This window comes from Podarcis cretensis (assembly GCF_951804945.1).
Source record: "Podarcis cretensis genome assembly, chromosome: 4".
NCBI classification, from domain to species: domain Eukaryota; kingdom Metazoa; phylum Chordata; class Lepidosauria; order Squamata; family Lacertidae; genus Podarcis; species Podarcis cretensis.
Window position 1 is genome coordinate 74,085,795 of NC_137173.1, and position 121,896 is coordinate 74,207,690.

Sequence of the window (121,896 nt, forward strand, 5' to 3'; positions counted from 1 at the left end):
AATGATGTATGCAGTTTGCAATTTAAGCATAGCATGCAACTCTTGAAAGGAAGTGATGCATTTAAAATATTCAGAGAGCTTTTCAAGCTAGAAACAGAGTAGTTCATATGCATTAAAAAAATAAATAAAGCAGAAATGATTCATTTGATTCCCTAAGTACATTGGATCTGCAGGAGAGGAGCAAATAAAAGGAGTAACATTGGATACTGGTTACCAGCAATTTTGGTTGTAAAAAATAATGATGATTTTTTTCCTTCTAGGGAGCAGCACTTATATACTAGTGATCCCTTGTACATGCCAGAAGAAAAAATTGTTGTTACTGAAACACAAGTCATTCGTGAAACAATTTGGTAAGTAGCAGGACTAAAGAAGTTACCACTTGAAATCTGTTTAATGTTCTTTGTGGAATACTCTCAACAGTCAGACTCATATGGTTATGCTATTCCTTTACTTCAACACCATCACTCATGATGACAATTCTGATATTGCAAATGCTTTAGAAGGAGCAGCTTTAGAAGGAATTTAATGCTTTGCATTGCTCTTGAAATAAAATAATTCTAAATGTTATCTCAAAAGACCTTGCTACCTTGTGTAAATTTAATTCATTTTAGCATGCCTCTTGTCAGTGAGAGATATAATGAAAATTGTGTTACTCAAAATCAAGCTGTTTCCCCTCTCAAGCATTAACAATATGAATAACACAACTTTGAAAAATAAGCATCTTCTTAATGCAGTCTTGCAAATCATTTTCTTGTGGTGTACTCTGTAAAGTTGAGCCCACTTCATGAAAAGTTGATGGAGAAAATGACCACAATTTCCCCAAAATTAATTGTGGGCTATTACAAAACTACTTATCCATGCCACCATTTCACCAACACATAGATCTAATCCAAAGGTATGTGCAAATCAGCCAAACTTGTAAGACCTAATATTTGTCTGGGGTCCTTTTGAATATATCCTATATTTTGTATATATAATGATGTTGCTGCAGTCTTAAAAAGTTGTACTGTGTCTTGTACTGTGTTTTGTACATGCTAAGTTAGTTCTTACTTTTACAGGCTGCTTTCAGGCGTAAAAAATCTCTTTATATTTCAACTGAATGATGGAAAGATTACTGTGAGAAATGACATCATGGTGACTCATTTGACCCATGTAAGTTCAGTGATCAACCTAGATCAGTAATCAAGGTGCAAAGAAAGCCTGATGTTGGTGCATGGAAGAAGGATTGCTTGCAAAAGATGATATCTTACCCTCTTGAGTTTTCTATATTGGAGTGCTAATACTAAAGACTAAATGAAACCACATTTGTTTTGCAGAACTCGTTAAGATCAATGTTGGAGCGGATAGCAGCATATGGGCAAGTTGTATTTAGATTGCAGAAGTTTATTGATGAAATAATGGGTCACAGCTCAGAAAGTGGAATACATGGAATCATTTCTACTCCCAAGAAATCAGCAGAAGCCCCATTTAGAACCTATCAAGCTTTCATGAGAGCCCTCTATAAATATTTCATAAGTTTCAAAGAGGAACTTACCGAAATTGAGAGGAGCATAATCAACAAAGGTAGTATACTTTGGATTATAGTAGAAGAGTTTCCATAAGTCTTAATCTGTTGTGAAAGTATAAGATGTGAACTAATAACCACGCATTATGAAACATGACTGTATTTCTGTTCTACAGATGCAACAATCACTCTTTCCATAGTCATGGATAAGTTATCACATCGATTAGCTCAGCTCAATATACTTCATAAGGTTTTTAGCACTGGAGTAGCAGAAGTACCTCCTGACACTCGCAATGTTGTAAGAGCATCTCATTTGCTCAATACCCTGTACAAAGCGATTCTTGACTATGATAACGTTGGGGAAGCCTCTGAACAAACGGTATGTAGAAGGTGTTCATTATGATTTCTGTAGGAAAAAAATAAGTTATTACTTCAGTCAACTGATGATTAGACATAAATTATAAATGCTTTAATATACAAGTGGCAGTTGTAGTGTCTTCCTATGCTCAAACAATATGTTCTGCAAAACTATAAATGTTTGTACAGCTGATTGTGATAGTTAGGATTCAAAATTCATTGTATGCCGTTTACAAAAAAGATAAAGTGCTTCCTATGTGTGCATATCGTTTTCCTTGACCGTATACTGTAAGCACATTGGAGAGGCTATATGTGCTTTACTAGTGAATTCGTGAAATATTTATGAATCACCCAATAATCCTCTTTAAAATTTCATTGCAGGTATCCCTCTTGTTTTCTCTCTGGGTTGAAACAGTGAGGCCATATTTACAGACAGTGGACGAGTGGATTGTCCACGGTAACTTATTTGATCCTGCAAAAGAATTTATTATTCAGAGGTAGGGATAATGAACTTGTCTTTTGGATATACTGGTGTTTCTTAGGGCAGAGAACACTTCCTATATGGCAGTATCTGAACCCAAAAGCAGTACTGCACATGTAAGAGACTTTTCCCCATTGCTAACTACCAGCTTCCTGTGCAATCATAGGGTTTCGTCTCCCTTGACCATAATAGACCCCATGTATAAATGTAGCTGACTTGTAATCTTCATCTTCTGCAAGGCTGAGACAGACCAGGACAATTGAGTTAACCTGGGTGACTGTAATTAATAAAATGACAAGCAAGCTATATCTAGGATAAATGTTTTAATGAAAAATATTATAGCGGTGCAGCTGGGCTGTGATATGCACCTTGTATTGGAACTTAGTTTAATTTTGTGAGAATATTATTCACTGAATGTTAATTGTAGAAAGAGCTTGGGATTTTAAAATCATGAATTTGTGGCTTGAAGGAAACTCAAAGGCGTGTTTGCTACAAGTGCTTGTGCTTGCAGTTCCGTTTGTTCAGTGTTCCTGCTTAAGACATTTGTAATGCCATGGCCAGTTTGTGCTTTATAACATCATTTAACTACTGTTACGTGTTCAGTAAAGCCTTGGCACAGATATGTGTTGCGATATCTAAGAGCCTTATCCATTGTGACTGTTGATCTGTAAATCCTAGTTCTAAAAACTTCGTATTTTCTCAATCAGAATGTTTGTATTACCGTTCTGAGAGTTCAAAGCTGTTTCTGTGGATTCTGAACCTTAACAAGACCCCCCCCCCAAATATTTAATCTTGTGGTTGAATGTTTTTCTTTATCTTGATCACCTGCTTCAGGCTATTTTCAATAATTGTCATGATATAAAGAATTAGGAAGTGTTATAGTTTCCTAAGGAAGAACTAATGATTGCATGTTTGTCTTTGCAGAAACAAAAATGTTCCAGTTAATCATAGGGATTTCTGGTATGCTACCTACACTTTGTATAGTGTGTCGGAAAAGACAGAGAATGAAGAAAAAATGAGTGATAATGCTAGTGCCAGTTCTGGCAGTGATCAGGCACCCTCAAGTAGACAGCATACCATGGTCTCTTTTCTGAAACCTGTACTAAAACAGATCATTATGGCTGGAAAGTCAATGCAGTTGTTGAAGAACCTGCAATGCACAGATGGTTCTCCACAGCAGGCTGCATCAAGAGGTGATAAAATCCTATTTTACTGTGTAAATGTTATTATTATTCCTGGTTTTAGTGGTATGTAGCACTTCATATTGCATGTGAAAATGCAGCTCACATAGTAATGAAATAGCAATGAAAAAATAGTTTTGGCATATTGGTAGGTATTTAGCATTTCAGATATAGGTCCCTCTATTTCCCACTGAATTTTACTCCTTTAATTGTTAAAAATCTTAAAAATCAATTATTAGACTACTGATAGATTATATTAGAATTTAAATGATTTTTCATTATTGTTAATTTTTAGCCAGCCCAGAAAATAGTATCATAACAGTGTGAAATACCAAGATAAATGCTATTTTCTGGTATCCATTTTCTTTTTTCCTTAAAGGATGTTTTACAAACCTAACTTTTCCATTTTGTGGAGGCAAATGTTTGTTTAAATTGCCATCACCACATGATTGTTTTCATGTGAAACTTTTATCTTGTGAAAATATCCCAGTATGCATTGCGCAGTCAAACTTTTGTGGTTTGTAATCATAAGACTCAAGTGCGCTATCAAACATGCACCAAGGGGTCTACTCTGACAGATGGACTATTGTTTCTTTCTTGAACATTACTGGAGCATTAGAAGCAATAAGGAGCGCAAGTGTTATGTGTTAAATAGGCTTACAGTGTTTGAGAATCCTACCTTAAAGCACCTCCTAATTTTTTTCCTGAACTCATTTGAGAGATAAAAATAGTTCATTTTTTCTTTTTTATTGTGGCTTACAACAAACAGCTATTTCTGAAAAGTAAATAATAACCTACATATCGGTCCTATTCAGATGCAGAGAGGAAGAGCTTGTACACGTTATTTCTGGAGTCTGTGCAGTCACGCCTACGGCATGGGGAGGAACCTATTCAAGATATCATTACAGAACAGCAGGCCACCAAGCAAAGTCTAATAAAGATGCAGTCTATTGCAGCAAGACACTTAGAGCTGGATGATGTTCATGATCCCTTACTGGCTATTAATTTTGCAAGGTAATAGAAGAGATTCAAAATAATTGATTCTCCCTACTATGTCTCTGTCGAAAGTCAGATTCTACCAAGCGCAATTTGGGGAATTCCTGCTGTTCAGGCAGCTGGCATGTGACTTGAAATCCAACTTGCTGAGAGGCGGCTTCTCACAGTACAGTATAGCCATCAGAAGCCATACATCATTAATCTTTATTGCCTTAGGCACTTGCCACAGCAGTTGTCAGGATCTATAGTGTAAAAACACAGCAGCAAAACCTGTTGCTCATTTTAGGTAGGTATTTTCCCTCTTAGAGATACAGTGTGTCTGAGGAAGTACAGGATGAGTTGCTTAGATTGTCTGTTTTCTGGTTTGTGAGAGAATCGTGAGAGTCTGGGGGTGAGGAAGAGGGGAAATAGTCACAAATTCCTGAAAAATATGAATCTGTCAAAGCCTGATTATAATCTTGCGCCTTGTAGCTTGGTTTTAATGATATGTTTTGCTTATCACGAACCCAAAGATTACTGTTCATAGAAATAAACTACAGTGGTACCTTGGTTCTCAAACGGCTTGGGTCCTGAACAAATTGGATCCTGAACACCACAAACCCAGCAGTGAGTATTCCGGTTTGCAAACTTTTTTCGGAAGCCAAACGTCCGATGCAGCTTCCGATTGAGTGCAGATAGCTGCTGCAGTCAGTTGGAAGCCACACCTTGGTTATCAAACTGATTTGGGAATCAAACGGACTCCTGGAATGGATTAAGCTTGAGAACCAAGGTACCACTGTATTAGAATTGGGCTGGTTTTTTTAATTGGGGGAGGGTGAAATTCTGATAAGTTCCAGAAGGTCATCTAGCACCTACAGATTGTTAAGGTATGTCCAGAAGGCTGTGAGATTGGTAATCTGCAAATGCTGGTTTCATCCTACACTGAAATTTTGTACTAGTAGGTGCTGGTGACAAGTTTCTAGAAGCCAGCATGTGTTACTGTAAAAGTTGCAAGGCCTACAGAAGCTAGAAAATATGCCAAATACATTTTGTTTCCTCCCCACAGTATTCCAGACAGAATCCTGCTATAGAGCTAGAAACCCTGTGGCAAACTGTCTCCCAGCTTTGGGCTGAAACTACAGCAGATTTTGTTCATCACAAACAGCTCTAGTATTAAAAGAAGATTCTTAAGACATTTCATGTCAAATATTATTATTATTGCTTTATTTTGTAGGCTGTATTTGGAACAAGGCAGTTTTCATGAGACGCTTACTGGTGATGATGTTTGTGTGGATAGATCATCCGAATCAGTTACGTGCCAGACATTTGAACTGACATTGAGGTCATGTCTTTATCCTCACATAGACAAACAGTATCTGGAGTGCTGTGGAAACTTAATGCAAACGTTGAAGAAAGATTACAGGTAAGAATTAAATACTTATGCACTGATGACTTTATTAGTTCTTGTAATATGCTTAAGGCAATACAGTGGTACCTTGGGTTACATATGCTTCGGGTTACATACGCGTCAGGTTACAGACTCCGCTAACCCAGAAATTTTACCTCGGGTTAAGAACTTTGCTTCAGGATGAGAACAGAAATTGTGCTCCGACGGCTTTAGGTTAAGAACAGTTTCAGGTGAAGTACAGACCTCCAGAACGAATTAAGTACTGTAGTAGAGATCTGGATCAGATCTGGATCAGATTTCCAGTCATTAGTGATTGATACTACTTCACTCACTCAGCTTAGGGACCCAGTCTTTGTTGATTATTCCTTATGGAGGAAACATCTGGGTCGTTCTTGTTGCAAAAGGGGCGACAGCAGAGTGGGGCAAAAGTATCACAGAATTCAACAGTAGAAAGGGTGGGTACATGGTTGACAGAAAAAGTTAATGCTCTGACAGAAGAATGTTGGCAAGCACAGTGATACAGTGAAAATAGAGTTTAAGGCAAGATGCAGCTTTCTTACTGCAGGAGTTGGGTCTTCTGAGCCATGAAGTTTACTAGTATTTGTATATATATATATCTTTTTAAAGTAAATTTTGTTGAGTTCAGTGTCCTTAATGGTTCACATTTGGAAGGTTTCCTAGCATAGCTTAAGTTTTAAAGGTATGATGAAGTGAAATTTGAATATATGTGTGTTATTGTTTCTTAGGCTGGTAGAGTACTTGCAGGCTATGAGAAACTTTTTCTTGCTTGAGGCTGGTGATACTATGTATGACTTCTATACATCCATTTTTGATAAAATAAGAGAGAAAGACACATGGCAGAGCGAACCATTCCTTAATGTCCAGCTCCAAGAGGCAGTTGGACAGCGTTATCCAGAGGATAGTTTAAGGTAATAAGCATGCAAAATATATGTACAATATACATTTGGGCAGGAGGGGAGAGCCTGGTATAACTAGGAAAAGATTAAGAAAAAGTGTTTATTTGGCTGTATTTGGAGAGTAAATGATATCTTGCACATCTTGCTAACCATGGCACTTCAAATATAGCATTTCCCCCCATAATTTGGAAAAGCCAAGGCTGTTTAAAAGACATACATTTTATTGCTGCATTTGCATTCTACCCAGTTTGAGAGTATTAAGGTTTGTCTGTCTTATTTAGACTGTAGCTATGTCTGTGAGCATAGATACCTAATATCCTTTTACAAAGTTTGCAGCGGAAGTAATTGTAGCTGTGTTGATTTTATCTGATTTTGCATTTGTTTCGTTTGCCTAGCTCCCAGAGCAAAACAATGGTAACAAGTATGTGTTTCTGTATGCAGGTTGTCTATATTGTGTGAAAATATAGATATAGCAAAGAAGAAGCTTCCTGTTCATACCTTGGATGGCTTAATATTGAGCTACAAGGTAATACTAGTTTAAATTAAAGAACTGAAATACAATAATGGTTTAATTATAAGGTAATATATAGATTGGGGGGGGAATGAAATAATGTTTTCAATAATGTTTTTCCTCCTTAGGTCCCTTGGCCCGTGGATATAGTTATAAGTGTGGAGTGTCAAAAAATCTATAACCAAGTGTTTCTTCTACTGTTACAAATAAAGTGGGCCAAATATAGTCTGGATGTATTACGATTTCATGGTAAGGTAATTCATGGACACTTTTATTCTGTATAACTGAAACTATAACACTAATAATTGGTGAACTGTAGTTACACTGCTTCCAGCTTCTGGAAGAGCACAATAATTTCTGGGAAGATAGGGCAAAGGACAAAAAAGAATGTAAAAGGTAAAGAAACCCCTGACCGTTAGGTCCAGTCGCGGACAACTTTGGGGTTGCAGCACTCATCTCGCTTTACTGGCTGAGGGAGCCGGCGTACAGCTTCCAGGTCATGTGGCCAGCATGACTAAGCCACTTCTGGTGAACCAGAGCATGTAAAGGGAAGGAATTATGGAAAAGAAGGTATTGTGGCAAAGTATAAGTAGATAGTGGCTGGTTATCAGAAGGAGGTAAACACGAGGAAGGCTATGGGCCCGGATGGGGTGGTTGGCAGGGTGCTAAGAGATTGTTCGGACCAACTGGCAGGAATCTTTACGAAGATTTTTAACCAGTCTCTGGCCCAAGCCACTGTTCCACCCTGTCTGAAATCCGCTACCATTATACCCCTGCCAAAAACATCAAAGATAGACAGTCTGAATGATTTTCGCCCTGTGGCGTTGACACCCATTATAATGAAATGTTTCGAAAAACTGGTGAGGAAGCGCATCTTATCTTGTCTGCCAGTGGGACTTGACCCTTACCAGTTTGCGTACAAGGCAAAGAGATCCACAGAGGATGCTGTGGCAATGGCTTTACATGCTGTCCTGACTCATTTGGAGAAGCAAGGGAACTACGCGAGATTGTTATTTGTAGACTTTAGTTCTGCATTTAATACTATTCTTCCGCATAGATTGGTGCCCAAATTATTAGACCTGGGACTTCCACCATGTTTGTGCAGGTGGATATTAGACTTTCTATAAAACCGTTCCCAAAGGGTCAGGTTGGGTTCCCACGTCTCTCTAGATCTCATCACGAATACGGGGACGCCGCAGTGGTGCGTGTTGAGCCCGCTTTTATATATGCTCTATACAGCTGACTGTGCCCCCAAATACCCCAGTAATAAGATCATTAAGTTCGCAGATGATACAACGGTGGTTGGTTTAATTACTGCTGGAGAGGCGGAGGCGGCCTATAGGAAGGAAGTTGAGCAGTTGGGGGAGTGGTGCAGGAAAAACAACTTACTCCTTAACTTAAATAAAACAAAAGAGATCATTGTGGACTTTAGGAAATGTAAATTGAATATTCAGCCACTTATTATTGAGGGGAAGTACATGGAACAGGTCTTGGTGTTTCGATTTCTGGGAATGGAGTTGAGAGACGACCTAACCTGGGGAGAGAACAGCAAAGACCTGGTGAAGAGAGCACAACAGAGGTTATATTTTCTGAGAATCCTCCAGAAAAACAATCTCTCAAAGGACCTGTTGATGGCATTTTACCATTGCACTGTGGAGAGCGTACTAACTTATGGTCTGTGTGTGTGGTTTGGGAGCTGCAGGGCCAGGGAAAAAACAATGCTATCCAGGGTTGTAAAGACTGCAGAGAGAATTATTGGGTGCACTCTTCCCACCTTAGATCAAATCTATGCTGCCAGGTGCCATAAGAAAGCGGCAGAGATAGCACATGACAGTACGCACCCCGGAAATGATCTCTTTCAGCTTCTGCCTTCTGGAAGAAGGTATAGGGTTATAAAGGCCAGGACTAGCCGCCTGAGAAATAGTTTCTACGCTAATGCAATTCTGGTTCTAAACACAGCATAAGGGGGTCTCTGTAGTACAGTGTATTTTAAAATGGGGTTTTAGAGTTTTTAGGGGTTTTTGAATGTTTTATTTTATGTAGTTTTGTGGTAGTTTTATGTAGCTTTTCAATTTCATTGTTCCGCAAGGGACAATGACAATAAAGATATCGTAATCGATAAGTGAGACCTGCCACAATATGTTTCAGTGTACCATGTACCTGTTTAGGATTCTAGTCAGCCATGACCTTTTTGAGAAGACTCCATTTCATTCTCACTCCCCAACAGTCAGTAAGCACTCCATGCCCACTGAACATGATCACTTTTCATTCGACTTATTGTGGGGAGTAGGTGGGGAAATTGCCACTTTTACATTTTTCCTCTAAAGTTTTTTGTACTCCTTCAAATCTTGGTGTACTGTGGAGTTGCTGATATCTCCTTGATCCTCCTTTCTCCCTTCTCTTCTGTGTGAATGTTGTCATTTTGGTTACATAATTCTTCACTATTTGTTTATAAAAAGAGCAAGTAGATTGCTTTGAACTATATCTGATCTGGAGTAGATGTGGTTAGCTGTTTATCTGCAATACAGAGCTGTGTGTGCTCTGCCAAAAATAGTCTGTTCTGAGAAAAACTGAATTTTGTCACTTGACTCAGTACCCAAATTGTTCTTTGTGCAAAAAGAATATTGTGGCACTTTTTTACAAAAACGTACCACAAGACCCTTCATTCATTTTTACTGCAACAGACTGTTAGTGTCAGGGCTAGTTCTGTTAGGTTATGCAAGTTTGCCTTTTTGTGTACCTTCTGTAGTTTATTCTGTATAGTCATAGGAACTAGCAGGCAGGGCACTAAAGTTCTTTAGTTTTTTTTCAACTCAAGCAAAAATTCAAGGCATAAGAGCTGGAAACTCCCTACCTTTTTTCTTCATGAAATCATATAAGGAGCTTAATGCCATGATGTGGTGGTTCTTGATTTTATAAAATGTTGTATAGCTTACTTATAATAAAAATGTATCTTAATACTTGGTTTTAACTCTTCCCTGTTTAAAGTGATTTTACTAAAATGTGGATCCTGTGCATTTGATTGATGTCCTGATTTATGTTTGTTGTCTTTACATCAAAGAAACCCTGCCCTCTGCTGTTTGAACAGTTTATTGGCATCAGTAGATTTTTTTTCTACTGAAGAATTTAAGGGGACCTGAACTGTTAAGATGCTGATGATGGCAGAATTGTAATTGCGGTCGTGCCATTTCCTGTAATATCTTATTCTGTTGTCTTTAACTCTTTTAAGAACTAGTCAGGGCTGCAGAAAAGCCCCAGAACAAAGGAGGAGCTGTACTTGAACAAGAGACATTTCTTCACTTTGGATCACAGTTGGAGCCCATTAAGCAACAAACTCATCGGATGTTCCTTTTGAGGATGAAACTAATGCATTTTGTTAACAGCCTGCATAACTACATCATGACTCGAGTATGTGATGCATTATAATTTCATTAATAATATACTACTTTCATTAACAGTCCAGGATGAATTCTGACATATCTGCAGGTAGTTTGACCTTCAGTTTGTATGGCAGAAGTACATCTCATTCATTTAGGTTTTAGCTAATATCTGGAATATGCTTAAAATAGCAGTGGCTGTTCAGATGCTGAATAACCCAATTCTACTAAGTCACAATGCTTTTGGAACACGTGATAGATCCTTCCGTATTACTGTATTCTTGCCAGAATCCTTAATTCCGTGTACCTCAAACAGAAGCCCTTTGTAGAAGATAAAATGTTTAATAGCCAGCTGAGCTTGTGATCTTGGAGAAAAATTAGAGGTGTAAAACATTTTTTATAGAAGTGTGCTAAAGACAACATTTAAGCATAAAGTTTAATCACTATTTATGCACTCTGTTTTTCTAAAGATTCTTCATAGTACAGGTTTAGAATTTCAACATCAAGTAGAAGAAGCCAAAGATTTAGACCAGCTGATTAAAATTCATTACAGATACCTTTCTACAATCCATGATCGCTGCCTGCTGAGAGAAAAGGTACATCAAGTTAGACTACTATGGTGTATTTAGTTTACACAGCAAATACCTATAACACTTGCACTCTATTCAGGGGTTTTATATCATATATAACTGCTATAGAAAAAAATTATCTGTTGGGTCATTGTGAGGGTGAGCAGAGCTCCTTAACCTTCTTAAAATAGCATTTTCATTGTTTGTCCAGGATACTTTAGAATATTTTATTTGCCCAATATTTTGATTTAATTGTTTGCATAAATTGTTTAAACGCTTACCTGAATGAGCCTTTATTATATTTACAAAAGCTCTTGAAACAACTGTTTCGAAACATTGAGAAGGCTTCGTTCATTCAAAATTGATAGAGGGTGTATGTTCTCTATCAGTAGGTAGAAGAGGAAGGACCATAATGATTCTGCAGTGCAATACTGCTGTGGGTGTCAGGGTCAAAGCCTGGGGGTAGGGCTTAAACTTGTGGAGGTGTGTGCTAAGTTGAATGGAAACAGTTCCTCCTTCTCAACCACTCAAACTCCTAGCCTTGCCTGACTAGAAGTTAGCACTTACCGTATTTTTCGCCCCATAGGGCGCACCTAGTTTTTTGGGGGGGAAATAAAGAAAAAAAAATTATTTCCCCCCTCCAAGCGCAGGGCTGGGGCGGGGGAAGCCTGAGCTTCCCCCGACCCCAGCCCCCAGAACAGGCTGCTATCCGCAAGCCTAGGGAGCCCGGCGGGAAGTCGCGCCAGTCTCCCCAGGCTTGCGGATATCTGCCCGGGACGCACTCCGCTGCGCACCCCGGGTTTCGGGATGCAGGCTGTTATCCATAAGCCTAGGGAGCCCGGCAGGAACTCCCACGGGCTCCCAAGGCTTGCGGACAGCTTCCTGAAGCCTGGAGAGCGAGAGGGGTCAGTGTGCACCAACCCCTCTCGCTCTCCAGGCTTCAGCGAAAGCCTGCATTCGCCCCATAGGATGCACACACATTTCCCCTTCATTTTTGGAGGGGAAAAAGTGCGTCCTATAGGGCGAAAAATACGGTACATCCTGCTATTTTGCTGCCAGAGAGCCATGGGGACAGGACACATGCACAACCCTCAGCCTACGCTAGTTTTGGGTGGATAGCTTTTACATTGGGTAGAGCAGTGGAACCGCTTGGGAGAGCTGGAAAAAAATGGAAAATGCACTAGGGAAGTAGAACTGCCTTGAACTTCAGTATGGAACTATGATCACAGCTGCTACTTTTAAAATGTCATTTACAGGTTAGTTTTGTGAAAGAAGCTATAATGAAAGTGCTGAACCTAGTACTGATGTTTGCAGACCGTTGGCAAGCTGGTTTGGGAGCTTGGAAGTAAGCGCACGCAAAATAATTTGGATTGTAATAATTTCACTGCATTAGGCTTTTAAATGGCATTAATCCCTTACATGAAACATTGGCTAGGATGCAGTGGAACAGGCAAGAGACTAATCACGTGACCAAGAATGAAATGGATTTAAGATAGATCTCATTAGCTCTGGGCATGTGTTGCCTTGAAATCAGCATGCTTTTTAAAGATAAGGTTGTAAATCATACATTCATAAAATAAATTGCACCTTTTAGATGCTTAACAGCAGAAAGAATTAAGTTAACGTGGCCCTTTATCTTTTGGTGTAAGTACCAAACAGGATCAGTATGGTCTGAATAATTTTTCTTTGATTGCTGCTACTGGGAAATATTGAATGCATTGAAGTTTTGTTTGAAGTGCTTTTATGGTGTGAGAATCATGAGTTTCTCAGCCAGTGACTTAATTTGATCTTTTGAAGATGCAGAGCTGTTTCTAAAAGGGGTTACAACAGTTGTGTTGTGTAGACCCCTATATCTTTTTTTTTATTTCAAACAGCTTGATATCTGGATATATTTTCTGCATATCCATGCATCTCCTTTAGAGTAAAGAACAATAATGAGGAAAAACTAGTCATAGAGGCCACATCCAAGAACAAACCCTTCCATTTGCTAGGTACCTGTGCATTTACAATAAAAATGTTTGCTAAGACTTTCTAATGTCAAAATGATTTGGGTTTAATCCAGTTTGATTTTTGCTGATTTCCACCAAAAGCCCCTGAAAATAGCTCCAGTGGGTGGGGACCCCCTAGAATAGCATGGAAGGCGGTGTGATGGGTGCAGGTAGAAGTGAAAATAGCCTACCAAAAAGAGGAACCCTTTTTGTTCTCAAAAGTAATTTTATTATATTTTTTACTACCACTTTATTTTTGTCTACTTAAAATGTTCTGTCCTGTTCTCAGGATGGAATCAATAACGAAGATGGAATCTGACTTTAAAAACTGCCACATGTTTCTTGTGACAGTACTGAACAAAGCAGTCTGCAGAGGTTCCTTCCCACATTGTAAGTATTTAGAAAATAAAGGTAAAATTTGATTTTTCATACTGTTAGGCATTTACTGCAAAGTGCATTGCGCTGCTTTCTTAGCGCTTTCAGTCTCTAATAATTTTAAAGCATAGTTATCTGCTGATAAGGGGAGGTTTTGGTGTGTATTAACAAGGATTCTTTAGAAATCTATGTAATTCATAACCAGTTTGTTCAACATGCTATTTTTCTTCTCTTCTGAAACTATGCAAAATACAAATGCCAGACATTAAAATATTTCACTTTGTGTTTTTGTTCACAGTGGAGTCTTTAGCCTTGTCACTCATGGCTGGAATGGAACAAAGTTAGTAAAATGCATATGTGATACAACTACTCAAACGCCTGCAACATCTTCTGTGTAACATTGTAATCATCCAATGCTGATTGCTTGCATGAAGTATATTTTGAACGGTTTGGCAGGGTTTTCATTTTGAGCGATCCCAGGATTGCAGTATTATTTTTAGGATGTACATATTTGTGCTTGAAACTGTAAAAACAACAACACATTCATCTGTAAATAAAACACTGAATGCAATTATTTATACAGTATACCATTTATTTTATATATTAGGAAATATTTAATCAGATCACGTCATTCTTTTGTTTTCCTCTGTGAGGAACAGTTACTAAAATGCATACTGTATAGCAAAATTTTAAAAGAATTTCTGTGAACTTTGCTCCTGTGCATAGCTTGCAGGCTATCCCTGAATGCAGTGGCAGAAATATTTTATTCAGAAACATTTAGTTATTTAATTTGCATACCACCCTTCATCTGAAGATCACTGAGTGGTTCACAACATAACAATGCAAAATGAGAACGCAAAATACATAATAAAACAAAAACAAACCAATAACCCCCTCCCACAAACACATATAAAAGGCCATAGAATGTTTCATCAACCAAAGGCCTGGTTATAGAGCAACTTTTTCACCTGGTGCCTAAAGATATGTAATGAAGGCATGAAGCGAGCCTTTCTGGAGAGAGCATTCCACAAACAGGGAGCCATTGGATGCCTTCCTTTTTCCTTTTCCCAAGATAAAATGTCACCTGCAACTGAAATCCCAGCAGCTGTAGTGCCTATGGCAAATGGTACTATTTTGTTAAATTGTTTTTTTCATGGAAATGAATAGCACAGGTAAGGCACTTTATGCCACCATTAACTTACTGCACATCACAACATTCTAACATTTGTTTTGGCATTCCTAGCAGCTTCAAAATGTTCATTTTTAAGCTTTGTAATCTTAACTGCTAGCAACATTACTGGTGCATTAGGATGGACTATGTTTGCATTATCTGCTTACATAATGTGTAAAGATAATACTTCCTTCTCTATACTGCTAATGCATTTCTAGTGTAACTGCCTTTTATGAAACCTGATAGCAAGTGATTTGATTCTGGAAGGAATTTCATGGGAAATATATCATGAAGATTGTAGAAGATTGTGTAACTCGACCTTCACATGACCATAAATATATTACTGTCTGAAAACTGGCTGTTGTAACTTGCTGCTTTTATAAGGTACCGGTAGTTTCCCTTTTATATTGTGGGGTGTGTGTGTGTGTGAAGCTTTTGGTTAATTCCTTATTAAGGCAATACCAAGATTGCTAAAAAAATAAATTTAAAAAATCGACACTGTGCCTCTTACTATAGTTGAGAACACAACTTTTTACCAACTTTAGTAAGTGCTATTTATTTTATTTATGTGCTACAGGGATTGCCCGCAGTGGCTCTTGTATATTTTCTTTAAAAAAAATTTTTTTAATGGCAGCCATGCCCTTCACCTGTGGAAAGGCTTTTTTTAAAAAAACTTTGAGGAGGGTGGTGCTCAAGTATGTGTGTGTGTGTGTGTGTGTGTGAGAGAGAGAGAGAGAGAGAGAGAGAGAGAGAGAGAGAGATATGCATGTTGAAACACAAACGGAGAGAAAGACTTCTGGTCTGTTTGTATTTGTGGTCTGTGACAGAGATACACCTGGGCAGAGAGAGTGAAATAGGTATGTGTGGCTTGAATGTGAGAAGTGCATGAGTGTGTGTGAGAGAGATGTGTGGTTTGACCCACTTGAATATTTTTTGTGGTAGTGGGGATTTCTCTCTTACTATTAGACAGTAACAGTATTGTCTGGGTAAGAATTAATACAGTGGTACCTCGGGTTAAGTATTTAATTCGTTCCGGAGGTCCGTTCTTAACCTGAAACTGTTCTTAACCTGAAGCACCACTTTAGCTAATGGGGCCTCCTGCTGCCGCCGCGCCGCCGGAGCCCGATTTCTGTTCTAATCCTGAAGCAAGGTTCTTAACCTGAAGCACTATTTCTGGGTTAGCGGAGTGTGTAACCTGAAGCGTATGTAACCTGAAGCGTATGTAACCCGAGGTACCACTGTATTATGTGATCTGCATAATTAGGAGCAGCAAGGCATAGGTGATTCCCATGGCAAGCATGAGGTTGTCTGGAGGTGGGAAGAGTACTGCACTATTACTAATTTTGTGTGAAGCCATCCTCACGGAGTCATGTTGTGTTATGCCATTTCCTTCTTTCTCACAACAACCATTTTGTATTATGTTATACCTTCATACCAACTACTTTGTGAGTGGCATCCACAGCACTTTCTCAAAATGTGCCCACTGGCCCAGTAAGATTGACGGTTTGTAAAACAGAATATTTAACCTGGTTTTTAATAAGATTTCAAAATAATGAAAGCATCTAATAATCCCAGTAAACAACCAAATCAGTACAATGAACAGAGCAAGAATGGACAACAAGAAAACAGGTGTTCTCTTGAAGAAAACAGTCTTCAGCTAGTAGAATGGGGCTAAAAAATATGCTTTATTTAGATTGGATTGCCTGCTCCTTTCAGAGGTTCTATAGAAGATAAGAACAGGATCAGGATGTCTTTAGAATATTTTAACTTGTGTGTGTCTGTCTCCTTCAGAAGCTCCTTTTAGGGATTTGATATCCAAAGCCTTGAATTGGAGCTGGAAAGAAATGAGTCTGTATATTCTGTTCTAGAATAGGTGAAATATGAGAGAACTAGTTTCCACCTCTCAAGAAGCATGTTGTTGCTTACTGCAATAGCTGATGCTTCTGAACCATTTCCAAAGGCACCCAGAAAAGGAATGATTGGCCAGGTTTCTTCCAGCAACCTGGGGACTGTGTATCACAGTTTTAGGGATATAAATGCTTGCGTGGAAAGAAAATTATACGGAACAGTGCTAACAATGTGGCTTCATTTGGGGGGTGGGGTGACTGCACAACTTTTAACTCATATAAAATCATGTGGCTGGCCTTTTTTAAAAAAAATGTTCCTTCTGAATGGGCTACAGCTGATGTTGCTGTATTGTAGCTGATTATTTAAAAGCTGTTTCACATTTCAGACCTTACAGAGCAAGTCCAATCTGTGGTGCTGGAGAATTTGGATGTGACCCTTTGGCCACCAAAATTGTGGGTGGGCGGAAGCTACTGCCAATAGGACCCACAGGACACTCCTCTCCCAAACCCAAGTGTGAGGACGAGGTAGGGAAAGGCAGAACAGGGCATGGAAGGGATTTGCTGTGTTGAAAACCAGTCCAGCTACTACCAGTGAGCCTCACCAGGCCCTTTTGCTGTGGCAACCTAGAGCAAAAGAGAGAACCACCCACCAACTTTTGTCCAGACTAGCATGAATGACAGGATCTAGGATGCAGCCTTGGCTCAATTCTCCATGCAGCTCTCATTCCCAGATAGGATTTAGGATTCTTCCCTTCAAGATTGAAAGCTGTATTATTTGGCCACTGGTCACATCACCTCCTGGCAAATAGAAGGGGAAGAAATGGAGGCAGTGAAAGATTTTACTTTCTTGGGCTCCATGATCACTGCAGATGGTGACAGCAGACATGTAATTAAAAGACGCCTGCTTCTTGGGAGAAAAGCAATGACAAACCTAGACAGTAGCTTAAAAAGTAGAGACATCACCTTGCCAACCAAGGTCCGTATAGTTAAAGCTATGGTTTTCCCAGTAGTGATTTATGGAAGTGAGAGCTGGACCATAAAGAAGGCTGATTGCCGAAGAATTGATGCTTTTGAATTATGGTGCTGGAGGAGACTCTTGAGAGTCCCATGGACTGCAAGAAGATCAAACGCATCCATTCTTAAGGAAATTAGCCCTGAGTGCTCACTGGAAGGACAGATCATGAAGCTGAGGCTCCAATACTTTGGCCACCTCATGAGAAGAGAAGACTCCCTGGAAAAGACCCTGATGTTGGGAAAGATGGAAGGCACAAGGAGAAGGGGACGACAGAGGACGAGATGGTTGGATGGTGTTCTCGAAGCTACCAGCATGAGTTTGACCAAACTGCGGGAGGCAGTGGAGGACAGAAGTGCCTGGCGTGCTCTGGTCCATGGGGTCACGAAGAGTCGGACACGACTAAACAACAACAACAAATTTGATCCAACGTATGCATTAGTTCCAGATTGCTTTATGAGGGTAGATTTTTTTTTTAAAAAAAAGACTATTAAAAGCACAAGCCGAGGTATAAAAAAGACGTTGATCTTTACAAAAAGGATGTACTCGGTTTGTCCTCATGTGTCTATAAATTCCAGGCGGAACGTTTGTGACCTTAAGAATCCTTCTGAAGTTGCCTCAGCTGGACGCTAGGATGAGAGGACGCTGGGATATTTAGAAAGGGTATGTTCCATGAAATCTCTAAACTTGCAGTGAAAGAAGGCACGATGCGTGCAGCCAAAATCGTTCAGCAGTTTTTGTGCGGGGTGCCTAACTTCGCAGCGATCCGGGGTATGAGCTGAGCGCCCGCCGCCTCCAGCCTCCCTCATTCCCTTTGCAAACCGGACCCGTTTCGACGGCTGTGTGAGCAAGATGTGGGAGGAGAATCGCTGGCTGGGAGGGAGGAGGAGCCGGAGGCTGGCTGGCTGGCTGGGCCAGGCGAGCGAGCAGGGTAGCTTTGCCTTGGAGAGGAATGGCTGCGGGTTTGGGACGGGACGGGGGAGGAGCTGCAGGAAAGGGTGTTTCCTGGCACGGTTTCCTTGTTTGAGTGACTCAGACAGGAAACTCCCTGCTTCGTGCGGCCCTGGGAAAAGGAAAGCGGCCCGGGCGAGGACCCCTCTCGCCGTCGCGCTCGAGGGGGGAAGCGGCGCCTCAGCGAGAGCAGTGCCGGGGGCTCCGCGGGCTCCAAGCCGAGGTAAGCCGCGGGCCTTTTTCGCCCTTGCAGGCTGCGCGAGAGAAACTTTCCTTGAGGCGCGCCCTTATCCGCCCGGGGAGGAACTTGCCCTCTGCTAAGCTGCTCCTCTTAGCCTCCCTTGCAACAAAATGCCGGGCATTTAGAGCTTGGGCTGCGTGCCAGAGACCCGAGCCCTCCTTTCCCCGCTATATGGCCTAACCAGAGGGGCGGACGTTAGTTTTTGCCCGTGGATTTTGAGGCGGGCCTCGGCGCTTCGTTCCAAACTTCCTGGGAAGTTTCGCTGCCTGTGAAGCGTCCCGGTTTCTGCCTCGCCTCATTTTGGAAGGAGACCGAGGGCCGGAGCAGCCAAGGGGGTGAGGGGAGGAAGCCCAGGGTGGGTTTGGGCTTGGGGAGGGCAAGGCTCGGTTCAGTGGCGGGCTTTTGCGGGTGTCGTTTTGCTGCCCGTGGTGAGCAGCGGCCTCGGGCAGCTTGATAAGGTCGTGGGGAAGGTGTAAAAACAGGTATTTGGAAAGCACTTCCGCGCACCAGCTCTCCTGACATGCGTGCAAGATCTCCCTGCATCGCTTGGTAAACGCTCAAGGTGGTATGTTCGCCCTGCACAACTTGACCTAAGATAAATTTCATTGTGGAGTCGTATAGCCTGCACAGTATGCAGAGTTTTAAGTCTCTTCTGCATAGTCAAGAAGCCCAGACAAATTGCTAGCACATAGGTTTTGTTAGTCGTTTGTGGGTCTTAGGTGACCAGAGAGAGAGACCAGTCCTCTATTTTGAGAATATTAACAGAAAGCGTGCGGAAACTTGAAGGTATCATAACTTGCTAAGGGACTAATTTGCAGGAGACTTTGGATATGTACTAATACACATTGAAAGAGTGAGAAAGTGAATCTTTGGTAAACACCTCTTAATCTGCAAGGTAGTGGAGTTTGACTAATCCATTGCAGACCTACTCAAAGTTAATGGGACTTGTTTCAGAATAAACATGCATAGAGGATAGCAGCTGAAGTCATTAAATAGCAACTAATCATTAAAAACAATGAACTTGTTTTATAGTGGCCAGGCCTAAGACTGGCAGGTTTTTCCAGAAATGTGTGCCTTTCTCTTGTAGTTTTCTGAATTTCTGCAGTAAGCAGTTTATATAGTGTAGGTTTCAGGTGTTCCAAAATCAGTGTCTTTCATTGAGAGGCACTCACATTTCACTACCCTAATACAAAAGTTGAACTTGCAAAACACTGAAATATGACACGGGGAGTTGGAATAGTTGCATTTTAGGCTGATTTTAGTAGCCTCAATTCTAGGGATGGGTTAGAGCATTCAGGCACAACTAACTTCATTATGAACCCTTTTGTTGGGTTTTGGGGTAGTAAACATAATTTATATTAATGTTCTGGCCACAGCATTATGCAAAATTATTTTATAATGTCTACTAGCTATGTTTAGCTCTATTCTTAATTTTACTCTTCCCAGTGTTTTCTATATTTAGGATACTGTGTTTCACATATTTTTCACATGGTCATTCAGGAATGGAGATCAAGAACAGGTCAATAATTCCTGTGTTCAAACTATTTAATTAACATCCTACACAAATTGACTTAACTCTCACCTGCTCATGTTTTGCTGTTTTAAGCAATCTGTTTGGATGCCAGTTAACTTTCTTGCTTTTATTTCTTTTTCTTTTAGACATTTTACAAATATTTTAAAACAAATCTACAGATCCAGTTTACATTCCCTTCGACTTCCCTCCCCTCCTTTCTGCAGCTATTTATTTTATATATTTTTATTACTGCATATCCAATTCAAATCTTTTTACCAATTTTCCCTAGTTTATCTCTTACTGCACATGTTTATATCAGTCCTGCTAATGTTTTGATTTGTTTACAATGCATCTTCAGATAATAAGTTTTCCCCACTCTATTTTTAAAAGTCTTTCTTCTTGGTTTCTTACTCTTCTGGTAAGTTTTGCCATTTTTGCATACTCCCATTAGTTTTAATTGCTAAACTTGCCAGAACTGTTTTGAACTTTCTTGCTTTTAAATGGGATGCGCCGCTGTGGAAAACAAGATGCTAGAATAGCATCTGGCTTTCACTCTGATTCAGTAGGGCTGCTCTTACAATATGGTATTTTTTATTCATTAATGAAGTCCACCTTTGTACTGCAAGGGATTCTCAAGAGAATATTGAGCAATCAAAGTATTGCAGTTAAATGCCGATAATGCAGTTGGACAAAAAAGGAGCTGAAGAAAATACTCTAATGGAATATAAAAATTGAACCCGAGCTTAGTCTCATGTTGCTTGGAAGGGACATTGTTGTAAAAGGGAATTCAGGAGGATTTGTCATGTTCTCGTCTTCCATCCCTCAAGGTCCAACATATAGCCATGAATACGTGATAGCTTCCTGAAAGTGACTACCAGGAACACCTTGTGTTTTCCTGCCATTCACATAAGGAGTTCCATGGAGTGGTCACACTAAGAGGACAGGGCTATAGATGACTCAGTGACTGTTTTTCCATTGGCGAAGGCAGTAGGCCTCTGAATTTGGGAACTTGCAGCTGGGGACAGCACATGCCCTGGTTGCAGGCTTTCCATAGGCATCTGGTTGACCACTGTAAGAACAGGACTAAATGGAACGTGGGCCTCATCCAGCTGCACTTTACTTGTGTTTCTAAGATCTAGTTCTCAGTGGGATCTAAACTTGTAGGTCTGCACAACTCTAGGCTGTAGTCTAGCTCTTAAATAACACAATGCCCTCACTTGTTTGTGGGGCATCCATTCATGTCAATCTACCTGCACTTTTTAACATGGTTGGATATTGCTGCAAGATGAATTAAGGAAGAATAAGGTATTTGGCGTAATACAGATACCATAGTACTTAGCATTTATTTGTTTATTAGAAGTGAAAACCAATGTGATAGATAGTAGGAAGCTGATAAGCATGCACATACATATACACACATAATGTGACTAGTGAATGTGTTGCAGGTTACATGGACTCTTTTAACTAATATAGAAACAAGAAGTTTTTAGGTGTGCACGTGCTGTACTCCATTGGAATTATTGGTGGTTCGGTGGCTTTTCTTCCACACCTGTGTTCTCTTCAGATCAGGGATAGCTGATGTGGTGCCCTCTCATCAACCTTATCCAGCATGGCCAGTGGTTTAAGATGATGGGAGTTGTATTCCAGCAACATCTGGAAAGCACTACGTTGGCTAAAATAGTGATAGGGAAATTTCCCATCAGGAAAAAAATAGTGGAATATTACATGCAGTTTTTGCAGTGTACACTGTAGTTTTCACTTTCCTTAGGGTTCCCCTCCGCCTTCTGCCACTCAGGTTTTTTTGTCTCCAAGCATCCATAGACTTCTCTTGATTTCTTCCAGTACATTCCAACTCTGTAATTCTAAGGTTCTCTGAATGGATTCACTGCATCTGTCCTTGGATAGGAATTTTCTGAGCAGAAGTGAAAGAGAGGAAGTTGTGCAGATGGTGTTTCATGCACGGAGTAGCTATTTTTTGTATTTCTCTTAAGCTGCATATGAAATTTGCATGTGAAAAAAGAATCTTCATCTAAAGATCTTAGATGTGCAAGTTATGTGCCCAGTTTTAGCCAGCTGTAAATATACCGTACTTTGTGCTGCATGACTGCTATTTTATAGAATCAGAGTTGCAAGGAATCTCAAAGTCCAACCCTCTGATGGTTCAGATGATCTGCTACTTGTCACATATTAGGGCTTTTTGCTCTTAGGTTTTCTTTGCTGGTTTCTGTTGAGAAATTTCAGCTTTGTTGGGACCATAATTGCCTTCATTATGGTGGAAATAATTTTTTCAGGGTCTTTGAGAACTTGTTTATAGTAAAAAAAAAAAGTGCTTTCAGAAGAGAACTCAACATGTTTGTATGTACATGGCAAATCTTATTGCAGAATTCTTCTGTGATGCCCTTTTATTTGTTTGAAACGTTTAGGTCCCTTCTTTCCCAGCTAAAAGTTTTTCACGTTTGTTTACAACAATAAAAAAACTATAAAACAATTTATGATGATTAAAACATCACAGCCAAAAGGCCACAGTAACAAATATTAAATAAAATAAATAAAAAGCCCTCCAGAATAATCACGTTTTCAGTGGAAGGTGGGCAGTGATGGAGCCATCTTCAGGAAGAACATTCTACAGCCTTGAGTTGAACTATTTGTGAATTATATTTGCAGTTTTGTTGCATGCTAGAGTAGGGGCAAAGTACCCTGTCCCTCCTTTCTGCAGTTTCTTGTGTTTCTGTGCTGGGCCTGGAGGGGTACACTTTGCCTCATCCATCCACAGCTTAGAATCCTGAATAAGCTAAAAAATACTGAATAGGTTTGCAGTGTAGACAAGGCGTAGCTATGTGACAATCTGCTGATTTCTTTCTTTTTTTGAATCACAGTATTTTGTGCTGATGAGCGCTCTTCCTGTTGTTTCTCGATCAGTCAAATGCTGATTTTTCTTGCTTGCTTAGAGTTAAAATAAGGAAGTGTAAGATGTATGCACGTCTCTTGAAGAGAAACTACAAAAGGTTTGTTCCATTCACCCCACTTCCAGTCTATGTGCCCAGACAAACTAAAGAGAAAATCCATAGTGGTCTTAGTAATACAAGACATGCTTCTGACTATGTTTAAATGAGGCATGCAAGAATAAATTGACTTTAAAACCAATTGATAATCCAGTGAAAGCTGCAATCCTAACCCCATTTACCAGAGTAAGATCCATTGAATCCCATAGGACAACTTTATAAGTAGATATGGTTAGGGTTGAGCTGTAAATTACTTTGAAGCAGATTTGGTCCCTTGAAGTCAAGGACAGCGCAATATTTGAGAGGCTTTGCTTCAGATATTTATAACAACATGTATCTTGGGCCATTTCCACTTTGCCATTAGAAAAGGGAGCGGGGATCAAACTGGTCATTGAACTTCAAGCAGAGAACTATGATGGAAACATGCGTACCAAGTTTAGTTGGTTATATCAGTCTTTAGTTGGTGATCTCAAACTATATTGATAACCCCAGTGTAGTTTCCTCACAACTTTCCTTAACCATCATTGAAAAATAATGGAGAGAGTTTGATCTGGAGTTTGAAAATGAAGCACAGAATGGAATGCTGAGTATGCACACATGTTTTCATTCTGATATCTCTCTCCCAAGCAGTTACTGGATTACAGTGTGTTTTGTTTTTTCATCCCCGTTTTAAAAATGGGGCCAGGGCGGTCACGGACAATTGTGCCCTAAAAATGCTTACAAGATTAAAATTTGAATTTCTCAGTATTTACCTGAAAGCAACACCCAAGCTTAGAAAAGTTGCTTGGTGAGTTAAAATTTTGCCTGTTGAATTAAAATTGAATTTGTTCTAATATAGGAAATAGCCAGGGTACTGGTTAGCCTCTTGCCAATGAAACAACAATAGTTCTTACTGGCTGAATTTGCACATATATTGAGAGTTTATGACGTTGATGATGAATAGGTGCTGTTTTTCTATGAGTGGGGTCGTCCTTTGTTTTTCTTCCAGTATGTAGGCACAAGTACAAGCAAACCATTTGAAAGTGAGTCACTATTTCTAAATTAGTGAGTTTATGCAGTTTGTAGGTTGGCAGTAACCAGGCTGACTAAATTTAGCCCTGCTTACTCAGTGACAGAGCTGAAGAGTCATGTCAAGGTATAATGTAGAGGCTATACAGTGGCACCTCAGGTTAAGAACTTAATTCATTCTGGAGGTCCATTCTTAACCTGAAACTGTTCTTAACCAGAGGTACCACTTTAGCTAATGGGGCCTCCCGCTGCCGCCGCACGATTTCTGTTCTCATCCTGAGGTAAAGTTCTTAACCTGAGGTACTATTTCCGGGTTAGCGGAGTCTGTAACCCGAAGTGTTTGTAACCTGAGGTGTTTGTAACCCGAGCTACCACTGTAGTAAAGTAGAAATCAAGTTGCTAGGTTTGTCATTGCAAGAGGCATAAGAAATCATTCACCAGGCACAGTTTGGCAACATAACAAGTAAGAAGCCATGATGTGGGAATTGTAGAAGGTTTTAAGTTGAGCCAAGACACTCTAGAACTTAACTTGAGAATCCCTTTGCAGTTCCAGGATTCAGCAGTGAGATAGGAATTATGTAGCAATGGGTCTCCTTGCATCAGAAGGGGATTGGATTAGATGACCTTTGAGGTCAGTACCAATTCTAAGAATAACAATAAATGAGGAACTGCAGCAGATCCCACTACATCTGCATTTCCAGGTCAAAGGAGGTGACTTGGAAGCAGACTTCTAGTCACCTGGAAATTAAATATTGGGTTCTTTTAGCTGGACCAGGGATGGGGAACATTTTTCGGCCCAGGGACCACATTCGCTCACAAATAATCTTCTGGGGGCCACATTTCAGTGGTGGGGCAGGGTCAGAGGGGCTACTGGGTTTTATCCACCTATAAAACCCTCTCCAACTTCCTTTCAATCAAGCAAGAGGCTGTGTAATGATATATTTATAGTGAGGAGCATCACTTCTAAGGGTGTGGCTTTCAGAAGAGTTTTCCCCTTCCCTGAGATAGACAGTGTGTGGTGTGCGAAGCAAGAACCTTTCAATTATTTTTGTTGTTGTGATAGCTACTAATGTTATGACTTTTGCCTGTCATCTTTGGTGAATGTTTCTTCCGAACGTTTCCTACATGTGGTAAACTTATGAGTGAAAGCTCCCCAGGATGTGGTACTCCTCACATCTCGGTCGTTCTTTACGAGTGTGATAGGCTGAAGTTATGTCACGTTGACTGTTCTCTGTGAAATACGAACGCAAGGGCAGCCTTGTAAATATGCCCACAGGAACCACTATACTGCATATTATTTATTTGGTTATTTGTTTTACAAGACTCCTGAAGGCTGGCAGAGGAAGGGAGGAGGCCTGTATTTCTGTGCTGGTTGTGGAAGATGGGGCTACATTCCTATAGCATCTCACATGGTTTTATGTTCAATACAGAGGAGAGATGGAGTTCTTCATCCTTCTCCACCAACCTACTCACTTGCGGGCAAAGAATTCCTCTTTGCCTGTGGCTTCCAGGCTAATGCTTAAACCCAAAAGGAATTGGATCCCATTATTTCCTTTTTTTGCACACACCAGACACCTTTATGTCCAGAATATTGGGGTGTGTGTGTGCCTATCCTGCAGGATCTGAACTCTCTGAGAGGGTTTTTCTGCCCCTGAACAGTGCAGCTGTTGTGATGCCAAAATGTTTTTTGTGCCCCTCCCCCATTTTTTCCATGTCTTAATTTAAAAAAACAAAATTCATTTCAATTTTCTTTTATTGACTACTCTGCTGTGATACTGTGATGGCAGAAACCATTTGTACCACCACAAAGATCCTCCTCAGATTTGTTGGGTTTAAAGGAAATGAAGTGGTTTCATCCATCTGGCCACAACTGCTTTTGCTGTGCCCTCTTTTACATGCTATACCTTGACGACTGGGCCCATGGGTCAAAATGGCCCTTAGCCTGAAAAAGATTAACCATTCCTGGTCTACAGCATGCTGCAGGTCATCTCTACCTGTTATGGATTTTGCCAGTTTAAAGTTGTGTTTTCTCTTTATAGAACCAAAATGACTGCCCAGGTTACCTTGGAGGACGCTTTGTCCAATGTCGATCTCTTGGAAGAATTGCCACTACCAGACCAACAACCATGTATTGAGCCCCCTCCATCATCCTTGCTTTATCAGGTATGGCATCTGCAAAATGAAATATTTGTTGACCAGTTTAAGACCACCACTTGAATAAACTTCTTCAAGACCTTTGATCATTTTGGTGTCTATTTCTTTTCATGCAGCCAAATTTCAACACCAATTTTGAAGACAGGAATGCATTTGTCACAGGCATTGCAAGATACATCGAACAGGCAACTGTTCATTCTAATATGGTAAATATTTTTATTGTGTTTTTCCTTCCTTCCTTTTTTACAGCAACAACATAAAAAATACGGGCAAGTGAGGGAAGGGTAGCATGGTAAAAACTGAACATTAGAAGGAAATGGGAAATTATGTTAGTATGTTTCTTTCAACCTGGAAAATTCATATGTGTTTTTTTTTAAATAGTGTTAAACTATATGTGTATATTCTGCATGTGTTCTGGATAATTTTTAGTACTTTCACCTGTTCTGTGGTAGAAACTTTGGCTTAATTTCATTCTTTTATTTTGTGTGTGTGTGTGTGTGTGTTTTCTCAGTTTGTAGCATTGTAATTATTTAGGTCCAACAAATTTTTAAAAAGTTCATTAGAAGTTCTGTAAATGTAAGTTATAGAAGGAGGCACCAGAATATAGAGGAAGCTTAAAGGGGATGGAGTTAACTCAAAAAAAATCTGAGAAATGCTGACGTAGACTGTCTCAAGTGATCCTTGATTCTACTAAAATAAGCCACCTGGTGTTACATTATTCCTTAGTTATATACTGGATTGGCAAGTTTTGCTGCTTAGCCTTCCTTTTTACAATTTAAAGGAGAAGGCTTTGATGGCTAGAGCGGATGGATGTTGTCGTCCAAAAACACATGGAAGACACCAGGCTAGGGAAGGTTGGCCGAGGATGCACGGTTCTCATTTAGGATGCTAGAGGTCCCAGGTTCTTTGTCTTTAAGGGAGGGGCCATGTTTTGTGACAGAGCAAATGATTTGCATGTGGAAGTTCTGAGGCTCAGTCCCTGGCATCTCCAGTTTTGAAAGGATTGGGTAGCAAGCAATGTGAAAGACCCTTTGTGTAGGACCCTAAAGAGCCACTGCGAGTCAGAGGAGGCAGTTGGCTCGATGGACTAACAGTCTGACCTAGTATAAATAACACAGCACCCTATGTTTCTGCAGTTAGACTGCTCTATGATTCTGCTCAAATGTGAGAGTTTAGTATTGGGCACATACCAATTAAGCATCCCAAGAACCTTTTTCTTCCACCGTTTGTTAGGGGATATGATTCATTCAGTGATTTGTTGAAGCCGTAACCGTTATTGTTGAAAGCGAAAGATTTGGCTATGTTCCTAAGCACAATTACTTGGAAAAACCAGGGCTTAGAATTCCCAGTTGGCGATGTTCAGAGCTGGAGAAATAGTCAAAGCAAAATTTTGGTCAGTGTTCTGATGAAAGCTTTTAGCTTATCACTTCTGAGATACCAGGCAGATGTTTTATTTCTTTCTTTACATCACTGCTAGCTCCAGTAAACTTCCCTTTGTGTTCACCTCTGCACCTTCTTCATCGAAATAACAGCTTTTATTTTTACGATAGAACGAAATGTTGGAAGAAGGGCAAGAATATGCTGTCATGCTGTATACATGGAGAAGCTGCTCAAGAGCCATTCCTCAGGTAATGGAGCAACATGGACTCTTTAGTTCTATCATTTTGGCTTATTACAAATGTGTTGTGTCTCCCATTCCATACAGCCGGTTCCTGGGACAGCTGCCTCCTCAGCACCTGTCTACCTGCCTGTAGGGTGTGTGCGCATGTCTCAGTGTACAGGAACCACTTCCCATCTTTATCTTGGACGCTTTCTCATTCTTGCAGCACACACATTTTTTACTGCAATAGAGGACAACGTTAGAAAATTAATGAGGAAGTGCTGTACAGTGGAAAGAGGGCAGGTGCTGACATTGGAGATGATCTTCCTCTATTTTAGTAGTACTAGAGGCAGAATCAATGTGAACCTCTACTCACCCCCTCTCGATCTTTGTAAGAGATACCACCAACCTGTTATTGAACTACTAGACAAGCCCTTTCCAGTGCTCGACTCAAGTGTGTTGCATTTGGTAGAATAGTTATTGAATCAAGTGCTCAATAAGAAGGTGTGTTATGTGACATAGTGTAGCTTGCATGTTTTGACATAGATATTTTTGTGTGCGGAAGTTTTCTTCTGTGAACTGCCCTGGGTCCTCTGGGTGTAGGGCGGTATATAAATTAAATAAATAATTTTTTTATAACTAGGTGAGAAAGATGTGTATGAAGAGTATATAATCTGACAAGTTCTGCCCTCCCCTTTTCAGGTGAAATGTAATGAGCAGCCAAACAGAGTGGAAATTTATGAAAAAACAGTGGAAGTGCTGGAACCAGAGGTCACAAAACTGATGAATTTTATGTACTTTCAGGTAAACGAATATCGGTTGCTAACTTGATGGTTGTTCTTCTTCCCCAGTGCTTTCCATGATTGCTGCTTTCCCCAGCATTCTTCCTTCCTTGCCTACCTTGTCTGTTCCATGGTAGTTATGTGTGGTATTTGTTACTTAATGAATGGTTCACGTGGAGAGTCATTTTGTGTACCGGCAGTGTATGGACAAATCTGATCACTACAACCTGTGGGTAGCACTCTTACTTTAAACAACAGCAACACAGAGATTTGTTTTTATCAACAGAGAAATGCAATCGAAAGATTCTGTGGAGAGGTGAAGCGCTTGTGTCATGCCGAGAGGAGGAAGGACTTTGTGTCTGAAGCATACCTGATCACTCTTGGAAAGTTTATCAACATGTTTGCTGTTTTGGATGAGCTGAAAAATATGAAGTGCAGTGTGAAGAATGACCATTCGGCCTACAAACGGTGAGATGCTCTGTGGGGATGTAGGGCGGGGGGGGGGCAGCGTTTTCTATATTTGGTTTATGTTGTTCCTGTGAATCATGCCAACTAGTACAGAGTTTTAGTATCGTGTTTTTTAGTATCGAGGGGGAAACCTCAGCGCCTAGGACTTGCCGACCGCATGGTCGGCGGTTCGAATCCCCGCGGCGGAGTGGCTCCCGTCGTTCGGTCCCAGCGCCTGCCAACCTAGCAGTTCGAACGCACCCCCGGGTGCAAGTAGATAAATAGGGACCGCTTACCAGCGGGAAGGTAAACGGCGTTGCGTGTGCTGCGCTGGCTCGCCAGATGCAGCTTGTCACGCTGGCCACATGACCCGGAAGTGTCTGCGGACAGCGCTGGCTCCCGGCCTATAGAGTGAGATGAGTGCACAACCCTAGAGTCTGTCAAGACTGGCCCGTACGGGCAGGGGTACCTTTACCTTTACCTTACCTTGCTGTTTTATCAGTGCAACGTCTCTTCTAATCTTCTGCGTCTGAGCTGCTTGGAACTAGTGGATCACTGTAACCCTATGCCAGGTGTGACAAGCCTTTGACTCTTCAGATGTTGCTGAAGTACAACTCCCATCATTCCTAGTTATTGGCTATGCTTCCTGGGGCTGATGTTGGAGTTCATCAACATCTGGAGGGCCAAAGGTTCTTCACACCTGCCCTGCGCAGTTGCTGAGTGTCATACCCAGGCATAGGCAAACTCGGCCCTCCAGATGTTTTGGGACTACAATTCCCATCATCCCTGACCACTGGTCCTGTCAGCTAGGGATGATGGGAGTTGTAGTCCCAAAACATCTGAAGGGCCGAGATTGCCTATGCCTTGTCATACCTGTTGAATTAAGGCTACTTCACCGATTGCATGGTGGCAAGCATGTTTTCATCTCCGAATACCTCTGTGGCAGGTTGCTGTGAGACATACTAGCTTCCTAGCATACATGCCTATAGGAATGTGTGTCTAGAAAAATGCAGTCCTTGTGTGCACATATTTTGTGTATCATCAAAGAAAGTATAATATGTTGGACAACCCTCAGGGTGTTTATATACTGGAAACAGTGTTTGATAGGGGCACATTCTCTGCAAGGAGTTTCAGATTAAGTCTTCTGTCAGCATTTACCCCTATGGAAAAGGAAACATTCTTTTTCTCTTGGCATATGAAGTTGCCTATAGCGCCACAAGACAATGTGGCCACAAGATGGCACTAGTTGTTTGCTATATGCTATATTCACATTTTGTGTATACTTGTAAAATATATATCTTCCCTCCACCCACCCCCAAAAAGGTATAAAATGTGCCCTGGAAAATATTCTCACAGTGAGTTGAAACAAGAAGAGGTGGACTCAGGTTAGAAATTGCACAGGATTGGGGACTGGTGTCAATGTGACATTCTTCTTACCTGTTTCTCCAGGAAATGTGCATGAGGCAGATAAGAGATGACTTTTGTGTGTGGATATCTTTTTCCTGGAGGGGTGGAATACAAATGGGCTGCCCGTTTTGAAATTGCGTTTCTGTTACAATATGCCTCCATGAGCATCTTTGCAAAAGCACTCTCAACGGTGATAACTGTTGAAGAAAGGTTGAAGAAAAATGTTGCACTGGAAAATGCATTAATTCTGGTGGAACTTATTTAGAGCTGGGGCTCAGCCTCGGAACAATTTCAGTGCCCATATCCGGTTCTGAACCACGTCAATAGAGAGCCTCTGAAGCATGCTTGTTGGGTACAGTCCTTCATTTCTGATGCACCACAGTTTGAAGCTTTGGGGCAGAACCCAGTATCTCATGGCCAGATCTTGAGAGTGTGCTGGGGGGGGGGGAGGGAGAGGGCATGGAATGCAGGAGACATTCCACTGCATGTAAGTGGCATTCTGCTCATGGTGGGACCTTGCAAGTCTTGCCAGGTCTGATTTTATTTATTTATCACAATTTTTTATAAAATGCTGAACATCACAATAATACTATAGCAGTATACAAAAAACCCCTCTGTAAATAAAATAGATGACTGCTCTTAACTGCTCTTGAGTAAACTTATAATTCTGCTGTAGCTTATAAAAAAAACCCGAGAAATTAAAGTTAGCAACCTGTTAAATCAGAGCCTTTCTAACTTCAGTGGGAAGTGTGTTCTGCCACTGCAATGAGGAACCTAGTCCGAGCTACAATGGGATGGATCTCTGGCACATTGCAGCATCACAAGGATGCAATCTTATTTGTAAGGAGGTCTAAGCACCAGCACAGCTTAAAAAATAAATAACAAAATCAAGCTCTGGGTTCATCTCATGCAATCACATGTTTGAACTGCTGTCTTCTAAGTGTGTTATCTCTATGTTCTGTGCCTTAATGCTGCAGTCACCTGCAGTTCATACCTTAAGACTTGCTTCTGTAAAAAAGTGCATAGGCTTGGGTTCCTAGAGAATCTTGTAGGCAACAAGCGGCTGTTCCTCTGAGATAACACCTGCAAAACAATGCCCCACGGAAATGTGCCGGGTGGTTGATTATGATGTTAATTATGATGAATAGCTTCATTAAGCCCACACTGCTCCTTTCAGAAAAATCCCATTCTGTGCAGCGGGGAAGACAACCACCTAGTGTCTGAGTGTAAAACCGCTTGCAATTCAGGCTGTGCTGTTGCTTTAGGACTTCTGAAGGGTAGTGTGTGAGTGAGAGGGGGTGGGGAAGCAAAGAGAGAAGGCAGTTTTCTAAGAGCTCTGTCTTCAGATGGCAGCTGAAAACAACACACCCAGCTAACTCCCACTTTAATGATTTGTTAAAAATCGGTAGTTTGGATCTGCACCCCTTATGGGTGTATACTAAGTTCTAGGAGGTTTCTTTATGCTCTTGCCTGCATGGTTTGACTTGTTGTCTAAAGTGAGGTGCCATTCAGTCATTGAGTGTTATTTCGCAACCTTTTCTCTTTGTTACCTGTATGACGTCAATCTAATAACTTCCAACCATAAACGAGGTCCTTGCCTCTCGGTGTATTTTTATATTGTTGCATGTCTTAAAATTTGTTGTCCACTCAAGAGGGGTAAATTAGAAATATAAAATAAGCAAAGATTTTTGCCTAAAAAGGAAGGTGGAAAAAAGGGAAAGGTTCAGGAAGGAAAAAATTAAGTTGATTTTGGGTGGTATTCTTGACATACACCTGTTTTGCATTCTGCATGGTTCCTCAAGAATGATTTAAAAATTACCGTATCTTTCGCCCTATAGGACGCACTTTTTCCCCTCCAAAAATGAAGGGGAAATGTGTGTGCGTCCTATGGGGCGAATGCAGGCTTTCGCTGAAGCCTGGAGAGCGAGAGGGGTCGGTGCGCACCGACCCCTCTCGCGCTCCAGGCTTCAGGAGAGCCGCAGCGCCAGCCCCACAAGGTCGGGGGACAGCGGGGAGGCGGAACGCCGCCATCCCGCTGTCTCCCAATGTGGTTTGGAGGCTGACGGCGGGGAGACGCATGCTTCTCCCCACCGCCAGCCCCGCAAGCTCCGGGGACAGCTGGGAGGCGCAGCGCGTCTTCCCGCTGTCCCCGGACCTGGTCTGCAGGCGGGCAGCGGGGAGAAGAGCGCTTCTCCCCGCTGCCGGCCCCACAAGCACCTGGGGGGGAAATACATTTTTTTTCCTTTATTTCCCCCCAAAAAACCTTGGTGCGTCCTATGGGCCGAAAAATACGGTAGGTAGTTACTGCTGAAAGTTGATTCCAAAGTAGAAGTGGCTCCGCCTAATTACCCTGTCAGAACTGATCCTTATGGAAAGCCACTGTTGCAGGCTCAGTCTCCATGAATGCGCCAGTTGCCCTTATGCCGGCAACCGTGAGTCAGTTGCATCACAAATTATTGCTGCTGGAAAATAATGACAGAACAGTGTGTGTCGGGACAACAACCTGAGTCTCCTGCCCACTGCACTCACATTTATTGGTTTCTACATTGCTCATCAAGGTGTGACATTGGATGCCACACCATAGTGTGCATGCATGTGCACACGTGTGTGCTGGCTTCTTCTCTAGCAGCAGAAAAGCTAGTGGAGGCCAGCAGAGCTGTCTTTATCCAGTGACAATGAATCATTAAGATACAGCAATTGTCCTTCATTCATACACTTGGCTTTGCAGTAATGTGTTTTCTTGCAGGGGCCAGTGACATAGCTATAGGGGCTCTCTGTCTATCGTTCTTGCGAGATTTAACTTCTTTTTCTCCTGTTTCCTTTGAAGGGCTGCCCAATTTTTGCGTAAAATGGCCGACCCTCAGTCTATCCAAGAATCCCAGAACCTCTCCATGTTTCTTGCTAATCACAATAAGATCACGCAGGTATGTTTTTAAGTAAACAAAACTATGATGTCATTGTTCCCTTCTTATTTTTGTACAGAGCACGGTATCTTACATGCTGAATAATATAATAAAATCCAGCTATTTCCATACATATGATTTCCACAAATATTCTCTCTTGATTCCCCACCCCCTGTTGCCATATACAACGTTTAACTGGTTTCTGTTCTAGTCTTTACAGCAGCAACTTGAGGTGATTCCTGGCTATGAAGAGCTGCTTGCTGATATTGTGAATTTATGCGTGGATTACTATGAAAACAAAATGTATCTAACGCCCAGTGAGAAGCACATGCTCCTAAAAGTAAGATATGCTGCGTGAAGCATTTCAGCATTGGGGGGGGGGTGGTTGGAGGGGAGGAATGCTGGGTGAGCATTGAAAATACTCTTGAAATGTTAGAGGTTCGTTGTCAAGTAACTTGGAATAATTGGTATGCTCTTTGAACTATTTTCAGCCTCTCTTTTATGTATGTGAATTCCCTCCCTCCACACTTCTATATGCACAGGGACTAAATGATGATTTTAATGAAGGGGGTAGAGAAAAGGCAAAAATGGAATTAGAACGTTTATGTGTCATTTTGTCATATTGGGTAAAAGATATGCAGAGGCAAATCTACCATTTGAAATGCTTAGAGGAACTAAATTGCTCGGCATTCATTATATTGGCTTTTAGCTAAAGGAATATAGTAATGTTGAAAAAAAGCAATGTATTTGTGCCCAGGAATTTTTCGGCACTGTGCCTCCAAATGGCTCCGTATGCATTCATTCCATTGGTTTTTAGCCAAATGAATATAGTAATTTTAAAAATGTTGAAAAGGGTAGTTTATTTGTGCCTATGAATCTTTTTGCAGCATATCTAGGACTGCACAGGAAAGCTAGTTTAACAGCTTTCAAATCTGATTACCATACTTGAATAATTAGAAGCATTTATCCTTCAGAAGCTTATAGCTCTGAAATGTAGCAGGTAAATTTGGCTGGGATATTCTAAGGGTTCCAGAGCTTATTGTGCTTATTCTTAACATATTTGACTGTGTTTTATTTAAAAAATCCAGGTGCCTGCTTCTGTGGCCTCTGGTGAAGCACCGTCTTACTCTGTGTTTAGAGTTAATGATTGATTTTAATATTTTAGGAAGGATAGTTTTGTAATTCACTTGCTTCTGATATCTCCCAAATATATTACAATTATGAAAACTTTAAATTAGAAACTGGCCTCTTTTCATAAGAGAAGCTTCAAGATTTATACATGAACAACTTCAAGATGACTAGGTATGAGAAAAATGTATATGTACAGAGCATCATGCATATATACTCATCTGAATTTTCATGGTTGTAAAAATGATCAACATTTTATCTTGGGAAGATTTGGTGATCTCAGTGTTTTGTTCTGGACATCAATGGTTGCTATATTTGAGACTTGGATGAAATCTCCCCCAAGTCTGAATGGTGAGTCACCTGGGATATATTTTGGTCCTCCAGCACCGAGAAGCAATTTATGTCAGCACTGGCTGATTCTTGGGGGAAGAAAATATCCCCATTGAGTTGCCATCATGAAGAAGGCTGTGTCATATCTCCATGGGCTTCTGCTGATGGTGGGACCACAAGAAAGCCCTATTACAGATCTTAACACACAGCCAGGCTGATGATGGAAAGAGGTGCTCCTTCAGATTCCAAGCCGATTAGGGCTTTTATATGTTAATGCTAACTGATTAAATTGAGTTTGGTAGCCTATATGCCACTGATGCAAAGTCTTCAAAATAGATGTGCTATGGTCTCATCTCAATGAGCCATCACATTTTGCACTAGCTGCAGCTTCTAAACCATCATCAAATAAAGCCCTGTATAAAATACATTTTGGTAACCTGATTTGGGAGGCTTCCAGATTATAGATAGCTTTGGACAGGTTATATTGGACCAGGAACAGGCATAGCTGGTACCCTAACTCTAGCTGCAATTAGCCACTCTGAGTCACAGAAAGTGGGCTTTTGGTGTCCATGTTTTATCAAGGAGCATCCCTGAGGCACAACACCTCTGTCTTGTCGGGATACATCCTTGGTTTATCAGCCATCATGTCAGCTCATCATGGCCTCAAGGCAAAGATCCAGCATGACTTTGGGGGTACTTAAATAATAGAAATTTACGTGCATATGCATGATTAGAAAAGAGAGTTTGGTCAGTGGTAGAAAAATAAAATGGTGAATCATATTTATGATGCTTGTGCCATTATGCTCTAATAAACTTTATTTTGAGGAAGGTTTACAAGGTTTTGTTGCTTTCAGCATTGATCAAGTTAAGAATCAGGCGACAGGTCTTAATGTTATTTTATTCTCTTTTCAGGTAATGGGTTTTGGTTTGTATCTGATGGATGGCAGCGTCAGTAACATCTATAAGCTGGATGCCAAGAAAAGGATAAATCTGAACAAGATTGACAAGTTTTTTAAGGTTGGTTAAGAAGGTTGTCTGTCTTTTGAAAAGGGAGTGGTTATATATTACTTAGGTATGTGGGTGGTTGGTCACCTTTCCTGGCTCTGATTACATCATGAAGGTGGCTTCCTACCTATGATTCTTAAAATACATAGGTTTGTATCCATTGAAGTAATCCTTTTTGCACAATGATTTCTGCTTGTGCAGTGCAACTTCCCCTCCCTTTTCTTACCTTCTGCCCCTCCAAATCTGTTCTCAAGTGTTTGGGGGACCTCCAGAACCAGATGTGGGGGTTTAAGGGGAGAGGATGTTTTATTGTGTAAGTATATGTTGTTGGATGCAACCCACTATATTTCAAGTCGACAGCATGTCCAGATGACAAATTCCCCGATGCTTAGTATTGTCCTGATGTTTCAAGCCAGATGTGTGTGTGTGTGTGTGTGTGTTGAAGGCCCTATTGCCAGCAGAAGGTGTTGGTTCTGTTCTGGGAATGTTGTAATTTGCCAGCACAAACCACAGGGGGTTTCTTTTTTGGTACCTTTACAAAATAATATTCTTTCCACGGAGAGTCATGACTGCATATCATAGAATTGTAGAGTTCGCTTATGTATTTGCTGATTGTGTGGCTAAGTCCTGAATGAAACCATAAGGTGCACATAATTAATTTTGTTTAATTTGTTTTCTCTTGAGTCCAGCAGCTGCAAGTAGTTCCACTGTTTGGCGACATGCAGATTGAACTGGCGAGATACATTAAGACTAGTGCTCACTATGAAGAAAATAAATCTCGGTAAGAACTGAAAAGACATGCTGGCTTGCTTTTTCCAAGAACTACGAAATTGCTCTAAGTCATTCTTGCAGTTCACTTAAAGAAAATTCATCTGTGGGGCGTGGATCTTTTTGCCATGGGACTGTATAAATTTTATTTTCATGCTTTCTTTTCTCTTTTTCCCCTACCCTAGGTGGACATGCACTTCTTCCAGCAGCAGTCCCCAGTACAATATCTGTGAGCAAATGATCCAGATAAGAGATGACCACATGCGTTTTATTTCGGAACTGGCTCGTTACAGCAATAGTGAGGTGTGTAGATTAATGCAGGACATGAGTCTTCGGATGGAATCAGTTTTTATATGCACCCAACCTGTTACATTAGCAGTTCTAAACATAAAAATGTGCCCCTGTTTCTCGTACAGACTAAGTAGTGTTAGTCTTACACTTGTGTGGTGTCAGTAAAACATTTGCACCCTTTTGAGTGCCAAAGTGCTATTAGTGAATTCCACATTTGTGTGTGTCAGTTTTCTAACGAGTTCCATACCAGGTTATTTTTATACTTATTTAAAAACAACAACTAGGCACAAGTTTATTTATGAAAATATGTAGCCTGAAAAGGCCACAAGGCATATGATGTGCATTACCCAGGACTTAATTTGATCACAGGGTTCGTTTCTTAACTACCGTATTTTTCGCTCTATAGGACGCACCAGATGATAGGACGCACCTAGTTTGCGGGGGAGGAAAACAAGAAAAAAAAATATTTTGAATCCCAGAAGCCAGAACAGCAAGAGGGATCTGGCTTCTGGGATACCGTGTGGCTGTTCTGGCTTCTGCGATAACTGCGCCAAAAAACCTCTTCAGGGCAGCGGGATGAAGGCTCCCCCTGCCCGAAGAGGCTGTGCGCGGCTAAGGCAGAAGCCAGGGCAGAAGCGTCGCTGAAGGGGCGCTGCTCAGTTCTCCCTCTCTGCACAGCGCCTCTCCTGCGAAGGAGAGGCACTGCGCAGAGAGGGAGAACTGTGCAGCGCCCCTTCAAGCGAAGCTGGAGAAAGAACAGAAGGAGACCTTCTGTTCCTCCTCAGGCTTCGCAGGACAGCCGCCTCGCTGCGAAGGTGGAGGAGGAACAGAAGGAGTCCCTTCTGTTCCTCCTCCGGCTTCCAGGCAGGCGCATGGCTGAAGGGGTGCGGCGCAGTTCTCCCTCTCTGCGCAGCGCCTCTCCTGCCTCTTACAGGCAGGCGCGTGGCTGAAGCCTTTGGAGTGCAGCGGGACCTCGCCCTGCACTCCAAAGGTTTCGGGTTCCTTTGGCTGAAGCCAGGAGAGTCTTGCTCTCCCGGCTTCAGCAAAAGGAACCCGAAGCCTTTGGAGTGCAGCGCGAGTTCCCACTGCACTCCAAAGGCTTCAGGCAGCTATCCCTGAAGCCTGGAGAGTGAGAGAGGTCAGTGTGCACCTCTCCAGGCTTCAGCGAAAGCAATCCGAAGCCTCCGGAGCATGGAGGGAGCACTCCCTCTGCACTTCGGAGGCTTCATGTTGCTATCACTGAAGCCAAGGAGCCTGCATTCACTCCATAGGACGCACACACATTTCCCCTTAATTTTGAAGGGGAAAAAGTGCGTCCTATAGAGCGAAAAATACGGTATATTTCAGCCTCAGTTCTAAATTATGTGAAGTAAGATGGAGAAAGAGCACATTAGTATATTTAACTATGGGTCTTTCTGTTCCCTACCCTCTTATTATGGGGAAAGAGTTCCAGACCAGAGTCAGCTTGACCAGTGGGGAAAATAGTGGTGTAAATGCTTTTTCATCATAAATTAAAACACTACTCATTTAAAGCTGATGTCTCCCCCACAAAGAATCCTGCGAATTGTAGCTTGTTATGGGTGCTGAGTAAAAAGTAAAGGACCCCAGACGGTTAAGTCCAGTCAAAGGTGACTATGGGGTTGCGGCGCTCATCTCACTTTCAGGCCGAGGGAGCCAGCATTTGTCCACCGACAGCTTTCTGGGTCATGTGGCCAGCATAACTAAACCACTTCTAGCGCAACGGGACACCGTGGGTGCTGGGTGGACCAGCATGGGGCTACACTATGGGGAAGTGGCTCCAATATTGTAATATGGAAAATGAGCCTCAGCATGTTTTTTATGAAACCTGAAAAGCACACACAGATGGTTATGTTCCGCACTCTAAAACAATTCATGTTTAGTCATATATGCACTGCATGTTTTAACAAGCATGCTTTTCATTACAGGTAGTGACTGGATCAGGCCGCCAAGAAGCTCAGAAGACTGATGCTGAGTATCGGAAGCTCTTTGACCTTTCTCTCCAAGGTCTTCAACTTCTGTCTCAGTGGAGTGCACATGTTATGGAAGTGGTATGTGCAGGGCAGGCTGTGGAAAGTTCTAAAGAGAAGCAACCATGAGGGGGAGTGGAAATGTTTTGTTTTCACTGTAATCTTTAGATGGCATATTATAGAGCAGCATGTGATACTCTGTTTGCACCCTTACTTGGATGAGTTAAAGATCTCAAATAGACTCAAAACTATTATGTGGAGCATGTATCTGAATGTCACATTTGTAGGCTGTAAAGGAATTTTTCCGCTAGTTGAGTTGGCATGAGATCTTTGTGGGGTTTTTGTCCACCTTCCTCTTAGTAATAATCATATTAGAATATAAGATTAAAAACCACTGTTTTACTGTTATGGCCATTTTGCAGAAGCCACTGGAAACACTTCCTTGTGGAAGAGTTCCCCATAATGCAAGGTTCAGTGCCAAAGCTACATGTGGCGAACTTGGTAAAAATATCAATACATTACCTGCACACTCAGAAGCTTGCTTCTGTATTCACATCACCACTTTATTTGTTATCTTGGGGTGTTGATCTTCCTATTTTAGGGCTTAGCAACTATTGATCTAATGAAATGTAGTTGCCTGTTCAAAAGCACAATAGTATATAAGCTTTCATTCAGCCTTAGTGGTGTATTGCAGTTGTTACTGTGGTTTCTCAGTTCAATTTTTGTCGGTTCTGGCCATTCTTAACCCCCTTCATCAATTGCAGTATTCTTGGAAGCTGGTGCACCCAACAGACAAATATTCCAACAAAGATTGTCCAGACAATGCAGAAGAGTACGAAAGAGCAACACGATACAATTATACCAGTGAAGAGAAGTTTGCTCTTGTTGAGGTAAGAAAGAGAAAATGCCTTCTGACCACGATCACCCACCTCTTTTCTCTTCATGACTTGTGCTTTGTCTAATTATGTGAAAACCAATTTTCCCCCCCATGCAGGTTATAGCGATGATTAAAGGGCTGCAGGTTTTAATGGGGAGGATGGAAAGCGTCTTCAATCATGCCATTCGCCATACCATCTATGCTGCGCTCCAGGATTTCGCCCAGATTACACTTAGAGAACCGTTGAGACAGGCCATCAAGAAGAAGAAGAACGTCATCCAAAGGTGGTGGCTAATGCCCTCTCGTGCCATTTAGCTTTTCATTCAGATGTGCAGTATTTGTTAAAGGAAAACATAGCACCTGAGAGCATCTGTTATAATGCAGTGGGACTGTCTTGAATTCTCCCAGTGGAAACTTGAGAATGTTTTTTTGGATGGGATCCACAAAACTTGCTGTGTGCAATGGCTCTCCATCTCCTGGCCACCTGTATTACCCAGTGTCCTACAGACCTCATGGCCCAGCAGCTGTGCAGTATTGCCAGAGCTTCTGCAACTGGTCCAAGCAGTTGTGACAGCTCCATGGCGGCCGTTGCAAGCTCTCTCATGCCATACTTCCCACAGTTGCTGATGAGCTACTCTGCAACTGTTCTGGCCATTGATCAGATATTGGGTGGCAATGTACTGGCATTATATGCCTGGCATTAGTTAGGAAAGTAGGAAGAGGATGTTGTATTCATATCTCTTTGGCAGGGCATCCTTAGTGAGGCTATTGGGAATTTGTTTCCTCCCAGAACTGCAGTTCCCTTGAGAGAAAGTAATGACAAAGTCACTTTGCATGATGCCTGTTAAACAAAGCTAAACCATACATATCCAGTAACATTTTCCTTCACAAGGGTCCACATCACAGTTGCAATTTTAATAAAAACAACAATCATAACTTTATTATTTATATGTCACCCATCTGGCTGGGTTGCTCCAGCCACTCTGGGCAGCTCCCAACAAAATATTTAAAACACAATAAAACATCAAACATTTAGAACTTCCCTATACAGGGCTGCTTTCAGATGTCTTCTAAAAGTTGTGTAGTTATTTATCATCTTGACATCTGCTGGGAGGGCATTCCACAGGGCAGGCCCCACTACCCAGAAGCCCCTCTGCCTGGTTCCCTGTAACTTCACTTCTCACAGTGAGAGAACTGCCGGAAGGCCCCTGGAGCTATAACAGCACTTCATATGTGTGAAGGGGCCTCTACACATTGAAGAAACAGCAGGCCTGTGCAACTTGTCCAAGCACTGGCATTATACAGTTACCCTCCTCACTACAACAGCCATGTGTTGAGTGCGGGCATCTTAAGGGGTGAGCACAAGGTTCCACCTTCCATAAAAGTTTATGCACATGGATGTCTGTGTGTTGGAGTAAGGGCTACAGATATTCATGCTCAGTGTGTGGATGTTGGAAGCAGGTCTGGGAAGTCACTTGACCCTTTGACACAGGAAGGAAGGAAGGCGTTACTTGCACTTGAATGGTAAATCTGAAAGAAACCTGCTGTGTTCTCAATTATTTAAAAGCAGAGGTTTCCAGGCTTAAGAATTCACAAGGATATGGAATGTTTGCTTTAGCCAGTCCGTTGGTGGAAAATGAGGCGTGTTCTCGATATGACAGTTTTAGCCGTCTGTGGAATGTGTGGTGACTTTAGAATGCATGTGTCAGGATGCTTGTGGTTGTTATGGAAGAGTTCACACTTTTATCAGGAACTCACATGCCCTCTTGGATTGTGACTAGCGTTCTCCAGGCGATCAGAAAGACTGTGTGCGACTGGGAAGGTGGCCGTGAGCCGTTTAATGACCCTGCGCTGAGGGGAGAGAAGGATCCCAAAAGTGGCTTTGATGTCAAAGTCCCGAGACGAGCAGTGGGCCCCTCCAGTACCCAGGTAATTTCTCTCTCTCTCTCTCTCTTAATTCTGGTATGTGTGTCACTGACTTGATACAGGAATTACTGTGGAATGAACCCATTTAAAAAGATTAGTTATATAAATCCTGTGTAAATCTGGATTAGTAAAAAAAATAAATAAATCTCATGCAGGGGTACTGTCATTTTAATTTTCTACGCTGATTATTCCCTTTCCATGCCCCTCCCACAAGCCTTTCATTTACAGCATGTACCTCCTGTGGGATTAATGCTTCTATATTTAAATTCTGTTTTTACAAAGTTTTAGTTGTTTGTATGTCTGATGCCCTCGTGTTTATCTTCCTGCACTTAAATGGTATATACCTGTTTTCAGTATAGTGTGTGTGCACACATATACACATGTAATGACTTTTCTCTGCCTATGCCTACTGTGGTTTATTGCTGGGGTATTCTCTTCTGATAAAATCTTTTCTTGGCTGTTTCTACTTGTGTGTAGAGATGGGAGAGGCATTTGCTCTGCTTGCATTTTAAAATGTGAACCTCCCTCATTGGCATTTCCCAAACCAGTATGTGAGCTGAAATGCAGCTACCTGTCGAACTCCACACTCTTGCAGTGCTGTTCTAAAATCTAAAACATATGCATACACCTGTACAGATATACCTTGGAAGTTGAATGGAATCCGTTCCAGAAGTCGGTTGGACTTCCAAAACGTTCGACTTCCAAAAATAATTCGAAAACCGGAACAATCACTTCCAAAACGTTTTAGTTCACTGGCATTTGGCTTCCGATGTTCCACTATATTAGGGAAGACGGCACAAAAATGTGTGTATTAGTAGAAACAACATACAAATAATGTGCAAAACTGCATCAGGGAAAATTGCTTGCAGAATGTGTGTATTAGGACAAATGCACAATAAAACGCATTAGGATTTTAATGCTGTGTTTAAAACAAAAATCACAAAATGACATAGCAGTTAGGAGTGTACTGAAGATTGAAAAGATGAGAATCAGAATCCAAAATTGGCAGATCGGGCCATCAGTACTTGTGAGTACAATTAAGCTGTTTGTTTTTATTTTTTTTTTGTGATTATAAAATACATTTTAGTCATTTAATTTTATTTAACAGGACTTACATATTGCTTAATCATCAAAACTTCTTAATGTGGTTTATATAAAATATAGCACACACGTCAAAATTACCAATAAAACCAGAAGTTAAAAACAAATGAATCTAATAAAAATAAAAATAAAATCAGTTTTTAAAACTAACATAAAATCACACATCTACCAGGTTTTCCTGTCTGGGTAGGGTTGGTAGTTTTTAGCAGACGCTGGAAACATTGCAGAATTCCAAAATGTAAACGTTGCCACTAAGAAGGATTGATTGCTTCCAAGTGTGGAATGAACATTATTTGTCATATCCCAGTTCCGCAGATTGAAGTGGTTGAGTGGCACATATGGGACAAACCTGTCCCAACTTGTTCAGGGCTTTATTTTGCCAATAGTAACACCTACTAACTGATCAGCCTGCCAGTGCAGATCTTTGAGCAGAGTTGCAATGTACCGACAAGGTCTCACTCCTGCCACCAATGGTGCTGCAGCATTCTGCATTAACTGCTGTTTCTGGACCCAAGTGCAAAGGAAGCCCCACTCAGGATTCATTGCAGTAATCCCAGTTTTGAAGTCACTGGTGCCTGGACTACTGTGGCAAATCTCTTCCATTCCAGAAATGGCCACGCCTGTCACATCAGCCTCAGCTGGTAAAAGGTGTTCCTAGCTATCAAGGCTACTTGGGCCTCGGGGGGGCGGGGGGGGGCTAGATACAGTAGCATATCTGCACCTTTAAGGATAGTGCAACTGGCGATTGGCCAATTTCTTAGATGCAGGAACCATTCATTCACAGTGCCTCTTGTCTTCCCAGGATTCAGGCTCACCTTATTTTCCACCCTCCATCCCTTTGTTAGGGCACCATAGCCTTTCCTTGATTCAGATGTTGTGCAGAATTAAGACCCAAATCTCTTAATAACTGCTCCAAATAAATATTAAATATTATTTGGGATGAAATAGTGAACTGTGGCACCCCATTGCATAACTGCCAGGGAGCTGAAAAACACTCCTAATGCTCCTCTCTGGACTCGGTCCCAGACATAGGACAGGATCCACTGCAACACAGGGTTCCCAATCCCCATCCCATGAAGGGGATCCAGGAGAATTCCATGGACAATCTGTAAGGTGTCTGAAATTTTTCCTGCACCATCTCCCCACCTTTTGCATTAAGCACCCCAAATTTGGTAGCCATATTGCTCTCCCTACTATTTTGAAGGGAGATCTCAAACATCTGACTTTATTGAGCTACCCTTAATGTGAGGAGGAATGTAACATCATCATCATCATTATTATTATTATTATTATTATTATTATTATTATGCCACTTTTCATCAAATGATCTTAGGGCAGTTCACAGAATAAAATACAAGATAAACACAAGTAAATAACTAAACCAAGACAACAAAGCAATACCACCTCCAACTGTCTTGAATGGTTAGCTGAACAGGATGAGTTTATTGATACACACACACACACACACTTCCCCAAAAATCTAATATTAGGAAAACTCTGTAATAATTGTAATATGCAATATAGTAGCTTCTTCAATATTTTAAAACTCAGTGTAAAGTTTGAACACATAACATGGTAAACATGTGACTTAGCCACAATGCAGAGGTGGTGACCAGTCCCACAATAAGCAATAGCCTTTTGGATTTGTTCATCATGAACCCATGCTGTGCTTTGAAAGAGTTTTGAAACCTTAAAACTTTTCAAAATCAGATTGTGATAGGGAATGGAGACAGGTGGACAGGGAAACTCTGAAGTTCAGTGGTGGTGGTGGTGAACTATTTCTTGTTGGTGCAATACTTTGGGTGCAGCTGTAGTAGCTTTATAGATTGTAGTATAAACTTGTCATCACTGTACCCCCCCCCACCTCCCTGTGATTCTCCTTTTTACAGTCTGTTCCACCCTTATCTTTTCCTTCCTTCAGCTCTTCTTTCTCATAGTACAACAGCCTGTTCATTTTTGAGAGATAAGAACATTCCAAACACAGCAGCCTTGGAGCCATCTTGCTGTGTAGTTTTGTGCATTGCTGCTATTTATTTAATTTATGAATCGCTTTCCCATAATACATTCCAAAGAGATTTTAGTGCTACAGCAGGTAGCATCTTGCTGTATTGCAACTAGAAATCTTTGTAATTGGGGAAACAAATTCCCAGTGAATTTTGCCCAAGGCATTGTGTATCTTTTATGACTTGTAGGGATACAAGAGTCCAAATGGCATCGTCTTATGGGCAGCATTCTCAGCCTTTACAAAATGAACAGGCAAAACAACAAACCTTTCCACCTTTGATGTAGACCAGGGTGGCTTCCGCATACTTCACTGTCTTGCTATTCCTGTCTTAACAAACTAATATACCGTACATTTCTTCTGGTTTTGTATTTTCTCCTTTTCTTATTTACCCATGTGGTTTGTTTTTTTAATTAACGGACTCTCTCTTCTTCCCTCTTTTTTGCCTCTTCCTTTTCTGTTGGTTTTTAGCTCTACATGGTCCGCACTATGGCAGAGTCCTTGAACTCTGCTGAGCTGTTGAAGCAGCTCAGATCTCTGGGAATGGAAAAGTTATTGCATGTGATAAACAAGTTTCTGAGGCAGTCCTACATCTATCCCACTCTTTTAAACTATGGTGGTAAGGCATTACTTATTATTTTTTAATAGTGTGGTGACACAAACTGTTCCATTGCAAATTGTGGGGCTTTTTTCTTCTTTCTCTTTCTCCCCTCACTGCCTTAGGTTTAATGACTTTTGAACTTCCTTATCAGGTTTCAGTTTGAAGTGGAGCAGTCTTTGCATTGGGCAGTGTGCATCCGTAATGCTGAACTAATGTTCCATATTGTGTTTTTCCCCCCTGTCACGAATGTTCTGTTCAATAACACAGCTTTACATGGTGAGAACCATGTTAGAGTCCCTCATTGCTGACAAAAGTGGCTCCAAGAAAACTTTGAGAAGTAGCCTTGAGGGGCCCACCATATTGGACATAGAAAAATTCCACCGAGAGTCTTTCTTCTACACTCACTTGATAAATTTCAGTGGTAAGATACACAGATGATCAGTGTCCAGCTTTAGCATGTCCTAATACCTCTAACATAACCTGGGAATATGTTTCCGATTTTGTGTGGCTTACTTTTGTTTTAAAACGATCGCCTGGCTGCTCTTAGAAGCCGGGATTCTGGGCGACATGGACCCCTTGTCTAATCCAGCAAGGCACTTCCTATGTTCTTAATGTGTTGGAACATTGCAAATAACACTGGAATTAAGAGGTTAGATGCTTCATATGCTTTTCCAGTTGGCACCACTTTCCTTTCTTTCTTCGCAAAAATTTCAGCGTAATAAGAGGTCCCAGTATTGAAATCTGCTTAAAATGGCAAAAATGTGTCTGCTAAGTCCTTTCTCTTCTTCTTCTAAAGAGAGAAACCTAATGCCATGCCTTGGGTAAAACAATTTTCTTTGTTTTGGCTGCCATTCTCTCTACTGTTGGCTGTAATCGGAAGCATGTTGTTTTAGTGGATTCACCTACTGACATGTCTCTAGTCTAGTCGTACCACATTGTGTTGTCTTTCCAACTCATGCTGTTATTGGAACTCTGCTTTGGATGGGAGGAAGACTTTATTCATGTTTATAGTGTTGCCGAAGCGTAATGCTCTTCTCTTTCATTAGCCCTAGTGCCCTTGTTGTGCTTCCCGAGTTCAGTGATTCCCAAACAGTGAATTCGGGACCCTCTAGTACCTTTTGAAATAGGTCCACCACCAGCAATATTGGGCTAGCACAAATCAGAATGACAACAGAGCAGACAATCTTTGCTCATTTCTGCCAGCTGCAATAAATGTCCATAAAAGCAAGGCTTCCTATATGCGCACATCAGAGAGGTTGCTGGAAATTTCTCTGTACCCAGCCCTAGTAAATGAATTGCCAAGGCTGAAAAGGAGACTCCCTAGAGGTCTGAGGTATGCACTTTTGAAGTTTGGGAATCACTGCTCTAGTCGACTGAAAACACTGCTGCTATGACGAGCTGGAAGGAACCTTTGACATATCTGATAGTGTCTTACGAGCAATTCCACTTGCTGTAATTACTTTCTGCCCCTCCATATAAAAAAAAAAATTGTACTAATTTTGATCAGCACATACCATACGGAGTGAGAGAATTCCACCATTTAATTGAGTGAATAGAAGGATGACAGATGTTGCAAGACAGTCCCCTCTCTTCTGCACTTCCTTATTAACCAAGGCCAGGAAACGTGGCATTCATGGCACTAGCACAAGCTGGGAGACCAGTTTAGAATGTGTGGGCATGCATGTGTGTGCCCCTAAATTGTCTAGTTGGCCATTCTTCCAGTAGTGTTTTCAGTGATGAAACCATTTATGCTTCTGCTGGGTGGTTGTTGATAGCAGCTGTATTTAACTTCATAGGTTCTCCATTTGAAAACCGGTTTTGGTATCCTTTCCATGCATAACTCTAGTCACCATCTTTCACTTTTGTTTGTTCATTCATACAACACCCGCACCGCTAGAATAGTGCTGTTTCTGTGTGTACGTGTGCTTATTTTCTCCCTCACAAGAGTATTGATTCGATATCATTTCTTCTTTCATAAGAAACCCTGCAGCAGTGCTGTGACTTATCCCAGCTGTGGTTCAGGGAGTTCTTTTTGGAGTTGACAATGGGCAGAAGGATCCAGTTTCCCATCGAGATGTCTATGCCTTGGATTCTGACCGACCACATTTTGGAGACCAAGGAAGCATCGATGATGGAGTAAGCCTGATCTGATTCTATCACTTCTTGTTGAGTAGTAGATGCAGAAAATTCTGATGACGATGAGATTAGAGGCTTAGTGGGGTAGTCTAGGTAAGCAGAATAGGAACCTCCTTTTCAAGTAAGAAGTTGAAGGAGGACAGGTGGCTCCCAGAATTACCTCCTCTCTACTCACCCAACTTCAGATTGTCGGAGCAGACAAACATCCCCCCACCTCCTGGATGCTGGGCTCTGTTGCCTTCTCAGGTCATCTTCAGTACTTTGCCCTAAGATTTTTCAAGAACTCCATTGCCCACTTTACTCATGGGCTAAGGATGGGTTCAGTTTTACCAGTCATTTCCCTCTTTTTCTGCTTGTAGCATTCTTCCTCCGCTTCTAACAACCACTTTAGAGCTCCTTGGTTTGGTTCAGAAGAGCTGCTAGGGTACTGGATTGCTAGAGCTCAAAAAAGAACACTCTTGACACATTCTTAGCTACCTCTAGTCAGTCTTTGTGCCACAGAAGTTCCCACGGCCTTTTCGTTTTGGGTAATGTATGTAATATCGGAGCATCCCTTCTTCCCACTTGTAGTAATGATGGTTGGAACTGGAGTATTTCTACATTGTCACTCATCACCAGCTTTGCACAACTATATGCTTGCTAGTTACCAGAATTTTGGAATGGATAACTTTTGCGTTTTGTTAATGCCCATTTATACACTTATTATATTCATCCGTGGCAAGTCTATTATGTCAGGGGACAGGAATATTTTACATGTGTGCCTGAAAAAAATAACATATTGTCTTCTTTTAGATACGTGCTGTATTCTTTAGATCTTTATAATGACAGTGCCCACTACGCCCTTACCAAATTCAAGAAGCAGTTCCTCTATGATGAAATTGAGGCAGAGGTAAGATAATTGAATCTGTTCTGATGGTTGAAAATCTGTTCAGCATCAGCACATGCGATTGAGTTTATTAGTAGGTAAAGATGAAGAGATGGTGTGAAGAGAACCTGAGTGAATGACAGGCACACAAATGCATGTTCATAATTTGCATGCAGGGAACAAGCAGTAGTGAATCTAGCACAAAGACATTCCTCATGTCTAGGTCGTTGGAACAAGATTTCCAGCAACCCAGTGCCACCCATGTGTGATATTATTTTATTATTAAATGCATTTTCATTGCATTTCTACTCACAAAAACCCCCAAGACAGTGTACCGTTTAGGCAGAACAACGCAGGTTAAAATACCTAGTAGAACAAAGCTGTTATTAAAACCAGAGAGTGGAATTTACAGCCCATCAAAAGCCAGGTGGAATGAAACAGTTTTTATAGCCCACTTAAAGCTGCTCCAGCCCTAACTTCCCAAGGGAGAGAGTTCCACTGTTGGGCATTGCAGCAGAAAAGACCCAGTTGCAAGTACCGACCAAGCTTCTCTGGGTGGTGAGTTTGAGCTGACTCCATTAAGAAGAATTGTGCTTGAAGCTGCATGGATGTGCAGAGGCCTATACAAGCATAAGAACTGTGCCTCTCTAGATCAATGCTGCACATGCGTGCTGCTTGTTGGTGTTGATGTGGTGTCCCCTTCGTGTATGGGGCTCAGGGCAGTCCTGTTTCTCCCCCGCTTCATGAACACATACTCATTGCCTACACCCTAAAAGGGGGGGGCCTGATGCAAATGGAAAATGTAGTCTACAAAGGCTTCAGAAGTAGATTTCCAAAGGGAAATGTGCGTAAGTAAATACTGTGTTTTAACTGAACAATTCATATGTTGCATCTTCAGGTCAATTTGTGCTTTGATCAGTTTGTCTACAAGCTGGCAGACCAGATATTTGGATACTACAAGGTGATGGCAGGAAGGTAAGTAGTCGTGTTAAGCAACTTTTTTAAGCTTCATGTTATGAGTTTTGAAATGTAGCTTTTCATCAACTGTTCATCAAATGTTCTCCCTTTCCAAATAGCCTGCTTTTAGATAAACGGTTAAGATCAGAATGCAAGAATCAGGGAGCAACGATTCCCTTGCTAACATCTAACCGGTATAATACACTCCTAAAGCAGAGACATGTTCAGGTTAGTAAGTATATGGCATTATTGGACTCTTCCCCACCCCACCCCCCGTCTTAATTATCTCCCCTTCAACCCCACTGTGTTGATGCTTGAGGCCCATCTTACAATTGCTTAAATGTACGAGACACAAGCTTGTTTTTCGATCAACTTGGCTTTGGAAATCTTTTGGCAAAGTCTCTCACGAAAGGGTCTGAAAGTAAACCTAGCAGCTAGGTGGATTGTTTTAAGTCCTGGTTTAAGTCACTGATTTGATTAAAGTTTCCATCTTTGCTTTCTGAGCAAGCAAACACTCTAACTGGGTGCAATTAAAATATATAGTTGCAATTCAGGAGACTCTTTGGATGGAAGATCAAACAGGATGATCTACTCTAGGTTGGCAAATGTTTCTGACTCCTTGTTTAATGATAGCAACAAATAACAAAAAGGCTCTGTGCTTCCACCCAAATAGGCTGCTGAAATGCAGAGAGCTTGAAGGGAAAGGAATAGGGATTGGATTTGGATGTGAAAGGACTTCAAGCCCAGTTCTGGTACTGAAAACCAGTTCCTAGACTGAGCATGCCCTTGGAGGCACCTTAATTCTAAATAATTACTCCCACCAAATCAGGAAGGAGGAACTTTGGCTCTCCAATGTTACTGAACTGTAATGCCCAACATCCCTGGCCATTCCTGATAGGGCTGATGCTGTCCCACTGAGCTACTGTTTTGCACTAGAGTCCATGTGTTGGACCAGTTGGGTTTTGTTCTAGATCCTTCAAGCCTGTAGTCTACCCATCTTCTGATTTATATTAATCAGGACCAGAATACACAGCCTCTGCTCATGCAACCCATCTGCCTTTTTGCACTACAGAATTTAGATCTCCTTAAGATAGCAATTGTGAAAGTCCTACTTTCTACCTCTATACATGTATGTAACAGTGCTAAGCAACAAGGAACTCTTAAAAGGCAAGAGCTGGAAGTAAGTAGGCAGAACATTACACAGAGAAACTAGGTTTCTGTGCAGTTTGATTTGTTAAATATTCATAATTTGCTCATTAATTTACTGTAATGTATAGAGCAATCCTAATTCTGCCTTAGCTGAGCCACTGCTGCAGTCAAAGATGATCAGGGCAGGGTGGGATTTTTTTCTTTTCTTTTAACAATGATGTAAACAAGATTGTATCCTATATAGGATTGCATTCTCTGTATAGATTTGGGAAACTTGTGTGTCTCTCTCTCTCTGTGGGTGTGTGTCTGTGTACCTCTTAATTTGATACAACAATTTGGAATTTCTTTTGCTTCAGCTTCTTGGTCGGTCAATAGATCTGAACCGCCTGATCACTCAGCGAATTTCAGCAGCCATGTACAAATCCATGGAACTAGCCATCGGTCGGTTTGAGAGTGAGGACTTGACTTCCATCGTCGTAAGTATTGAGGCACATGAGTGCTGCTCAGTTTCATGTGAGGTCAGGAATTGGCTGAAGATTTCAAGTTCAGCGTGTCTTAAACCGTTGCTTTCCTAATATTGCACCAGGTTAATGAAGGGAAGGGGGGAACTCTTTGTAACATGGCACATCCCGCCCCCCCGTCAAATGTTACCTTGTCCTTGACTGCTCAGATGTACTTGGGATGAGAAGAGGTGAAACAACTCCAATATTTGTGAGCCTGGTTTTATGGCACGGCTAATGGGAAGCAAAAGTTGAAGAGCTCTTAATGTCAGGAAGTGTAGTTTTTAGTTCAAGAAGCTCCTCTTCCTTAAACCTGTGTTAATAAAATATAGACATTTCACCTGTGGGCATTAATTGGGTCTCTGCGGAGACACATAAGCAAACCCTTCACATGCAAAACTAAAGTTGTCTGCTATTAGGAAGTGATTTTAAATACGAAAGAGTGGTAACTCCTCTGTGGATTTTATTCTGTCTTTAAAAAGCATATAATACTTGACTGTTGGCTTATAAACATGTCCGGATTTTTGTGGTCACATTCTTAAAGCTTCTGTTTTGTTGTAGACTTTGGCAAGTTTTTCAATGCACCCTTCCCTCCCTCTCACTGTCTCTTTCCTTCCTTCTTTATTTATTTTTGCTTCTTCTCAGGAATTGGATGGACTGGTTGAAATAAACAAGCTGACACACAAGCTTCTGAGCAGATACATGACTCTAGACAGTTTTGATGCCATGTTTAGAGAAGCCAACCATAATGTATCTGCTCCGTATGGAAGAATCACCCTTCACGTCTTTTGGGAGCTCAATTACGATTTTCTTCCAAATTACTGCTACAACGGGTCCACTAACAGGTTAGTGTGACATATTGTAGTGTGTGTGTGTTTAATTGCATTTAGCTTCACTGACTCTGAATCTACCTTGGTTTGCCAAATAGCTACATCTTAGCAGTTGCTCCACAAGCTCAGAAGCTTTGTTAAGAGCAAAAATTAATTTTACTCTGAATACATTGGGATTAAAAAAAATAATAATGTGCATTTTTAAACAAAAAAACAAAAACCTAGCCTGGGTCCTGCGTGTTCAGGGACTTCTTATTGTCTTCTGTGAGAAAGATTACACTAAGCATGCACAACCGCTTCCTTTTCAAAAAAGAAAATTAACTCCCTGCAGCTGCAGTGCTCAGTGTGCAAAGAGGAACTGTTGGCTTGTGGCCTAAATATTTAAGAATATACAGTATAATAAATTACGAACAGTTTAGTTGCCTCCTCCAGCTTCTTTTCATCCAGCAAACGTCAGGTGATTTTACATGTTTTTCTCCCACATGCATGATTACATCTACTCTGGTAGTTTTTTTTTAATTGTTCTCATCATGTACATTTAGTGGAATGTCATCCTCTATTGTAGCCTACAGTTTTATATGATGAAACTGTTATGCATGAAGAGGAAGCTTGAATGAACAAAGACTTGGTTGGAGGTTATTTATGCAGAACAGACTATGTTAAAGAAGTAGAACCTGAGTCGCATTTTCTATGCCTACTTAAAACTCACCTGCTCACCCAGCTGTTTCCTGGCTATTAACTTGCTTATAATCAGTATATATTTTTCTGGGGGTACTCAAAGGTACACAGCATCGGCATCTTCCCCCGTCCCCCAAATGTTAAAAATGTGGCACTTACTGTAACAACTTCATGGTGTGGACTGACACCTTCCCCCCCTCCAAATAACACCTGCATAGGTGTTCCCTGCCAACCCTGTCTCAAAGCAAGTCCTCCTTGGCCACACACAGCCTTGTTCTGTGTGATCGAAGCAGGAACAACCTACATTGGCATGCTACGGGTGGGACACCTGGATGCCTTGCAGAGAAGTGTACCATACCGCAGTGTAGGACCAGATTAAAGAGTGTTTGGCATGCTGTGTGTGTAGGTGCACTTATGTAAAGCCAATCCTGGGATCTGTGTGTTTATGTGCACACTGGGTCCATTGGTACCATTGTGGTGGTAAGGTAAACAGCATTTCCATGCGTTCTGGCTTATGTCACGGTAGCCCGTTGTGCCAGAAGCGGTTTAGTCACTGCTGTCACATGACCTGGAAAGCTGACTGTGGACGAACACCGGCACCCTCGGCCTGAAAGCAAGATGAGCACCACACCCCATAGTTGCCTTTGAGTGGACTTAACTATCCAAGGGTCCTTTACAGTATAGATGCTCAACAGCAGTAGTCTTTTCAGACCTGGAACCTCCTTTTAGTCTAAGCATGTTTTTCTTATTCTCCCGCAGCTCCCCAATTTATTTGTATGGTAAATATTTTTTTATGGTAAATAAATGTCTTTATTTGTACCAGCCCTTTATAGCAGTTCTCTGGCTTTTACTTGTGCAACCTCTTGAAACAATCCTTTACACTAGTGGAGTGTTGCACTAGTGGGTTTAGCTTTACTTGCCTCAGCAACCCTACGGTGTGAGGTACATTTTCTGTCACACATTGGACACTGCCCTCATTTGCACCTTATCATTCCTAAGGAAAATTGGTTGTTCTAACATATTTAAAAAGTTCTTCTCTCCACACACACACAATATATATATATTTGGCACTCAGCCACTAACTCACTGGGAATTCTTAATTCTGTGTAGTACTACTTGATGCTAGAGAACTCAAGTTCGCAGGATAATCAGTTAGATACAGTGGTACCTCGAGTTACAAACGCCTCAGGTTACAAACGCTTCAGGTTACAAACTCCGCTAACCTGGAAGAGTTACCTCAAGTTGAGAACTTTGCCCCAGGATGAGAATGGAAATTGTGTGCTGGCAGTGCAGCAGCAGCAAGAAGCCCCATTAGCAAAAGCACGCCTCTGGTGAAGAATAGTTTCAGGTTAAGAACGGACCTCCAGAATGAATTAAGTTCGTAACTAGAGGTACCACTGTATATAACAATAGGCAGGTTATACACAATCACTATATTTATGGCCTTAGCTGCTGCATCAGCTAGAATACGTACATTTAATCTTTTGCTACAAACATATTTTATTGAGCCAATTGTTTGTTTTCGCTTAAAAAAAACCCAACAGCTGCAAACTACACCCATTTTGTTCTGTGAATTTTATATTGATTTTAAATTGTTAACAGGCTTTTCTGCATTTGCAAAAAAGCTTTTTATGACTAGGGTCAAGGATTGAGGTCATTCCTGAAAAAGCATTATGTTAAAACTGCACTTTAAGCTGCACTAACTGTTTGTAATGGTTTGCTTTTGATAATGAAATGAGATTAAATAGTTGGGTGGTGTGCTATTAAAGCAAGCGGACATTTACTAATTGCATTGATTTGTATTTGGTCTTCTGTGCATCTATAAGACCAAATGTGAAGGGTGTTGATTTGGGAACATTAGCAAGGAAAAAAGGAAGAGAGGCATTGGAATCAACAGCAAATGCCCATGGTGCTCCTTACAGGATGTGCAGTAGCATGATGGCCAGGGCTTTACCTGAAAGTAAGCCCCACTGAATACAGTGGGACCTCAGGTAAACATGCCTACAGTTACGCTGTAAGAGTGTGAGTTTGAAGTGCCTTTAAGCAAGCTACTGTTCCTAAGTCACAGCCCCTAGGCTGAGGTGCTATATAAATAGGTAAAGGTAAAGGGACCCCTGACCATTAGGCCCAGTCGTGACCGACTCTGGGGTTGTGGCGCTCATCTCGCTTTATTGGCCGAGGGAGCCGGCGTACAGCTTTCGGGTCATGTGGCCAGCATGACTAAGCCGCTTCTGGCGAACCAGAGCAGCACACGGAAACGCCGTTTACCTTCCCGCTGGAGCGGTACCTATTTATTTACTTGCACTTTGACATGCTTTCAAACTGCTAGGTTGGCAGGAGCAGGGACCGAGCAATGGGAGCTCACCCCGTTGCGGGGATTCGAACTGCCGACCTTCTGATTGGCAAGTCCTAGGCTCTGTTGTTTAACCCACAGCGCCACCCGCGTCCCTGCATAATAAGCAAGTTATGTTTCTGTTTCGTCTTGGATATGTTTATCATCATAAGATTTGCATTTTCCTCACAGAGGAAATAGGGGATTGGGGAGAGAGAGTGCTGCTGTACTCAGGTCCTGTTTGTGGGCTTCTCGCAGGCAACTTTGGCCATTGTGAAAACACTATATGTAGATGGGCCACTGGCCTCATCCTTCAGACTTTTCTATTGTTCTTATGATATCAAGAAGGAGCACTTTAGAGCTCCTTACTCATAATGTGATGGTAATCTCTACAAAAACAAGCCTATAAGGTAGGCCAGTACAGTGGTACCTCGGGTTCCAGAGGTCTGTTCTTAACCTGAAACTGTTCTTAACCTGAAGCACCACTTTAGCTAATGGGGCCTCCTGCTGCCGCCGCACCGCCGGAGCACAATTTCTGTTCTCATCCTGAAGCAAAGTACTTAACCCGAGACACTATTTCTGGGTTAGCGGAGTCTGTAACCTGAAGCGTATGTAACCTGAAGCATATGTAACCTGAAGCGTATGTAACCCGAGGTACCACTGTATTACTTTCCAAGGATACTAGTCCACTTCTGTTTGATCCTTTTACTGTTTTGATACATCAGTGTTTGGAGTAATAGTTTGCGCACTGTGTTCTTGTACCACCTTGTCCAGCTAATGCAGTTTAGAAATATTATTGCCAGTGCTTTGTACAACCTGTCGCTAACATTCAGTAAATATTTTGTAGTTGTATTCAGTTTTATTTAGATGGTGCCTCTCTTGTCTGAAACTCATGCTTGGAATTGTACAGCCTGAAAGGGAAATGAAAACACTTTAAAAACCTGGGTGGTGTTTTTGTCAATTGCTCCCACCCTCCCCCCAAAAAGCGTTGGTAACATTTTGATTTGTGTAATCTACTTTACGTCGACTGCTTAGTGCTCTGCTGATGAAAATGAGTAAATTGCTAGGAAAGTCATCATCCAGAGATTAAAAAGTGGCATGACCTGATTATATCGATGCATGCCAAAAAAACCCCTACAATTTAGCAACATAGCGTAGCGAAGTAGATTTTGGTGAAATAATTTTATCGGAGAAGCTAGAAGGAAAACACATCAGACTGAAGGCGAATCTGCATTATTAATTTGGGTATTTTAACTCCGTAGCTAGTCTCTCTTAGCTGTTTGAACATGTGAGAGAAATTATAAAAGTTATCTGAAGTTAAAACAGGGAATGTTGGTGGGTCGAAGCCAGGGTGTGTGTTCTAAAAGTAGCCTTCAGGAGTGCCTAAACATTATTGAAGATGTCTGGAACAGATCCTTGCCAATGGCCAGTACAATAAAGTTATTTGGATTGGACAAGATGCCAGAAAAAAAGAGTTCAAGAGGACTGTAGAAAAATCTAACACCACTTCTGTTTAGTGCGGGCCATTCAACCACAGTGTGCTATTGATCAGTATATTAATGAGCATCATTGTAAGAGGCTTTTAAGGGTTGCATCTAATGGTGTACTCGTCTGATAGTAAGCTTTCCATCAATGGGAGGGAAGCAGTTGTTGGCAATTCCTGCTCTTCCTTTACCTCCCCCTTTGCTGGTAAATCTCCCCCATTTTGTTGACAGAAACCTTACTGATTAGATATAAACGTGTGTATCACTTACGCAAGAGACAATAGCAAAAAAATGTGCATCAATACATAGTGAAACATAAACCAAACATTAGTTTGTATGGGATCATAACATCATGTCAGTAACTTCAAATGATACTCCCTTCTGGGAGGAATCCAAAGCTTGAACAAATAATGGACTTGTAGTTAGCATGGAAAGATCCAATCCCTCATTCCCACCCCCGTTTAATGTAATCAAATCTTCTATTCTGAAGTTTTCATACTATCTACAGTATATATAAATCCTGTGATGCACGAGAAAAGATTTCCCCATCATATCCCTCAGAATTTCAGCTCCACGTTAGAAATAAGCTGGCTGTTTTTCCAAATGTGGTGTAGAAATGTAAATTGTTGTCTATCTTGTTTGATTTATATAGGTTTGTTCGAACAGTACTACCGTTTTCCCAGGAATTCCAGAGAGATAAGCAGCCTAATGCACAGCCACAATATCTGCATGGATCAAAGGTTAGAATTTTCCCATACTTGATTTTTTCTGTGGTAGATGTTGGAAAATTACACCCCACAGCTTATGAGCTATTAATACTTGCACCATGTTTCTTTATTATCTTCTATCTTAAGCATATTTGTACTGTATAAATCATATGATATAATTATTTTTTTGATTCTGAGAGATACACTAGATAAAAGTGAGGATTAATGTACCAAGGTACTGGTCCATTTCAGACACAAACAATACAGGATTTTGGCTTTTGTGTTTTGCCCCTCTCCCTTGCGTGTTCTGATTACCTTTGGTTTTTTCCCTGGTTTGAACAAACTATAGTTTCCTGCGGCATCAGAATAATAAGAGCAAACCATTTATTGCATCCAAAGCAGAACTGGAAATTGTGATTGTGATTTGAAGTTTCATGGCAGATAGTAGCTCATGGGACACCTGAAAGACCTAATGCAGACTTACTCTGTGTTAGAACCCAAAAACAATGATTTTCCGTTCTCATTTTACTTTAAGCACTATGTGTGAAATATAACTAATCACAAATGACTGAAAAAATGGTATTCAGTATCACTGAACAGTAAAAGAGCAGCGGCATCCTTTGTAAATGGCCAATGCAACATCTTTAATTTTAAAGGGCGGAATCAAACCTTTGAAAATAACCAATGAAAATAACCCCTTATTAAGTGTTAGGTGAATAAGTAAGACTCGTTCGGTATTTATTTGGCAAACATCTACCTTGTGTGGCATCTGAGTTTTTTTTTATTTGTCTATCTTAGTTGTACAACCTGTTAGATAATCCACATGCCAGTTTCCTTTATGGTATTAAAAACTGGAATATGTCACAGATTATTTACACATTGCTGTGTAAATGAAAACAGAAATATTTACATGTTGCGAGGCTTAGGTTAGTACATTAGCAAAGCAGTCCAGAAGAGACAGCTAGATAGTTAAATGCTAAGAGAAGCATCTATAAAGTACTACAGTGATCAATGAAACATCTGTACACTTTTCTTTATAGTTGCACAAAGGCATGTTAGCTTGGACCATTGACACATAATACATTCCAAATGTCACATCACAAGTATAACTGGTATATGACGATAACTTTCAAAAATGGTACCACTCCTAGCAAAAGCAGGGATGGGGAACCTCTGGCCCTCCAGTTGTTCTTTGAACATCCTTGATCACTGGACATGCTTGCTGGGACCCATAGGAGACAGAGCCCAACCGCATCCAGGTTCCCCATATCTGAGCTAAGGTGTTAAGAGGAAGAAACTTTGCATGAAAAGACTTCAGGGTAGAATTCAGGGACTATTTGAAAGCAGGATAATCTCTTGACACACTCACCACTAAGATCCCATTGCCTTTTTTATCAATTGTGTATGCAATAGTTGGAGATGACTGAACTGTTATAACCTACGTGGATACCATTTTATAACTGTTCCAATTGACACATGTTGGCTAAGTCACACAAAACCAATTCTACGCTCGTAGGGGAGTTTTGGATTCAAGTGTCATGGCAAACGACAAACCCCATTTGAAATCAGGGAGGGTTTCTACAGTTCAAAGAAATAAACGATAAAACATTGAGTACTCTTGTGGCATGCCCGAAGTAGCTCCTTGAATCCCAGCTGTTGATTCGTTTCTTCCTGCCCCTTGCCATGCTTTCCTAGAAAAATCAAGGAGGCTATTCTATATCTCCCTCCTATGTGTAGTTTTCGCTGTAAATAAATAATGATGATATGATTTAGCTTTGTATGCTGCAGGAGATTGTTATTTAGGGGTGTGATTGTGTTCAACAGGGCTTTCAAGGAACAATTCGCAAATAGATTTCAACATACATATTGTTACACACAGCAAAACACTTGTCCCAGTTAAGGATATCTAATTTATGGCAGATTGACAGACAGACATAGGCACAAAATCCTGACTTTTGGAGCTCAGCATGGTGGGCTTCTCAGATGTTGACGGATTTGTAATTATGGTGGCTAGTTGGACACCATCTGTATTTCTAATTTCAACTCGTTGGGCGTGCTGGGTCTGCTTGTTGAATTCCTCTGAACCACACGATTCATTTTTTGCCCATGCCTCTCCCTTATCTTCTGGTCCAATGCTTTGTCTGTCAGAGCTCTCTCTTCTTCTGCGGCACCATAGACGCAAGCAACCATAGACAAAGATGCCAACAATGATGAGAAGCAAGACCGTGCTGGTTAGCCATATGCCCACGGCAAGGTCTTTCTTTTTGTTGCTTGTGGATGCCGGGTCTTGTTCAGGGGTGTTAAAAATTCTGCACTGGTCACTGGATGGGTTTGCCGACTGGCACGTTACACACAGAATGTAAGTTGTTAATGGGATCAGATTCTCAATGACAAATGAAGAACGGCTAGCTGGCACTCTCTCCTCTTTCTGGAAATGTTTCCTGGTGTATCCTGACAGCATTTTGTCCCAGTTTGGATTGTACATGATGCTGTAAAAGCTGTCGGTGCAGGTTGCCATTTTGGGCCAGATTACTAGGGCTGTGCTTCCTGTTATGTTTTGTACTGTTATCCCCATTGTGATACCGTCTTCTCAATATTTCACTTCCACAAACAGCAATAATCCTTAAGATTCAGGAGACCAAAAAGTTTCAATAAGCAGAGTTGAGAGGAAAATGAAAACTGCTCTTCTGGAATTTAAGGGTGGGTTGGGGAATAATTATTTGAAAACATTACTTGTATTCCTGAAAGCATTTTCAGACAGTAAGCTGAATTTAATTTATAATAAAATGTAGTCAAATGAGACGAGCATGTGTCATTCAGGCATTTACTTACTACACCACTCTTCCTTTAAAAAACAAAATAGAAACTCAGAGAGGCTTACATGAAGCTCCTAGTGGCCTTCCATCCATGCACCAGTCAAGATTTTTTTAAAAAAATTGAGCCACAGAACTGGATAAAACCAGGCTTTTTAGATCCTTGCTTCAAATAACTCAATGCTCAGTAAGATATAATTTGAAGTGCATTTCCTATTTAGTTGGAAATCAAGTTTCTTAAGTGGAATTATTTCAAAGTCATGGAATCTTAGTACAGTGGTACCTCTGATTATGAACTTAATTCGTTCTCGAGGTCCGTTCTTAACCCGAAACCGTTCTTAACCTGAGGTACCACTTTAGCTAATGGGGCCTCCCACTGCTGCTGCGCCACCAGTGCGCAATTTCTCTTCTCATCTTGAGGTAAAGTTCTTAACCCAAAGTACTACTTCCGGGTTAGTGGAGTCTGTAACCCGAAGTGTTTGTAACCCGAGCTGTTTGTAACCTGAGGTACCACTGTACCTATATTTAAATGATGTTTCATTGGGCATTTAATCTGATTAGCCATTGTTGTGCTTTATTTTCCGTTCTTGCCCCTTGCGCTTCCAAGCCAAGGCAGTGAAAAACCTATGATGCAAAATGAAGCTTTTGATTGATACAAAATACCATCGAATCCAATTTTGTCAGGGAACAGATCTCGTGTTCAAAGAGAAAAGCTTGCTGTCCCACATTACTTATGGCTTTAAAATTTAGTGCCACATTGATTTCTTTATTAGTTACCCTCTGTATAAGGTGATAGTGTAGAATTTGCTAAAATACCACTCTGCCATTTGCTAAAATACCACTCTGCCATTCACACACCCTTTAAAGTTGCTATAACCATTCCAGGTTGACTTGAAAGATGTGAATTGCACTTCAGATATAAAGGATTTAGCTTTCAGAGAAAGGGCTAAGCCTTTTTTGGCATTCAGAATTTGCTACAGTTGTGAGAACAAACAGTAACTTCTTTCAGGTGATTTACACTGCCTTTTAATGCTGTATTGTTTTTAACACTCAATTGGGAGCTGCTCAAAGTGGCTGGGGAAACTCAGCCAGATGGGCAGGGTATAAATAAATTATTATTATTATTATTATTATTATTATTATTATTATTACTACTACTACTACTACTACTACTACTTTCCCTGCACACTTTTCTCCAACTATGCCCATGCATGTGAAAGTATTGTGCAACTTGACTCTGTATTTAAGCATTGCTTATTAGTCATCTTTTAAGTAAATGTGACAAGGTATTGTTCATGACTAATAATATTCAAGTAATAACTCAAGTATTTCATGCAGAATTACTCATAGTCACAGAAAGGAATCGGTTTTGCATCAACATATTGAATTATACATTTAGCCTAATACATGAGGGTCCCCCCCCCCTGAAATTGGTTAAAAATATTATTGCCTATAGCTGACATTTAAGACAATCATTTGGGAACTGTTTTTCTTTCCAGTTTGTGTATAAAATTGTTGCATAAAAGACCTCACCAATAAGTTTGGGTTGCATCACTAATTGCTAAATAGTATTGAAGGATTGTCACATTTGTTGATGTTGTAGAGTTAAGTGGGAAACATACTTTATTTAGGTTCAGTACTAGACCATAGCAAAATCAAATTTTAATTATATTAAAACAATCTCCCCTTTTAAAGAAAAACACCTAAGTCTCCTGAGAACTGATTTCTCAAAAACTCTCCTTCAGAGTTTGTAAGTTTTAGGTTCTTAGGAGAAATATAATTGTGTTTTTGTTTTGCTTCAAGCTGAGATGAACAAAAGTAGAACATTTTATTTTTTAAAAAAAAATTAAAATATTTGATTTTCAATAAAGTCAAACCAAACCCTGAGAACTACAAGCTCATTTTCTCTTATTTTCATGAACTTAACAGTAATAGCAAACCTGCTGAGAGGCACCACTATATTGAACAGACATAAATTATTATAGGAGAGGTGCATCACAATATAGAAATGATTCTGTATTTTATTATTTTTACCAGATACAACATTATTTTAAAGGTGTAAGTGTTCATTTATTCTTCTGTTTAATATTGCATAGTTGAGCTGTGCCTTTTAATAGGTTAGAGTAAGTGTGTGATTTGAGGCTTCTACCTCTTATCTGTGTAGTCTTCAAACAAAACAGTCTCTCACTCCCTCTATCTCATATTTATATATATATATTTTACACACAAATTCACTCCATCCCTCTTGCATATTAACATACATATAAGTTAAAGGTTTTCTTTACTGACTTGCTGAGGAAGAGTGCCCTGTGTTATTTTTATCCAGTTTTAAGAGTCCATACTTACCATCAGTGTAAAAATCCTGAGGCTTTCATCAAATACTTGAGGGGAAACCTCCGCTGGGTTCTCAGTATCCTCCTTGGAGCAAATAGCTTTCTTCATGGTCCGTGGTTGCCAGTTTTCCCCCTAGCAGGCTACACGGACTAAGTTCTTGTTACGTGACACTTCGACAGGGATGCGAGCAATGAGACCTCCTTCGTCACCTTTCTGCCAACGTTCATACGCAAGGGCATCTTGTCTTAAGTGTTCTGTTGCCTAGGTTTTCCGAGGAGAAAAGCAAGTCTTCACTTTCTCTTGCTTATGCTCCCTGTTAGAAATTGGGTGGTTGGAGTGCTCCAGTTAGGTTCTTCTTTTGTGTTGCCTGGGCTTGCGTTGCTGCTGATGCAAGTGAATAATGCTCTGTTCTTCGGTGACATCACTACTTAAATTCCTGGGCTTGGGGAGGAGGGGGCGTAGCTTTAGGAAGAGCATTTTGACTTGGTTACCTTGAAGCAGCTTCTGTCAAATCGCTGCTATTAATTTGTCTTCTCTATTTCTAGATTATATGGGTTTCCCCCTTAAAAGCAGTTTCTCTCATGTTTGGCTAACATATACACATCAACATTACGCATTAGATCTGTTACAAGTACATAGCATTTCTTGTATAACATAACATTTCTTGTAGAAACAGTTTTAAATCTTTATGTATCATTTCTGAAATATTCAATGCTGACTGCTTGTTGGCAACATTTCTCTCTTTAGTAGACACAGTTGTCGTGCCACTACTTCCTTCTAGAGCTTTTCTGTTGTACTATAGATCGTGTGTGTGTGTTTGTATGTGCGTGTTTTTGTAAAAACACGCACACATATGCACATGCACAAACATATATATAGTATGTAAAAGGGGGGAAATGGAATTTAATCCATGTAGCTGTGCATCCACTTCCAGCTATTTTTTCAGAATCATATTTGCAGCTATTTGGGGGGGGGGGAATCAAAGCCTTCAACGCAAATAAAAAAATAGGAATCTCATTTAAAAACCAGAGTTGCTGCATTATTTTTTCCATCCTCCAACACCAAGGTTGGAAATGCGGAAAGAAGGGGGGAAGTTATGTTTTAGAGCCAATTGCATATCCCAAATGTAATTAGAAGACCTAATCTTGTAATTAGATGTAGAAGCAATGTAGCTTTGTAAGATCCCTTCATAAACTATCTTTCTGTGTGTAGATATATATTGCAGCACTCAGGAATGTGCTATATTCCAGCAAGCATTCATTTGTAGCTTGATATTTAAATAAAATATTATCCGTCAACAGGATTTAATTTTACCCGGAAAAAATTTTGTGCATAGATTTCGATAATATACCATTCAGTAGCAGCTGTAGCTCCCAATTAAGTATGAATTGCTTCTAACGTAATTGTTTTACACAACACAGGGTTACAGGTGCACTTTGGGAGGATATAGGTATCCTTTTTATATTTTAGTTTCTTCCATACATATCCCACCAAGCCAGCATACATGTGGTTCCCAAGCAGTGACATATAGCTCTCTTCTCTTGGGGCTCAATTTCCAGGATTCTCTGCTTAATTCTATATTTCAAGTAAATCAAAACACCTACCAAAAACACCTAACATTAAGCCTGGAACAGGTCATAACACTTTTCCCTAAACTTTACTAAGATTTCCTTTAGCTACAGGTGTATTTTCTTCCAGTTCATATTAGCAAATTTAAATTGTCCTAGGGTTGCTTAACTACTGCAGTTTGGTAATTTCAAAACAATGTGATATTTTTTTCCAGTTAACAGAGGGGAGGTCAGTGCAAGGTTTTGACTTTGAGTTTAAGAATATGTTTGAAAATTCTTCTGTCAGAATTATGTTTTTTTTATGTCAGTTAAATGCTTTAAAATAACTTCAGCATATTCTGGTTTGTTTGTTTGTTTGTTTGTTTGCAAGAATTGTGTGTTACCTTTTTAATAGGTGAGAGTAGAATGAAAAGTTGATATTTTTTCTTCAGTTTTGAATGAAAATGTTTGATCAGAAAAATAATGTTCTTTCCCATGGAAGATCTCTTAACAGGGAGAAAGGTCAGCCAACTACAATTGTGTGTGTTTTTCTTCCTCTTTAGGCTTTGAATCTGGCCTACTCCAGTATTTATAGCAATTACAGGAATTTTGTTGGCCCTCCCCATTTCAAAGTCATCTGCAGACTCTTGGGATACCAAGGCATTGCTGTGGTAATGGAAGAGTTACTGAAAGTCGTCAAGAGCCTGGTACGTTGTCCCACATGCTGTTCTTCATTTCAGTATTGATTTTTAAGGGAAGGGGAATTGATTCTTCTTGTTTAGTTCACTGAGCACCCAGCAGACATTTACCTGACTGGGTAAGCACAGGATAACCATACGTGCTTCTTGAGGTACAAAGGAGAATAGTTTGAGAACAGCAAATAACGGGGGGGGGGGGGGAGCCTTGTGTGTGAAGAGACACGCCTGATGATGTGTCTGATACTTGAAAGCATCATAACACATTTTAAAATTTAAATGAACCATGTGAGTGCCTTGCATGAAACAAATTCTTGTTTTTGAGGAGAGAGAAAAAGAAATGGTGTGTGTGTGAGAGAGAGACTCTCTAGTACTTAAAATGATTAGGAAATGAACAGACATTAAAATCTTGCTATGTAAAACTCCTTGGCTTGCACAGTTCTGTCTACAAAGACAAAGTACAGTGGTACCTCTGGTTGTGAACAGGATCCGTTCCAGAGGCTTGTTCGCAACATGAAAAGCCCGCAACCTGAAGCACAGTATCTGCGCAGGTGCACGGTTTGATTTGGCACTTGTGCGCATGCACGAAGGGCAATTTGGCGCTTCTGCGCATGCGCGAGCAGCGAAACCCAGAAGTAACCCTTTCCGGTACTTCCGGGTCGCCGCAGGACGCAACCTGAAGCAAATCATGAAGCAAACGTAACATGAGGTATAACTGTATTTTGAATCTGGCCCAGACTTATCTTAAAGGTAAAGGTAAAGGTAAAGGTAAAGGTACCCCTGCCCGTACGGGCCAGTCTTGACAGACTCTAGGATTGTGCACTCATCTCACTCTAGAGGCCGGGAGCCAGCGCTGTCCGCAAACACTTCCGGGTCACGTGGCCAGCGTGACAAGCTGCATCTGGCGAGCCAGCGCAGCACACGGAACGCCGTTTACCTTCCCGCTAGTAAGCTGTCCCTATTTATCTACTTGCACGCGAGGGTGCTTTCGAACTGCTAGGTTGGCAGGCGCTGGGACTGAGCGACGGGAGCGCACCCCGCCGCGGGGATTCGAACCGCCGACCTTTCGATCGGCAAGTCCTAGGCGCTGAGGCTTTTACCCACAGCGCCACCCGCGTCCCTTCTAGACTTATCTTAAATTAGGCTTAAAATGCTGCATATTCATTCATACCCCCATGTGGCAGTTTGCGTTACAAAAAAAAAAAAAATCACTTTCACCACCATTGGGACCTTTTTTTCCTAAGCCTACGGGAGAGAGAGAAGGCATGGAGAAGCTTAAATGACTATATGTGGATTGGGGATGGTAGTGTAGGAATGTATGTGACGGGGATGTCCTTCCTTGCCCATTTCTGCCTTCCATCTACCACTGGTATGCAGCCTCAACTACTTTCCCTTGAGGGAATGCAGACTTCAGCTTAAGAGAAGTTTCCCCAGGCCTCTCCTAAGTCTTGTGTTAGAGCCAGAACATTTTCAGAACCTCTGTTTATTTTATAATGAACATCTTTAGGTAGCCGTGCATAAGGGAAGTACAAATCAGCAAATTATAACCAGCGACATTAAATTAAAAATGCCTCAGTTTGCACATCTCTCAGTTGCTGATTACTCCCCGCCCCCCCCCCCGCCTTGCTGGTTAAAGCAACAGCTAGGAGACTTTCTCTCTTTCTCCTTTCAAGCCTTCGTTATCATTGTTCCCAACAGTTAATTATATAGTGGGCAAAACAGGCGAACCTATCCATTAGTGCATATCAGATTGACTTTAGTTAGTCTTCAGACCTGAAGGCAAAACAAGTGGTTGGCGTACTAGGAAGACCCTTCACTGCAAAATTAAAGCTCTTGGGTATGAATCACATTTCATAAGCAGACGAGATTAAAAATTGGTCTCGGTGAAACCAAGCAACACCCGCACACCCTTGTACTGTTTGTCTAGAATGGCTCCAGGCCAATATAAAACTACTGTTACAGATAGGTAGCCGTGTTGGTCTGCCATAGTCAAAACAAAATAAAAAAAATCCTTCCAGTAGCACCTTAAAGACCAACTAAGTTAGTTCTTGGTATGAGCTTTCGTGTGCATGCACACTTCTTCAGATACACTGAAACAGAAGTCACCAGACCCTTCTATATAGTGAGAAGGTGGGGAGGGGTATTACTCAGAAGGGTGGTGGGATTGGGTGATTGGCACCCAATTGGGTGATGACAGCTATCTGCCAATCACCCAATCCCACCACCCTTCTGAGTAATACCCCTCCCCACCTTCTCACTATATAGAAGGGTCTGGTGACTTCTGTTTCAGTGTATCTGAAGAAGTGTGCATGCACACGAAAGCTCATACCAAGAACTAACTTAGTTGGTCTTTAAGGTGCTACTGGAAGGAATTTTTTTATTTTGATAAAACTACTGGTTATTTCTGGGTTTTGCCTTTACAGGGGAACATTGGGTCTGCTTGTGCATGGGAGCTTCCCCCCTCCTTCTCTCCCACTGCAGCCCCATGCACACAATCCAAGATGCTTCTCCTGGTAGTGAGAGGGTAGACTTGGCAAAAGTTAGGGCGAGGCACCGTGCAAGAAGTAGCTTGAGCAAAACTGCTTTTGCCTGTTTTGGGTTATTCTCCCCACCTACCCACCCACACATACCATAAACACCACGTTCGAGGTCTTTCCTGGTGATCCCCAAACCATAGGAGAGCTTCTAAATGGGCTTTTCAAAAATTGAGTATGTATTTCAGAGTTGGGGAACGTTTTCGGCTCCTTAGGCCAAATTCTTACCAGCATTCACTTTGTGGACCAAATTAAACTGTTGAGTGGGGTTGCCTACCTTTCAAGCATATTATGCAGTTATGATGTCACGTAACTGACAGGTGGACATTGCCACCCACCTTTCAAAATCCCTCATGCTGGTTTTCCAAGTGCTCAACAGCTAGGTGGTTGTCAGATGTTTGGGAACATGCTGTAGCTTCAAGGCCCTTCTGCTGCATACAAAGAACTTTAGGACAGCCTCCGCACTCCCCTTTGAGCCTTCTGTAAGCCCTGTACAAAAGCGCTCTTTGAAGGACCTGCCCCCTCCTTCTCCTTTAACTATAGGAGTGAACAGGCAGGCAGCAGGTGGTATGGGGCCGGGGGTGAGGCAGAGGAGAAAAGGGGCTGCATTTACTATTTGGAGTAGTAATACGCCAGCTTGTGCTTATTGTGTGTCACAGCCTGACTTCTGTTTTTCTTCAGCAATACTAATCCCCTGTGTTCTTGCAGCTCCAAGGCACCATTCTGCAATATGTGAAGACGTTAATGGAAGTGATGCCGAAAATCTGTAGGTTACCCAGACATGAGTACGGCTCCCCAGGTAAGTTACCTTTTAGATCATGTCATTCCAATGTTAAGAGCCAGTTTTGTTCCTTGGCTTTAGAACATTATTTAACAAACATTTTAGAGAGGCAAACAGTACTGAACAATTTTGTTCTCACATTGTCGTGCAGTGCGTTTCCATATTTTCTCAAAATACATTCTGTGGGTATGAGAGCAGGGCCATCTCTGGGGTGGTGGCAAATAGGGGATACAACCCTGGACCCCTCGCCTTGTGCCAGTGGTCACAGTCAATGCCCGACTGCCATCCATCTAGCAATGCTTCCCAACTCCTCCCTTCCCATAGCATGGAAGGAGGCGGAAGGAACTTACTGACAATGCTGCCTTTAAACATCAGAAAAATAAAAAGTGTAAGCCACAGGTGGGGGGGGAGGGTTCACTGCTGCTAAAGCGCCAGCAAAACAATGGGCAGTATCCAACTAGACAGTTCTGCCGGAGCAAGGTTTTTTTGTTGTTGTTACTGTGCAATAGAACCTTCCCACCCTCTATTCTCTTCCACTACACAGCTAAAAGCCCTTATGTCAATAGAACTATTTAGTTGGATAACACCAAAAAGTAAAGATGTGGGGAGGAGAGCTCAATTACACCACCTTTGCCAATGATAGCAGAGGAAGCAGAGAGATTAAGGCTACACGATGTGATTTGCTCCAAGTCCTGTACCTCCATAGGGACAGGGTGCCCCATAACACTGAGATATCATCAACGCTGCAATAAATGCGATACTTGCAGGGAAATATTAGGCTCCTGGTTTCCAACAAAGCCTTTCCCTGCTCACCCAGCAGTCAGTATTTTGTGGCCTTCCTGCACCTTTATAACACTCTGGCTTTCAGCCGCAGCTGCCACTCCCATGTGCTCCCTGCATGCACTATTATTCTGGCCAACTCCACAAGCCCACTTGTCCCCTTAGAGCAGCAGTTCTCAACCTGTGGGTCTCCAGATGTTGTTGGACTACAACTCCCATCATCCCTGAGCTCTGGCCTTGCTAGCTAGGAGTGATGGGAGTTGTAGTTCAACAACATCTGGGGACCCGCAGGTTGAGAAAGGCTGCCTTAGAGCAATGTTAAGCTCTCCCCTCCCTTGCCCCCTTAACACTCCTCCCTTTGGCTCTCTTTGTATCTCCTCTGCCCCTTTCCTCACCTGCCTAGCCCTCTCTCAGGTCTCTCCTTCACAGTCCACTACATACTTTAGGCTGGTTCCCACCCAAGGCTCCCAAGTGTGGAGAACACCTGCAAACATTCTTGCTTATTTCTTGTCTTCTTGTGTGGATGTGGGAGACAAGGCATTGCAGATGCCGACAATGTATGTGCTTATCTTTGACTTCTGGAACATTGATGTGTCGTTCAAAGCTTGTTGTATTCAGTAGGTGTTTTAGCTCTTTAATACAAATGGCCCTGGTAAGGGCAGCTGCTCCTGGGATGCCACTTCAGAAGAATTATCACTGATGAGCCATTATTGTTTGACTGCGATTTTGAGATTTATTCTCTTCTCTGAGCCTAACCTCTGCAATTTCAGCATGACTGAATCATTGCCCTTTGTTCCTGGCTATGAGTATGTTTTCTCCTCCTCCCTCTTACTTCCTAGCTCCCCGTATTATTGAGCCTTATTAGAGCTCCTTTTGACTTGGGTTTAACTTCTTGTTAGGTGCTTGACTCCTGTTAGCAAGACTGAACATAAGTCAAAGAGGCTCTGAGTTGTTGAACCCTGTGGTTCTCCTTTCGAGCTGATTTACTGCCTCATTAGCTATTGTTTAAAAGTGTGAGGGGTTCACTCGTCGGCTACCTTACAATCAGGCAATGGAATTTTTATACAAAAGTCACACTTGTTTTAGTAAGTATTATGGGGAGTCAGTTAAATAGAAATAAAACTCTGTACTCCTATCCCACACCCAGCAGAAAGAACATTGATTGCAGCTTATATTCGGGCCAGTACAGTAACTCTCGCCTAGCTTCACTTCGCCCTCTAGCAGAATCAGGAGGCATCAAATTTCTAAAATTGTTTATTAGTATTATTAGTATTATTATTAGCCTTCTGGGTATCAAAATTGACTCCTTGTTATCATAGTTGTTTTTTATCCAGCTGTCTCCTGTGATGTGTTTTCATACATACCCTAATTTTTCTAAGATGTTAATCCTCGGACAAATACTATTTTAGCCAAACCCATCTACCTTACAGCTCATGCATGCCTTACATACATAGACATTTCTGGTTTGAAGGATCATCTGAATACAATCTAAGTGTTGAGTACACACCCAATTTTTAGCCATCTCCAGTATCTTGGAGAACAGGCAGCTCCTAAACTCTCATATGGAAAAATAAATGTATTCTTAGGCGTAATTCCTATTATAACTAATGCATGCTTACTGAGTGTACAGAGGGTTATCAAGATTGTTCCCTAACTTTTGGATATTTTTTGTAAATGTTGCACAAGCACATATATTTTAACACACTGATTATGTATGATCGTAAGCCCATGAAATTGGAGGTAAAGATTGCACAAGCTTCAAAAATCGCCAAAAAAACACTTCTTCTTGTTTAGTCGTTTAGTCGTGTCCGACTCTTCATGACCCCATGGACTATAGCACCCCAGGCACTCCTGTCTTCCACTGCCTCCCGCATGGTCAGAGTCATGTTGGTAGCTTTGAGAACACTGTCCAGCCATCTCATCCTCTGTCGTCCCCTTCTCTTTGTGCCCTCAATCTTTCCCAACATCAGGGTCTTTTCCAGGGAGTCTTCTCTTCTCATGAGGTAGCCAAAGTATTGGAGCCTCAGCTTCAGGATCTGTCCTTCCAGTGAGCACTTAAGTAAAAACACACACACACAAAAAAAACACTTACGTAAAGGTATAAAATCTGCTTATTAGACATGATTTGTTTCCTTACCACAGAAGTTTGTACACATGCTTATTTGCACACATCCTACATGTGTACAGAGCTTTTATGTGTCCTCTACCTTCAGAGCTCCTGTGTATGACCTACCCAATATTTCATAAAAATTGGGTGACCTTTGTTGTTGAGTGAAGCCCCTTACAGCCTATAGCAGTGGCTCCCATTTAGCTAAGCACTGTGGAGCCCCTGTTTTTCAAAACGTTGATTTCTCTCTGGTAGTTTTTGTCCTTTGAATAGTTCCACCATACCCACCAGCATGTACTAGTGCAAAACCAGGACACGCATCATCCGAGCTGTGCTCCTGCAAAAGTCATGTAACCCATGCATGATAGCACTGTCCTCCAAGACGGGAATATCCCTGACGGGTATGTGCCATGGGTTCCCTGGGTGGGTTACATAGACCCCTCTGGGGTCTGCGGACTACACATTTGGAACCACTGGCCTATGGAGTTGTCAAATACAGTATTTTTGTCCCTGTTGAAAATTGCCCTAATGAGAGTGTTGATCAAAATGTATACTTGGAAGATGCTAATTTTCTGTGAATTTTTATCTTTACTTCCTGGTGCACAAATTCATTGCGGTGTTGATTTATCTCGCTTTCTACAATCTCTGTCTCTCCTCATTTTATGTCTCAGGTATTCTGGAATTCTTCCATCACCAGCTGAAGGATATTGTTGAGTACGCGGAACTGAAAACTGTCTGTTTCCAGAATCTGCGGGAAGTGGGAAACGCTATCCTTTTCTGCCTCCTCATTGAACAGAGCTTGGTAAGCTGGTGATTTGAATCTATATTCACTTTCAAATACTGTCTAATATTTTACTTGTTTTCAGGTGACACAAATTCAGCTCTTAAGTTTCAAGTCAACTTTCCAGTCCTTTAAAAATTTATTTCTTTGGAAATAACTTTTTGAGGCGGAGTCGGGGAAAGAATTCATTATGCGAATTAAGATCCAGAATTACAGAAATGGTAGACTTTTTTCCCCCTTCCTTTATTTTTATACTTGTAAAGAAATGTTGTGTTCTTCTGATGCCATCTGGTGTCAAGATTAGGAAAGGTAACTGCAGCTTTTTGTAAAAAATAAATAAATTATTATTTATTTATTTTTAAAAAGGGCATGCTGGCAACTCCGTCTCTTTTCATTCAGCCTAACAATTCAACCCTGGCACCAAAAGCTGTGAAACTTGGCTTGAATAGAGAAAATAACATGTTACTTAAGAACAAGGTAGTTTTTCCACCTTTGGTCCCCACCCTGCACTCAGGTCTCACCTGTGGCTCAACATGAAACAGCAACCGCCCTGGGAAACAGCTGTGACTGATGAGCTAAACCAAGGGAGGGTAAACAATGGGTTTCAAATACTTGTGGGGGTTAGGGACTGCATGCAAAGACAGGCTCTGCTGGATTGAGCAGGTCCAGTAGTCCAGAAGGCAGTTTCTACACATGCTGTAGAGGGAAGTGAGGGGCAGATGAGGCTCATCAACCTAGGAAGGTAGCCCATCTAGGAGAAGGAAAACTCTGATCCTAAAGCTCTGCCTTACAGGATAACTTACAGGTAGAACAAAAGGCTAAGGAGCAAACCCTACACAAATCTGAAGTAGAGTCCCTAAGACGGTTGATTGGCACCTTGTACGCCTCCTCCCAGCAACTCTGGCAGCCAAGCTGGTGCCAAACGCATTGTGCTCTCCTTTCCTTTGGACCACATCAGCGAGGCTGAGAGGGAGGCTTTTGTGGTCTGGGCAGCCCAGGACCTCCATCCACACTGCCCAGGCCTGCGCCCCAGGAAGGTCACTTTGGTGCTGCTTATGTTGACTTCACCCTCAGAAGCACACTCCATTGTCTCTCGAGGCAGACAGATGCCAACTTTTAAGGGACCGTTAAACCATAGTCTCATTGCATAAAACTTTACAAGACTATTTCCTTTATCGGTAATGATTATATGGGAAAGGACTAAGGTTTAGAGAGATGTGGGAACTCCAGGAAGATATCAGACGTCGAGGAACATTGGGAACGCAACCGGGAAAGCGGGGAGGGAAATTTGGAATCCAAAGGGCATAAAATTATTATTTTATTTTTCTTCTATTGTAATCTGTATTGCATATTAAAGGGGGGAACTCGCGGAAGGGAACAGGTCGATTTTAGGGGATGGGAAAATATTTTTAAAATTGAGTCAATGATAATAAGTTTAAATTTGGGATAAGAACTTGTTGAAATTCTTTTTTGTTTATTTGTAAGAATTGGAATACAGGAGGGGGAGGGGAGGGGAAGTCCTGAAAAGATGTTATTGGGAAAAAGATTTTATGGAAAATCTTAATAAATATCATTTTAAAAAAAAAATGATTATATGGATTTGCAGGTGCCAGACAGATATACCTGCCTTTGGGACTCATAAACATTTCCCCCCAGAGACAGTGGAGAAGATAGTCATAACGGGACCAAGAGAAACAGGAAGAACATTTTTTTTTTTGTTTAATTAATCCTCTTGCTGGTGCTTCTTTGGATGCAAGCCAGCGTTTAACAGTAGCTGTTGACTAATTTTGTTTTTTGTACACTTGGCACTTGAGCGTATATTTTTGGAAATATTTGCCCGATTAGCCAAATGTGACCAACCATGGTTTTGGCCTAGAACTAATGTGGGTGGTGTGTTTTTTGTGTGTGTGTAAGGTATAGAAATATAAGAAGAAAGGGGTGATGGGTACAAATCAGTTCCATTTAAGTTATGATGTGTGGTGTATGTGTGTTCTCTTACACTGAGGGTGGGAACTGAAGGCAAATTCCAGAAATGAGCCCTGATGCTGCCTTGTAAAATGACACTTGGCTTTCATTTTGCCTGGCTGCCTTGTGCATTTGGAGAGGAAAAACAAAGCAGTTTGCATTGCCAAAGCGTGCTAATTTTCTGAGCTAGTTTCATCACTGAATTACCTAGGTTACGGAAATTGCTTCAGAATGGTCAGTGCGCTTACTTGACCAGACCTTTGAATTACTGCTCTTGCGGAAACTATCCTTGGGAGATAATGGATTATGGAAATAATGCTGATCAAAATAAAAGCATGATTCACTGCTTGGTTCACATCTCTCCGTCTACCACTTGAACATTGTGTTAGGCTTTTTGGTAGAGAATGCTAATAAATTTTCTAATTCTGCCTGTAGAATAGGCTCTCTGTTTTAACAGGAAGGTGTAGCTTTATTAAGAGTCTTGAGGACTGAAACCAATGTGACGTAGAAAATCCAAGATTCAATTTTGCATTAAAACACACACACACACACACACACACACACACACACACACACCATGCACAAGCTTTAATTGGTGTAAGAGGATTTTTGTTTTAAACCCATTTCCTCTGTACTATCTGCCTAATGTAAATCTGCCATAGTACTAATATCTTGAGAGCTGGAAAATGGCGTGGGGTAAAATTTTTATCCCACCAGGTATTGTTCCTCCCTTGCTTTTTGAGTTTGAAGCAGAATCTAGAAATCCAATCCCAGATCTGCCACGTCGCATCTGTTTCAGCCCAAGGCAACCTCTTGCAATTGCATTTTGCAAGAGGCCAAGGCGACATGCGCTGCTTCTGAAAAGTGTTTAGCTGGCTGGACTGGTGCCGTCAAATGCTGCTGGTGTGTTGTGTTTTCAATGAGTTCTGTCCGCTTTGTTGCAGTCACTGGAGGAAGTGTGTGATCTGTTGCATGCTGCACCATTCCAGAATATTTTGCCAAGAGTTCATGTCAAAGGTATGTCTCCTTATAGTGACCCGTCAACCTGAATGCACTGACCAAGGGTTCCATAGGGAGGCCATTTCCTACACTGAAAGCATTGGGATGAAAAACACGTTGCGAAAAGTATTGCTTAGCCCCTTGTGTAACTTGGAGTACTTGCTGCTTGGGAGAGTTTGTTTCCTGCGCAATGCAGTGTTTCTCCACCACTTCCTGTTGCCAGCAGCACATATTTCCCGCTGCCTCCTCACCCACCAACAGCATTCTCACTAGTTTGCCAACTGAAGTCAAGCAGTTTCCCCCTTGCCTTGCTTAAAAGCAGACAAACTTGTCATCTCAATAGACAGCCAAGGAATTGGCCAGCATCACTGCCAGTTCAGTTCACCCACTTGCTGCAAAACATTTCCCGTCGCAAATGATGTGTGAACCAATGCCTTTTGAAAACTTTGAAAATCAGTTCCCCTATACATAAAATTCCATTCCCTGGAGTCTGGAATTTTGCGTTTGATAAGATTTATCTTAATGGATTTTAATGTGTGTGGGAAGAAAAGTATGTTGGAACACAATAGCTTTATTTTAGGAGTCAAGTAAGCAGCTCCCACTGCGAGTGTCCTGCTGTTGATTTCTTTTCAATTAAAGGAAACTATGGCAGAGGAATAAATCAAGCAAAAGGGAACCATTTTGATCCTCAGATCTTTCCTTTAAGTGCTAGGTTCTTTATGACTCTTGTTTTATGTTTTTTTGTACTGTATTTTATTGTCCTCTTATCGGTAGGCCTTTTTGGTTCCTATCCTCCTTGAGTGTGTAATGCGGGAAATTATGGGATTTTTAAAAAGCAATACAATGAATGCATAACCATTATTGGAACAATGCTAAGGTGTTTCTCTTTTAAGCACTACTTGCCTTTAAAAAAACAAAATAATGTTGTCTCATTCCAGAGGGTGAAAGACTGGATGCTAAAATGAAGAGACTAGAATCAAAGTATGCTCCACTCCACCTCGTTCCACTGATTGAAAGACTAGGAACACCTCAGGTACAGCTTTCATTCTTTGGGCAGTAAAGCTGTATTCTCCCCCCCCCCCAAAAAAAAATAAATAAATCCACAGTACAAGGGAAAAGATGCCTGGGCATCATTTGGCTTGCAGTTAGGGCTGCTGGATAGAGCCATCAAGCGCATTGCCAGTTGCTCAGTGCCTGGAGACAGGGTTACGGGGACATTGCAGTAATTCTCCGGAGGTAATTTTCTTCTTTACGTACTATCATGGTATTCTCTTTGGTTGCAACTGTAGCAAATTGCCATCGCAAGAGAAGGAGACTTGTTGACCAAGGAGCGCCTCTGCTGTGGGCTGTCCATGTTTGAAGTCATCTTGACCAGGATTCGAACCTTCCTTGATGACCCAATCTGGCGTGGGCCTCTCCCCAGCAACGGTGTGATGCATGTTGACGAATGTGTGGAATTCCACCGCTTGTGGAGCGCAATGCAGTTTGTGTACTGCATTCCTGTGGGGACTCATGAGTTTACCGTTGAGTACGTATCTTGAGTGCTTGCTTAAGGCCCCCATATATAACGCTTGCTTATTTCAGTAGCTAGGTGTGGGCTGTCACCAAGAAAACGATGAAATCAGTTTGGAATTTTTGATCACACGGCAAATGGAAAGAGGGAAAAAGCCAATCTGTATTACGAGTTTTACTAGGGAAGGAATGTGATGTGAGCACAGAGCTGAAGCCATCCTGGAATATTAAGTGTGCGATTTCAATTCTTTTTGATCATTGTAGCACTCCCAACATAGTCGCCTCATGTACTCCTTGAATGCCCTTTTTAGTATGACCTTAGAAACAATTGCATTTCTTGCAAAGACCTGCTTTTTGTTGTTGTCTGAGGTGTATATATCTTTTAGAACCAAATTTCTTACCAAGGCTTTACAAATTTGCCTAATAAAACTTTAAAAGGGGGAATGGGAAATGATTTATCCTATAAAGGTTGGGGAGTAGAAATGTAAACCACGATTATTAGCAGTATTCTTTTTATGGCTTATTATTTTTATGGCTGCTCACTAAACAAAATAAATTGAACTGAACATAGTCACCAAAGTAGTACCCTAATATAAGCCTATGGAAATCTCAGGAAATTGGCAGTGCTGTATTCTTGCCAGTCACTGGCCTGTTCTTCAGAATCAAGGGGAGATGAGGATGGTAAACTCAGGCAAATGGGATGGTATGCAGTTCTGCTAGCCAGTTAACACTCTAGCATTGTAGCACTGCAAGGTAGCAAGTGTTTGGATGAATAATTCCATGCTGCTGCTTATTTTAGACCTGTAATAATAACTTCATAAGATGTCCCTCTGAACAACATCTAGGCCACTTAACGCTAGAAATCTTAACACAGTTCAGTGTTTTCAAAGTTCTGTGTTTCATTTTGACTCTTTCTACGCATCTCACTTCACAGGCAGTGTTTCGGAGATGGGTTGCACTGGGCTGGCTGTATGATAATTGTGCTTTTGGGACAACAGCGTCGTTTTGACGTGCTGGATTTCTGCTACCACTTACTGAAAGTACAGAAACACGATGGCAAAGATGAGGTCATAAAGAACGTGGTAAGTTGACAGAAGCAGTCTCCGTTTCTCATTCTGCCTATTTCTGTTTTTGACACCGTGGCAATATTTCTTTCGAATTTCCTGAGGCATAAGTAACCTGGCCTTCTCCTTAACTGTTCATGTTTTGGTTCTGCAGCCTTTGAAGAAAATGGTCGAGAGAATCCGCAAGTTCCAGATCCTGAACGATGAGATCATTACTATATTGGACAAGTATTTGAAATCTGGTGACGGAGAAGGCACCCCCGTGGAGCACGTCCGCTGTTTCCAGCCTCCCATTCATCAGTCGCTGGCCAGTAACTAGGAAAGATCCACTTTTCTCTTTTCCTTTGGAAAGTATACCTGCTGCACCACAATGCCAGACAAGATTTGATGGCTAAGGGGAGTATTATCTTGACCATCACTGTTTTCTAGTATTGCCTGAGCACCTTCTGTGAGGACCAGGTCTTTAGCTGTTTCCGAGCATAATATCTGTACACAGTTCTCAGTTTTTTAGACTATTTTTAATGTACTTTTGATAAAAGGCTTTCGACTGCAGCCTCTTTTTTAGCCTTAAAATCCTTTGCATTTCTCCAGCTGTTGTAATCATTCTAGAGAGGTTTATAGTGTATGGGGTCTTCTTCCATTTGTCCACTTACTAGCAAGAATGAAATGTTGTCCTTTTCAAGGGTGTCTTTTTTTTTTTTGTAATTTTCATGTGTAACAGAAGCATTACCCTGCTTTGCTAGCCTTTACGGAAAATGCCCTATTTTGTAACTCCACAAGTGTCTTTCATCACTGGAATGTTCTTTCTCGGAACATCTGTAGCCCCAATATCTTTGGAAATAAAGGTTTTAAAGGGGATGTTTTTAAAAGATTATAAGATGGAAGCAATTAATGGTTTTAATATGTGGAGTGTCTGCCCATGCAGACTTAATGGCTCCTGCTGCTGCTTTTTTAGCTTTTAAAATAAAATGGGGAGAGAGCTGAATACCATTTTCCACATTGGACGCAAACAAAGCAGCTGTGTGAGTCACTCTACAACTATATATAGAGCATACTTTGGTTTGATAGAATTTAGAATTATACCCTTTTCAAGTTTTGTTTTTTTGTTTTGGTTCATTCTTAGAAAAGGACTCTACCTTTCCTAACACTTAGCCTCTTTCCAATGCCAAGCTTGGTGAATATTTATAATTTTACTTTTGTGAATCATGGGTCAGTAGTTTAACTACTTCTGAAGCTAAATTCTGAATTAAAACATGTTAAAAGACAACTATGAATGTAAGAGTCACTCTTGTCAAGCTCCCGTCTAGTGAGAGGAAGAGGTGTTTGCAAATTGCCCTTCTAGGGCCTGTCACTCACAGGCATCATTCTGACACCCAACATGCTGTGCAGTCCTTTTGTGTGGGTTTGTGTGGGTTGTAATCTTACACTCTCTTAACAATTCAGCCACATTGCAAGACCTGTTTAAGGTATAGGTTAAAAATAAAGCTGGCAGTCACATCAGTAGCTTTCCATTTTACAAGGGCAAATCAAATCCTCTATGGCTTATTTCTTGGCATCTTTGATTGGTGTGTGGGAAGAAGAGTTCATTGCTATAATTCAGACACTTGGTTCTGATAGCTTTCAGAACGAAGTTAAACAGCCAAATAGTTTTGTGTCCCAAAACTATTAGAAATAATTTGTCTCTCGCTTTTTTGTACGTGGTTTTAAAATGCTATTTGTCTTATAAGGAAAGGCTGCTGTACATTTCACCAGCATGCAAAAAAACCATCTCTTATTTAGAATTTACTTTCAGTGGAACAGATAAGGCGGCTAAATTAATACAAACATTTGCTGTCTATATACAAACCAATCTCTAAATTGAAAATAGCATGTGGGTGGTACAAACTGTTTTTGCTATCAATGGCTCCAGTTGCTGTCTCAAATACTACTATATGTAATACATGCAGGTGAGAGCTGAAGCATAGCATTTACCTCTTCTAATTTGGAGCGTAACGCTTGGTTTTTCAGTCATGCTCCTTTTTCGTTTCTAACAGATATAATATACTGCTGTGACATGTACGCAGGAACTATTTTAATTTTAGCAAAGTTTCGTGAAGTATTTTCAAACAGCCGTGAACATTGCAAAAAGGAAACAGATCCTCGCAAGTTCCAACCTGTGAAGCAACAGTTTGGGTTTCACAATGGACTATGCTTTATTGTGTCATGATTACGGCACATGTCCTCCTCTGCTGTGTTTTAAGAGCGGTTTAGATTAACCAGTTTAGTCTGCTGCCTGAACCCTACCTGGCCAGTGATTAATCAATCTCACCTATGGTTCATTTGAAACATGCCAGTTTCAAAATGCATGGTTTTAAGATTAGGCAGAACCAGACAATGAGAAGTTGCAAAAGCTTCTTGGTTCCCTCCTTGTGGTTCTACTGCAAGATGGAAAATGTGTATGTTTTAAAAGCACTACTAGTTTTAGTCCTGGTGGTCTCTGATGCTTTGATTACATATCCTTGTCTTCCTTTGAAGACCTAAGCTGTTCATAAAACAGAAGGAATGTGTTGTCTCCCCGTTTATCCTTCTCTAGTCAGATGTATAAAAAGCTTCTAGGCATAAATGTATTCCCTTCACACACACACCCCATTTTGTTTAATATAGACTCCCTATCTGCATGTCAATAGTTTTGCTCTGCCTATGACATATGCTTAAAACCTGTGCTGAACTTCATTTTTAGGTCAACAAGAAGTCTTGGTTCCCATGGAAAACAGGGCAGAGTTGCTCTAAATAGCACTAATTAGGAACTACATTGGTGAGAAAGAAGATAAAAGGCATCTTTCTACAATGTGGTTAATCAAAGCTGGCTTTGGTTTAAACTTACAGGTTGGCTATGATGGTTACAGCTAGCTAATGCAGGTGAACTGTTGTTTTTACTTGAAAAGCACTGTGGAATGTTTAGCAAAAGCAGGTTTGTTTCTTCATAATACAGTGCAGAGCAAACAAGCCTCATGCCGAACCATATGTTATATCTAAACTGGGCCTATAATCTGTTAACACAAATGAGTGGGTGTAGATGGTATCTAATGCGTCACATAAAAAGAACCTCTTTATAGTAACAGCATTTTTCTGCTTTTAATCTATGTAGATTAAGGTTGCAGCTCAAGGTTTCTTCCAGCTGGGAGAAGGCAAACTTTACACAAGGTTCAGTGGGTTTCACCTAATTCCATTCCCTGAATGTATGAGTAAATTAACAGTTGTTCCATACACTGAAACGCAAGGCTACCTAACTAATTTAGGAAAGCAGCACAAAAAGATGGCCAGGTATGTGTCAATTCACCTCTCACTCATGCAGAAATAAAGCATTTTATTTGTTAAAATTGTCATTAGTGCAATAAGTCCTAAACAAAAAAATTAGTATTTTACATGTTCACAGGTAATTTAGCAAAACATGTTTTTGAAGTCCTTTAGTATTATTTTTTTTAAATGAAAAGGTAAGGCAAATAAAAATCCACCACTGTTCTTGGTCCAAGCTAGTCAAACCTAAAAACAAACGATTGTCTATACATACTGTTTAAATACATTTGTTTCTGACAAGCACTTAAAAATGACATTCCACAACAAAACACAGTTACAGAATTGCTCTCTTCTTAAGATGCTCCCAGGTTTCCATTTCTCCTAGAGGCCATTCCCTCTGTGGACTGCAGATCACCTACACGGCTTCCACTTTCTTCGTCGTTAAAGCGTTCGTATGTGTTTGGCAAAGAGCCGTTTATTCCTCTGTCATCCTTACGTAAAGACACGGGCAAGTTTGCTAGGGTGAAGTTGACATCCTTAAAGGCATGCAATAGAAATATCCCCACTATTATAGTGAGAAAGCCGCTAAGAGTGCCAATAACGTCGTCAGCTGCCATGTGTTGCCACTCTTTGAAGAGGATAGCGGAGCAAGTTAAAACAGATGTTGTGAAGAATACATAATAGATTGGTGTCACGAGGGAAGTGTTGAATATATCCAGGGCTCGATTTAAATAGTTGATCTGCGTGCTGACGCAGACAATAAGACTTAGCAGAAGAATCCAGGATAAAGGATGCGTCAGCACAGGCTTCCCAGCAAAAAGTTCCTTTATAGCGATGCCCAAGCCTTTTACACAGGAAACAGACAGAGCTCCAATGACTGAGCATATTGTTATGTACACAAGAATGTTGGTTTGTCCATGCCGTGGTCCCACCACAAAGATCATTATTAAGGACACAATGACAACAAATGTGGCAAAGACCACAAAACCTGCAACATAAAGAGAAATCACATCAGCCACAATTCGCATTTTATTACTCTGTATGAGCTAAGGCTTTGGGGGGAGGGAGTCTGAGGCTCAGTAAAGGGGGGGGGGCTTCCTAATTTTGAGTTTAATGCCAGAGAATGGAATTTTAACATGTGATTTTAGGAGGCAGAACTGTTTTTAAATTGCTGGTTTTATATTTGAAGTTTTTTTTATTTAACAACTTGTTTTTAATGTTAATTTCTCATTGGTATTTGATGAGTATTTTAGATTGCCTTTTGTAAACCAGTTAGGTCTTTAGTTCAAGCAAACAGTATTGAACTACTGTTAAAAAAAACTGCAGCTAGCTGTGGCAGGGGAAGCACAAAGCACATGGCTGTACTGTATTGTAAAACGCAAACTTCTCTTAAAAGCTTCTATGGTTCTTTTGAACAGTTGGGGGTGCATACCTAAATCTAGTTTTCGGACACCTTGTTCAAAGTCACACAATACAGTTGTACCTGGAGACGTTTTGGCTCCTGCACATCGCAAACCCAGAAGCGATTGTTCCAGTTTGCAAACATTCTTTTGGAACCCGACATCCGGCAGGGCTTCCATGGCTTCTGATTGGCTGCAGGAGCTTCCTGGAGCCAATCAGAAGCCACAATTTGGTTTTCAAATGCTTTGCAAGTCGAATGGACTTTCGGAACGGATTCTGTTTGACTTCCAAGATATGACTGTATTCCTGTGAACTGTGCATTTCCTCTACTGCTCCTTGCTTTGCACAGAATGCAGGGTTCTCTTACCTGGATCACCCAGCTTGTGGGATATTTCATTCAAAGTTTCCACTGCCTCTTCTTGGGGTGCATGAATTACCATCACAGTTGTACCCAGTACGCTTAACAAACACCCAACTTTTCCATGCAGATTGAGCTTTTCATTTAAAAAGTACGATGAGAGAATGGCACTGAAACATAAAAAATATAAATCCATGTTGTAAATTTGAATTGCTCCATTATTATTATTTTTAATACCCAAAACCGTATTGGGGATTCTGACAAGGTTAAAGAGCAAGATACACACAAAGTCTTTGCAATCTGTTTTTCGACAGCTAATATGTTTGAATTTTTAATGTTTTAAAGCTACAATGATACAGTTTAGCTCCAAAATGAGAAACACAGCAACTGGTTACAATCAATACAAAATACCGAACAGTGTCTAACAGGACCTTGATTAAGTTGATATGCTTAATACAACTCAATCAATATAGTTTATTAAATTTCTATCTAAAAACCACCCATAAATTGTATGCAATTTATTCATGGGGTGGCAGTGCGATGATTGCGGCTGCAAATGAGACCAAATAATTCAAAACAATGAAACACACCAAACTGATAAAATGGCAAATCTAATGTTAAACTGAAAGTATTGCACACTGGGCAAATAATCATAACCATAGACATACAGATGGATTCTTTATTAGCTTCAATTACTCTGGGATGTGATCTTATTCAGAAAACAAGTGACTGATTTAGGCTGCAATCATATGCATGCTTACCTGGGAGTAGGCCTCATTGAATAAAGTTGGGCTACTTTTTGAGTAAACATGCAAACAGATTTTGCTGCCTTCATTAATAAGGCATTAAATGCAAGTCAAGACTAAAGATAAAAGAAAAACACAGCATTAAAAATGGTAAAGGCTGGTGATAAATGAATTATATAAGCCAGCCTGTAAGGGTTTCAAACCAACGAATATGTTTAAAATAAAAAAAATCCTTCCAGTAGCACCTTAGAGACCAACTAAGTTTGTTATTGGTATGAGCTTTCGTGTGCATGCACACCTGAAGAAGTATCTGAAGAAGTGTGCATGCACATGAAAGCTCATACCAATAACAAACTTAGTTGGTCTCTAAGGTGCTACTAGAAATATTTTTTTTTATTTTGTTTCGACTACGGCAGACCAACACGGCTACCCACCTGTATCTAGGAGTATGTTTAAAGTCAGAGAAGTGGCAATCAAGAAGATAATGGAGATTTTAAAAAAATCTTAAGTATATCAAATTAAGGCAACTGGGGTGGGGGAGTTCAGGAGAAATTGGAATAAGAGGCTAATAGACTTCAACAAGTTTTTGTGTACTCACACATAAGTATGCACTTAGTAGCAAATGCAACTACACTGCCTCTGAAAATGCCATATTCCTTACCTTACAAGAACACTTAGAGCTCCTAAGGGAGTCACCAATGTAGCCGGTGCAAATGCATAGGCAGCAAAGTTTGCAACTTCGCCAGTTCCCACTACAAATTAAAATACAAAAGGGGACAAGTTTCAGATAAGCTTTCGAAAACTCAAGCTGACCACCCACCCCTGCAGATGAAAACCAAAATGCATAAAAAGCAGCTTTTATCAACAAGGAAATCCCTAAACAGGAAAATTCAAAGCCAACTTCCTAGGAATTTTTAACACAAGAATGCCTTTCAGTTTGGGGTCACCTTTCCAGTTCTCATTACAACGCTCCACTACTTGAGGTAAAACAAATCTATGGTTTACAATACGAGGGGCATTTTCTCAATTCCCCCTTGTGGAGTCGGAAAGTGATCTGGATTATACTGAATTGGAAGCTAGCAGAAATTGGAACTGATCACTCTCCCCAATCGAAATGAAATCTAAACACTCAGCAGCACAAATGAATGGGCGTTTGTGTCACAACATACTGTTTCCTGCCTCCAAAGCCACATCTTCCCATTTCCTCTCCAGAATTCAGCCCCAGTCTGTCCTAGGGCCCTGTGTCACTTCCTCACCCGGTCTTCAGATTATTTCACAATACCTGCACTAATTTTCTTTGTTCCTTTACTGATATTCCACGCTTAAGATTATTCTCTTCCTCCTTTTGGGGGTTCAGAGATATTGCCACATGCCACCATTGAGCCCTTGCCAGGTGTTGCTAACCTGTTCCTCACCTGGTGTGCTGCCAGCCCCCATTTAACACGACCGTTGGTTGCTGCCACCGCCGCCAATCACTCGCCTTACTCCCTTGTTCCCCGCAGCCATGTTTTATCTGATGGCAGGGGGTTATTATGGGAGCCCAGACAGCACTCAAAAGGCGTGCACTGCTAAGCATCAGACATTGTGTCTTTTGGGGGGGGGGGGGAGATCTGCAGCTGCCTCCTGCGGAACTGCTGCAGATTGTCTGATCCCATAAGGAGAGACCTCTCTCCCAATGCCACCAGGTAAGCCACATCTACAGCAAAGAGGAAATGAGATGAGTGACTGGCCCTGAAGTGCCAAGCTTCTCAAGGGCACACAAGGTCAGTGATGGACCCTTCTGAGCTCCCAGACGGTGCCAACTCTCAATGCAGTCTTGTCTGGATTCACAGATAACCAAAGAGGACTAAAAAAAAAAAAGTATGTTAGCTTAACTTACTTGACAAGAGTCCAGCCCACCAGAGCCACTCTTTAAGGTATGCATGGCCACCTTGTCCTAGTTTTTTTAAGAAAAGGGGGAGGGAAAGTTACTGTGATACACAATGCTACTATTATATTTTAGGTTTTTAAAGGTTCAGGTTTTTTTTAAAAAATACGATACTAGTCAATAAAAGCTTTTTTATTACGATGAATTAAATACTTTAAAAAAAATAGTCATGGAATAATGTTGCTTTGCCCAATCCACAGTGCTGGAAAACTCTTGGGTCCAATATTTGGATATTACTATTGCTACCATCTTTTACTCGATTTACAAGGCAGTCCTCAGGATGCTAGAAAAAAGTTTTGCAATATTTCAGATTACATGCATGCACCGATGAATTGCAGCTCAAGAATGTCTTCCAAGCAGAACACTCCTACAGTGAAATGAAGGAGCTCCTGTGCAATAAAGCCCTGACTCTTCTGCGAGTGAAAATACGGTATACAAAGCTAGGGTTACCTGGCATAGTTTCAGAACAGATACATTTGCATTATGCATGGACGAATGTTGCCAGAATCATAGAATTGTAGAGTTGGAAGGGACCCTGAGGATCATCTAGCCCAACCCACTGCAACACAGGAAATTAATAAAATAGGGATAATTTCCTTAGCATTGGCTTTGTGTAACTTTATATTCCTTGTGTTTTGTTATATTCCAAGATTGTTTTTAAAATGCAAATCTGTGTATCGGCTCAGAGAAAAAAAAGAGAGAACTGAATATACAAATTCATTACTATGCTTTAATTATATAAATATTTTCAAAGTTACTTCTCTAAAAAAAAGGGTGCCTCATTTCTACATTGCAATGCTGAAGTCTATCGTAAGCCCAAAGAATTTTTGGATGGGCAGAACTAGCTGCTTTGTCCTCTGGATAAAAGCCAGGTCTCTCCAAGGTCAGATAATAAAACCTTCCTTATCTACTCAACATCGATTTCTACTTTTATTTTAATCCTATTTTTCAACTGGCAAAAGCAAAAAATATTCAGAAAACATTAGGTATGCAGTTTGCACAGAAGCCCCTTCGCATTTAATGAAATGAGAAGGGCCACCATTTTCCTTGACCCTGAAACCTCACAAACCATTGTTGCATCCCCACCTCTCAAGGAATTTAAGGAGCCATACGTTTTTAAAAGGTTTGTTACGTTTTGTTTGACAAAATAAAACTATAGAACTATAAAATTCCACAGAGATCTCAGAGCAGTACAAGTCTGTGTGTTTCACACAGCATTTGCTGCCACGTAAGCAGAGTAGGTACCAATTTGCATCATGAAAAGCTCAACCATCCTGCCAAAATGTACACATGCTAGCATTGATAGCATGCAAATTGTTTTAAATATGCATGTTTCAAAATAGTTAACGTCTTTAAAAACAGCTGAAGTTAACCCAATTTATTAACTCTGTAACGTGAAAATATAATGATTCAGCATACTCAGGTAGGAAGACTGTTTAGTCGAAGGGATTACAGTGGTACCTCAGGTTACATACGCTTCAGGTTACAGACTCCGCTAACCCAGAAATAGTACCTCGGGTTAAGAACTTTGCTTCAGAATGAGAACAGAAATCATGTTCCAGCCGTGTGGCGGCAGCAGGAGGCCCCATTAGCTAAAGTGTTGCTTCAGGTTAAGAACAGTTTCAGGTTAAGAATGGACCTCTGGAATGAATTAAGTACTTAACCCGAGGTACCACTGTATTACACTACAAAATTCATGAGACACTTTTAAACACCAAGCAGAAAAAGTTTTGCCTCAAGGAAGCCCCAAATCCATAAAATATTTGCATAAATAAGAGCAAAATACATGTGTGTTTTCAGACACCCTGAGTTTGAGGTATCCTTGTGAGGAGAGGGTTTCGGTTTTTAGAATTACGTCAAAATATAGGGGTTGGGCATAGACATGCTATGGTTAGTGAAACGCGACTGGAGAACCAAGGGATGGTGTTACTTCCCTCCTTGAACACTGTAAGTAGTGCTGAAGAGTTATATCCCAGCTTGTCTACCACATGCTTCCATTGTGAACACTATAAGGAGTAACATTTCAGTCCATATGTATGGTCTAGCTGAGATTCCTGCATTCCAGGGGGTTGGACTAGGTGACTCTGGGGGTGCCTTCCAACTCTAGAATTCTATGGTTCATACTGACCCAATCACAGCTCTCGGATTTATACAACTGCCACATGGTTCTCAGCTGTGGAGAAACAGATCTCCTTTCCTGCATCATATCAAGCTGCCCCCATGTTTCACTTTTTCAACTCTTAAAACCAAAAGGGCATAAACTGGCTCTTTTTAATTAACTAAAAAACGTAGTGGGGATTCTCAGAATTCTGTCCCATATGCTAAATTCTGCATACAATTGTAGAAAACGTCATATGAAAGATTTTGTATATGCTTCAAGTTACAGCCAAGATCTGGGCTCAAAGTTCATGTTTTCCCTTAAACATTTTTTCCCGTTCAAGCAAACTTTTACCTGCTCTCATGGAGCCCTTCCTAGCCAATCGAAGAAGACCTTTCTTCTTCAGGATGAAACTCCCACCAATGAAAAGGCTGGAGCTCATTGCCAATACCAGACCAATGTAAAAATCATATCTTCCGCTACCCTCAATCATTTCGTCAGTTGCTGAAGCATTCCAGACCGTCACATTGATCAAGGAGCACAGCTGTTGCTGGTACTGGAGGCAAGGCGATGCCAAATCGAAACCTAAAAATAAAACATAAATCATTACAATAAGGTTCAGCAAGAGAGACAGTTCTTTTGTGCACATGATGCATGCCCCACCCGAAGTTTCTGGATTTGCTTCAGTGGAAGGGGACAGCCATACACACCGCCCTCTGGGAGCATCCAACTGTCCTCCAACTCTCCTGAAGGCAAACATATGAACATGTATTCTGAATAACTGCTGGGTCTTCAATGCACCTGTCTACTTCATAAGAGAGAAAGAAAATGCAAGCCACCAGGAACAGTGGCAACTCCACTTCTTTGAAACTAAAATGCAGGTACAGGGCACACAGGATAAACTTGGAAGCATTACAAGGATGACATTAGTGAAAAAAGCAACAGACCTTAAGGGGGAAAAGCGGTTAAACTAAGGAGCAATCATAGGCACATTTTCATGTAAGTAGGTACCATTGAACACAGAAACTTGCTTCTGGTTAAACATGCATAGGATCACACTGCATATCTTGTTTTACAATGACATACATCAGCATATCCAAAATTAACCGTTCCGTACAAGAAAACAAAATCCTTAAATTGAATCTTATACTATACTTGCAGTATAGCAGGAATGGGGAACCTCTGACGCACCAGTTTGGCCCGTGAAGCCATTTCTCCCCAAACCATTCCCATCAGCTGAGAATACTGGTGACTTCAGCTGACGGGCAGGTCAGGGTTTAATAATAAAAAAATGGTGATTATAATCCTGCCATGGCAGTGTGCTGCTGGTACATGGCAAGGGAAGAGGAAGCAAATCAGCCACCTTGTACACCTTTGATGTACAGGTACATATAGACTATGAAAATAAAGCTACAAAAAGGAAGTAGGTAGTAAAATGACAGTACATGCAGCAATAGGCCTAGCTCTATGTGAAGGTAAAGGAATCTTTTCCCCTTTTGATGCCCTTTGATACTGGACTCAGCCAAAAGGAAAACCTTTCTGTAACACAAATTATCAAACTCCTTGTCAGAAGCCACAATCCCACCTTGTTATGCAAAAGGTGTAATGCACAATGTGAGATATGAAGAAACAGAAGTCAATTATTTCCAGCTTGGGGAAAAAAATATATCAGACAAGTAGGTACATGAAACATGGAACAGGCAGCTGCTGCCTTTTTTCCAGGAGCAGATCAAATTAGTAGAGAAAATAACTTGTTTGGGGAACACTTTCACTGTAATAGAGGTGGAAAATTGAAAGAACCTTACAAGAGACAGTCTCTTGCCTGACAAACACATTTGGTTGTTACAAGAGAGTCTGATTTCCAGCAAGAGAAGTCAACTGGTTTAGTCTCTGAAATTCACAATGTCACTGATAGAGCTATCTGAAGCTGAACCTCAGTATGCAACAGCTTTTCTGTTGGCTATGGCACAGAGAGAGTGCGCTAATAGCACTGAGTTAAATTATGCAATACCTTATACACCTCATTAGCAACTCCGCATCACAGATTCCTAGTTTAGGGTCATTAACTTACTTATCTGGTCAAATATTTGGGGCATATGTTTACCAGATTCAAGGTTCCATTTCTGCTCAATGATCTTACTATATTCTCCTGGAGACAGGATATATTAGGTACCTCCCATCTTCATTTTATCACAAAAATATTATGTTCAGTGCCCTAACATAGTACAATGCACACAGTTCAGGTTGGTGAGCTTGAACGACGACACTTTCCAAACATGGGTTTGCGGGCCTGTGTTCTCAAGGTGTCACACCCCATGAATGTCTTGTGCAGAACCCCAACCATGCAACTTACAGCATTTATTTATTTATTTAGTAAAATTTAAACACTGCATGATTGCAAAAACAAACAAACCTCAAAGAGGTTAATGAAAAATAAACCAAGAAAAATTCACAGCCATACTTTAAAATACACAAAATGTCAAGCATATAATGTTACAGTGACTGTAACATCATTTTTATATGATGTGAAAGCTATAATAGTAGATTTACTGCTTTTTTATTTCAGGTTCCCTTCTGGGTTTTGTATTAAAAATGTACAATCGCTTTCTCTACAACATATGCAACTTATACATAATAATACACTCTTTATTCAATTATGACATTTCCCGATGTACAACTTCTAAATTGGCAGTGACTCCATAACTACAAATCCTGTCTAGGCAATCCTGAGGATTAAATTTTGCAACATCCTGGAAGGTTTACACTTAGAATTATTTGTATGCTGTGAATAATTGCACTAATACACTGGTAAGCTTTCCTTCAAAGTACAAGATTAAAGAATCTTGCAGCTTCAAACAAATTCATTCTGGAACCTCATTTACAAATGCCAGGCGTGGCAAGAATCAACTCCAAAGAGTAGGAGAGGTATAGTTCCCAGGCAATACTTCAGCCCAAGCACCCCCAAACTCGGCCCTCCAGGTGTTTTGGGACTACAATTCCCACCATCCCTGACCACTCACAGCTAGAGATGATGGGAGTTGTAGTCCCAAAACACTTGGAGGGCCGAGTTTGGGGGTGCCTGCTTCAGCCATATGACTTAAAGATAAATAATAATGAAGGTGAACAAGATTTCTGAAGCCGCTCCACATCTGACACAGGAAGAAACATGCACTGTGTTGTATTAATCAGCTGTACTGTTTATCTTCTTATTATAACTACCTTCCTTTTAAACTTTAGTGGATAACCTCTTTGAAGAAAACACCTCCTCTTTTTGAGTTTCTGTTTTAAGACACCAGGGCTTTTCTTTGCCTATACTTGCGTAACTCTTAGTTCTGTAAGAAGTGCACTTATTCCATATACCGAGATTAAACCGTTGTTACAAATGGCCCCAAATGCCAGTATTTATTCTTCAGCTAAATACAGACGTCTCAAAACAACTGTGTTACTTTTGTATTGAAAAGAATTCGCTCCCCGAGCCCTGCAATTCTACACCTAATCATGTCTACAGAAGTCCAACTGAATTTAATGGGGTTTATTCCCAGGGAAGTAGGGTTAGGATTTCAACCTATGTATTCCAAAATAAAAAGAAAACTTGTGACTTCTTTCCTCATTTTCTGTCACATGAAGGACAAGGTTTTGTTCAGGCTAGCAACTGTGTCTTATTCTTTCAAAAGAAAGTAAAATTCACTTCCTAAAGATAGAACAAACATTACTTATTTTGAAATGCCATTGTTCAAGTCTTCCCACATCATTTTTAAAACACACCCAAGCTTTCAGGTTCAGTCTTGCACATATAGATCCCTCCAAAAACAGGTTGCAGTTCTACATTACACAAACGATATCTTAACTGCAAGAGATACATTTTGTGCTTCTACCTATCCAGTTTTCTGTGTGATCTTTACACCCTTACCTTTGTGACATTTTACAGACATTTCTTTAAGCCATTTGTCTTCCATTTCACTAAGCAAATAGGCTACACTGAAAAAGAAAGAATGTCAATCTGCACTGTGCCAGACAGTAACTTTGTATTGCGCTCCCCTAATTTGTTTACAGATTGTGGGGATATGTTCGGGTTTGTTTTTCTTTTAAAGCTCTTTACAGAAAGTGTGTTTCCCTCCTCTACAGTGGGGTTCAAAGACTAATAGGTATTAGTATTTTCAGGATTTTTTCCTACAGTCAAATATCCTGAACTATGTTTGCTGTTTAATTTCAGCACAAAAAGGCCAGTTCAGCTCTATGACATCAAACCATAGTTTAAAATTACCTGAAGTATCCACAGCAAGCCTTAACCAACCCACTGCTCTTTCACATACAAGAGGAGATTGAAAAGCTTCCATCTTCAATGCAAAATGAACCAGAGTTCCCTGTTATATCTGAACTCTGACGTGTAGTTTAAAAACTCCAGTTACAGTGCTACCTCGGGTTACAAACACTTTGGGTTACAGACTCCACTAACCCGGAAGTAGTACCTCGGGTTAAGAACTTTACCTCAGGATGAGAAATCGTGTGGCGGCCCCTCTAGCTAAAGTGATACCTCAGGTTAAGAATGGACCTCCGGAACGAATTAAGTTCGTAACCAGAGGTACCACTGTATTGAGCAAACTAGGATCATAAAACCATGGTTTGATACTCTTCTGACGTAACTAGAATCTGAGCTAACCAGAGACCCCCAAGTTCAGAAGCACTATTAAATGAGACTTTTGTTGAGGTATTACAATTTATATTTGTAAGAAGTTTCAAGAGAGATATCTAGGAATAACTGAATTCAGCAAGCAATAACACTAACCATACATTTCTAGCCCAAATCAGTATTGTGTTAAACACCTGCATTCTACCAGATCACATAAACAGATTTTTAAAACAGCCTGGTTTTTTTTACCATAAAATAAGATCTCTAAATATCGCAGCTTTCAAGCAAAAACTAGAAAGTATTCCCCCCCCCTGCAAACCAGGCTTCCAAAATGATCTTTGCCTGTTGAATTTATATCCTTATCCGCCGCAGCATTCACTGTGAATTCCTACATTATTCATGCTGATCTGAATTTGTAAATGTTCCCAATACAAAAACAAGTAACCAACTTTACTGTGAAAAATTCCTATGAAGGTAATGTTAAGAATTCTAGACCTCTAAATGTTCTCACTGAGCATGCATCATAAAAGGGAGAATGTTAGCATGCTAACAGTAATCTAGTGTACTTTGCATGCCTGGTTCATCTCACTTCTCCTAAAGATGCCTCCATTATTCTGGAGAAGCACAAAGCTGTTACACAGACAGCCACCTGGGGGTAGGGATTTGAGGAATCCTCCTCATTAACGCTTACGTGTCCCAGGAACACCCAGATTATCTATTCTGTATCACAAGATAGCAACTCCCCAATACTGCTGTTGCCTCTGGCCACACTTCAGTTTCTGCCTTCCAAACTGTCCCCATTCCTTTGCATAACCAGTAGGGAAACAGTGAGGCTGCAACAAAATATATCCTGTTGAAAGCTGGGGCTGTTTCATGATAGGAAAGGACTGGAACAACATTTTCAGTCACTATGAAGTACAACAGGGTGAGGAGCTGGATCTGTTTGGCAGGCCCAGGTCCTTATCTCCCTAAGCCCTGCAAGTCAAGTTTCACACATGGGCAGTTACCCACCTGCCATTCCCTTGACATCATGGTGATATCAGGTGACTAATTTCTGCCTGTGCAGTTTGAAATCAAACCATGTGGGCATAGGCACAGCGCCTTTGCTAACGCCACTTTTACCTGCCACACACCTGACATTATATAAAATATGAGACATAGGGCAATGAGTGGTGTTTGGCCAAAATGGCCTGGAAGGCCTAATCAGGGCCATGGGCAAAGGTTCCCCCATCTTGGAAGTAGAATGTTATATACCATATGTTTCTTATTTTTGATTCTCCTAAACCACAGGTGAGAAGGCAATGCTTCTCCCGATGTCGCTGGACGACAACTGCAAATCATCACTGACTATTGGCCATTCTTGGCTTGAGCTGATGGCAGCTGGTGTCTGGCAGCATCTGAAGGGTTAATAATAATAATAATAATAATAATAATAATAATAACAACAACAACAATTTAGTATTTATATCCCACTCATCTGGCTGGGTTTCCCCAGCGACTCTGAGCGGCTCCCAACAGAATTAATGATAATGAAAAAGTGATAACACAACAGTCATTAAAAGCCTCCCTAAACAGGGCTGCCTTCAGATGACTTCTAAAAGTCAGATAGTTGTTTATTTCCTTGACATCTGATGGGAGGGTGTTCCACAGGGTGGGTGCCACTACCAAGAAGGCCCTCTGCTTGGTTCACCTCACTTCTCGCAGTGAGGGCACCACCAGAAGGCCCTTGGAGCTGGACCTCAGTGTCCGGGCTGAACGATGGGGGTGGAGACGCTCCTTCAGGTATACTGGGCCGAGGCTGTTTAGGGGTTATCCTTGCTTTAAGCAAATACTGGTCCTTCCAATTCTACAATTGATTCTAAGCTATCAAACAATCGCCTACTGAAGAAAAATACAATGCATTTGTTTTCTAGAGTACTTAACTAGACTTAAGGAATGATTTACAACCTGTAAAACTCGGAAGTTCCTATGATGCTAGCCTACCTACTCTAAAATGGCAAAGGAAAAAATGGGTAACTGAATCATACAAATCACGTGGCAAATATATCCTTAACTCTGCTACTTTGAACTTCCTTATCAGTAGCACTTCCCTTGAAAGTTTTTCACTGCTCTATAATAAATCACTCTGCTCCGTTTTCATCAAATTATGGAAGAAATAATTCTGAAAGCTAAGTAAACAAAGGTGATCCACATGTAAAAACACATGTATACGGTTGAGCACAAACTTTTAATTGGGACCAACCAAAATATCACAATATTGTGGCAATATTTTGAGTTCTCTAGAAGTCTTCCAACAAACAATATATTACACAAAGAATGGGGTCTGGAGAAAAAAATAACCAAAACAAATTAGAGTAGATAGTGTAGGCTCGGTTCCAAGATGGGGACCACAGACTGAGCACCAGCCCCTCTCAGGTTAACAGATGACAGGTTTAAGATTCTGGCTGTTCCAGCTGCTGAGAAATTAAAGTTATGCTTCCTGCTGGCTAAGTAGTTTTATGACCACAAACATAAAAATAATAATGTTAATTATAGTTTAAATGCTTTCAATCCTACTCAGATGCAGCCACAAACTTTCAGGCGCTGAGCAAAATTAAAACTCACTGGAAGTGTCAGCAATCCAATCCCCAACACGAGACCAATTTTCACTACTTCTACGAATAGTGCTAGCTTAGCGTATTTATCAAGCCACTGTACTTCAGCTGCATACATTTTTACTGTATCTTAACAAAGCAACTTCTGTCTGGACATGTTACAAGATTATAGAAAGCCCTTCATGGCCATGTCACATGACACTCTTGTACAAGGCGTATCACAAAGAGAACCTAGGACCATTACAGCTTTGAGAATCTGACAAAAAAGTGCTACTAGCCTCTAGTATCTCATACAACACAATGAGGGGAAAATATCCTTTAGGTACAAAGTGTTTAACGTGCTGAGCTAGCAGGACTGATCAGTAATTTACATACAGAGGACAATCTCTAATATATGTTTTTTCTCTAGGTGGTAAGGCCTTTGAAAGCACCTTGGGCCTGGAAGATCTCAGCCAGCCAGCACAATTGCCACAAAACAGACTGCACATTATTCTCACTTCCTCACATCCATGCTGCAGCTCACTTTTTGATGTCAATCGGAGCTTTCTTCAATGTCCGCGTCATTCAGTATTCTATAGTAGTCCACCCTTAAGGTTGCAAAACTATTAATATGGTACGATCACACTGCTTGAAGAATGTTTTAAATTACGTTTTTGTGGATCTTGACCTGATTTTATCGTTATGTGCTACACTCTGCCTTCCATTTTTAAAAATGAAAATCCAGATTAAATATGTGCAAATAAATAAAATTATTATTAGTTAAAGTACTTTATGCTGCTTTTCTGGGCAAATGCCCATCCAAAACATCTTACAAGCAAAATAATATATTAAAGTAGGATGAAATTTTAAAAAGCCACAAGTCAACACTTAATAATAATAATAATAATAATAATAATATTCTTTCTGGTTCTGGTATATTATTATGGAGTCAGACCATCATGAGATCAAGCATTAAGGGGTGGAACCTCTACATGTGTAACATATAAAAGATACTTGCTATATTCTGTTCTAGGAGCAAAGATGAGACCAAGAAACTCCACAGAACCCTGTACAGTGCCTGGAGATTGAATACCAATCCCCCAAAACAGCTTATATCAAGTGTATTAGGATTATCCACCAGACTTGCTTTACCTCATCCACTTGGCAAAAACTTCAGTACTAGAACAACCACACCTAGGTATTTAATCTCAGAAATGCAACCTAGGTGTCTTGAGCTGATTGGTAATACCCAAACTCCAGATCTTTTCCAGCAAGTGCTTTGTAGCAACAGCAGAAACCCCACAAATCAATTCCTGTGGTTCTCAACTCGCCTCCCAGTTACCACATTCTGGACAGGGTCTGACAGAACCAATTCAAACCAGGTATAAGCAGACTTCTACTTTGTTTGGGGTTTTTGTTTTTTACTAAGTCCCCGAAATCTACCAATTCAACCCAGCAGCAAAACACAGTCCCTACAAGTTAAAGAGTCCAGGGTTAAGCATGCAATCAATAAAAAACATAAAGCAGGAAGGAAATAGCTTGTGCCTTTTCACTGAAAGACAGAGTAGAACTATAACAAATAACAGCAACTGTAAAAGCAGCAGCACAGCTACTAGCAATAAGCAACACACAAGGCAGAAAAATAATATTAAAAGTTCTTTAATGGCCAGTAAAGGCTTACCGAAATAGCAAAGTCTTCACCAGCTAGCAGAAGGAGATAGCTAGGCAGGCTTCAGAGGACAATGAATTCACCCCTATGGGCAACGCAGTGGAGAAGACCCCGCAACTCACTCTTGGATTTTGCTTTGGCAAAGGATGGATTATCACCTTGACTTCTTGAGCAGTGTAAGGTAAGGCACTGATCTTCAACTGGTGGTCCTGGACCCACTACTGAGTCAGCATACACCCAAAAGCAGGTTACAATGCCGCCACCACATTGGGAAAATAAATAGAGGCAAGTCTCCAAGTCTGTTTGAGCTAAAGGTGGGTCTTAGGACTAAAAAGGCTGAAGACTAATGCCCTAAAAGGATATTAGACCCACAGTATCGACATACAATCACTCAGACTATGAGAAGAAATCCATCCCATGGCTCACTCCTTAAGCACCACAACTTACTAGAACAGCGGACCAGGAAGCAACCTAGAAGTTAACCAGCATGCCTTTAATGATCGTAATGAAATGAGGTAAGAGAGATATGAAGCCACAGGCTTCCAAGAAAGGATAGCTATAGTTCCTGGAGCTCCTTCGCCCACGCCATCCTGCCTCAGCCGTGCTCTTAAAAATAAATAAATCAGCTTGCTAAATCTCCAACTCACAACCGCCTCAGCCTGCTCTCGCGAAGTGCGTATTTAAGTGGAAGTCGCTCCCCTGGGGTGACGCGCCACTCACTTTTATTTTTACTCAAGAGTAAACCCGTTGACATAAGTGGCCATGCCTAACCCGGCTCCATTCATTCCAGCAGGCCTGCTCTCTGCGTAAAAGTTAAGTTGACATCACACCCCACCGAAGCGCAACAACTCCCGGGTAAGTGCGCACCATGCAACTGTCACAACAATATTGTTACAAGGACTCTCTGTGTGTGTCGTGTAATCGCCGGCTCCGTGCAAGCGCCACACAAATCTTCTTGCATCCCCTCCGCTTTGCATGCTCCGCGCGACGCCGAGCAAGAAAGCAAAGCGCCGCTTGGCCCGGGGCAGGAGGCCGGCCGGAGTCGCGCGAGGTCCGGCCCGGAGAGAAGCCACCCGCCGGAGGCCCAAGCCCCGTTACCTGCAACGGCGGCGCCTCTTTCTTCCTCATATCCCGCCTGCCCGGAGAGGGGCCGCGGCCGGCGCAGCGGCGTCGGAGAGGAGGAGAAGCAGCAGCGGCAGCGGCAGCGGCAGCGGAGGAGGCCGAGGCGTCGGAGGAGGAGGCCGAGGGGAAGCCAAGCGCCCTTGCCAAGCGCGCGCCGTCGCCATGGGGAAAGCCCCGCTCAGGTGCTGGGCTGCTCCGCGCCGTCGCCCGCCCTCCGCGCAAACCCACGCGAGAAACTCCGCCGGCGCCCTCGCTCCCCTCCCTTGGCACGCCAGGCGGAAAGGGAGGAGCGACGAGCCGGGCGGAAGCGGCCTCACCGAGGGAATATGTTTTTGGGGTGGGGAGGGATGTCACGTGAGAGTTTCCCCATTCCTCCTTGCGGGGAGGTGTGTGGGGGAAATGGGGTAAGGGAGACACCCAAGCTTGCAGTGCAAATCTGCCAAGGAGTCGTGCGAAGTGCGCGCGAATTTTGGAGCAGGGGCCTTGTTTGTTTATTACATTTCTGTTGCATTTGTTTATATTGCATTATTTAGCTTTAAGGTGGCGTGCACAGTTTTCCCCGGCCCACTCCTCCCGTTTTATCTTCACAGCAACTCTGTGAGGCCGGCTGAGCAGCAGTGACTGGCCCAAGGTCAAACCCAGGTGTGCTTCTCGGTGGAGTGGGGATTTGAACCCTGATCTCCCAGTCTGACCACTTACACCACGTTGACTATACAGTACTTGATATAGGGTCTGGCTGCAGCTCTCGACTGAGTGCGTAATGGCACGTGTAGCAAATGGGAGGCCTTGTAGTCGCTTTGTTCTTGATTTCATGTACAGGTGTGCCGTTGGCCGCTAGGTAAAGGTAGAGGGACCCCTGACCATTAGGTCCAGTTGTGGCCAACTCTGGGGTTGCGGTGCTCATCTCGCTTTATTGGCCGAGGGAGCCGGCGTACAGCTTCCGGGTCATGTGGCCAGCATGACTAAGCCACTTCTGGCAAACCAGAGCAGCGCACAGAAACGCCGTTTACCTTCCCGCCAGAGCGGTACCTATTTATCTACTTGCACTTTGACGTGCTTTGGAACTGCTTGGTTGGCAGGAGCAGGGACCGAGCAACAGGAGCTCACCCCGTCGTGGGGATTTGAACCGCTGACCTTCTGATCGGCAAGCCCTAGGCTCTGTGGTTTAACCCACAGCACCACCTGCTAAATACCTGATGGCTAATGTGTGCGTGTTTCCAGTGGAATTCCCAGCTACAGAAAACATACCAAAATGGGTTAGAGTATCTGTAGATGACCCTGGAGTCTCCTTCCAACCCTACAATTCTGTGATTATCATGGACCCATAAAACAGGGAAGAACTACCGCTTGCTATTTGCTCTTCTCACTGTGAGTTGTTTATTCTGTCTCCTGGGGCTACTGCTTTTTGTCTGGCCAGCATCTAATTGCTTAAGGGCAGAGTTCATTTGAGAAATATGAGCCCGCAGTTTAAGCACCTGATACAACTGTAAGATAGTGGAAAAAGTTGCCCTGGAGGGTTTCAGACCTCATTAAAGAGGTTTAGTCAGTGGATGTAAACTGTAGATCCTATCTTGGGTGAAAAGGAAAACTAGGGGAAGAGCACAACATGGGCACGTGTATGTAAGCCTGGTTCCCCCTCAGCATTTGCTTGTGGGGAGACATGTGGGGCCTAAGGGTTCAAAACTATGGTAGGATGCCAGGGCCCCAAAATGGCACACGGGGAGAAATGAGACAAACTTAATAAAATGGGGCCCAACTCTATATAGGAGAGTAAGCAAGAGATTCAATTAAATATACAATTTTAAAAACATTGAAAGAGGAGGGGAGTCCCAACGATTTAGCTATATTAGTCTGGCTACTTCTAGGCTGCAATGCAACAGTAGACCTTCAACCTCTGTCCTTCCCTGGCTGTGAGCTGAAGAAACACTGAGAGGTGGTTCGGTGGTGCTCTCACTTTTCTTGCCTTCTCTGAGTGGTTCTGAAAAAGACAGTTCTTTTACTAGTTTCTTTGTGGTTTCTTCCCCTGAAAGCTGTTTGTGGACAAATGCTGTGTCCCTCGGCCTGAAAGCAAGATGAGCACCACAACCCCATAGTCACCTTTGACTGGACTTAACCATCCAGGAGTCCTTTTTTAAAAACCTTACTTCATGAGGTTGCACATCCATATGTATGCACACACACCTCTATTTTTCCAGCTTGTTCTGCCCAGTTATGAGTTCACTGTTCCTAACAAAGATGTTTGCTTTTTAAAAGCAAAATAATAGGGGCAGCATCGAGAGGAAACTGCAGATTTAAGAATGCAGCATAAGCTATGGAATTTGGTCTCGCCAGATGCAGTGATGGCCACCATCTTGTATGGCTTTAAAAAAAGGAGATAACCAATACATGTACAACAAAGCTTTCAATGACTATTAGCCATAATGGCTACAGACCCTCCAAGTGTACCAATTTTCCAGGGATGTCCCTGATTTAGAAAAGCCATCCTGGTTTCTGATTTGATCCTGGAATGTCCCACTTTTCCTTAAGTTGTCCTTATTTTCATTGGAGAAATGTTGGAGGGTATGGAGTTATTCAACTCCCAAGCCACCTGATGGCAATCCTGTGTAGGGAAGGTTTTTAAAAAATGTTTTATGTTTTTATTATGTTTTTATATATGTTGGAGGCTGCCCAGAGTGGCTGGGGCAACCCAGTAAGGTGTGTGGGGTATAAATAGTAAAGTTATCATTATGGAATGGGACGTCCCTAATTTCATCAGAGAAAGGTTGGAGGGTATGTTCTGCCTCTGCACACAAGAGGCAACAATGCTTCTGAATGCCAGGGCTCTTCTGAAGTATTGCCTTTTAAAGGCAAGTACCACCTGGGTTTCCTTTTAGTTCAATATATCTGAAAAGAAACATACAGTACTACAAAACTCTAAAGGTCAGATTCACAACCAGTCTGGGTAGTGCAATGGGCTTTCGCCTCTTTTCCCTCATGCCCCCAATTGGTTCTAGGGAGTCAGAAGAACCCCTAGAACAGTGCATGGGGGCCATGGGAAAGATAAAGGGGAGACAGTTCTGTATGGCAAGCAGAAATCATAATAGTGTGACATCTACCGTAATTCCTAAGTTTCTTTTACCTTAAAAGATTTATGATGACTTGTCAAGTCCCTTATTCAAGATCACTATGACAACCTAAATAGGCATAATGGGATATCTCCATGGTATAGTGGTACCTCAGGTTAAGAACTTAATTCGTTCCAGAGGTCCGTTCTTAACCTGAGGTACCACTTTAGCTAATGGGGTCTCCTGCTGCCACTGCACGATTTCTGTTCTCATCCTAAAGCAAAGTTCTTAACCCGAGGTACTATTTCTGGGTTAGCGGAGTCTGTAACCCGAGGTACTACTGTATATTCATGCACTAGTGTAATGAATGTGTCGGTACATTTTAATTATTTCAAATTAAAAGTTATTGTTAGCTGTGCCTCGTGTTTGTTTATCCCTCTCTCCACTGCTACACCTGCTGCTTAGGAGCTGATAACTTTCTCAAACTGCTTGCTTACTCCAGCCAGCATCTAAATCATTAACAATTCGACCTACCTTTCGCACACCAGGTGCCTCTGCATGTAACCTGAAGTGCTCTCTCCCACTGCATAATTCAGAGGTGGCTTCCTTACCGTGCTTTTCAGCCAGCTTCAAAAACTGCTGTTGCCATTTCACAGTGAGTTCTGGTTCTAAAAACGGGCGGAATCTCATTAACAAGCCCAGTTCATGTCTGCAAAAGTTCAGACATGCATATTCAGAGTTTTTCTGCTATGGCATTGCAACCACTCCACCATGTCCCATTTAAACGCCCATATTATTAATCTTCTCTTACAGGGCCACAAAAAGAATATATATATATATATATATATATATATATATATATATATATATATATATATATATTGCCATTCCTGTGACTTACACTGCAACCGCTACGTGTTTGGGGTCAGATATGGCATTTGTCATGTCATTTGGCCTTGTATCACTGTTTTGTTTTTAATTTATGGCAGGAGGGGGCGCTACAGTTCTGAACAGTGAAAGAAAAGGGGGAGAAGCCTTAATGCACTGTAGGTGTAATGTTTGCCAAGGCGAAGTCCAAACACTGAAAACAAGTTTTAGAGCTAAGCTAAGCCCCAATTTAAATTAAGCCATAAAAGTGAATGATAAGATTACTTAAGTACTAGGGTCTGTCACATCCCACTGCTAGTAGGTTAGCGCCTTAGGTAGGATATAAACATTTTCTTATCTTTGTGAAGGAAAAACAATTAGTGATTTTGACTGGAGGATTAGGAGAAAGCCTGCTAGTGAGACTGTGAATTACTCTCCTCAAAAGGTAACAGAGCTATGAAGAAAAATCTCAAAGCAAACACGGAACTAGAAATTTTTTTTATTTTAAAACAGTACACATTAATAAATAGGTCTGTTGTCAGAATCCTTAATAAATAGCCTTTGCTAATTTACAAGGCAAATACAATATGCCTATAACTACTTTTTTTTAAAGCAAAGCTAAGGTTATTGAGCATTTGACAAATCTATATACACATTGTTTTGGAAGCTAATAAAATAGTCCTCTTTAGTCTGCCTGAAGTAACTATATTGCAACACAAAAGCATTTAAGCAATCAAGCCCATAGCATTTGAGGTTTGCTCCCTTTTCCATTATTTGAATCCACATTTTGATTTGAGGCCAACCAGCCAACACTACTTCTACTAGAAGACAGAACAGAAGACTATTTCACCTTTAGGTCAGGGATGGGGAATCTGTGGCTCTTCCAGATGTTGTTGGACTCCAGGTCCCATCAGCCCCAGCTAGTATGTTGTAGTGTGTTGTAGTCCAGAAACATCTGGAGGAATACATGTGCCCCACACCTGTTGGTGTGGCTCTATGTAAGAAGTCCCCCCCCAAGTGCAAACCTATATGCCAACTGTGTGTTCAAAGAGCTCTGAAATCTTTAAAGTCCTCCATTTATATTAGAAAGTGCGAGTGGTCCATCATGCAAGTGCAGTCCAACTTTCAGTACAGTTTATAGGCTCTCTTTATTTAATCTTAATAAAATGGAATCACAGCTTCCATTTCAAAATTCAGTGTATTTGACTTTGTAGCTAGTTTTTTTTCAGTATCACTACATTCAGCATAAACCAAGTTTATTACTAAGATAGTTTCATATAAAAGAAATGAACATATTCATATAGATTAATACAGTGCTTTTTTTTCTTAAAAAATGTTTAGGGGTACTCTCATTTTCCTACTCATATTGAAATACTACCCCCCAATTAGCCCAAACTTAGATTCACAAAATGTTTAGGGGTATTCGTACCCCAGCATACACCCAGAAAAAAGCACTGGATTAATAAATATGAATCTTTCTCTCATATACACACAATCTCAAACTCACACACATTTTGAAATAGTTATTAGGAGAAATAATTTCTGTAGGCAGAAACTTAAAAGACAATTAAAGAGCACTTCATATTTATTCAGAACTACCAGTAAGTCCCACATTCTTTAATGATGCTTGCTCCCTAGTCCAAGTAAGAATTACAGCCTTTGTTCTAAGTATTTCTGGGGTTGCTCTATCGAGTTTCTAAGTATTTGTTAGTGGATTGTGCCTAAAGTCTACAAAAAAAGTATTCCTGTGTAAGCAGGCTATGAGTTGCAACCTTGGTTTGCTTTTAAAAAACACACATTTCATATTGTGTTGTATTTAGGATATTACAAAAATGTTTTTTGGCTTCATCAGAAAGGTTTATTACTATTAGACTTCAAGTCAATAAAGCAGTGGATAAATATGTAAATCCTACATCATGTTTCTCAACAGAATAAAGTGTCTTCTGTACATCATTATCATACTTCATAAATATATTATGAAATGCCTTTAGAGCATGCTCAACTATAGCGCAATGCCCTTCCATGAATATATGGTCCACTGAAAATAATTAGAGCCCAAGCTTATGAAAATGTTTTAAGTGCCTAGGTATTGTACAATCAATGTGTACAAACTAGGCAACAAACTAGAAAGTGCAATTCAAAGTCTGAGGAAGACTGAAGTTGAGGCGATAACTGCATATTTACCGGTATTTCCCAGTATGGGACACCAATCAATACTGTAAGGAACTTAAAACACACAAACAACCAAAGTAGTAACAGCAGAGGAAGATCAGGGAATGGAAGGAAAGTATTGTTACTAGCATTACTATTACTGTTGATTATTTTACACCCGGAATTCAGGAAAACTGACCTTCACACAGGGTAACAAAAAACAAACAAACAAACAAACAAAAAACGGAAGGGAAAACTATTAGTTGAACAGAGTAACAAAAATAAATGCATCTATTTGCCATTCAAAATGTCAAATGCCAAGATATAAATTATGTGCAAGGCCGCTAAAAATATGTCAGAACGTTCTTCTATTCTTGCTAGTTAGTGCACCTAAAAACAAGGCCCATATATCAGAAATCAACCTACATAAGTCAGTTCAAAAAGTGTCACAAGCAGAGAGTGGGTGCATTGCAGAAAGGTGACAGCACCACAAATGGCCTCAGATGGACTTGCCATGCTCTACTGCCCAGACAAGGGATGGCCAGCTGGCAGGCTCCATAGTCATTTTTACCTGTCAGCCCTTCCCTTTTAAAATCAAGGGGTAGTAAATCAAGTATATGTACACTCTTAAGGAAAGCAAAAATGTTTTTTTAAGTTGCAAGAATGAGAGAAATCCCATACTTTTAACGCTACATCTCTCTCGGATTTGTCTGAAGCATGTATGTTATACATAAGCATATATATATATACGGTATATTTGTCTTTATTTGACTCGCCCAGGACGACAAAGAGAAATGAGGCCGGGGGGGAGGCTGGCACTGCAGCATAAAGGCTGCTGGACACGCCCCCCATGGCACCTGGTTGGACAGCCACTGGGGGGGGCGTGAGTGCCAGCCAGGTGTGCTGGAGGCAGGGGGCAACGCCCCCTGCTAGGAGCGGTGCTCGGGCTCCCGTCCACAACCACTCCCCTCTCTTTCAGGGAGGAGAGTCTTTATACATAAGCATATATATATATACGGTATATTTGTCTTTATTATGCTTGAGCACACAAACATACACTCTCCATAATTGTAAAGAGCTTCCTTCAAGATGGCATAATCTTTATTATGGAGCCTGACAGGGTATGTTTGGGTGGCAAAATAGATTTCTGCCCCTGAAACATTATTGGGAAGACAGAGTGTCAACCTTCCCCCCCTTAGCCATCCCAGGCCTAGACAGACAATGCCTCGTTCAGTCAAGAATACATTTGTATAGGATTTTAAATGTGCATAAGTACCAGCATACTTGGTTAGGCACTTTTTCGTAGAGAACAATAATGCACATGAGCATTTGCTCTAATTTCTAGAATGAGATAACACTCCTAGCCGTGTGCCTACCTACATTAAGGAAAACTAAACTGAGGTCATCATAAGTCAAAAGCTAGGGGGGGAAAAACAGCTGTGATTTAATCTCTGGATATATATCTTTTAAAAAAAACAATAAGAAAAGAATTACCACATCTCAACAATTTTCTTTTAAAAACTTTAAATGTCAAGCACACCTTGTTTAAAAAAATACAGTGCCATGGAATGATTCCCTCCAGAAACTTACCATCACAAACAGCAAGCTTCCACACAAAACTAATACCTAAACTTTATGAATACTGATTAAGGGCAGTCATCCATAAATCCACCTTTCTCAGACAAGTGTCCTCTGGTGAGCAGGACACATGGTGCGCCGATAAGACCCCAATTGCACTTCTGAAGTAGGTAAGAAACATTAGGATTCCATTCCAAGCAATGGGGGAGAATCCCAATGTTTCTTACTTTCTCCATATCCTACAAAAATAGGAGAAGATCTTGCTTCTTTCCCAAGCCTTCTGTTCATGTCAGGAGATTTTTGGGAAGGGTGATTTGGTGATTACCACCGTACAAGCCAACACAACATTTGTGGACCCTTGATTAAGGGTCTTTTCACAAGTCACAACTGGTGACCACCATCACATTTAAAGTGGCTTATATTTATCTACTCCGACATGTGTCGACACGGTGAAAGAGATACCTATGGGTAATCCAAACATTAACAGTATACATCTCTTGTATAAACTCTCAGGCAACATGAGAAATGCCCTTTTATCTTATCAAATTCAATTTAGAAACTGACGTCCCATTTGTAATTTTCCAGACAAACCTTACAAGAATTGCAGAACTTCTGTACTGATTATTTGTGCTAATGTAGAAAACCGACAACTCTCTATGCTGCAGTTGTCTAACTTTGTTGTTTAACTTTCACCCCACAGGGTAAGTAACATTATTGCCAGGACAGGAGTGGCTTTTAATGAGGCTGAAGCTGGAATCTGAATTCATCAATTCGTTATTTGCTTTGTGAATACAAAAACTGAACTTCCAAGTTCACAGAATTTTAAAAGTAATGCATACTTAGGAAAAGGAGTGCATATTTGGATCAATACTCCAATACCTATGTTATGTATCTTTGGAACTGATAGGAAAAATATATTTCTATGGCTGATGTCAAATGCGTTCAAATTAATTACTAATATATATTCAAATACCCTGAAGCTGTTAAAATGAAATCTGAAGGTACATATAGCAAAGTAAATTCTTAATATCTGAATCAGGTGTACCAAAGTAGCTGGTCGTTTTGCTAAAATGAGAGAGTTGTGTGTCTCAAGCAAATCTGAACTGTTTTCCAGCAATATCCAGGCTCTGCCTTGTGAATGACTGAAGAGTTACTTAGGCTAATGGCCTAACCTTTCCTTGACTGGAATTGAACATTTTTCTTTCCTCTAACAGAATCACCTAACCACAACCTTCCTTTTGCCCTAAAAAGTGCCAGTTCAAAACCTGACTTCATAACCTGTGTTATGAAGTAGTTTACTTGGTTAGAAAAAAAACTGGAAGGCTGTGAATGGGCAATTTTAGAACACCTCTCTTCAGAACTCACACACAACAGGAGGTGCATGGAAGTTACCACAAAGTCACCTCAGTTATAAATTCAGACTAGTATATATGAAATTGTGCTGCTGTTTCTGACCACTTTGCATGTTTGTAAGCAACGAAGACTGCCAAATGATAGGGGTAAATGAACTGCCCCATGGAGGTTTTCAAGACACACCTTCATTCAAATTATGTAGTCTTTTTTAGAATGCAAAAGGCACTGAAGTACTTTCCAACTATTTACAAATGACCAACCCAAAAAAAAAAAAGTAGAAAAGTGGTTACAATCTGCCATGATCCTCACATTCTTGTCTGTTGATTATTAAAAGCTCCTGAATTCATGTAATGTGTTAATGCACTTCAAATGCTTACTGTGAAAAAAAGGCGTATCTGTAAACCGACTGCTGTATTTACTTAAGTGTGAGCAACTATGTCCTGCTAAGAAAATATTTTGAGAGACAAAAACACTGCTCTGTATCTTGGACTTAATTATGAGCTCTTCAGCGCCATTCCAGATTACAGAGAAAGTCAGTGAGGGAAGGAAATTTACCAGTGTACAGATTCTGAAACATGGATTTAAAGAACCCTCAAATAAAGCTGTGAGAAAAATGAATTTTGTGACCTAACAAAATATATATTGGGGGTGTTGGGGAGGGAATCCAATCTAAATTTCTGAAGCGTATCTACATTTTTCAAAGGGACAGCTTATCATTCATTACACCTGCCCAATGGAGCACAGAAGCTGGATTTAATTTATTCACAACCATGTTTCAGGAAGACATTTTGAAAACTTCCAGAACACTTCCACCTTCACTGTATACATCACCTTCCTAGGGTGAAGAAATACATCAGCTTTTGCACTGATGCAGTTCTTACCCGCCTGCCGTGAGGGGTATAAGAGTATTCCATTTTAATACCATTTAGATAGTTGAAGCATGGTAACAGTTAGTTCTAGAGAAACTGGATTGAGAACACCAATTCATTTCACATATTCCAACAAGGAATGAAAGGCTCTGTTGTTCTCTGGGCTTAGAAATCAAAGTCTCTGTCATTCCCATAGCCTAGAAGTGGAAAGGCTTTTATTATTTTCTGGGTCATCCAGTCCCTTTTGATATCATGGTATTAATCAGTCTTCGTATTGGGCTTATTTAAATCCCCAATACTGAAATTGAACTCCTTGAAGACTTGTATGAGAACAATTCCAATAGATACAGTGGTGAATCCACAAGCCATCCCCAAGAAATCCACCACTCCAACATTACTCCACTCTCTGAACAGGATGGCTGAGGCCAGCAAGACCAGAGTGGTGAACACTACATAGTAGATGGCACCAAACACCGAGGAGTCGAAACATTCCAGAGCCTTATTGATGTACCTGAACTGAATTATGATGCTACATCCTAATACTGCCAGCAGGACCAAACAGAGGTAAAGTGCTCTTTGACTCGATGGGTTATTGTGAAAGATATCTTGAGCAGCTAGTCCAATGCCTTTTGTACTGGGCACTGTGAAGCTTCCTAGCAATGAGCAAATGCTGATGTAAACCATAATATTGGTGGGTCCGTGAGCAGGTGCAATCCAAAAGATAAGCAGGAGGAGCATGAGAAGGACAATGCAGAGGTAACCCACGAACACTGAAAAACAAAAAAAAAAAAAACAGAATGGCAGCATGGTAAATTTCTACATAAAGGCAATTTTACAAAGGACATTTTTTCATGTTTACAACATGCCTATGCCATATGCTCGTAGTCAGAACAGAAAACTGGAATCAGCTTTGAAGGAATATAGTGTATGTTTTCTTCTGTTCTGTCACCTATTTCTTGGGTTAAAAGCTTGTATGAAGAGTATATAAAACAGATCAAAATTTCCCCAAAGGAATACATCCCATAGTACTTATACCTAAAATAATTGCCTATTACTTTAATGCACAGCCTTCTAATAAAAAACTGTTGGTTTGTTTTAAAAAAACTAATACACTGATAGTTGCTACAGTCTTGTGTAATTAGGTTGGTTAAATTCCACTGGCTTCAATTCTGCAGGGCTGCAGCTAATTTGTCCTTTAATAATGCACTGAAGCATACCAAGAACTTAAGCAGATAAACAGTTCTTATAAAAAAAAAAGCAAACTGGCTTGTCTTATTATGCTTCCAACGTTTTCCTGCAGTCACAGCCACAAATGTTCTATTACCAAGAAACAACTAGCTGAATTCAATGCAACTTGCTTCTGAGTAAACACGTTTAGGATTGTGGAGCAATTCAACTGCAGTCATTACATCACATTAAGATACAACATCTTTTTCACAATGCAAAACTGCTTGGCAACAAGTGCAAATGAGGCGATACCTCATGTTGGACCAACTTAAACTGTATTTTTTTGTTCTGTGAAACTGACACAGTTATTGAGACTCAAGACTGAGTTGGCAATGTGATTATCCCAAGGAATTAAATACCTGGATTTGTGAGCTTCTCTTCAAGTTCGGCCTGTGTGGTGACACTTTCAGACTTCGGAGAATGGATTATGAGAACAACAGAACCTGCACAGCTCAGCAGACAGCCCAGCTTGCCAAGAATGTTGAGTTTTTCTTTCAGTAAGTAGGAAGCTAAAATGGATCTTTCAAAGAAGAGAACCAAAGAAAAAGAACATTTTATTCAAACTTTCAATACTGTTAATTTAATTCTAAGGTAAGTCATTACCCTTTATCCTCCACCTTTTTTGGCAAGGCCAGAAGGATTTGTTTGTTCAAAGTGGTTTATCTGTCTCTGAATGTGGAGATAAGGGATCAGTTTTAACATTTGACCTTGGTTTGGCAGGTGGGAGGACAAAATGGGAAGAAGACACTTCCCTCTCACACTTTTGGATGACCACAAAACATAATTTTATGGAGTCTTCCCTGGAAAATGCATGTAGGGTGTGTATATTTCCTTCACTCAGTTCCAGAGGGTAAACCATTATTTATTTTTTTAAAAGGAAAACAATAGGAGACTCTCAAGCAGATGAATAACCCAAATAACGTATATTGAATCAACTGATATCACCTTTTGCCAAACCCACTAAAAATATTTGGCAGCACTCAATTATTTATGTTGATAATTTATATACCATTTAATTACAATCAGCTCTAAGTGGAGTGCAAAAGCTCAATAGAGTAAAACTAAAAAATTAGTCAAAACCATAAAATCAGAATTCAGTTAAAATAGAATAAAAATGTCTTTAGTAAACATCAGATATTCGACGTGGAGGGGGATCTTTTGATCTCAGCTGAAAGGGAGTTCCTTAAAAATTGGCACACAATACTAACCACAGCTCCTGGTGGATGGGAGCCATCCATCTGAGCCATACGGGGTCACTGACAAGGACTCCCCCAAATAGTGATCAGGCAAGGACATAAGAGAGCAGCCCTGTCAATCTGTTTGGGCAATGTAACTTCTCTTTTCCCTTCTCCATTTCACTGTGTGTCCTCAAAATCTGCTCTGGACAGTCCCTCAACCCTTGAGCAGATTTTTGAGGTGCATGGAGACTGTGGGGGGAGAGAAGAGAAAGGATAAGCTTATCGTGTGAGTATAAGTCTAGTCAGTGCTATTTTTCTGGAAAATTGGTCCTGGAGCTCACCTCCCTCTTAGAATGGCAACGGCACCCACCTGAGAGGTGCTGGAACTGAGTTATGGCTGAAAAAAAGCCCTGTGTCTAGTCATTCTATGTTGGATCTTTGAGGATGGATAGAACACGTGATCCAGATTAAAAGCAGCACATTTGAGTCTCACGGGTGGCGCTGTGGGTTAAACCACAGAGCCTAGGACTTGCCGATCAGAAGGTCGGCGGTTCGAATCCCCGCAACGGGGTGAGCTCCCGTTGCTCAGTCCCTGCTCCTGTCAACCTAGCAGTTCAAAAGCACGTCAAAGTGCAAGTAGATAAATAGGTACCGCTCCAGCGGGAAGGTAAATGGTGTTTCCGTGCGCTGCTCTGGTTCACCAGAAGCGGCTTAGTCATGCTGGCCACATGACCCAGAAGCTGTACGCTGGCTCCCTCAGCCAATAAAGCGAGATGAGTGCTGCAACCCCAGAGTTGGTCACGACTGGACCTAATGGTCAGGGGTCCCTTTACCTTTTTACTTTCAAAAGATGAGATGAAAGTATGTGCTGAACTCTCACTTATTGAAATAAATGCCATTTTAAAAAGTGCAAGATTGTGCCCCATGTGCTTCATTTTCTTTGGGTAAGTCTGGAGAGTTAAAACGGGACTGAAGACCCACAAGTTTCATCCTTTACGCATTTGACCTGTGCCTTCTTGAGCAATGGAATTCTGCTTGCACAACAGGATTTCTGATTTCTCTTTCTCCCCAGTTGAGTGGAGTAGTAATTCAAAACATCTGGAGGCTGGCAAAGCCTGAATTAGTAGAATAGACATGGCACACCGTACTGAACTGCGGCCAATACCCGATTCATTGTCATTTCTTGCTGGTATTCAGATATGAACTCTATATACAGGCATTTATATCTGTATAAACTTCAAAATAAACAAAATCCTTACCCAAATGGAACCCCAAGCGCTCCAAGAGGAGTTACCAGAACAGTAGGAACTGCAGTGTAAGCTAAGAAATTCCCGATTTGGCCAAGGGCCACTGTGGAAAAGAAATGCAAATGTGTCATTGGCAAAACAAAACAGGCTGCTGCTTGCATCAGAATTCTGATCAATGATAATGTTACACTTTACTGTTCTGCCTTCTGGGAAACATCTGCATCATGCTGCAATCCTATATCCGTTTACATGAAAGTAAGATTCATTGAACTCAGCGGGACTAACTTCTGAGTATACATGTACTGTGCTGCCGAGTAAAAATCAGAATTTTCCAGCTATTAACTTAAAAAAAAACCTACAGATCTTAACATTCTGAAACTTAGTATGGGGTAGTTGCTAATAATGATAATGATAATGATATGCTGCCCATCTGACTGGGTTGCTCTAGCCACTCTGGGCAGCTCCCAACAAAATATTAAAAACACAATAAAACATTGTGTGTTTAAAAAAATTCCCTGAACAGGGCTGCCTTAGAGCATCAGACTAGGAAAACCCATGTCTCTATCATCACAAAGCAATGAAACTCACTGGATGCCCTCAGACCAGTCAATCTCTTTCAGCCTCTCCAACCTGAAATGTATGCTGCCTTTCTTTGGAGGAATGGTGGGATATAATTGAAACAAATAAACACATACATTTGCAATAAGAATAACTACCAGCTGGCAAAAATAATCACAGCCCAATCATGCTTCAGAAATACAGATCCAGTGTGGGAGGACTTTTAATTAACAAGCACAGGAACATGAACATGCTAGCTACATTTTATATTAAGGAACTATTATTATTATTTCTGAAGGCAGCCCTGTTTAGGGAAGTTTTTTTTAATGACTGTTTTAATGTATTTTTAATCTCTTGTTGGAAGCTGCTCAGAGTGGCTGGGGAAATCCAGCCAGATAGGTGGGGTATAAGTAATTACCGTATTTTTCCCTCTATAACACGCAGATTTTTTCTCCTAAAAAGGAAGGGGAAATGTCTGTGCGTGTTATAGAGCGAATGTGTGGTCCCTGGAGCCGAAAAATCAGGCAAAAATCAAATCGCGGCGCTTCACGGAGAAGGGAAAACTGAAAAGAGGAAGTGGATGCTTTCCTGCATTCTGCCTCAGGGTCTTATTGCCCACCCACCTCTGTTTCATTGCTGTGTTTGCTGAAACGGAACAAAGAGCAGGGAAAGCCCCTCCCCTCCAGGCAAGCAGAGGGGAATTCCTCTCTGTGCTTCTGTGCTGCTGGGGGAGAGGGAGAGAGGGGGGGGGAAGGGAGAGAGGGGGGGAGGGGGAGGGAGAGAGAGGGGGAGGGGGAGGGAGAGAGAGAGGGGGGAGGGAGGGAGAGAGAGAGGGGGAGGGAGGGAGGGAGGGAGGGAGGGAGAGAGAGAGAGAGAGAGAGAGATAGCTGGCTTGGGTGGGGGGAAACTTTTGCCTTTCTTTCCTCCCTCCCGTTAAATCCCTCTCCTGCATTCTTAGCCAGCTGCTTCTCTGCACACCCCTCTCATGTCCCTTATTTGTTTTTCCTTCGCTCCCCACTTAAAATGTGGTTACAAAGCATAGGTCCACATGGATCCTCAGGATCTTTGCATTGGGTCACCCCAAATTCACCACCAGATCACATAGCATGTCCATGGCTACAGCCTGCCCCCCCAAAATCACGCACCCACTGTTGCCTGGGGCTGCAATGGTGCAAAAATGTGGGTAAAAAGCATGGATCCACATGGATCCTCAGGATCTTTGCATTGGGTCACCCCAAATTCACCATCAGATCACATAGCATGTCCATGGTTACAGCCTGCACCAAAAAAATCACGCACCCACTGTTGCCTGGGGCTGCAATGGTGCAAAAATGTGGTTACAAAGCATGGATCCACAGGGATTCTCAGGATCTTTGCATTGGGTCACCCCAAATTCACCATCAGATCACATAGCATGTCCATGGCTACAGCCTGCACCAAAAAAATCACGCACCCACTGTTGCCTGGGGCTGCAATGGTGCAAAAACGTGGTTACAAAGCATGGATCCACAGGGATACTCAGGATCTTTGCATTGGGTCACCCCAAATTCACCATCAGATCACATGTCTGTGGCCACAGCATGAAGCCCAAAAATGATACATCCACTGTTTCATTCAGAATGTTTTTTCCCTTGTTTTCCTCCTCTAAAAACGATGTGCGTGTTATGGTCAGGTGCGTGTTATAGAGCGAAAAATACGTAATCATGATCATCATCATCATCTTACTATAATTTAGACGTAGGGAAGTTAAGGATGCGCTGGGGCCAATTCCCCTGTCAAAAAACCTCAACCTTTGGTAGCACACAGCTAAATGTGAAGGTGCTTCCGTACGTGGGCTTAGGCTAGGACATTTGAAACATGAGGCAAAACTGGGGCATGTTCTTAATTAAGGCAAGTGTATATACAGGAGAAACAGAAGAATGCAAACAGGTAGACAAAAAAATGCCAAGAAAATAACCAGATGTTAGGATGCTAGGAATCTACTATAATAACTCCAATGTTTAGGCTACAGAAAAGGACACAACATCTGCATAGCTTGCATACCAAGACTACTTAGTCTGTTCTTGTGCATTTTTCCATGTCTAAAGAGAAAACATATCTTTGTCTCACACCATATGGGCATGTTCTAGGTTCCCACAGAAGCACACAGTAATGAAAGAGTGAAGAAGACATGGTGAGGAAGGCACACTTTGACACAAAAGGAAGATTTCCATGAGAGGCTGGGTCTTATGACAATGGCAACATAATTCATGTACTCAGCAAAACATATCAACCACATTTCATATTTATATGAGAGGATATGCTTGCAGACAGTCTGGTCTCCCACTAAGCTCTTATATGTATATTATTATGTGCATATGAATAAAGACCCATATAGTCCACACTGATCTGTGGGGGGGGGGGGGAGTGTTGGCCTAGTGTTTTCTATGTCAAATTGATTTTAGGTACAGAGAGAATGGTTGCAGTAGCAGAATGAAAGAGAATGAAAGCGGGAGCAGTCCGTTTTTCTCTGTACCTAAATCATCTCACTTCTGACATCTCTAATCTAAAAAAAAAAATGAGGTCTGCTGAACCTTCATTGACCAGTGACCGGATTAAATATTCACAAGCTGGGGCCTGACTTACAGGTGTGGTATTGAAATGAAGTAAGGTGAGGTGGTAGCTTCAGGCAATGGGTTTTAGGAACCATTAGAGATTAGGGGTTGTTTATGTATTTCTTGCCGCCATGTATTTTTTAAAATTATAAAATAGACTCTTGAAAAATCTGCCTGAAGGAAGAGGCAGTGGCAGCAGATGCCTCCAAGTAAGGTTCAACGTGTACACTTCATGCAGGTTGCTAGACACACTGTGGTGTTTCTCTGGGGTAGGCTTACACAGCTTGTGGATGAGCAAGCCGAATGCTGTTCATCGGTCATGAAACATCTTTGGACTTCCAGATGCTGGGGAAAAAACCATTCCCCTGTTTTTGCAGTCATGAGTTGTCAGAAAAACACAGGGTAGGTTGACAGATGTGTCTGGTGGGCTGTTTTCACCCTGACTGCAGGCTTTCCCTGGAGCTAATACCATAGGGTCAGCAAACTTTTTCAGCAGGTCCACTGTCCCTCAGACCTTGTTGGGGGCCAGACTATTTTTTTTTTTTTTGGGGGGGGGGAAATGAACAAATTCCTTTACCCCACAAATAACCCAGAGATGCATTTTAAATAAAAGCACACATTCTGCTCATGTAAAAACACCAGGCAGGCCCCACAAATAACCCAGAGATGCATTTTTAAAAAAAGGACACATTCTACTCATGTAAAAACACACTGATTCCTGGATCGTCCGCAGGCCGAATTTAGAAGGCAATTGGGCCGGAAGTGTAAGAGTGCGTGGGGGGGGGGGGGAGGGAGATGCAAATGCTTGGTTGTATCTTAGAAACAATGCCTGTTAGATAAACAGTTCTGGACAATGAGTGGTACTGTAGAAGGGACTTCCTTCTCAACCTCTTCCCTTTCACTCTCACCACCAGCAGGGGAAACAGGTCTGGAAAGCAGGAATATGACTATAGTTATCAAGGGAGATAGCCTTCTAGGGAGTGCAGCATCTCCCCTCTTACTGGCAACTCATGTCTAAGAAGCCTTGAATTCCCTTTCCTTGTCGACAGTCTTGTTGTCTCCCGACAAGAAAAGCTGGCTGATGCTCTCTAGGGGCTGGGAACTGCAATGCCAAGTCTCTTTCCAAAAAGTGGCAACGGCAAAATCAAAACCTTTTAAAGAAAAAAATTGGTGATGAGTCTGCAAGGTGTGTCCCTATGGAAAACCAGTGAGGTGGAAAAATTCAAAATGTATTATCTAATCCTAACATTAGCAGTCAACTATGCCAATCATTTTCTAGCCTGACTGACTATGAATGTCACTTATATAAGGTATTTGTGCTTCTAACCGTTATCAGCGTCCCACCTTAATTCTCAGGGCTTGCTTCTCCTTCATATCTCATGCCTGAAGGCTGACTCACACAAATGCTTCTGAGGTTTCTTTCTTTAATAGCAGGTGCACCAATATTTTTTTTTTTTGGGGGGGGACAGCTGAAAGGGGTTTGTGTGAATCAGTTCTAACAGCAAGGCTTACTATTGTTGCTGAACATTGTATTTACTGGTACTGTAGTGTTGCAATGGATTGAGCCAGTATTGTTCTTCACCTAATGTAATAATGATAATAGTAATAATTAACCAGAAATCCTATAGCAGATATCTGAACACACCAACCTCTGGTTTGTTGGATTGTTTGCTTTTGCCTGGCCATGTATGCCCTGACAAACATGATGGAGAAATCAGTTATGTTAAACTAGAGGGTATGAATTGTGGAGGCAGTATGGTGCAGTGGTTTGAATGTTGGACTAGAACCTAGGAGACCAGGGTTCAAATCCCCACTGGGTGACCCTGGGTCAGTCCCCGTGTCTCTGCTTACCTGACCTCATCATTCTACAGACCTTGGGCCAGGCACCATCTCTCAATCTAACCTACTTCACAGTGCTTTGTGAGAATACAATGAAAGTGGAGAACCATGTGTGCCACCTAGAGGTGACTGGAGGAAAGACAAGATATTAAACGTAGTGAACATGTAAATAAGTAAATTTCTCGTGTGTGACATGATTCACTTTCAGCTACCTCAAACTGAGTTGTTGAGGATTTTCTGCTGACAGAGGACAGAACTAAGCAGATTTTTTGATCTCTAAAACCACAGAAGTGGCCTCAACAGTCCTGGATAACTGCTCTATATTTGGCAAAATATTATCATTACCTCATTAATATAGAAGATGACGATGATTAAAATTTGAGCATTCTAATAAAGATCAGAGGGGTTAACATTTTCAGTTACGCTAAAAACAGCAGAAGCTTTTGAAAATGTGAAACCTTTGATGCTTAAAAGACTTCCTATGGGGTAACACAATAGGCTTCATTAAAAAAAGAAAGAATCAAAAATGTGCAACAGGCTAATCAAAGTGCCCATTTATAAGACATGTTACTCAAAACCTTCAAGTAAGGAGCAAATAGTAACAGAATAGGAGGGGAAAGAACACCAATCTAGCTACGAGTTCCATGCTTTTGTATTTAGCACAAATACAGCACCTTTAAAACAAGACAAGATACAAGTAGGTTAAGTTCACTCTTTTACAGAACACTCTCAGCACTGCAGAGAGGGACCACAGGAATCGGTGGAAGGTCTGCTGTGCCAGCAGAATGCAACATAAGGCACCTGCATGGCAGATAACATCCGCAGAACTCTCCAGATACACTGGACTAAGAATGTACAGTGGTGCCCCGCAAGACGAATGCCTCACAAGACGAAAAACTCGCTAGACGAAAGGGTTTTCCGTCTTTTGAGGTGCTTCGCAAGACGAATTTCCCTATGGGCTTGCTTCACAAGACAAAAACGTCTTGCGAGTTCTTGCGATTTTTTCCCTTCCCCCCCCTTTTTTTAAGCCGCTAAGCCGCTAATAGCCGCTTAGCCGCTAATAGCGCTAATCCGCTAAGCCGCTAATAGGGGTGCTTCGCAAGACGAAAAAACCGCAAGACGAAGAGACTCGCGGAACGAATTAATTTCGTCTTGTGAGGCACCACTGTACAGGATGATATGGTATCTATTCCACCAGCATTGGTTGCCAGTCCATTTCTGGATCCAATTCAAGGCGCTCACGATAGTGTTTAAAGCCCAAAATGACTCAGGCCCCAAACATCTGAAAAACCGCCTCCTTCCCTACAGACCCTCTTGGGTCTTAGGATCAGCAGAGAGGACCCTGTTGTAGTTCCCCTGCCCTCAGAAGCTCAGAGTGGGGCTGGGAGAAGAAGTAATTTGTAGAAGCCCATATGCTGTGGAACTAGCTCCCCACAGAGGGGTATCCTTATACTGTTTTCAGAGAATGCTGAAGATGTGCTTCTTTAAGCTTTGAGATATGTGGTGTCTATTCTTAAACTTATTTTTAGTGTTGTATTTTAAATTGTTGTAACCCTTCCTGGGACCTTAGGCTGAAGGGTGGGTAACAAATTAACCACCACCACAACACCTTTCCCCTGCTCTAGCACATAAGAATAGGATTTATTAGTTAGTATACTTACTTGCAATGGTGCCTGACCACCAGACTATGTCTGTTAGATATGAAGTTCCTAGAGAAGAGAAGAATCAGAAAACAGAACGTCAACAATATTGCAAAAACCTTATCTGTATACAGTGGTACCTCGGGTTAAGTACTTAATTCGTTCAGGAGGTCTGTTCTTAACCTGAAACTGTTCTTAACCTGAAACACCACTTTAGCTAATGGGGCCTCCTGCTGCCGCCACCCCGCTGGAGCACGATTTCTGTTCTCATCCTGAAGCAAAGTTCTTAACCCGAGGTAATATTTCTGGGTTAGCGGAGTCTGTAACCTGAAGCGTATGTAACCTGAAGCATATGTAACCCAAGGTACCACTGTACACTCTACAAATCACAAAATGCTGCCCTTTCTCCACATCAGGCCTGTGTCAAATCAAATAACTGGCCCTACTAGAACTTGGTGTATAAAAATACAAAACATTATTATTCTAACAAGCCTACACACATCTACTCAGAAGTAAGTCCTATTACAGTATGTGGGGGTTACTCCCAGGTATATGGGTATATGATTGCAGCCCAGCCCTGGTCACTTGTAGGGAAAAGAAGCAACCCTGAGCTTCTGGTGTCATTCTCAGTGTTGTGACTATTAAATACAAGTATGCTCACTCTGCATTGTTTTGTAAAACAAAGGAAGAGATTTCGGAAAATAGCCTTTTTGTGCCAATGTCAACCCACATCACAAAGGATGGTTTTCTCTTTTATTTAAAGGCAGTTTAAGAATAGAGTGTATTTGAGGTCTTCGGGGGGGGGGGGGAGATAGATAAGTTTTGTCCCAGCCTCAGATGAAACATATGGACCAGCAAACTTGTTTTTAAGGTTTTGAATAGAGCAGGAAGTGACTTTCTATAAACATGAAAGTAGAAACATAACTTTTCTCCCAGCAGTATTTGAGCAGCATTTGAGCCAAGGATGTGTGTGTGTGTGGGGGGGGGGTACATTACATTATACAACATTCAAAGTCGAAAACCACACCGAAATGAAAGGCTATCTCTTCATGGAAAAGCTGGCCCTATTATATCAGTGTCCAATTCTAAAAACAAAATCCAGACAAACATCTGAACAGGTCATGTGCTTATTTTAGGATCCCTTCATGCAGAAGAGTAGCAGGAGCTACCAACTGAATCTTCAGAAAAGCCAGACCTTTCATCTGATTCTCTTTTCAACTACATTTACAAGAGAGTCTAATAACACAAGTTGAGGATTGCAGGAAATGAAAACTAGACATGTTATATCATACTGTCAGCTGATAGTGCTGCAGTTCAAGTAATCTGCTATATTTCAGGACACCCTGAGCTTAACATTATCAGGAACAATATGTTCTTAAAGCAGTCAGTGATCAGAAACAGTTTTATGAGGCACACCCAATTTTTTTGGGGGGGGGGGAATTCTAGTTACAGCGGTACCTTGGGTTACATACGCTTCAGGTTACATACGCTTCAGGTTACAGACTCCGCTAACCCAGAAATATTACCTTGGGTTAAGAACTTCAGGATGAGAACAGAAATCGTGCAGCGGCAGCAGGAGGCCCCATTAGCTAAAGTGGTGCTTCAGGTTAAGAACAGTTTCATGTTAAGAACAGACCTCCAGAATGAATTAAGTTCTTAACCCAAGGTACCACTGCACGCAAGTATTAAAAAAAACCCCTCCTACATCCCTGTTGTTAAAAGAAAGGGTACTGCAAGCAACCTACAATTATTATGCTGCAGTCTGTTTGTAACAAGGATGGGCAAAACTGTGGCCCTCTGGGTATGGCTACAAAATTCTGAACACTGAACATGCCTGCTATAGCCAATGGGAGTTTGAGCCCAACAATATCTGGAGGCTAACAGATTCCTCACCTCTGATTTATCAACTTAACAGACGAATCCTACGCAGAGTTGAACATGTCTAAACCCATCCCAGAAAAACCAACCCCAAACTAGTAGACTTAAGTCCATTTATTTCCACATATTTGGGCCGCTTGGCTGCAATTCTGTGCATACTCTCACTTGGGAGAATCGCCTTCCTGAGGCAGGACAAGTCCAATACATTTGGCAGCCTCACATCAACTCCCACTGTGCCCCAATTCTGGCAACCATGTGTGCATGTAGATATATACACTACTTTGGTCCAATCTACTGGTAAATAATATTATTAATGTGGTCTCTGACACCCACCGATGTTTAATTTGCTTAAGTCAGTGAAATGAAACAAAGTGAATTTTAGTACTTTTTGCCACCTTAGGTCTAATCACATAAAGAACTCGGGTAAGATTCCAGTCCCTGCCAATCTTATGCTATTAACATAACAAGAGAGCAATATTGTTTTTAAACTGGACATATTATACATGATAGTTTCAAACATGTGAGTCACTTTGTCTAATTTGTTCTGTGAGCTGCCAGTCATCCTGGTAATTCTTCTTTCTGCCCTTGCGCTTAAGTTATTCATCACAAACACCCAAATAAACTTTATATAACAGATGACAAGATGCCGCCAGTCAGGAAACCAGGGAAATTTCCTATGTTGTCTTACAGCAAGGTCTTGTTTAGGTAGCAGAATCAGATGGTTTTGTAACAGGACCGGGGGCAGACTGAGGGCAACAATGCCCATTCAGGCCTAGTTTCTGGAATGGAACAGCTTACATATTAGAAATGCCACGTGCCAGTATCATCCTCCTGCCTGTGTCTGATTTGAGCATATTGTTTCTGCTCACCTCAGGTGCTCCCACGAGAAAATACCTGTACAGCAACCACGGGATGACTAAATCTAAGTTACACAAAAATTGCATGCTAATTGCAAAGAGTTGTGCTCTTCAAGTCTGGTCTGAGGAGTTTTATGCTCATTATACTTGTAGGAGAACTAATTATCACGGCAACAATCCAAAGAATGAAGCAACTAGTTACATTCTCCCACGGGGGGGGGGGGTGCGCCCGTTTTTCAAACTGTGGCAGCCGGTACATGCCACATGGAAAAACACTATTAAAATGGAAGGGATGTTCAAAAGCAGTTTGGAATATACTATATGGTCCTGTGGGGTGGGTGTGTGGGTGTGTGTGTGTGTGAGAGAGAGAGAGATTGAGAGAGATCCCACTGGAAATTCTAAAAGTTCTTCTCTGAATAACAACCCCTGAGACACCTGTGGATTTTCTTCAGCGCCCATACATTGCATTCATGATCATTCAAATTGTTTGCAAGTCCAGTGGGGGAGATCAGTCCTCCCCTCCTTTGTAAAATAGGAAAAAATAGGAAATCATAAGCACTTAATGCCTAAGCAAGTTGCAGGACCTCAGGGTTACAACTTCCTCCCCACTACTCCTGACATTTAGCTTCTTTACTCAACATTGTCACTTTCTGGAGGATAAAACTTTAAACTCCTGTGTGGAGTAAATGCCCTGGATCCATAACTCACAGAGTTTAGAAAACAAAAATAAAACTTTCAAACGGTGACTTTGACAACAAAGCAGTTTCCTTTTGGAAGAGAAACCTAATTTGGACTCAAAGGGTCGCCCCAGCCCACGGGGAGGAGTTGCAAAGACTGTAGCTGGATGGGCTGGGCAGCCGACGGGGTTAAATTCAGGCACTGCCTGCAGCGGCCATGAACCTGCCCACAGGCTCCAAAGATGCTCTTCTTCGAGTGCAGACAAGGAGCAGTGCTACTGCATTGGACAGAGATTTCTCTCCCCCCCCCCCCCTTGATCACATTCATGCCCACACACAGCCGCACCCCCTCCCTCCAACACCCAACTCCTAGGTGTGATGGAGCATAGGAATTAATGAACATGATGCCTGTTAGACGAGATAGGATCGGATAGCAGGGAAATCATGGAACCCCTGAATAGCAGTGGGGTGCTAGGCAGGAACACAAGGGCTGGCGAAGATGTGTTTTGAAGCATGGGGTGCGCGCGCCCCCCCCCACCTTCACACTGGAGGGGAGGAGGTGGACCTGGGTGCAAATAATAACCGACCCACAACCGTGGTCCAGGAAGAGGGATCGGGGCGAAAAGGCCCGTAGGAGGTGTCCCCCCCCCCGAATGCCCGCCCCCTACCTCGTCCTCTAGCGCGCACGATCCCTTTCTTTTGCAGCACAAACGTGGATCCATTCACCAGGCTGGAGACCACGGCCACACTGAGACCCAGCGACACCGCCGCGGGGCCTGGATTGGGGGAGCCCCCGTCCCCCGCCGCAGCGACCGTCATCCTCATGCCCGGGCGGTGGCAATGGTGGTGGTGCCAACCCCGAGGAGGACGTCCAGCGCCTCTCCGACCCGGCTCCTTCTCCGCGTTCCTGAAACCGGCGGCTGATCTCTCCGCGGGATCCGCCCTGAATTACGGAGCTCCTCCCCCAGTAGCTGCTGCTGCTGCAACTGAGATCTCAGCGCCCTCTGGCACCAAAAGCCCCGCAGTCCAAAGTTGAGCGGTTGTTGCTCCTGCCTGGCTCTGCCCCCCGGAGATGGACGGGAGGGGACCACGACGACGAAGAAGGTCCGTTTCCAGCATCAGCGCCCCCTCTGCAAGTTGCTGAGCGGCCCGGGCTCTGCACCATGACATCATGGCGTTGCACCATGACGTCATGCCCATGCGGGCTGGTGACGTCGATGGGGAGCCGCAAGCGGAGCTTCAGCCGCCAAGGAAGGGAGGTTGCCGCCGAGAGAGGGCGTTGCCGGCCGTT

General features: G+C 41.5%; 5 protein-coding genes and 2 long non-coding RNA genes across 12 annotated transcripts in view; 4 read left to right on the forward strand and 3 right to left on the reverse strand.

Moving 5' to 3' along the window:
* TUBGCP5 (tubulin gamma complex component 5) overlaps positions 1 to 15,171 on the forward strand; it is a 21,590-nt gene extending 6,419 nt beyond the window's left edge. For both annotated transcript variants that reach the window (XM_079972541.1, XM_079972542.1), the window contains 16 exons: positions 261 to 350; positions 1,059 to 1,152; positions 1,317 to 1,563; positions 1,681 to 1,883; positions 2,243 to 2,358; positions 3,267 to 3,535; positions 4,339 to 4,537; positions 5,733 to 5,921; positions 6,653 to 6,835; positions 7,265 to 7,349; positions 7,463 to 7,583; positions 10,564 to 10,742; positions 11,182 to 11,307; positions 12,537 to 12,625; positions 13,558 to 13,658; positions 13,942 to 15,171. In XM_079972541.1, coding sequence (XP_079828667.1) covers positions 261 to 350; positions 1,059 to 1,152; positions 1,317 to 1,563; positions 1,681 to 1,883; positions 2,243 to 2,358; positions 3,267 to 3,535; positions 4,339 to 4,537; positions 5,733 to 5,921; positions 6,653 to 6,835; positions 7,265 to 7,349; positions 7,463 to 7,583; positions 10,564 to 10,742; positions 11,182 to 11,307; positions 12,537 to 12,625; positions 13,558 to 13,658; positions 13,942 to 13,988 — 2,338 coding nt within the window. In that variant the 3' untranslated portion in view covers positions 13,989 to 15,171. The remainder of the gene's footprint in view (positions 1 to 260; positions 351 to 1,058; positions 1,153 to 1,316; positions 1,564 to 1,680; positions 1,884 to 2,242; positions 2,359 to 3,266; positions 3,536 to 4,338; positions 4,538 to 5,732; positions 5,922 to 6,652; positions 6,836 to 7,264; positions 7,350 to 7,462; positions 7,584 to 10,563; positions 10,743 to 11,181; positions 11,308 to 12,536; positions 12,626 to 13,557; positions 13,659 to 13,941) is intronic.
* A 3,523-nt stretch (positions 15,172 to 18,694) lies between these two features.
* CYFIP1 (cytoplasmic FMR1 interacting protein 1) lies at positions 18,695 to 78,515 on the forward strand. Of its 2 annotated transcripts, none has more exons than XM_079972448.1 (31): positions 18,695 to 18,847; positions 26,428 to 26,551; positions 26,659 to 26,748; positions 28,093 to 28,170; positions 28,845 to 28,946; positions 29,211 to 29,392; positions 33,606 to 33,702; positions 33,893 to 34,021; positions 36,052 to 36,156; positions 36,834 to 36,925; positions 37,098 to 37,215; positions 39,150 to 39,272; positions 39,956 to 40,081; positions 40,186 to 40,352; positions 41,850 to 41,997; positions 45,569 to 45,716; positions 47,678 to 47,834; positions 48,627 to 48,723; positions 49,598 to 49,674; positions 49,776 to 49,884; positions 51,162 to 51,281; positions 51,951 to 52,150; positions 57,282 to 57,369; positions 64,594 to 64,737; positions 67,968 to 68,058; positions 71,599 to 71,729; positions 74,618 to 74,690; positions 75,611 to 75,705; positions 75,962 to 76,200; positions 77,119 to 77,266; positions 77,403 to 78,515. In XM_079972448.1, the coding sequence occupies exons 2-31, from the start codon at positions 26,435 to 26,437 to the stop codon at positions 77,565 to 77,567; spliced, it is 3,756 nt and encodes a 1,251-aa protein (XP_079828574.1). In that variant the 5' UTR covers positions 18,695 to 18,847; positions 26,428 to 26,434; the 3' UTR covers positions 77,568 to 78,515. The 2 variants fall into 2 exon arrangements, with proteins under 2 accessions (XP_079828574.1, XP_079828573.1); XM_079972447.1 differs by lacking the exon at positions 45,569 to 45,716 and adding an exon at positions 45,966 to 46,119.
* Positions 59,188 to 63,092, reverse strand: FNDC9 (fibronectin type III domain containing 9). 3 transcript variants are annotated; one of them, XM_079974733.1, is made up of 2 exons: positions 62,496 to 63,092; positions 59,188 to 59,958 (listed from the first exon to the last, which is right to left on the reverse strand). In XM_079974733.1, the coding sequence occupies exon 2, from the start codon at positions 59,909 to 59,911 to the stop codon at positions 59,243 to 59,245; it is 669 nt and encodes a 222-aa protein (XP_079830859.1). In that variant the 5' UTR covers positions 59,912 to 59,958; positions 62,496 to 63,092; the 3' UTR covers positions 59,188 to 59,242. The 3 variants fall into 3 exon arrangements, with proteins under 3 accessions (XP_079830859.1, XP_079830858.1, XP_079830857.1); XM_079974732.1 differs by having other exon boundaries at positions 59,188 to 60,020; XM_079974731.1 differs by having other exon boundaries at positions 59,188 to 60,023.
* A 2,059-nt stretch (positions 78,516 to 80,574) lies between the features above and the next one.
* NIPA2 (NIPA magnesium transporter 2) lies at positions 80,575 to 97,211 on the reverse strand. 2 transcript variants are annotated; one of them, XM_079972885.1, is made up of 7 exons: positions 91,841 to 91,899; positions 90,965 to 91,032; positions 87,409 to 87,639; positions 84,909 to 84,965; positions 83,691 to 83,781; positions 82,293 to 82,453; positions 80,575 to 81,512 (listed from the first exon to the last, which is right to left on the reverse strand). In XM_079972885.1, exons 1-7 carry the CDS (start codon positions 91,882 to 91,884, stop codon positions 80,878 to 80,880), a joined length of 1,287 nt encoding a protein of 428 aa, XP_079829011.1. In that variant the 5' UTR covers positions 91,885 to 91,899; the 3' UTR covers positions 80,575 to 80,877. The 2 variants fall into 2 exon arrangements, with proteins under 2 accessions (XP_079829011.1, XP_079829012.1); XM_079972886.1 differs by lacking the exons at positions 90,965 to 91,032; positions 91,841 to 91,899 and adding an exon at positions 97,025 to 97,211.
* On the forward strand, positions 96,458 to 110,547 carry LOC307214384. Its single transcript, XR_013838016.1, has 4 exons — positions 96,458 to 96,781; positions 108,858 to 108,955; positions 109,526 to 109,601; positions 110,388 to 110,547. It is a non-coding gene; the product is annotated as an uncharacterized lncRNA (long non-coding RNA).
* Positions 101,449 to 104,533, forward strand: LOC307214431. Its single transcript, XR_013838080.1, has 2 exons — positions 101,449 to 103,829; positions 104,097 to 104,533. It is a non-coding gene; the product is annotated as an uncharacterized lncRNA (long non-coding RNA).
* Positions 106,778 to 121,625, reverse strand: NIPA1 (NIPA magnesium transporter 1). The gene is made up of 5 exons (XM_079973005.1): positions 121,274 to 121,625; positions 117,215 to 117,262; positions 110,575 to 110,665; positions 108,497 to 108,657; positions 106,778 to 107,680 (listed from the first exon to the last, which is right to left on the reverse strand). Exons 1-5 carry the CDS (start codon positions 121,428 to 121,430, stop codon positions 107,169 to 107,171), a joined length of 969 nt encoding a protein of 322 aa, XP_079829131.1. The 5' UTR covers positions 121,431 to 121,625; the 3' UTR covers positions 106,778 to 107,168.
* Between the last annotated feature and the right edge of the window lie 271 nt (positions 121,626 to 121,896).

What these genes read in the sequence shown, in the direction of transcription:
- CYFIP1 (XM_079972447.1), top strand. Translation starts at nt 26,435, where the DNA reads ATGACTGCCCAGGTTACCTTGGAGGACGCTTTGTCCAATGTCGATCTC. An exon ending in TGAATTTTATGTACTTTCAG is followed by an intron (nt 28,947 to 29,210) that starts GTAAACGAATAT and finishes TTTTATCAACAG; the next exon opens with AGAAATGCAATCGAAAGATT. An exon ending in ACATGAGTACGGCTCCCCAG is followed by an intron (nt 68,059 to 71,598) that starts GTAAGTTACCTT and finishes TTTATGTCTCAG; the next exon opens with GTATTCTGGAATTCTTCCAT.
- FNDC9 (XM_079974733.1), bottom strand. Translation starts at nt 59,911, where the DNA reads ATGGGGATAACAGTACAAAACATAACAGGAAGCACAGCCCTAGTAATC.
- NIPA2 (XM_079972885.1), bottom strand. Translation starts at nt 91,884, where the DNA reads ATGCAGGTGTTTAACACAATACTGATTTGGGCTAGAAATGTATG. An exon ending in GTCTGTAAAATGTCACAAAG is followed by an intron (nt 87,640 to 90,964) that starts GTAAGGGTGTAA and finishes TTTTATTTTTAG; the next exon opens with GTTTCGATTTGGCATCGCCT. An exon ending in CCACAAGCTGGGTGATCCAG is followed by an intron (nt 81,513 to 82,292) that starts GTAAGAGAACCC and finishes TTTATGTTGCAG; the next exon opens with GTTTTGTGGTCTTTGCCACA.
- NIPA1 (XM_079973005.1), bottom strand. Translation starts at nt 121,430, where the DNA reads ATGAGGATGACGGTCGCTGCGGCGGGGGACGGGGGCTCCCCCAATCCA. An exon ending in CGTGCGCGCTAGAGGACGAG is followed by an intron (nt 117,263 to 121,273) that starts GTAGGGGGCGGG and finishes TCTCTTCTCTAG; the next exon opens with GAACTTCATATCTAACAGAC. An exon ending in GTGGTCAGGCACCATTGCAA is followed by an intron (nt 110,666 to 117,214) that starts GTAAGTATACTA and finishes TCTTTTCCACAG; the next exon opens with TGGCCCTTGGCCAAATCGGG.